We start from the raw sequence: 108,670 nt of genomic DNA, 5'->3' as shown, positions 1-108,670 counted from the left end.
GCCCTAGAGATAGCGGATGCACTAAGGATGATTTTTCAGAATTCATTAGACTCGGGAACAGTGCCGATGGATTGGAGGGTAGCTAACGTTACCCCACTATTCAAAAAGGGGGGTAGGGAAAAAGCAGGTAATTACAGACCTGTAAGCCTTACATCAGTTGTGGGCAAAATGCTGGAGTCCATCATTAAGGATGAAATAGCGGAGCACTTAGCAAATGGGGACAGGATAGGACAGAGTCAACATGGATTTACAAAGGGTAAATCGTGCTTGACTAATCTATTGGAATTTTTTGAGGGAGTAACTGGTAGAATAGATGGGGGAGAGCCAGTAGATGTGGTGTACCTGGACTTCCAAAAGGCCTTCGATAAGGTCCCACATAAAAGATTAGCATGGAAAATTGAGGCTCATGGGATAAAGGGGAAAGTTTTGGCGTGGATAGGGAACTGGCTGTCAGATAGAAAACAGAGAGTTGGAATAAACGGCTCATTTTCTGAATGGCAGGCAGTAACAAGTGGGGTACCACAGGGATCTGTCCTGGGCCCCCAGCTGTTCACAATTTACATTAATGACCTGGATCAGGGAGTCGGATGCAGCATTTCCAAATTTGCAGACGACACTAAACTAGGAGGGGGGGTGGGCTCAGAGGAAGAGACCAGGAAGCTCCAGAGCGATTTGGACAGACTGGGCGATTGGGCGGATAAATGGCAGATGCACTATAATGTGGACAAGTGCGAAGTTATCCACCTTGGGTGCAGGAACGGGAGGGCAAATTATTATTTAAATGGCAATAGATTGGGAGAGGGGGAAGTACAGAGAGACCTGGGTGTTCTTGTACACCAGTCACTGAAGGCGAGCATGCAGGTGCAACAGGCGGTCAAGAAGGCAAACGGTATGCTGGCCTTCATAGCAAAAGGGTTAGAATACAGGAACAGGGATACCTTGCTGCAGCTGTACAGGGCACTGGTGAGACCACACCTCGAGTACTGTGTACAGTTTTGGTCGCCTCATCTGAGGAAGGATGTTCTTGCCATGGAGGGGGTGCAGCGGCGATTCACCAGGCTGATACCAGGAATGGCGGGAATGACCTATGAGGAGAGACTATGTAGTTTAGGGATGTACACACTGGAGTTTAGAAGATTGAGAGGGGACCTCATAGAAGTGTATAAAATTCTGACAGGTCTAGACAGACTGGATGCAGAAGGAATGTTTCCCTTGGCGGGTGAGAACAGAACTAGAGGACATAATTTAAGGATAAGGGCTAAACCATTTAGGACAGAGATGAGGGGGAATTTCTTCACTCAGAGAGTGGTGAACCTGTGGAACTCATTGCCACAGAGGGCAGTGTACGCCAGCTCATTAAATATATTTAAGAGGGAATTAGATATATTTCTACGGGCAAAAGGGGTTAAGGGTTACGGAGAGAAGGCGGGGACGGGATACTGAATTAAAGGATCAGCCATGATCTCATCGAATGGCGGAGCAGGCACGAAGGGCCGAATGGCCTACTCCTGCTCCTATCTTCTATGTATCTATGTATCTATGTAACCTGAATACTACAAGGAAGGAATTTCCAGCATCAGTTAAAATACCCACAATAAAAACGTACAAAGGACATAATGGTCTATATTTGCCTCTTGGTGCATGGAACGAGGTTGCTGCTGACAAATGTGTCTTGTTCTCTTGTTGGTTATTTTTAATCTTCTGGTAATTAGCAGATTAGAATAAAGAAATGTCCATCTATTATGTGCGGGTGCTATTTAGATCACTGCTGAATAACCAAGAGTCAAAAGTCCATCTGAGCTGGAATTGGGAGCTGGGCTTTATCAGATGAAACATCTATTGTAGCACCTCTCCCAAAATAAACCCTGCTCTTTGAATATATGGCTGGAGACCTGCCCTGGTTTTTACATTGCTTTCTTTACAGGGCATGAAGGGAGCATCATGAAGTATTTTTAAAAATGTGTTCCCGTTGCTTATTCAAACATTATGTTGTGTTTACGAGATTTGCCAACAGGTGCTGGCATTGCAGCAATGCAGATTGGATGTAGAGCTCAGGTACTCAGTCATAGTCATTCCCTTAGCCCAGTGCATTCTACCATAATATAATTAGACACATTTCATGTAAGAGTAGCTATGCCCAGTACCTGATCTGAGAGTCTAAAGTGGTATGATGTTCCATTGCAAATGTTGTCTTCCCATATGTCTCAATGCCTCCCTTCTCACTTGCCTTCCTTCAATTTATGTAATGCCATCCTCTCTAAAATCACTGACAGCAATCAAACACACTTTCATTTTTAATTAATTTTTGTAAGATACAATTTTCTGCATTTTTTCTTAGAAAACACAAAGCATGTTTGTAAATTTTAAATTAGAAGCTATACAAAATGGAATGCTTTCCATTAAAATTCAACTTGCTAGAGTAAGGCAGTTTCAATATCTATATATATATATAGATCAATCAAATTTTACAGTCATATAAAACCAGAAAAAATAGCAATATCTGGAGATCATTTAACAGAACATAGTTTTCCCTGAGGCAGTAATTATTTTTTCTTCCCATCTCTTCTGAAGGCACTGACTTTTGCTGACATATGAGGGCTGATTTTAACGATTGACAAGCAGCCTGAGCCATTGAGAGGCCGACCTGGAGCCTGTACAGGCAGTGGTCCTCGGTCATTGCCATGTACACATATGGTCGGTGACACGATAGTGGGTTTAGACAGTTGAGCTCTGATGCCAGCTGATCTCCTTGGCATGCCTTCTTTCATCTTTTATTACTTTAGCCACAAAATACTGTATTTGGAGTGCTTTAAAAGCAATTCCCCATCATTAATTTTACATTGATATGGTAATTGGCAGGGAATTCTGTATCCTTGCTGCTCCTGGCTCAGTTGGTAGCACTCTCGCCTCTGAGTCAGAAGGCTGTGGGTTCAAAGTCCCACTTCAGAGACTTGAGCACATAAACCTAGGCTGACACTCCAATGCAGTACTGAGGGACTGCTGCATTGTCGAAGGTGCCGTCTTTCAGATGAGATGTTAAACCGAGGCCCCGTCTGCTCTCTCAGGTGGATGTAAAAGATCCCATGGCACTATTTTGAAGAAGAGCAGGGGAGTTATCCCCAGTGTCCTGGACAATGTTTATCCCTCAATCAACATTATCTGGTCATTATCACATTGCGGTTTATGGGAGCTTGCTGTGCGCAAATTGGCTGCTGCATTTCCTACATTACAACAGTGACTACACTTCAAAAGTATTTAATTGGCTGTAAAGCACTTTGGGACGTCTGGTAGTCGTGAAAGGCGCTATATAAATGCAAGTCTTTCTTTTTACTTTCTTTTCCTGAGCTGCAGCGTAAGTTTGTTTCTAAGAGCACTTTTCCTATCTCCCTTCTTTTGCAATCTTCTTGTTCCACTGAACTCTTGTAAGTGGTTCAACTATAGTCAAGTGTCTGGTGAGTCTGCACACAATATTTGACTGTTTGTGTATCAACATAAATATTCCCTATGTGTTCTAATGCCAAAAAAACCAGGTAAAAACACTAAAAAGTTACCAAAACAATGAAAATAAAAAACTTCTTCAAAAAAAACCTCCATGACTTTCCTTGCACATGGAATGGATGGAAATTACACAAGATACCATTTGCTTTCATTAAAATCTGGCAAAATACCTCCCTTCCCTATTTCTCGCTCTTTGCATGTTGAAAAGGAGTGGGCTGGAAAATCAGCCTTATATATCTCTAAAATAAAAGTTACTATCTCTTTAGAAAATAAAATCCATCCATTAAAAAGCAATGAATCAATATAATCAAATATATAACCAGTCAAAACCTTGAAAAAAAATGTCAAAGTCCTTTGAATGGCCCTGCTGGTTTCACTCCACTATATATGCCTAAAATAAAATGTATAAAAAAAAATACCTGCTTCCTCATGCATGACTAGATAAATGCCATCAGAGTGCATAAACATCCTGACCCCAGCTGCACACAGATACTCCCTGACAGTCACACGTAATAATGTCTTACCAAAGCTTATCTCAGGTACCAGAAATTTTGCCACACAACTGGACTACGATTCCCAGGAGTCACTGAGCAGCCTGCCCTTCACCACAACGCATGTAAAGGCCTTCAGCGCAATGCACACTGAAAAAAGTCCTGTCTCTGCTGTCATGTCCTGATGTGATCTTTCAGAAACAAATTTTAAAAATTACCTCTCTTTTATCTGCCAACATAATCATCTATCTGTCTAAGGTCACAAGATAAATACAAATGGTGAAGGCTATTTTGCCCATCTCCAATCATCCACCTAGACCTCCCTGCCCCAGCATTTAACTAACATCACTCTATGTAAGATTTCATTTCAAATGCTGACCACTCTTTGCATGAAGAACTTCCTGTGTTCAGTCCTAAATTTGTCATTCACCAGTTTGAATTTATTTTTCTTCTCCCCAGTGCCTGGGCTTGATGAGGTGCTTTGATTGTACCTTTTCCATACTTTTTACTATCTTACATGCTTCAGTGAGGTCCCCTTTCAGCCATCTCCTTTCAAGGCTGAACAACAAAGTTAATACAGTCTGACACTAGGGATCAGCTTTGTGGTTCTTCTCTGCACCACCTCCAGGGTTTGAATGATTGCCTTGTATCCTGGTAGCAAAACTGGCCACAGTACATATGGTGTGGTCTGACCATGTACTACGTAGATACAGAATAACATCCACCAACTTGTTCTCTACTGAGTTAGCAACTTAGTTCAGCTTTTTTGACAAGTCTAACCCTGAGCACAAATTCTATTATAACACTATATTGCTATCCAAATGCTCAGCCTGTTAGAGTTTTACAACCCAATACTCTTAGATTATTTTGTTATTTTTGGCTCCCTTGTGCGATGGATTTGGGGCAATGGCTGAACGATTTCAATACACAGAAAGGATTGAAAGATTGAAAAGTGAAATAATTTGTGAAAAGTTAGTTGTATATTTTAGGTTTGAATTTAGGAACTGAAAGGTACAAGAGGAAGAAGATTCACAAATATTAAATGTTGGCAATAAAGAAAGCTAAAAAACAATTGAGCTGTTTGAACTGGGAGAGAAGCTGTGTAACCAGTGAAGGCATATTTACAAATGTCTTGTTAGGCCAGGGTTTCCATTTCTAATTTTCCAAAAAAAAGATAACCAATATGCATGATGATTGAAGGATCTCAGATTGCATTTTTCACTTCAATATCTCTTTTGGTTAGGCACCTGTGTGAACTTTCCCTTAACCACAGGTGCTATTTTGCTGCTATTTATGACACAGTTCCTATAGTAACAATAGAGAGTTGCAAAAATAATGAAATACAAAATGTTATATTACATTTGCTTCTTATTCATCCTTAGGCTCACCAATGATTGTTTCTATTGGTGTCCAAAGACTCTTTTCATTAGCAGATTTCTGTGGTTTTTTTGGCCTCTTGTGAAAATACAGTGCAACAATGATAAGAGCTAGGAAGATTATAAACGGGTAGATAAATATGAAGTAGAAGAGAGACGGTGATGCACAGGCCTTCGAGTGTAGAGTAGCAACTAGGAAAAAAAGACAAAAAAAAAGTTAGAAATGATAAAAGTTCTTTGAAACAATGTAAACGTAATCACATACCATACAATCTGGAGTAGACGTTGGACCTTCAAGCAACGTTTTCTAACTGGTTAACTTTGAGGTGCAATTCCAAGATTTTCGATTGTACAGCAAAAACAATCAGAATATAATGAGTTATAGCAGGACTACAGGCTACTCAAGGGGAAAGTGTAGAATACAGAATTTATTATAAAAGTGAAAGAAACTTGCCAATTTTTAAATGTTGAAGTTACAAGCCACACATTAAGATCTTCCTTGTCCTAAATGGGAAACATTCGGTTTCCAATTCCCAAATAAGTATTTTGATTATACAACACATTTTGTATTCTAGTTCACCATTAAACATTCAATTTATACAATAAGTTCTGTACTTTGGTTCAGTATTCAAGTTATATAATACATTCTAATTTCTAGTTCACTATTAAACATTCATGTTAGGCAACATGCTCTGCACTTTAATCTATCGTTAAATATTAAGGTTGCTCACATATTCCACATTGTAGTCCTTCATACTGTAAGGATGAAAGAACTTCCATTTATATAGGAGGTCAGGCAGCATCGAGGAGAGAGAAACAGAGTTAATGTTTCAGGTCAAGGACCCTTCGTCAGAATGTCCTCGACCCGAAATGTTGACTCAATTTCTCTCTTCTCGATGCTGCCTGACCTGCTGGGTGTTTCCAGCATTTTCTGTTGTTATTTCAGATTTCCAGCATCCACAGTATGTGTTCCGTTTATATAATATTTTTCACATCCAAATCATTATTTTGTTGAAGTTGCACGCTGGGAACGGAGAGGTTAACCGGTGGAACTTCCTGCACAGAGGAGGAAAAGTGCTGGGGCAGCCACTTAAAGCTGTTCCTGCACTTCCCATTTTCCAATTTAATGTGGTCTTGCTGACAGTTGTGGTAAAATGAGTTAGGAATCAGCAAGGGGAAAGGGAAAACAGTTCCTTTTTCTTAGAGAACCCGAAGGTGATGTGGAGGGAGGTGTCACATTTCTGGATTTGAGGGGCACTCTCCTCAGCAAGCTCCAGTAAGAAGTTGCTGAGCAGGTCAATGCAGTTTCTGCAATAAACAGATGAAGTTGAAAAATACCAAGGAATCTTAATAGACTCAACACTTAACAGTTCCAACCAATGCAGAGCAGCAATCAATAAGTCAACAGGACTATAATCACAAACACAGTAGAATACAAGAAAGAGGAAGTTGTGGCGGAGCCACTAAAGGACTCAGACCGTTTGTATATAATTCCCTTTAACAACATGTTAGCTATAGCCTGAGCCTGTACCTTTATTTATACTGTTTACTTGTATAGAGCATGATTACTTTAACAGTGCGGGTAAACGCGATGACGTCACGCTGTACATCACGTGATCCCCCACTGGCAGGAAGAACGTGATGACGTCAACCACGGACTGGCAAGCAGTCCTCGTGGAGCCTCCGAACTGAATAGACCTACACTCGATGTTCACAGAAACCCCACAGTGCAGATAGAGGCCATTTTGGCCCATCGAGCCTGCACTGAAACATATCCCACCCGATCCCCGTAACACCTACACCAACACATATCCCACCCTATCCCCGTAACCCCACATATTTAACCCCCCTAACACTAAGGGTCAATTTATCATAGCCAATCAACCTAACCTGCACATCTTTGGACTGTGGGAGGAAACCGGAGCACCCGGAGGAAACCCACGCAAACACGGGGAGAATGTGCAAACTCCACACAGACAGCTGCCTGAGGCCGGATTCGAACCCGGGTCCCTGGTGCTGTGAGGCAACAGTGCTAACCACTATGCCACCGTGTCTGCCCTCCTGCAGTTACTTGTTTAAACCTGTTAGTTTCCATTAAACTTCGTTTTGTTTAAGCGCCTGAGTGGACCTCAGTCTTTGGATAGGAACTAGACTTTCCTACATTGGTGACCCCGACTTTTGCGAACGGTTTTCGCAGAAGATAATCGACATGGAAACGAACGCCGTTACCTTGAAGCTACCGCAGTTCTGGGAGCAACAACCAGCCGCGTGGTTCATCCAGGCTGAAGCCCAGTTCGCCATCAGGGACATCGTTGCGGATCAGGCCCGTTATTATTACGTGGTCTCTGCCCTCGACAGCGCCACAGCCTCGTGGATCGTCAGCCTACTCGGTAGTCCGCCTACTGATCGCAAGTATGACACCTTAAAGGCGCGGTTGCTGCAGGTCTTCGGGCTCACGAAGTCGGAGCGCGCCCACCGGCTGCTCGCTATGCCCGGCCTCGGGGACTCCAAGCCGTCCGAGCTCATGAGCCAGATGCTCACGCTCCTCGGGTCCGAGCCGGAATGCTTCCTCTTCAGGGAGCTATTCCTCAGCCTACTCCCGGAGCAAGTTCAGGCTGCCCTAGCCAGGTCCGAAGTCACAGACTGCGCGGAGCTTGCTGCCGAAGCGGACAAGATCTTCGCGGTGACACAACAGCACTGCGCGGCCACGAGGCGCCCATCCCCCACAGACGCTGCTCCAGCTCCTCAATCAGCGGGGTTGTGCTTTTACCACGCCCGTTTTGGCGTGAAAGCAAGATGCTGCCGACCTCCCTGCAGTTTTTCGCACCAAAAAAAATACATCTACAGACACCCTGGTGAAAGAGGACCGGGTCTAACGAGTGCCCCGCAGCTGCGATAGCCATCGGAGATTCAGGGAAGCTTCTCTTCATCACAGACTCCCTATCTGGTCGCCGTTTCCTTTGCGACACCGGGGCGCAGTGTAGCATCCTACCTGTGTCAAATCTCGATATACTAGCTGGGGGCCACGGCCCCGCCCTCGCGGCAGTTAATGGTGCGGCCGTTCGGACCTTCGGAAGGCGGCGGGTCCAGGTGTGTTTCGGTGGCCAGCGTTTCCACTGGGAATTCATCACGGCCAAAGTCACGCAGGCCATCCTTGGGGCGGATTTTTTGTGCGCTAACGGCCTCCTGGTCGATGTCAGGCACCGTCGGTTGATCAATGCGGCCACGTTCCACTCCATCCCATGCCACCGCGGTAATGCTGTGCCGCGCACTGTCCTCTGTGCGTTCCCACCTCCAGACAACTTCACTCGGCTCCTCGGAGAGTTCCCAGATCTGACCAGGCCCACTTTCTCCTCCTCGGCTACTAAACACATCACCACCACTGGCCCCCCGGTTTACGCATGGGCCCGACGACTCGAACCCGGCAAGCTCGCGGCTGCGAAAGCGGAGTTCGACACGATGGAGCGGCTGGGGATTATTCGCCGGTCGAATAGTCCCTGGTCTTCGCCTCTCCACATTGTTCCGAAACCCAGCGGCGGATGGCGGCCATGCGGCGACCACCGACGCCTGAATGACGCCACTACTCCTGATCGGTACTCGATCCCGCATATCCAAGATTTCTCGGCCCATTTGGCGGGAAATTCCTTTTTTTCGAAAGTCGACCTCGTCCGTGGTTACCACCAGGTCCCCGTGCACCCGCAAGACGTCCTGAAAACCGCAGTCATTACCCCATTCGGCCTGTTCGAATTTCTGCGGATGCCATTTGGCTTAAAGAACGCTGCACAGGCTTTCCAGCGCTTAATGGACTCCGTGCTTCGGGACCTAAAATTCCTCTTCGTCTACCTCGACGACATCCTCATCGCCAGCCCTAGCAAAGAGGAGCACTTCTGCCATTTGCGCACCCTCTTCACATGCCTCAGTCAACACGATTTGATTATCAACCCGGCCAAGTGCCAGTTCGGCCTGCAGCGGATTGATTACTTGGGCCACCGCGTCACATCAGACGGCGCAATTCCCTTATAGACGAAGGTCGAGGCGGTTACATCTTTCCCGCGCCCGCAGACCGTCAAGGCCCTACAGGAGTTCCTCGGGATGGTAAATTTTTATCACTGGTTCGTCCCTAATGCGGCTCTGCTTATGCAGCCCTTGTACGAGGCCCTCAAGGCCAAGTCCAGTAAGGATCTGATCAGCTGGACGGCCGAGATGGACCGGGCGTTCGTCGACACCAAAGGCGCCTTGGCCAACACAACCATGCTGGCGCACCCGCTTCCAGGTGCCACCATTGCCCTTACCACCGACGCGTCGGACTACGCAATCGGCGCAGTGCAGGAACAGTGGGTGAATGGGACGTGGCAACTGCTTGCATTTTTCAGCCGTCAACTACGGCGAAACGAAAGAAAGTACAGCACTTTCGACCGGGAGTTGCTGGCCCTTTTTCTAGCCATCCGGCATTTCCGGTTCTTACTAGAGGGACGTCCATTCACGGCTTATGTGGACCACAAGCCACTAACTTACGCTATGGCCAAGACCGCCGAACCGTGGTCAGCTCGGCAACAACGTCACCTGACGTTCATTTCAGAATTCACCACGGACATTCAGCATTTGTCCAGCAAAGACAACCTGGTGGCGGATTGCCTCTCCTGTGCGACTGTGCACGCAGTCCAACGTGGAGTCGACTATGCCCTCATGGCTGCGGATCAAGCCTCGGACCCGGAGGTCCAGGCATACAGAACTAGCCCCTCTAGCTTCCAAGCGGCCGACATCAAATTCCATGCCGCAGGCACAACGCTACTTTGCGACGTCTCCATGGGAGTTCCCCGCCCTATAGTTCCAGTCGCCTGGCGCCGAAAAGTGTTCGATGCCATACACAGGTTGTCACACCCTGGCATGAAGGCCTCGCAAGGGCTGATGTCGTCAAAATTTGTCTGGAAGGGTATGCACCTGGATGTCTGCGACTGGGCCAACAACTGCATGGTCTGCCAAAAGGCCAAGGTACAGCGTCATGTAAAAGCTCCATTGGCCACCTTCGTTGTTCCGGAGTGTCGATTCGACCACGTGAATGTGGATCTCGTGGGGCCGCTTCCACCTTCGCAAGGTTTTACACACATCCTCACAATGGTAGACCGCACCACTAGATGGCCAGAGGCAGTTCCTTTGGTTTCCACCACTTCGGCAGACGTGACCAGAGCTTTCATCTCCTCTTGGGTTGCTTGTTTCGGCGTCCCGGCGGACATCTCTTCCGATCGCAGTTTTCCTCTGAGCTCTGGAACGCAGTGGCTCAGGGGCTCGGCACCAAACTACATCGCACCACCGCCTATCATCCACAGGTGAACGGCCTGTGCGAGCGATTCCACAGGTCACTCAAAGCCGCACTGCGGGCCAGTCTTCAAGGCGCGGGATGGGTGGACAGACTTCCCTGGGTCCTTTTGGGTCTTCGTACGGCGCCAAAAGAAGATTTACAATCGTCCTCGGCGGAACTCGTATATGGCCAACCACTACGAGTACCAGGGGATTTCCTCCCGTCTCCAACAGAGCCATGGTCTGCATCCCAGCAACTCATCAGCCACCAGGCAGCGGCCAGATGTTTCGCTCCAGTGCCTACGTCGCATCACGGCTTACAGAGCTCCCACGTCCCAACTGAGCTGAAAAGCGCAGAGTACGTGTTTATCCGCCACGACGCTCACCGGGACCCGCTCAAGCCTCCTTACACTGGTCCCTTCCACGTCATAGAGCCGAGACAAATCCTTTTCGGTCAATATCGGTTGACCGGCTGAAGCCGGCACACTTAGACCTGGACCGCCCATAGAAATCGCTCAACCGCCAAAACGGGGCCGACTGCCCACAGTCGCCGTGCCAGACCCACCACAACTGACCGACAGCTCGACCACCGGCCATCAGCTTCCACTTCAGGGTTACAGAAGTCGCTCGGACAGGCTTGTCAGGCCTCCTCGCCATCTCACTTTTACTGTTAAAGACAATTCTGGGGGGGCGCATGTGGCGGAGCCACTAAAGGACTCAGACCGTTTGTATATAATTCCCTTTAACAACATGTTAGCTACAGCCTGAGCCTGTACCTTTATTTATACTGTTTACTTCTTTAGAGCGTGATTACTTTAACAGCGCGGGTAAACGCGATGACATCATGCCGTACATCACGTGATCCCCCACTGGCAGGAAGAAAGTGATGACGTCATGAAGTCAACCACGGGACCAGCGAGCAGTCCTCGTGGAGTCTCCGAACTGAATAGACCTACACTCGATGTTAAGAACATAAGAACATAAGAAATAGGAGCAGCAGTAGGCCAATCGGCCCCTCGAGCCTGCTCCGCCATTCAGTAAGATCATGGCTGATCTGATCCTAACCGCCAATCTACTATCACTGAACCATCTCCTGAATCTAACAGAATTAGACACACGAAATAGGAGCAGGATCAGGCTACATGGCCCCTGGGCCCGCTCCGCTACCCACAGGGCCATGACCGATCCGAACCTAGACTCATGTCCAAATGCCTGCCCGTTCCCCATAACCCTTTATTCCCTTTACTTCTAGGAAACTGTCTATTTCTGTTTTAAATTTATGTAATGATGTAGCTTCTACAGCTTTTTGGGGCAGCATATTCCATGGACCTACCACCCTCTGAGTGAAGTAGTTCCTCCTCATCTCAGTTTTGAAAGAGGAGCCCCTTATTCTAAGACTATGCTCCCTAGTTCTAGTTTCACCCATCATCGGGAACATCCTCCCCGCATCCACCCGATCCAAGCCCTTCACAATCTTATATGTTTCAATAAGATCGCCTCTCATTCTTCTGAACTCTAATGAGTAGAGTCCCAATCTACTCAACCTGTCCTCATATGTCCATCCCCTCATCCCCGGGATTAACCGAGTGAACCTTCTTTGTAGTGACTCAAGAGCAAGTATGTCTTTTCTTAAGTATGGACACCAAAACTGTATGCAGTATTCCAGGTGCGGTCGCACCAATACCTTGTACAACTGAAGCAATACCTCCCTATTGTTATATTCTATCCCCCTAGCAATGAAAGCCAACATTCCATTGGCCTTCTTAATCACTTGCTGCACTTGCATACTAAACTTTTGAGTTTCGTGCACCAGGACCCCCAGATCCCTTTGTACTTCAGTACTTTCCAGTTTCTTGCCATTAAGATAATAACTTGCTCTACGATTTTTCCTGCCAAAGTGCATAACCTCACACTTTCCAGTATTGTATTCCATCTGCCAAATCTCTGCCCACTTACTTAGCCTGTCTATGTCCCCTTGCAGGTTTTTTATGTCCTCCTCACTCACTACTTTCCCTCCCATCTTAGTATCATCTGCAAACTTCGATATGTTACACTCGGTCCCCTCCTCCAAATCGTTAATATAGATTGTAAAGAGTTGGGGACCCAGCACTGACCCCTGTGGAACACCACTAGTTACTGATTGCCAGTCCGAGAATGAACCATTTATCCCAACTCTCTGCTTTCTGTTAGATAGCCAATCCTCTATCCATGCCAGAATATTACCCCCAATCCCGTGATTTTTTATCTTAAGCAATAATCTTTTGTGTGGCACCTTGTCAAATGCCTTTTGGAAGTCTAAATACACTACGTCCACTGGTTCCCCTTTATCCACCCTATATGTTACTTCCTCAAAGAACTCCAGCAAATTTGTCAAACATGACTTCCCCTTCATAAAACCATGCTGACTTTGTCCTATTAAATTATGATTATCCAAATGTCCTGTTACTGTCTCCTTAATAATGGACTCCAAAATTTTACCTACCACAGATGTTAGGCTAACCGGTCTATAGTTTCCAGCCTTCTGTCTACTGCCCTTTTTAAATAAGGGCGTTACATTAGCAGTTTTCCAGTCTGCCGGGACCTTTGCTGATTCCAGGGAGTTTTGGAAAATTATTACCAATGCATCCACAATCCCTACCGCCAGTTCCCTCAAGACCCTAGGATGTAAGCCATCAGGTCCAGTGATTTATCCGCCTTGAGTCCCATTATTTTACCGAGTACCACTTCCTTAGTAATTTTGATCGTGTTTAGCTCCTCCCCCCCATAGCCCCCTGTTTGTCCAGTGTTGGGATATTCTTAGTGTCTTCTACTGTAAAGACTGATACAAAATATTCATTCAGTGTTTTTGCCATCTCCATATTTCCCACCATTAATTTCCCAGTCTCATCCTCTAAGGGACCAACATTTACTTTAGCCACCCTTTTTCTTTTTATATAACTATAAAAACTCTTACTATCTGTTTTTATATTTTTTGCTAATTTACTTTCATAATCTATCTTCCCTTTCTTAATCAATCTTTTTGTTACTTTTTGCTGTCTTTTAAAGTTTTCCCAATCCTCTATCCTCCCACTAGATTTGGCTACCTTATATGCCCTTGTTTTTAGTCGAGTACTATCCTTAATTTCTTTACTTAGCCACGGATGGCTGTCTTTTCTTTTACACCCTTTTCTCCTCAGTGGAATATATTTTTTTTGGAAGTTGTAAAATAACTCCTTAAATGTACACCACTGATCATGTATCGTCTTACCCTTTAATCTATTTTCCCAATCCACTCTACTCAATTCCGCTCTCATACCTTCATAGTCTCCTTTATTCAAGCTTAGCATGCTTGTTTGAGATCCAACCGTCTCACCCTCTAATTCTCCTGCAGTTACTTGTTTAAACCTGTTAGTTTCCATTAAACTTCGTTTTGTTGAAGCGCCTGAGTGGACCTCAGTCTTTGGATAGGAACTAGACTTTCCTACAAAGTCATGATAAAGCTGTATAATGCTCTGGTAAAACCCCACTTTCAGTACTACATCCAATTTTAATGACTGAGGAATAAGGGAGGCAATGGAGGTAGTTCAAACTGCCACAAGGCTGATCCCTGTTCTTGGAGGTCTGATTAGACTGGAGAAACATGAGCTTTTCTGTCTCAATGGAAGTCAGCCTGAGAGGTACAAACATACAAAATCAAAGGGCAGGAAAAGACCAGCTGGCCCATCAAGCCTGTCCCTTACTGTCATGGTAGCCATGACCTCCATCTACTGCCCTTCAGAGATTTATGTTCAATAACACCTAGATCTTCCTCCTGCCTGATGTACACATGTTTGGCGTTGGCCCTAACCATGTAAATAACACTACAAATCGTATAAGATTAGAAATGGTATAGAAAAGGTCAATCTGGAAAATTACATTAAATTAAATTGCGTAAATAAGACAAGGACCACAGGAACTAGTTAAAGTTAAATTTAGGACTGATATCAGGAAGTTCTTACTACAGGAGCAAGGATGTCTTACTACAGTTATACAGGGCCTTGGTGAGACCACACCTGGAGCACGGTGTGGGTTTTGGCCTCCTTACCTAAGAAAGGATATACTTGCCATAGAGGGAGTGCAGCAAAGGTTCACAAGACTGATTCCTGGGATGGCAGGACTGTTGTATGAGGAGAGATTGGGTCGACTAGGCCTGTATTCACTAGAGTTTAGAAGAATGAGAGGGGATCTCATTGAAACATATAAAATTCTGACAGGGCTAGACAGACTGGATGCAGGGAGGATGTTTCCCCTGGCTGGAGGGTCTAGAACGAGGGGTCACAATCTCATGATACTGGGTGGGACATTTAGGACTGAGATGAGGAAAAATGTCTTCACTCAGAGGATCGTGAACCTGTGGAATTCTCTACCACAGAAGGCTGTGGAGGCCAAGTCACTGAATATATTTAAGAAGGAGCTAGATAGATTTCTAGACACAAAAGGCATCAAGGGGTATGGGGAGAAAGCGGGAATATGGTATTGATAGAGGATCAGCCATGATCATATTGAATGGTGGAGCAGGCTCAAAGGGCTGAATGGCCTACTCCCGCTCCTATTTTTCTATGTTTCTTCTTCGCACAGAAAGTGATCAACACATGGAATGGACTCCTGAATAGAGTAGTGGAGGCAAAAACCCGGGAATCATTTAAGAACTACTGTAGTTGGATGCTGCAATGGATGCACTTTAGGATAATTCTGGATAAAGGACCAAGCTGGGCTGAATGGTCTTCCTCATCCATAATTATCTTGTGATGGGGAAGAAATTGGGGCAAAGTATGCCAAGTTAAATGAGTCCTGCACGCCAATAAGATACCAACAACACACACACAGACTTTCCCCTCAAACAGCTGCATGCTCACATGGGATGCCTTCTTATCTTTACAGAGCACTTTGCACAAGGCACATCTTGCACCTTCCCAGGAAATTTCTAATGGCAGATGGGGCCATTAAAAATTCCCCAATACCCACCTACATGCTGCATGTCCTTGTACTTTTGTTTAGTGGCCAATTGCCTAGCTCTGGCAGGCTCAGCTGACATTGCATTAGTGTCTTATAATTGTAGATATAGTAAGTTATTAATAGAAGGGAGAGGCTGGAATGCAGATCGGAACAGAGTGTTAAGCTGCGAGTTTGGTGAGTGAGGGAGTGCGAGGAGGGAGGTGTTTCTTTCTTTTTCCATCTTTGTCAGCTTCCAGGAGAGCAGGAGCTAAAAAGCTGCACAAGAGGGGACAGAGAACCAGCGGGGAGTATTTCTACAGTATTTCTACATTCCAGTCATTAAAGTAAAAGTAAGGTCTCTAGTTTAGAGTAAGTAGTGTTTAAAGGGAAGTAAGGTCCCTAGTATATTTAATATTCTTTAATTTAAAGGGAGTAAATTAAGGGGGGGACATGGGTGAACACATGTGCAGGAAGTGTCTCCAGCTGCAGCTACTCGAAATCCACGTTTTGGAGCTGGAGCTGCGGCTGGAGTCACTGTGGAGCATCCGCGAAGCTGAGATCTTCGTGGATAGCATGTTTAACAAGGTGGTCACACCACAGGTAAAGAGTGCACAGGCAGACAAGGAATGGGTGACCACCAAGGTAAAAGAACTAGGAAGGTAATGCAGAAGTCCCCTGGGTCCATCTCCCTCTCTGACAGATTTTCCATTTTGGATACTGATGGGGGAGATGGTCTCTCAGGGGAGTGCAGCAAGAGCCAAGTCCATGACACTACTAGTAGCTCAGCTGCACAGGAGGGGAGGAAAAAGAGTGGGAGAGCAATAGTGATAGGGGATTCTATCGTAAGTGGAACAGATAGACGTTTCTGTGGCCGCAGACGTGACTCCAGGATGGTATGTTGCCTCCCTGGTGCCAGGGTCAAGGAAGTCACTGAATGGCTGCAGGGCATTCTGAAGGGGGAGGGTGAACAGTCAGAGGTCGTGGTTCACATTGGTACCAACGACATGGGTAGAGGGAGGGATGAGGTCCTGCAACAAGAATTTAGGGAGCTAGGTAGCAGATTAAAAAGCAGGACCTCAAAGGTTGTAATCTTTGGATTACTCCTGGTACCACGTGCTAGTGAGTATAGGAATAGGAGGATAGAGCAGATGAATGTATGGCTAAAGAGTTGGTGCAGGAGGGAGGGCTTTAGTTTCCTGGATTACTGGGTCTGCTTCTGGGGAAGGTGGGACCTGTACAAGTCGGACGGGTTGCATCTGAACCGGAACGGGACCAACATCCTTGGGGGGAGGTTTGCGAGTACTGTTGGGGGGAGGTTTAAACTAACTTGGCAGGGGGATGGGATACAGAGTGGAGCTATAGTAGGGGGTGATGCACAGCCAAATATAGAGGAAAAAACAAGTCAGCCTGGAAGGCAGAGCAAATATGTAACGGCACAAGGGAGTATGGCAAGGCTCGATGGCATTTATTTTAATGCAAGGAGTCTTGCGAGTAAGGTGGTTGAATTGAAGGTGTTGATGAACACATGGGAGTATGATATTGTTGCTATCACAGAGACATGGTTGAGGGAGGGGCAGGACTGGCAGCTCAATGTTCCGGGGTATAGAATCTTCAGGCAAGACAGAGGGGGGGGGGGTGTAAAAGAGGAGGGGGTGTCGCAATATTAATCAAGGAGTCAATTACTGCTGTAAGGAGGGATGATATCTTAGCAGGTTCCTCTAATGAGGTCATAATGGGTAGAACTTAAAAACAAAAAGGGGGCAAGCACTTTGCTGGGAGTGTACTATAGGCCCCCAAACAGTCAGGGGAAGATAGAGGAACAGATATGTAGGCAAATCTCAGAGAAGTGTAGAAATAATAGGGTAATAATAGTAGGGGATTTCAACTTCCCCAATATTAACTGGGATAGTCAGAGTGTGAAAGGCTTAGAGGGTGCGGAATTCTTAAAGTGCATCCAGGAGAGCTTTTTGAGCCAGCATGTAGAAAGTCCTACAAGAGCGGGGGCGGTACTGGACCTAATTCTAGGGAATGTAGCCGGGCAAGTGGTAGAAGTGTTAGTAGGAGAGCATTTTGGTGACAGTGACCATAATTCGGTGAGATTTAAGGTAGTCATGGAAAAGGACAAAGATGGACCGGAAATAAAGGTTCTAAATTGGGGGAAGGCCAATTTTAATATGATAAGGCAGGATCTGGCCAAAGTGGACTGGGATCAGCTACTTGTAGGAAAATCCACATCAGAGCAGTGGGAGTCTTCCAGAAAGGAAATAGAGAGAGTACAACAGCAACATGTTCCCGTAAAGGTCAAGGGTGGGACCAACAAGCCCAGGGAACCCTGGGTGTCAAGGGATATATGAGAATAGATTAGGAAAAAAAGGGAGGCTTTTGGCAGATACAAAGGACTAAAAACAGTGGAAGCCCTAGAGGAGTATAGAACGTGCAGGGGGTACTTAAAAAAGAAATTAGGAGAGCGAAGAGGGGGCATGAAAAAACACTGGCAGGCAAAATAAAGGAAAATCCTAAGGTGTTTTATAAGCATATTAAGGGCAAGAGGATAACCAGGGAAAGAGTAGGGCCCATTAGGGACCAAAGTGGCAATCTGTGTGTAGAGCCAGAAGATGTAGGTGAGGTTTTAAAAGAATATTTTGCATCTGTGTTCACTATGGAGAAGGACGATGTAGGCATAGAAATCAGGCAGGGGGATTGTGATAACTTGAACAAATTAGTATTGAGAGGGAGGAGGTACTAGCGGTTTTAACGGGCTTAAAAGTGGATAAATCCCCAGGCCCAGATGAGATTTATCCCAGGCTGTTCTGTGAGGCAAGGGAGGAGATTGCAGGGGCTCTGACACAAATTTTCAGAACCTCACTGGCCACAGGGGAGGTGTCAGAGGACTGGAGAACAGCTAACGTAGTACCATTATTCAAGAAGGGTAGCAGGAATAGACCAGGGAATTACAGGCCAGTGAGCCTAACATCAGTGGTAGGGAAATTATTGGGAAAAATTCTGAGGGACAGAATTAGCCTCCACTTGGAGAGGCAAGGATTAATCAAGGATAGGCAGCATGGCTTTGTCAGGGGGAGATCATGTCTGACCAATTTGATTGAATTTTTTGAGGGGGTGACTAGGTGTGTGGTTGACAGTAGTGCAGTTGATGTGGTCTACATGGACTTCAGTAAGGCTTTTGACAAATTCCCGCATGGGAGACATGTCAAGAAGGTAAGAGCCCATGGGATCCAGGGCAACTTGGCACATCGGATCCAAAATTGGCTTAGTGGCAGGAGGCAGAGGGTGATGGTCGAAGGTTGTTTTTGTGACAGAAGCCTGTGTCCAGTGGTGTAGCGCAGGGATCAGTGCTGGATCCTTTGCTGTTTGTAGTGTACATTAATGATTTAGATATGAATGTAGGAGGTATGATCAGTAAGTTCGCAGATGACATGAAAATTGGTGGGGTGGTAAATAGCGAGGAGGGAAGCCTCAGGCTATAGGACGATATAGATGGGTTGGTTAGATGGGCAGAACAGTGGCAACTTGAATTTAACCCTGAAAAGTGTGAGGTGATGCATTTTGGGAGGACTAACAAGGCAAATAATACAGAATGAATGGTAGGACCCTAGGAAGGACAGAGGATCAGAGGGACCTTGATGTGCATGTACATAGATCCCTGAAGGCAGCAGGACAGGTAGATAAGGTGGTTAAAAAGGCATATGGGATACTTGCCTTCATTAGCTGAGGCATAGAATATAAGAGCAGGGAGGTTATGATGGAGCTGTACAAAACGCTAGTTCGGCCACAACTGGAATACCCTGTGCAGTTCTGGTCACCACACTATAGGAAGGATGTGATTGCATTGGAGAGGGTGCAGAGGAGATTCACCAGGATGTTACCTGGGCTGGAGCGCTTCAGCTATGAAGAGAGATTGGACAGGCTGGGGTTGACCTTAGAGCAGAGAAGGCTGAGGGGGGACCTGATTGACATGTACAAAATTATGAAGGGCATAGATAGGGTAGATAGAAAGGAACGTTTCCCCTTAGTAGAGGGGTCAATAACCAGGGGGCATAGTTTCAAGGTAAGGGGCAGGAGGTTTCGAGGGGATTTGAGGAAAAACTTGAGGGTGGTTGGAATCTGGAACTCATTGCCTGAAAGTGTGGTAGAGGCAGGAACCCTCACAACATTCAAGAAGCATTTAGATGAGCACTTGAAACACCATAGCATACAAGGCTACGGACCAAGTGCTGGAAAATGGGATTAGAATAGACAGGGCTTGATGGCCGGCACGGACATGATGGGCCAAAGGGCCCCTTTCTGTGCTGTATAACTCTATGGGGTCGATTTTCCTGAAGCTGTCGGGAAGAAGGCGGGACTACAACTTTCGGGTTTTAGACCTGCCTACTTCGACGTCCGGCCAATCCGCGCGATTTTCCCTTGATTGACCTTGTTGAGCCCGCCCAGTGGGCTCAGCAGGCCAATTAAGGGCCACCTGGCAACAGGTGACGTCACAGACTGCAATTTCATCTGTCAAGAGTTCTTAACAGATGAAATATCAGTGTATCACAGCTGTTTGAAGCTGTCAAACACTGACAGTCTGAGTTCTAACATGAGTCCTTCTGCACAGACTCAGTTAGAACTCTCAGCAGCACTCAAAGCTGAAGGCTGTCACTTTTCACAGATCGCAGCCATTCAGCTTTAAGTGCCGGCTGAGTGATGGGCTCCAGATGCCTACAGGAAGAAACACTGTTAAGGTAAGTACAGGTAAGTAAAAGTTCTTTACACACTTTAGACACACCAAACACACTTACCTTTGCACTCATGCACCCATCACTCACCTGAGCACTGACATCGCGACCCCTCCAACTCCTTCAACCCGATGGCCCGCCTGCTCTAACCTGGCGTGGTTTGGAGCCGTCGGGAATCCCACACGAAACCCCTCAAAATAGAGATTAGGCTAAAAACTGGCAGTTAATTGGCACTAATCCCTTCCCACTTGGTTTCGGCGGGTCCCAGTGCAGAGTGGGTACCCGCCGCCCCTGAAACTTGCGTGGGGCGGGGTTTTGGGCGGGATGGTGTCGGGACCCCCTAATTCGGGATTCCCCCCCCCCACACGCCTGAAACCCCACCTGACGGCACCAGGAAAATCGACCCCTATGACTTTATGAAACCTGTATTAATTTGGCTGTCTGTCGGGCGGGAGTCTGCAGAAGATTATTTAAATGAGGCCCTGCCGCTTTGATCGGCAGAGCCTCCACGTCCCCGGCCTTGCCGGGTTTACCCATGCAACTGCGCTCCCCTGCGCCCTCCCCGTCTCCCCGTTAATATCGGGTCCAGTGTCCTTTGAGATTGTGCAAAGAATAATGCACACTATGATAGTTGGTTTGCATCTATGCAGTAATTTTTGACCGCAGTGCACTCTGGAGTATATGCTACCTCCAGGGACCTCTGTAGCAGAGCTCCCCTTATCAGGAGGTCCTAAGCTTTGCTGTGGGCTCCTTCAAGGGTGCCATAAGTGTGTTCTTAAGGGATTCTCCTTGCTGGCGGATCATCTAAGCAAAACTTTGATGCAGAGTTGGCACAACCTCACAGCAGCCATGTGGTCTACGCCCAAGTAAATGGTCCAACTTGCTGAGAAAGTGCCTGGCAGCAGGGCCATGGCAGGAGGAAGCAGAAGAAGGAAGTGTCTTTCAGGATGAGTCATTATCTGTGTCACTCAGCTGCTTCACTCAAGGGACTTAACCTGAGTCATATTGCAAATAATCCCAGGCAGCTACCACAGCAGCACGCCGCATCTGCAGTTGCATATGCCATTACCTTTAAGTGTGCATATTCCTTTAATTTGGAACTGCTGCCAGAATTTGCCTTTGCCCCATTGGCCTTGCTCTTTGCACCGGGACAAAGTTGCCGGGGCAGCTGTGTATAATTAATTAAACGAGTTGAAGTGGCAACGCACCACTAAAACCTCAACTGCACCAGGAGGGGAATTTCTAACCACAATGCATGAAATGATAAAATTCTATCTTCATGAGCTAATCTAAAGACAATCAGCAAAGCCCCACATCCATTCATTTTAGCTGGAAATGCACAACAGAAGTACTCTTCAAATATTGCTGCACAAAAAAAATCAAAAAATCTTTTTAAAAATAATTTTAATGATCCCCATTGTGTCTTATTGAATAGAGTTTCTACTGGAATAGGGTCAGAGAGATGATTAAAGCAGAATGTAACTGCTGAGTAATGATACATAGCATGTAATAAACAGCTCTCCAAATAATCATGTGCACCCCAGACTGACATTATGACAACACTGTTTAAATCATGAGGAAATAGCCAATTAGAACAACAGACCAGGCCTCGGTTCATGTTTTTGTAGCCTTGAGGTGATCTCAATGTTGACTGTATATATTTCAATATTAGTGCATAATGAATTATATGTCACTAATATGGCTATGCCACTAATAGAATCAAAACCAGCACTTGATGTAAATGAAGTAGAAATTCACTTCATTATTTTTTATGCATTTTAAAAGTTTCTGAATTTGGAAAAATAAATTATTTTAAGAAGGCTTTAGCTCATTCAGGGTATACCTAATGTATCATTAACGCTCATTAAAGATGGGGCAGAATAAGACAGTTGTAGAGAAATGCCATGGTATTCATGGATCTTGAAGTAAAGCTGAGGACAATGACAAGAAAGAAAGAACTTGCATTTATATAGCCCTTTGCATTATTTCAGAACGCCCAAAGTGCTTCAGAACCAATTAAATACTTTTGAAGTGTAGACATTGTTGTGAATTAGGGAAAGGACTTTTTTTCCCACAAGGATGTTGGGCACATGTGAAGATTATATGTGCACTGGATGGTGCAAGCACATCATGGCAACCTTTTTAAGATTGCTTCTAATTGGATATTCACTTCTGCAGACATCTCTTCTGGCTCCTGATCAGCATCCTCTTCTGTCACTGGGTGAGGCTGGTTCTCCTCTTCTCCATGATTCATAGCCATGGCCCATTGTAGGAGCGGTAGATTACATTCATTTGGATCACCTCTGCCCAATACATGTTAGCACTACAGGCACCAAGCATCACATTATTGGCCCCAATAAGTCAAATTGCTCCTTTATTACATGGGATTCTGGGATCTTAAGTTGTGCTTTGAAGTTGACTTGCCATGATTTCAGCTATTCATCTTTGGGATCGATGGCTTATAGTGACTGAAAAATCAAATTCCATTTCTATTTTATGGGATTTTCCAGGATTCATACCCATTTTAGGAGTCATATTCCTGATGGACTTTCCCATTGCATGTCTTCATTGATTAGTGTGGCATGTGTGCTGATGTGTGTGTGACTGATGAAGGCATAGGGAATGTGTTGCAATTTTAACTGGTGTACTGAGGGAGGTAGCTGCTGTAGCTTTCCCGCCAGGTGAAGACAGTGAGAAGAGGGGCCAGAAAAGTCCCAAACAGGGAAGGTTTTTTACTTTCCTTGTGTGGCCAGGAGCAGCAGCAGTGCTCCTCTGAAGCCCACAGGGAAAGCTTAGGCCTCCCCTGCTGCAGACTCCTCCCCCCTTCCTGAATGTGAGATCCCCGCTAGACAGTCCCTGAAGCCGAACCGGGCAGCTACCTGGTGTCAGCGAGCGGCCTCTGAGTCATACGATTTTCTGCTGCTTCCCAACTATAGGCGGGAGGTTGGCCAGCGAGATTTAAATGAGGCTTGGGAGTTAAAACAGTCTCATTTCTGGAACAGTAGGTGAGTTTCCAAATCATGTTCCCACCCACCCGGCCAAAATCCACCCAGATTTAAAATCGGGGCCCCAGTTTCACCATCAAGTCAAGTGCAGAATAAAGCTCACTCTATTCTGACCAACAAAGTGACTTTAGTGTGATCTCAGAAAAGTACCTCCTAGTACATTAGTGTGATACTTCCATTTTGTCACAACGAGATTACTGACTTAAAGCCAATTAGTGACAAATTATGGGAATTGTTGCACTTTGAGCCCACAAGCACTAGGAACTGAATTGAGACTGCCTGAATGGATTTCATGTAGGGCCCTTGCAGCCAGACAGAGGAGCCTTTATTCCTACTCATTTGTGCTAACTTCAAACCCAAATCCCTGAGGTGAAAGGACAGTATGCTAACTCAGTGCTCCACTCAGCCCCTTAATATTTAATAATATATTCCTGATAATTATTAGGGCAGCGGACCTGAGCGGGATCTGAGCTGAGAGTGAGAGCAAGATATAGAGTGCGGCAGGGGAGACCCGAGAGGAGCGGAGGCAGTGGACCTGAACGGGACCTGAGCTGGGAGCGAGAGCGGAGGCAGAATTTTGAAAGAGTGACGTCAGAATTAAAAAGTGACGTCGGCACAACGGAAGGAGCTGATTGGTGAGTAGTAGGTAAATGTTTCTAGTTTCTATTCTATAAAGTAAGGGCAGCTCAGTCCCGTGGAATGCACATCTTGTGCCATGTGGGAAGTCCTGGACGCTTCTCGTGGCCTGGACGACCACATGTGTGAGAAGTGTTGTCAGCTACAGCAGCTCGAGCTCCGGGTTTCAAAGCATGAGCGGCAGCTGGAGTCACTGCAGTGCATCCACGAGGCTGAAAACTTCGTGGAAAGCACGTTTCAGGAGGTGGTCACCCCACAGCTTAAGAGTGTGCAGGCAGAGAAGAGGAGAACCAGGCAGGTAGGGCAGAAATCCCCTGATTGCATCCCGCTCGCTAAACAGTTTTAAGCTCTGAATACTGGTGGGGGCGATGGTTCCTCTGGGGAGTGCAGTAGGGTTTCGTAGGGCTCAGTACTGGGTTCTTTGCTTTTGTGGTATATATCAATGATTTGGACTTCAATGTAGGAAGTATGATTAAGAAGTTTGCAGATGATACAAAAATTGACCGTGTGGTTGATAATGAAGAAGAAAGCTGTAGACTGCAGGAGGATATCAATTGACTGGTCAGGTGGGCAAAACAGTGGCAAATGGAATTCAATCCAGAGAAGAATGAGGTAATGCATTTGGGGAGGGCTAACAAGGCAAGGGAATACACAATAAATGGTAGGACACAGAAGTGCAGAGAATCAGAGGGACCTTGAAGTGCATGTCCACAGATCCCTGAAGGTAGCAGGACAAGTGGATAAGGTGGTTAAGAAGGTATACGGGATACTTGCCTTTATTAGCTGAGGCATAGAATATAAGAGCAGGGAGGTTATGCTTGAACTGTATAAAACAATAGTTAGGCCGCAGCTGGAATACTGCGTGCAGTTCTGGTCACCACATTACAGGAAGGATGTGATTGCGCTAGAGATGGTACAAAGGAGATTTACGAGGATGTTGCCTGGGCTGGGGAATTTTAGCTATGAGGAAAGATTGGATAGGCTGGGGTTGTTTTCTTTGGAACAGAGGAAGCTGAGGGGAGACCTAATTGAGGTGTATAAAATTATGGAGGGCCTAGATAGAGTGGATAAGAAGGACTTATTTCCCTTAGCAGAAGGGTCAATAACCAGGGGGCATAGATTTAAAGTAACTGGTAGAAGGTTTAGAGGGGATTTGAGGTGAAACGTTTTCACCCAGAGGGTGGTGGGGGTCTGGAACTCACTGCCTGAAAGGGTGGTAGAGGCAGAGACCCTCAATACATTTAAAAAACACTTGGCTATGCACTTGAAGTGCCATAATCTACAAGGCTACGGACCAAGTGCTGGAAAGTGGGATTAGGGTGGATAGCTCTTTATCGGCCGGCATGGACAAGATGGGCCGAATGGCCTTCTTCTGTGCTGTAAATTTCTATGATTCTATGAAGTTTCTACCACCAACTTACATTCGCTCTGAATCACATTGGCATTTACTGCAGTGTTCTTGTCAAGTATCAGAGCGGAAGCCTTAACTTCCTTTCTAGATAAAGGAAACTTTGTGCTATCCGGAAGTTGAATGTCCGGCAACTTTGATCTAACGGCAGAAATCAGCAGCCGTTTTGGTTAGGTTTTTTTTCTGCTTTTCACAGGCAGGCTTTGGAAAGCGTCTTTGTCGCTTAGCAACAGCTTCAGAGACGCTTCCAAGCTACTGGGCCGAGTGTTTACAAGCTGTTGCTGAGCAACAGTGTTTGTGGTCAGACACGGAAGGCTCCAGAAAGCGTCTCTGTATCTTAGCAACAGCTTCAGAGAGGCTTCCAAGGGGCTGAGTGTTTACAAGCTGTTGCTGAGCAACAGTGTTTGTGGTCAGGTACTGCGATGAAAAGCTCCTATCTGATAACATTGACGCTGGTCTATCCGGAACTTATAAAAAAAACGGCAATAGCTCGGTCCCATGGGTGCCGGATAGCACAAAGTTTCCTGTACTAGATTTGAACTTAGATCAAAGAGATGATATAATGTTCTAACACAATGGCCCAGAAATTCAGGTCGGGGGCTTCCCGCGGGTGCAAGCCCCCGACCTGCACTTACCTTGCGCGCCGGCCATTGAGCTGTAGGGCCCCGTGGAATTCTGATCCGGGACCTGGTCCAGCTGCCGGCGCGCAGTGCTTGCGTACCCCAGGGGCGCAGTTAGTTCGATGCGTCCCCTGGGATCACGTGGGCCATGGGGAGCCAATTGGAGCAGGGAATGCTCCATTCATAAGTCTTGACAGGAAGTGCTGTCAAGACTTATAAATACTACGGCCTCAAAACATCCCTAAACCTTCAAATAAATTTGAAAAAAAAAATCACATTTTTTAAGTAAACTATAAATTACATGAAATAACTATTTTAAACAATAATTTAAATTTTTGAAAAAAATAATTTTATACTCTAACGGGGCTAAAAATAAACTTACCTTGCTTTAAAGTATTTAAAAATAATAAACCTGTGGAAAAAATGTTTTAATTTTAATTAATTCACCACTTACCTTGTAAAAAGCAGGCCTTACGCCTGCTTTTTAAATTTCTAACTTCTGCAGACTTACCCTCATGGAAAAACCTGTAAAGAAAATGTAAGTTCGATGCGCACGCGCAGCTTCCCCCGCGCACGCGTTCGACCTCTGAACCCCTGCTTTCAGAGGAACGGAAGTGCCGGTTTCCCGCACATGCGCAGTGCATGCAGGAAACCGGCACTTCCATCGGGCTTACGGGTGAGTACCTGAATTTCTGGGCCATTGTTTCATAATCAACTCATCTTTTGTGTAGGTTGTGTAATACCCACTGGAAATGTTATGTACGCTAAGTATGGTTATCAATCTTTAACTTAGACACTGTATTATCATTGTTATAAATCCCTGGGTTAAAGTTGCCCATGTGAAGGTACGGCAAGAACTTTTAAGGACACAATGTGACTAAGAGCCTACTTTCCATAATTCTGCACCAGTATCAACTGTTGCAGACAGTGAGGCTGCGCAGTCTCCAGGCAGAAACCCCAGGGGGAAGGGGTGGAGTCGGGTTTTTCGAGCGGGAAAGAGAAGCGACTGGAAGAAAAGAGGGCTCAGGAGGCAAATGGCTGCCGCATCCCGTCCCGGGCTGCCAAACTCGGCCGCCGCCCTTCGTATTAGTAGCTCTGCATCCAGAACTCAAAGTGGGATTCAGTGATCGTGAAGAGAATTCAATGAAGGGGTTCGGAGTCGTAAGTCTTGCAGATATTATACATACCATGAGCTCCAACTTAAGCGTGCCAACGAAAGAGTGCACTCGAATTTGGACACAGGGACAGATTCTCCTTTGAATCCATATAAATGGAGAATGTATGTTTATTATGTCTAGATTCATTCTAATATATGCAAATGTCTAATTTAGGTCATTGACCCGTAATCTTCTTATACTGTCTGACGTTAAAACTATAAAGTAAGATAATTAGAATTAAGCCATTGTAGTAGTGATCTCCTTACTGGACTATAGAATACTGTCTACAACAGAGACCACATCTCACATATATCTAGAGAACCGTGAAGGGGTTACAGTTGAGTTTGGGCTTAGTGCCCATGAAGAGAAAGAAAAGGTCAATATTCTAATCTACACATAACCAAGAATCCTATTCTGGACGCTGACTTAAGAACATAAGAAATAAGAGAAGGAGTAGGCCATACGGCCCCTCGAGCCTGCTCCGCCATTCAATGAGATCATGGCTGATCATCCACCTCAACTCCACTTTCCCGCCCGATCTCCATATCCCTTGATTCCCCATGAGTCCAAAAATCTATCTATCTCAGCCTTGAATGTACTCAAAGACTCAGCATCCACAGCCCTCTGGGGTAGAGAATTCCAAAGATTCACAACCCTCTGAATGAAAAAATTCCTCCTCATCTCAGTCTTAAATGGCCTACCCCTTATCCTGAGACTATGACCCCTAGTTCTAGACACTCCAACCAGGGGAAACAACCTCTCAGCATCTACTCTGTCAATCCCCATCAGAATCTTGTATGTTTCAATTAGATCTCCTCTCATTCTTCTAAACTCCAGAGAGTATAGGCCCATTCTACACAATCTGTCATTATAGGACAGCTCTCTCATCCCAGGAATCAATCTAGTGAACCTTCGTTGCACCGCCTCCAAGGCAAGCATATCCTTCCTTAGATAAGGAGACCAAAACTGTGCACAGTACTCCAGGTGTGGTCTCACCAAGGCCCTGTACAATTGCAGCAAGACTTCTTTACTCTTATACTCCAACCCCCTTGCAATAAAGGTTAACATGCCATTTGCCTTCCTTATTGCTTGCTGTACCTGCATGCTAGCTTTCTGTGTTTCTTGCACGAGGATACCCAAATCTCTCTGAGCACCAACATGACCTTCATCACTTCTATACAGACTGGTTTGGAATCACGTCCCAGAAGAGAGAGAATAATGTGCTAATAAAACATGCTGGATTCTGGTGATGTTACCTGGTGCTTGGACTTGAAGGGTTGTTGATCCAGACCGAGCACTTCCTTGACTAACCCATTCATTTTGGGGGCTCGAGACCCATTCATCCACTTTGCAAAAGTAAACACCACTGTCACTGAGTGCAGCCTTCTGTATGATCAACTTGTAGGTTTTGTTAGAGGCCTTCACACTTTGGAATTTCATCTTCTTCTGAGGATCTGTATGCAAGTCTCCATTATACTGTAGGATATTATTGCGATCGGTTTTGAGAAGCGTTGTCTCCTTGGTCTTTGGATCCCCTTGGAAGTACCATGTAACTGAAAATTGCGATTGCATCTGTGTCTGGTTGATAATACTGCATTCAATTACAACAACAGCATCGTCACTGCTTGATAGAGTTATGTTATTGTTACTGAGCTGTAGGTTTGCATCTGCAGAAGCAACACAAGACAAAAGAAACATAGTGAGGCCTGCTTTGAAGTGGTAGAAATTACAACTATAAATTCTGCTTTGAAGATTGTTGATCCAATGATCAGTGCACTTTACCATTGCTTCCTAAGAAAAGAGACTGTCATTTGTAGACTACAGCCAGTGGAGAGTAGATCTCCCTCCAGCAGACCAATGATTTATCCAAAATTCCAGGAAAATGGATATTTTCTCATCTATAGTAAACAAGTAACTAGGGACAGACTCCCGCCCCCCCGACTAACCAGCTCGCTAACATTTAGAGATAACAGACACAATGTTGACTTCTGGAACTCTGGAGTTTCAATCTTACTAGAGCAGCTAGTTATTTTTTCTGTCAATATGGGTGATGTAAGCAAAAGCAGACCAAGTGATATACAAGGTCGACGCTTAGTTGGGTACAGATGACAGACTTCGTGTGATGGTTCAAAACAATCCTTTAATTTTCACAGGCCTGGGGAAGGCCTGGGGAGAACCTTCTGAGACCCTTCTCAGATTCGACTCCACTGATACCCTCACAATGTTCACAATTATACACAAAAATCATACCCTGCTCTAGGGGCGGGTGCAAAGCTATCAATGTCTGAATGGCAAATATAAAGCATGACATTAATCACATTTCTGTTATCAGTTGGTTCCGGGACCTTCTGTGACTACGGCCTTGGCTTAGTCTTATTGCTGCAACAACCGCCCTTTGTCTCTGGCCAGATGATTTGTTCAGTAACATGTTTTCTTAAGATAACATTTCCTGTTTTTGTAACAAGCTCAAGTTACTTTGAATGCATCCTTAATAAGCTCAAGTCACCTTGAATACATATTCTTCCTTAACAAGCTCAAGTCACTTTGAATACATATTCTTCCTTAACAAGCTCAAGTTACTTTGAATACATATTCTTCCTTAACAAGCTCAAGTTACTTCTGCAAAGCAAGCAGATTGTGATTAGTGACTGAGAGACTTTCCCAATGGTTTTTAGCTGTCAGCCGTTTTACGATTCACACATTACATACTTTACTTACTGAATACATATTTTTCCTCTACCTAGGTCCTATGTCTAACACTTAATGATATTAATTATAAATTTTAATTACTTCAATGGGCATATGGGATTTAGCACTGCTGCATATGTGGAAGATAAACACCAACACGAACTGGGCATGAATTGCTACTGAAGAATTGAATAACCTGCAGCAAGAGGTGCTTCAAAGGATGGTAGACCTATTTGGGGCTGAAAGCTACCTTCCTGTACAAGCACAGGTGCTTGCTGCATTGAAGGAGGTCCGTCGTACCTGGCTGCAAATGAGAGAGAAATTTTTTGGTATCAGTTCGACAGCCCTGCAATCACTACCTCCAAGAAAAACAAGAGCAGCAACGTCATGGGAGCACCATCATCTGCAAGTTTCCCTCCAAGTCACACATATCCGGACTTGGACACATGCCACCATCTCTTCATTGTCGCTGTGTCAAAATCCTAAAATTCCCTAAATAACACCATCGTAGAAGCACCATCATCGCATGGACTGTAGTGGTTCAAGAAGACCCACTACCAGCTTCTCAAGGTAACCAGGGATGGACAATACATGCAGATTTCATGGGACAGAACTGTACAGTATATCTCCGCCTATCTACTCTGGTATCATTTCCATTAATTTACCCAGTATAAACACAAGTCTAATGGGCCTGTAGTTACCTGGGTCAGGTTTGACTCCCTTTTTAAAATATAGGCGTTACATCTGCTTACTTCTAATCCTGTGGAACTTCTCTAGTACCCAGTAAACCTTTAAACACTGTAATCTGCAAGTTTCTTCCCTAGTCTCCTTCTCAATCTAAATTATTTACCATATTACTGATGGGTTTCGTTAGTCTTCGTTCCTTTTAACTTATCAAACACCTTCTCTTCACTCATTTCAAATTATTCTGTAATATTTGTTGTACCACAGTTATTGAAATAGCAAACAGTATTTTCTTTCTGGTGAACACTTTTAGAAGTAACCATTAAGTAATTAATCTATTTTCCCTTCACCTTCAATTATTCCACTGCTTTCATCTTTTAAAGATCTAGGCTGGGATTTTCCTCAAGGGACCATGGGATGATCAGGGAGAGACTGCTGCCTGCCATCCCAACGTTACAATTACCCTGACCCATTTTCTTAAGTCAGAGGTCATTATTTATACAGGGCAGATTCACAAGAGCCATGCCAGCAAAAGGGAGCCCGTCACTGCCACGGTGGAAGATACAGCAATACTGAAGCCTGAATTTAATGAGACAGAACAGTCCCGAAGATAAGCTTACAATTTTTCATTTAAGCCTCACACTGGGCTGAGTGGGAGCCTGAGAGAGGAGAGGTGCCCATTATGGGGCCCTTTCATTCAAGAGGGGCCTCAGCAGGCTCTTCACTACGATCTAGAGTATACCACCATCCCACATCTGGAGGTCCAAGGTCAGCCGTAGCAGCGCTGAAAGGGAGTGAAATCAGGTGAGTTCCCAGGCCCTGCTTCCCCACCATCATTTATGTGTGGTGAGGCAATCTGGGATCAGGCAGCATACTTCCTTGTAGCTGGGGAAACCAAGGATGGCACTGTGAGAGTCAAGGATGTGGCAGTCGGCGACCTCACTTGATTTTTCTTTATTTTCCATTGCTATACAGCCTGATTTTGGACAGTACAGCAAAGGAAAATCCAACCCATCACTTCCTTCTTAACCATTCTTTTCCTACTATGATAATGAAAAAGTTTTATTATTGTGCTTAGCCTCCTTTGTTACATTCTGCTCTAATGCCCTTTTTGAACTCATAAAACCATTTATAACACATTTTTGGCATTTTCTTATATTCTTTCTAATGTTCTTCCCTCCCTTTCCCCCATTGTTTTCATATCATTTTTCTTTCTTATCTCCATTTTAATTTCTTGGCTCATCCATTTTGGAGAGGTACGGGGTAATTTTCTGACCACTGGGAGCCCATATTGGAAATTCCAATGGGCACTGCTTATGATCTTCCAGCCACTTAAATGAATGGCCTAAAAATCATGCACTGCATGGGCCACTGCCAGGCAGCTGCAGTCAGGAGTGCAAAGTCAAAAAATGGCTCCTTTAGAAGCTATGCCAATCTCTTTCTCCACAGAGGCCATTGTGCCTGTGCTACTGCTAGTTCCACACATTATTTGCACTCCAGTGAAAATCACTCTTAGTTGCAGGAAAAGAAACAGCTCATAGTATTAAATAAACAAATTGTCATTTGTTCCAGTCCTGCAATTTTTGAGATATTTAGGAAACTTGTTTACCTGCTGTATGCACTTGAACAGTTGTTATTGCCGACGTATTCTCCCCCACTTTATACCAGATGTTGTTGGGATCCAAAAGCCACTCCATTACATGACAATAGTAACTTCCGCTGTCATTTTCATCAGTTTTCTGTATAATCAGCTTGTACATATCATTAGAGGTCTTTTCATCCTGGAATTTCATCTTCTTCTTCGTATCAGTAAGCAATTCTCCATAGTACTGGACAATATTATTGCGATCAGTGCTCAGAAGATTTTCCCCTTTCACATTTGGTCCCTGTGTCTTAGTAAAGAGCCACGTGACTGTGAATTGAGAATCATTCTGAGTTCGTGCTGAAATTCTACATTCAAGTTCAGTGATGTCATTGATCCTTTTCTGTACGGTTTTAACTTGCTTCGTGAGCTTCAAGAGACTTGCTACATAAGTAGAAAAGACAGTATATCAAAATAATTTCATTGTATTTCTTTGTACTATTTAGGTTAAAGGTGAAACATCACACAGATCAGTCAATATCTAACTATTACTCTAGTTGTATATACTCATCTATGATTTAGGAGAGTGACCTATCAGAACTAATGAGCGTGTTGCACAGTTGAGCCCATGGCACTAGTGATCTTGCAGCATACTTTCACCTCCTTTGCAAGCGTGATGTTTTTATTGTAAATTTACACCTTAATTTTTATCCAATTCTTCCCTATAACTGTCTGTCTTCTATACATCTATCAGTTGAGAAAACAGGTTACCTTACTCTTGATTAATTCTTCCATTACTCTATTGATGCCAATTTTATTTTCTGAAGGTACAGATGAAGGTAGAGCAGCTCCAGAACACAAATTGCAGATATTTCAACATTAACATGACCTGGTCAACTTTAACTACTTTTTGTTGTAATGTCAGGATCAGGGCTGTGTAAAGTGGCAGAACATGTACAGAGCACCAATACATTTTAAAATACACAAATTCTCCCCAAAAGCATCAAAACTGCATTTTAGCAATATGTTGACATTGTGGTGAGAGGTAAAAAATACTATTTGTGCAGCTCTGAACAGTGTGGACTTAATTACATAATACAGCCCCTTAAATAACTTTTTGGATTAAAGTATCTCAGACAGATACAAATAACCTAATTTTCACAAGCACCTATCCATAGTTAGTTACATGTGAACGACCACAACTAACTGCAACAGATTGATTCGTCCAAATGATGGAAATAGTCTTTTTATTGTCTCTTGTTTGTTCTGTTATCTATTTATAGCTCACCTTCCTATTTCATTGTATTTCCTTATAGTTAGTTAATTTATTTTGTTTTTCACAGATTCATATTTTGCTTTCTTCTGCTTCAATCTTCTCCCCTTCTCTCACGAAGGTGCGGACTCCTGGTGGGATATGGCTCCACAGATGCCTGTGGCTTTCCAGTACCACCACTCTTCAGGTGTGAGCCTAGACAGTGAGTGGTAGCAGGCTATTTCTCAGTTGAGGACGCCACAGCTGAGCTTGATCCTATCTTCATCTGATGTCCACACACGTTTCCAGTGGATTCACTGGATAACAATCACAAGCAGATATCCTGGCAGGTTTTCCCCCTCCCTATCCCAGGGCCATTGAGACCCTTCTCTCGTACTGCACAGACACATTAGAATTGGGACCTTATGGTCTGCATGGCTTGCTTCCATACTGCACAGTGCACTTACCAACTGGGGCCATTATTTCATTTTCAATTTCTATCTTTTTTTTTTAGAAGGCAGGTTAATATCTCATATACTGCACACGACAGCCTGGGTGCCACTTTAATGCACCTTTGATCCTGTAAATACTAAAAGCACCCCTTCCATTAACTTACCTGGGGGTCTAACCTTCATTTCCAGGATGTTTGATGTTGCACTGGCTTTCATGACCCATTGGTTTGGATGATGTCTTCTCCATAATTCTGCAATACATAGAAACTTCCCAGCTTCCAGTTTGCTGGCTCTGGAGACACTCAACCGGACAGTATTGGATGCCGTTTTCACTACTATCATTTTTCCTTTGAAGTTCTCCGCCTTGTCCCCCCACTCAATCGCAGTGTCATGGGTGAAAGTAACAAGGTGGTAGCTGTCATTAGAATGGGCTGGTTGGAATTTCCAGGATACAGATGCCGACACATGGGTAAGGTATGAAGGTTTAATGAAACACACGAGTTCAAATCTACCATAGTATCTCACGGTTGGTGTCCGGGTTATTGCGATAACTTCAAAGCTGCTTTCTGTAAGCATTAAAAAGAGAAATTAATGGATATCGCCAACTCCACTGAGACTATACAGTGCAGATCAGTGTAAGACATAGTACAGGAGTTCCCATAGGGGACAAAAATTGTTCAAGGTATTGTGAGGTCAGTTCCCTTGGCACATATTCTAGAAACGGTATGGTCTGGGTTCACTGGACCAGAACAGTGCCCTTTTGACCAATTCAAAGGCTATTTGAACACCGGCACCATGGTTTTCCCTCTAGGCAGAAGCAGATATGCAGCTGGTCTGAAGATAGAAGAGGCTGTTTAGGTAATTCTAAAACTTTCCTTTGATGGGCCAGGAAAAGCAGGAGTGTTTCTCCGGGTTCCACAAGGAAAGTTGCGGCCTCCACTACCCCAGGCTCCCACACCCCTTCCCTCTCACGAGACCATCCCGAAACCCCCTCCCCACCAGTTACCTGGAAGTTGGCAGGTGACTCTTCACATGCCAGTATTCGTTCTGCACCCTCTTCACGCCCATTGCATGGCAAAAGTGGACAGGCGGTATTTAAATGAGGCACGCTGGTTAAAATCAGTTGGGAAATCAATTCATTGGAGCAATTTCCTACCAGAAATCCACTCCAAGTTCAAATCCATCCCAAGTTTGCCACCAATGTTCCTGCTAAACTGCATGGCCGCACAGCGGTCTGGAGGTCCCGCGCAGGCCACTCACCAGCTTTTACATGGAAGAAACCGTGCAGCACGAAAATTTGAATGGGCCGTGCAGCCAGGTAAAGGGACATCGCACGAAAAAAATTAGAAGGAGCATTGCTTGCCACGAGTTGGGTCTTGGAAAACTGTGGGTGTATTGTCCGTGATTTTCAATTAAAGCTCTCACTGTGTGTGAGGCTCCATCAGTGGCACCGGAAAATTTAGCCCATAATCTATTCAATTCAAATATAAAATGGGAGATGCACGAAATACCTAGCATCTGTAAAAAGAAAAGACAGATTAATATTTTGGGATTTTAACCCCAAACATTTTCTCTTTATAGATGCTGTAATTGGCCTGTTGTGTATTTCTATCATTTTCTATTTTTATTTACGATTTTCTGCATTTGAGGTTTTTTTTTTCTTTTAATTTGTTCAATTTGAATGTATTTTCTATACGGAGCAACATGGTGGCTCAATAATTTGGGGCTCCAGCACTCTGAGTCACAGGATGGTAAGATACTCCACATGATAGATTTCCCATCTTAGCCATACAGAGCTGAAGAGACCACAGGTGGATGCTTGGCATTTTTTTCAATGACGTGTGGGAAAGTCAGAGGGGCATTGACCCCCCCACAAACTCTCACACACCTCCTTAGCAGTTGGCCACGAGTCATCTGCCCAATTACTCAGTTGGGAATGGTGTATGGAACAAAGAGATGCAGAGAGGTTTTTTTTAAACTAAATAAAAAAGCGAAGAAAAAACTTGCTAATTTTCTGCCTACAATCCACTTCATTAATTAAGCCGACAGCAAAAATGCAGTAAAATAAGTGAAAGTAATGAAAGTCCCATTTTTCAATGAAGTATGCTATGCCTTGGCTATCTATAATAGAATAAGGACCACCACATTAAAAACACGATCCAACTGAGAGCCCTGCAATTGTTTACATCGAAGTAAAGTACCATAGATATTCAATATGGAATTGCTTACCAAGGGATTTGATAGTCACTGCCTTATTATCACTGACGTACTCTCCGATTAGCTGCCAGTTTCTGTTAGACTCTGCTGCCCATTCCCTCACTGTGCAAGCATACTGTCCTTCATCTGTCGTCAGCGCATTATAAATACCCAATGTGAAGGAATCCGATCTCACTCTTGTCATTCTGATATTGCTGTTAATGACACGCTCATGGTAGGCCTGATAAGTAGCCTGAATCCCATCCTGGTTCATTCCAATGATATCACTGTTTTGGTGCTGTTTGTTTATGAACTGCCAGGTAATAGAGAGCTGACCATAGCCTGCAGTTACTGAATGAACATCACACACAAACTGAAGAAACTCGCCTTCCAAAACCTCAGTAGTATTGCTGCTGATTACCACATTAAGGTTGGCTTCTGTGAAACGACAAAAGCTAGTGTTAAGGTGAGAAATACATGGAGGCCATGAATGTTTGGCAGAGAGATATAAACTCTGGGTTTAATCAAACATGTTAGTTAACATAATAAAGATCAAGAGGTTTGTGAACATCAGCAGAACCTCAGAATTGATACACTATCAAACATCTGTCCAACTTTTTTCAAAAAATATATTTCTGAAAAGTTGCTTGTTTTTGACTTAGTTATCATTGGTGTATGGTAGAGATTGCATAACATAGGTAGAAGGGTAATGAGAAAGACTGCAGAGAAGGTGCCTGGTATATAATATCATATAACCTCAGCTCCTATTTCGCAATATGGAATGATAAGCATTTCCCCCCGATTACCAGAAAATTAAGTATTTGCTATATATTATAGCACTATGTACAATTCTAAAATTACCCACATGGCATTTTTATCTCTGCAGCCTGGATTTATAGCTAGACAACAGGAAGAGGATGAAGGTCTCTTCTCTCTGGTGGATGATCCCAGTGCATTTACATATCACTGACAGATGTCGCAATTCCTAGCATCCATGTGTTTGTGGTTTGTTAAAGGGAAGTATCGGCAATTTGTTCTTAGTGAACTTTGTGCTATTTAAGGTGAGAGAAACTAAAAATTGCTTTACATTTTTTCACCAAGTGTCAGCATCAAGGGCTCCCAACTCAGCAATAATATGAATTAGATAGATGGTAAAGCTTTCTGTACTGTCCCAACTCTAACCTCAAAAGGGCACCAATTACTATACCACTATGATATTTCCATGTTCAGCAACTGTCATTCTCATTGACTCCTTCAGTAGGTCAGCCTGAATGCAAAGGAGTTTTGTGCTGCAGAAGCATTTCCATTAGGAAATGGATTCAGAATGCTAAAACCCATTTTCCATATAAACTAACATTGCACTTTCTTTCTGTCCCAAGTGCTAACATAACTTTATTGCAGGTTGTCCCTGCAATATCTCCCTTTGAATCACAGAGCACCACCAGTATTACACACACATTCATTGCATGGGGCAGGGGGTTGGGGGGGGGGGATGGTGGTGGGGGGTGGTGGTGAACAGAAATACTAAGGAGGTGGAATGCATAGACCACAAGGGGAAATGCTTACAAGAAATGGAATTTAAAAAAAAGACAGACTTGCATTTATATAGCGCCTTTCATGACCACCGGACGTCTCAAAGCGCTTTACAGCTAATGAAGTACTTTTGAAATGGAGTCACTGTTGTAATGTGGGAAACACGGCAGCCAATTTGCACACAGCAAGCTCCCACAAACAGCAATGTGATAATGACCAGATAATCTGTTTTTGTTATGTTGGTTGGGGGAGAAATATTGGCGAGGACACCGGGGTTAACTCCCTTACTCTTCTTAGAAATAGGGCCATGGGATCTTTTACATCCACCTGAGAGAGCAGATAGGACCTCGGTTTAACGTCTCATCTGAAAGATGGCACCTCCGACAGTGCAGCTCTCCCTCAGCAGTGCACTGGGAGTGTCAGCCTAGCTTTATGTGTGCAAGTAAAGGACGAAATAGAGAACCTAATGCATAGTATTACTAGAAATATGCAAAACAAGTTTGCAAAATATGAAAGAATTATTATTGATAACGTGCAATGTGATAAGAATAATAGATATCTAGTTAAACCAGGACATTAACTGGGAAATTAAAAAAGGGTATGGAGTCTATAGAAAGGATAGGCATCACAAAACAGGGTGAAAATTGAAAATCTAGGTAAGGAATAGAAAGAAATGACCCGCAGCTGAGACACTGTGAATTGAGATCACAGATAAGAAAGGAAGAAAGTTCATTGTTGTTATCGACCTGATGGATAGGAGCAGAGGGTAGACAAGGAGATGCTTTGCAAACAAGGAGATGTGTAAAAAGGACAGCATTTTAATAATGGGAGATTTCAATTACGCACATATTGACTAGGTAAAATAGCAGAGAAAAAACAGGAGGAGTGTGTTTCCCAAAGTGGTGTAGCATTGCTTCCTTTACTTAATTTGCTGAACAGCGACATATTTAGCTGTTACTCTGGTCCTAATCTTTAGTAATTAACCATATATTGTACATAAGGAAGAAATGGGAGAATATATCTTCGATCTAATAATCATATGAACTAAAATGCTCACAGGCAATGTAAAAAGGACAACGACACAAAAATATTGCACTTTAAAAAAACAGATTTGCAAAATGGGTTAAACAAAGGTTACTACTGGAACACAATAATAGTTAAGGATCTACAGTAGAAAAATGGGAAGTATTTGTTAAGCAAAAGCTACAATTGAAAGATATTACCATTAAATCAAATCTAAACAGATTAAAAGGCAACAGAGGCCAATGTGATTAAAGGGTAGTCATGGGGATAGGCAGAAGGCTTTCAAAATATACAAGTAAACCACTAGGCAGGAGGATTGAGAACATTGTAAAATTATAAAGACAAGGAAAAGCAAGTTGGAAAACTAATACAAGAAGCCAACAGAAACTCTGAATTTTAGATGGCTGAGAACAATACAGATATGTTTCATATTTTGCAAGCTTATTTTGCATATTTCTAGCACTTATTGCATGAGGTCAGGTAGATTGTGGTAGATGCAGAGGCCCAGGAGTGACTGGGACCACAGGGCCAAGGCAGGGTTGGGAGCAAGTAGCAAGCAATGGCTGAGGCTTGCCAGAGAATGGAAAGTTCATGGAGCAAGCAGTTCAGAAGATGGTGGCTTGCAGTGGAAGGCCAAGGGAGTGAGTGGTAAGGGATCTGCTGGCAGGCATTATCGAAACAAATTAGCATTGGTTTTGTATTTCTGCTGAGATGGTGGCAGAGGTTGACGTAGAAAACTATCACATTGACTTCATCTTGCAGAAAACTTTGTCCTAACTAGTCAGAAACTGTAGAAATACTGAATCGATGAGGAAGCTAAAGCGGGAGCCTACATCAAACCAATCAGAAAACTCAGACTTGAGTCTACAGACACAAGTATGTTATTATACAGATTAAGCAGTATGCACATAGTGAAGAAAGTATTGGTTCACTTAAAACTGATAGCCAGAAACCAGAAAATGGTAGCAACGAAATAGAGTTATTAAATAGCTACTTCAGATATGTCTTTACTCAGGAAGAAGAAGAACTGTAGTTAACATTTATTGTTAGGAAGTCGTCATAACAATATTGAAAGATCTAGTAAACTTGGAAAAGCACAACTTGCAAAAAGACTGTCAGCATGGATTCAGGTAAGGAAGGCTTTCCGCTGTATACTGTGTAGCTAAAACATGAACCATTTATCAAAAACATGCCTTCGATTTCACTACACATTGAGCATAGCAGAGATCTTCTTAGTTGGAGTTTTTAGAAGACATTACTGGCATGGTGGATGAGAAAAATACATTGGATATAAATTTGGATTTTCGTTCCAGTAAGGGCTTCTTTCTTGAGAACTGAGATGTGATACATTGCCTCTATGTAGATGGCACATTGGGGTAGAAATTTGTCTTGGGCGATAGCGAAGCAGCAGTCTGTTTTATGTTCGGCCTGCTATTCTTTTCTATTGATTTCAATGGATAAGAAAATCATGCGGATTGTAAAACTGCTTGCCAATTCGCTATCACCCGTTTTGCTCTATTGCCCAAGATGAATGTCTACCCCACTGTGTCTGAGATTTCTACAATTCATCCAGGAGGTGACCAGATATTTTGTCATGGTCAAAATATAATACTGCTCCTAATATCAATCATTACAAAAAAAAAATACAGTTAATTTGAATTTTTCTTACGTGGCTGTTGAACAGTGATTGCAACCTCCTTGGATATGTTGGTAGAGAATGCTCCAGATGAAATTTTCTCACTCTCCTCCACCTGACAATGATATGTACCACCATCCTCCACTTGAATCTGATTAATTTTCATAGCGTAGTCCCTGTCATTTTTCTTACCAACCGTCACCTTTCCCAGGGCCTCTCTCATTTTATATTCACCATGAAAGAATGGTACTGCATTTGGCCCAATACGGATTATCTCATTATTGTTTAAGAACCAGGCAACAGAGAAGAAACGTTCTGGGAAATTCTGAGCTTCAACCGAGCAGATTATCTCCAGTGAGCCTCCTACAATAGTATTGACTGCAGTAGCTTCAATCAGAGCAAGAAACTGATTACCTGCAGTGAAATAAAATGAGTATCATTACTGTGCCAGTCAGTGTATTGCGTTTAGCCAAAAACCAAGTGAGCAAATTTGGCATAATTTCAATGCCAACTTTGATGTGATGTGGAGAAAATGGTCAAGTGCAAACTATATGTAAATATGGCTTGCACCACACTGAATCTACTTTAGTGGAGGGAATGCTGGAGACAGTTCCTGGTATGTGCAAGTTACCTGGTGGTCCAAAGAGGTGCTCCCGACATACTTGCTTGCCTTTTTAAAATCTCAGTTAAATTTCAGATAGTTCCAGTCTACTATGAAATTTAAATGAACCCAAATGCTCATCCCTATTTGACTAGAGGTACTGAGGGCACAAAGCAGCATGCCCTTATGATTAGGGAGGGAGAAAGGAACTTGGAGGCAGATTAAGGGATCAAAAAGGGATGGAAGCAAATGGATGTAAAATTAAAGCATTGTGAATTTCTGTAATCTCTCCTTATCAAAATTCAGAGGCTGTCACCAGCTCAGTATTGGCAGTTATCCAACGCAAGTCAACAAGTGTACTTATTACACTTGCCTGTAAATGGTGTAGCATGGAGCAAGAGGGTTCGAGTACAAGAACAAGGATGTCTTGCTGCAGTTGTACAGGGCCTTGGTGAGACCACACCTTGAGTATTGTGTGCAGTTTTGGTCGCCTTACCTGAGGAAGGACGTTCTTGCCATGGAAGGAGTGCAGCGAAGATTCACCAGGCTGATACCTGGGATGGCAGGAATGACGTATGAGGAGAGATTGTGTCGATTGGGCTTATACTCACTGGAGTTTAGAAGATTGAGAGGGGATCTCATTGAAACCTATAAAATTCTGTCAGGCCTGGACAGACTAGATGCAGGAAGGATGTTTCTGATGGCCTGGGAGTCCAGAACCAGGGGTCATAGTCTAAGGATAAGGGGTAAGCCATTTAGGACTGAAATGAGGAGGAATTTCTTCACCCAGAGAGTGGTGAACCTGTGGAATTCTCTGCCACAGAGGGCGGTGGAGGCCAGTTCATTAAGTATATTCAAGAAAGAGTTGGATATATTTCTTAAGGCTAAAGTGATCAAGGGATATGGGGAGAAGGTAGGGATCGGGTACTGAATTTGGATGATCAGCCATGATCTCATTGAATGGCGGAGCAGGCTCGAAGGGCCGAATGGCCTACTCCTGCTCCTATCTTCTATGTATCTATATAAATGTTAGTTTTAAATTTTAATACACTCACTTTAGTGTAAACCAGAGAGTACCACTGAGGATGAAACTGATCACATCAGCAGTGGAAGTCTGCTGAGGGTTAATAGCAGTGATTCACTCGGTGCATTAACATAATACTGACGTTCATCAAAGGTCAGTGTTTCAAACTTCAACAAAAGAGCTGCAGTTTATACATCTGAGACCGTTTTCACTGTAATTAACCTGTCTAGTACATGATTGTTTCTTATGATCTCCTGTCAGTACCACTATTAGTCAGAGTCACAGCAAACCATTCAATACTTGTCATTCAAAGGAGCAGTTCAGCTGAGAGCAGGGAAGAATAGGAAAGTTTAGAATACATTTAAACATATATAAATAATACAAATATATAAGTCAAGGCACCAATGAGGGGGTCTTCAAAATAACTGTTTATGGTGGCTGTAATTGGTCCCCACAAGATCACACAATATAACTGCACACATGTAAATCCTTATTTATGGACATTTTTTGTTGTATTTGAATAATCAAAGGCTAGAATTTGACTTGGTTCAATTAAACCATGGATTCCATTAATTATACCTCTTTGAAAGACATTAAATAACAAACACTTAAATCTGCCGCTCTAAAGTGCAATGTTAACTGAGGTTCCCAACTATTAACCTTTACAATGTGGTTGCTTTAAACTGTCCATGGAGCCTCTCTGACCAATCAACCACTTTCTGATGCCTTCAGACATATTACCCAATTTGAACAAAACCGGCTGAGAAATACTTTTCAAAATTTGCCTGACCTGCTGAGTATTTTCAGCATTTTCTGTTTTTATTTCAGATTTCTAGCATCCACAGTATTTTGCTTTTGTAAATTTAAATATGTATCTCTTAAACTCAAAAAGGCTGCTATTCAAACAAAATATCTACAAACAAACCCCAGAAGATGCTTGTATTTGAACTGAATATCTTTTCCCCTCTCTTGGACACCTGATGCAGTCTTAATAGGCAGAATTTTCTGTCTGGGTGCCATCCCACCACAATGTCAATGGGGAGTGATTACCACCAGTCCCCTTAGACCATGCATATCCCTGATTTTCTGGGGTCAGCCTCATTTAAATAATTTGGGCAAATTCCCAGTGGATTTCCATCTGCATCAGGGATCCAGCCTCTGAGGGATGGTGGAAAACAGTGAATTGAGGCCAGCTTCCTCTGGGGTGACTGAACACAAAATATATATTTTTTCATGTTTAAATTTGCTGGGCAGAGGATATAATTAATGGCCCCGCTCTCTTGGGAGAGTTTACATTTTAAGTCAGCCTCCCTTTTCCATAGCAATACTATACACCCTATCGTCTCACCTTAATTATGGTGTTAATGACAAGAAATATGTCATATGGGCCCATAATTTGCGGCCCCTATGGGTGCGTATGAGATGCGTATGCGCCCATAAGGGTTGCACAAGTTCCGGGTTTTCGCACGTGAAGCGCATGCGTGAAAACTCGGAACTTGTGATTTGTCAAGAATCTTCCAACACATCCCCAGGAAAAGGACCTCTGTGGGCGGAGAGTTGGGCTCAACTTCTGCCCCGTGAATGCCCATGAAATTCTTGCGCTTGCTTTTACCAGCATAAGATTTAAAAAAATATAAAAATACATTTTTTTTCAATCATTTATACATTAAAAAACCTGTGCAATAAGGTAAGTTTATTTTTAGCCCCTTTAAAACATGTACATTTATTTTTCAAAAATAAAGCTTTTGTTTTAAATATTTAATTAAATGGCATTTTAATTCATTTAAAATATATAATAAAAAAAAAATTATTTGATGTGTAGATGTATTTTTTGGGGTATTTCCATTCATGCTTGTGGGGTTTCCGTACATACGGAATCCCCAAAAGCATGAATAGGGATTCCCTTCTTTTATTGGTTGGGCCAGCCCACGTGATCCCAGGGGCGCTTGCGAACCATCTGCGCCCCTAGGATACGTGGATCTCTGCCCGCGGGTACCCGGAGAGGCCCAGGACCATGAGTCTCCGTACCTCCCGGACCACCAGGTAAGCGGGCATTTTATTTGTGGATCGGAGGCATTTCCCCGTGGGAAGCCTCCAACCGCAAATTCAGGGCCAAGATGTTTTCCCATCATTAAGATGCCATTTGAATATGTATGCCCATATTTGGATGGACATATTCAACATCTGCCAATGGATAATACTGAAAATAGCCGCAGACCACCAGGAGCCGGTAGAACAGTTCGTTCCACCTGAATTTACTCCTTGCCCACCCCAGATCCATCCAAAATCAGCAGCTACAGCAATTGAAAGATCAGCTTATTTTCTGAATATCTGTCCAGATTGTGGGTACCGATGTGGACATTTATATGATACATTGGTAACAAAAATGCTCCATTTTTGTCATACCCATCTCATTCGTATCATGCTGCTCACCTGGGGTGCTGTGTCATTCCCTCCCAGACAGAGCCAGCAACTTCATATTGCTCCATCTAAAATGGTGGGCATCTTCTGTGCTATTGAATTTCTTCCAGGCATTTGGAACCTCCAAAGAAACTTGCTATCTTGAAAAGCTACCAAACACATTTATTTTCTAAATGGTGAAAAGCTAAAAACAGTGGAGGTCCAAAGAGACTTGGGGGGTCCAGGTACATAGATCATTAAAATGCCATGAACAGGTACAGAAAATAATCAAAAAGGCTAATGGAATGCTGGCCTTTATATCTAGAGGACTAGAATACAAGGTGGTAGAAGTTATGCTGCAGCTGTACAAAACCCTGGTTAGACCACACCTGGAGTATTGTGAACAGTTCTGGGCACCGCACCTTTAAAGGATATATTGGCCTTAGAGGGAGTGCAGCGTAGGTTTACCAGAATGATACCCGGACTCCAGGGGATAAATTACAAGGAGAGATTACACAAACTAGGGTTATATTCCCTGGAATTTAGAAAGTTAAGAGGTGATTTGTTCGAAGTTTTCAAAATATTAAGAGGAACGGATAGTGTAGATAGAGAGAAACTATTTCTGCTGGTTGGGGAGACTAGGACTAGGGGGCAGAGTCTGAAAATTAGAGCCAGACCTTTCAGGAGTGAAATTAAGAAACACTTCTACACACAAAGGGTGGTAGAAGTTTGGAATTCTCTTCCACAAATGGCAATTGATGCTAGGTCAATTGTTAATTTTAAATCTGAGATTGATAGATTTTTGTTAACCAAAGTTATTAAGGGATATGGGCCAAAGGCGGGTATATGGAGTTAGGTTGCAGATCAGCCATGATCTCATTGAATGGTGGAACGGGCTTGAGGGGTTAAATGGCCTACTCCTGTTCCTATGTTCCTACAAGGGCTGCTCCTGCAAGCTGCTGCGGGCCTTAAATCCAGCAGCAGCACTTGATTTCTTGCCCTGCAATAGGTTGAGCTTACACCTGATCGCAGAATCTTTGCCCTTGTGTCTACATTGCCTGTTTAGTGATAAATCTTGCGTTAGTATATGTGCAGCAAGTACAGATAGGGAACATTCATTTGCCAATCAAATAGCCTTTCTCAACATCACCCCACCCTGCCGGAGTGTATATTGGAAATTCAGGCATGTGCTGGACATGATTTTCTGACCACAATGTAATACCTCACATTTGTCTGCAAGTTTATTAATGTCCTCCTGTAATTTGTTGCAGTCCTCCTCAGTATTGACTATCTCCCCCAATTTGGTATCATCTGCAAATTTACAATCACATTATGAAACTGTAGCTGTACAATGGAGAAACATTTCTATGCCTATGAGCCTTACCTATGCTTTTAACATTCACTGTGGTATTTTCAGTACGTTTATTAGTCAGCTCATGCCAGGATTTGTCTAAGTCTTGGATCCACTCTGTGCTTTCGCAGTAAAACACCCCCTGGTCAAACGCCTGCAGTTTGTAGATGGTTAGTTTGAATGAAATGGCTCCAATCTTGTCCAGCCGCACATCTCCTGATGCCTGCCTCTGCTTATATGACTCTCCAGGACGTAGGATGAAATCTCGTGTTAGCGAGATGACCTTGAGATTCTGATCTCCCTTCTGGAGGTACCATGAGACAGCCACGTGCGTGTGCTGGGAGGTTTGTTTGGATACTTCACAGACCAGTTCCAGGGAGTCACCTTCGACTTTATTCAGGGTCTGAGGTACTGATGTTGCACTGAGCGTGTCTGGAATAACTAAGAATATATGTTTTCAACATGGTTTGCAGAATCCACACTGGATAATCATAGGTTGTATACAAGAATGCAATACTTCCACAATTTTATTTGTCTTAATAGGTACCTTAACTCAATACATATCATCAGATATTCAGCTCTTCCACAGTATGGCATTTTGAATAACAACATGGAAAAACAAATCAAAAATCTAATACTCCATGGGGCCTAGTTGTCATGGTTAATTACAGGTCCCTAGCCTTTCATCATTTGATTTTGTGCTCAAATCCATCTCAGATAGAGGTGATTAGAGATTTCCAAGAAGTACAGTTGTACATAGCATAATATATTAAAATACTTTTCTTCCTGAGCGTCCCGATGGCTCAATGGATAAGTGTACTGTATTGTATGGTACTGCACTGTATACACCAGGATGGTCATAGCCACCCTTGTCCTCAGCACCCTTTGGCTAGAATGGGAGTAATCAGACCGGGATCCTGCTCCTGACAACTATCTAGTGATCCCTGCTGGAAAGTGCAAGTGTATGGACATTGGGTAAGAATTAGATTGTGCTGAATGCATCTGAAGTTTGAATAGTCTGCCAACATTGCTGACACAACTGGCTCACTAATGGCCTTTAGGGAAGGAAACCTGCCTTTCTTAACCAAAATAACAACAGAAAATGCTGGAAAAACTCAGCAGGCCAGGCAACATCCGTGGAGAGAGAAATAGAGTCAACGTTTCAGGTCAAAACCCTTTGTCAAGACTGAAAAAGCACAGGAAATTAAACAAATTAAAAGGCCAGTTTGAAGGCTGGGAGAGAACAAAAGAGAAGTGAAGAGACATTAAGAGGTATTCAAAACGAGACGAGATGGTGATAGGACTAGTGGAGACAAAAGACGGCTCTAGATTAGGTGTGAAATGCGCTGGCAGAATGGGAGACAGCTGCCATGTGGGAGAGAGAAAAAGGGGGGGGCCAAAACAAAGGTGTGGATAAAAAATATAAGTAAAACGTAATGGGGGCCGAGGTTATGATCTGAAATTGTTGAACTCGATATTAAGTCCGGAAGGCTGTAAAGTGCCTAATCGGAAGATGAGGTGCTGTTCCTCGAGCTTACGCTGAGCTTCCGTGGAACAATGCAAAAGCCCGAGTACTGTGAGGTCTGAGTGGGAATGGGGCGGTGAATTAAAATGACAAGCAACGGAAGCTTGGGGTCATCCTTACAGACTGAACGGAGGTGTTCCGCAAAGCGGTCACCCAATCTGCGTTTGGTCTCCCCAATGTAGAGGAGACCACATCGTGAGCAGCGAATACAGTATACTAGATTGCAAGAAGTACAAGTAAATCACTGTTTCAGCTGGAAGGGGTGTTTGGCACCCCGGACAGTGGGAAGAGGGGAGGTATAAGGGCAGGTGTTGCATCTCCTGCGCTTGCAATGGAAGGTGCCGGGCGAAGGGGAAGGGGTTATGTGACTCCAGTCCCACACCAATGTGGTTGACTTTTAACTGCCCTCTGAAGAAGCCTAGCAAGCCACTCAGTTGTTTCAAAACTGCTGACCAGCGATTCAAGAAGGTCCACTACCACCTTTTCAGGGCAACTGGGGTTTGATAAAGGTCCTAATTGCAGTCATTTTGAAGAATGTCAGTGCAGTTCCCAGCAATTTCAAACTCACAGAATATAACTGGAACTTATCTAAGTCATTTGGCATTAATTGGACAATCTCATGGAAGTTCCACCCCTCATAAGGCATCAAGGAAACCAAGTGTCTCCTTCATTGCCGTGGTGGGGGGGGTTCTGTAAAGTATCCTGCCAGACAAGAGACGGGAGGGAAGTAAAGATGGAAATTGCAGAGGCTTTGACCACAGTCTTCCAATCCTCCTTAGCTATGTGAGTGGTTTCAGAGGACTGGTGGGTTGCAAATGTTACACTGTGGTGGAGACCACATAGGGACAATAACACAATGTATAGCCAATGCTGTTATATGTACCTAAACACAATTCACTATGTATAGCAATGTTGTGATATGTACGTTCTGGGTTGGGTTATCGGTGCAGGGTCCCTTTAAGAGCGTCAGTAGCGTGATGACATCATGACGTTGGTTGCGTGATGACGTCATAGCCCCTGCACGGGGCTGAGCCCTCCAGACCTCGTGGAGAGTGATTAAAGAAAGATACGTTTTGCCTTTGTTTAAACAAAAGTCTCTGCCTGTTGTTTTCTATCGACCCCAACAACACCCCTGTTCAAAAAAAGGGAGAGATAAACCCGGCAATTACAAGACAGTCAGCCTAATGTCGGTGGTGGCTAAACTTTTAGAGACATTAATCTGGGACAAAATTAATTGGCACTTGGAAAAATATGGGTTAATAAATGAGAGCCAGTACTGATTTATTAAAGACAAATCGTGTTTGACTAACTTGATTGAGTAACGGAGAGGGTGGATGAGGGTAGTGCGGTTGCTGTTATGTATATGGACTTTCAAAAGGTGTCTGATAAAGAACCACATATTAGACTTGTTAGCAAAATTGAAGCTCACAGGATTAAAGGGGCAGTGGCTGTGTGGATATAAAATTGGCTAAGGGACAGAAAGCAGTGAGTAGTGGTGAACGGTTGTTTTTCAGACTGAAGTGGAGTGTAGGTTGTATCACCCAGGGGTTGGTGCTGGTACCACTGCTCTTTTTTATATATATCTTAATGACCAGGACTTGGGTATACAGGGCATCATTTCAAAGTTTGCAGATGACATGTAACTCAGAAATATAGTAAACAGTGAGGAGGATAATAACAGACTTCAGGAGGACATAGACAGACTGGTGAAATAGGCAGACACATGGCAGATGAAATTTAACTCAGAGAAGTGTGAAGTGATGCATTTTGGTAGGAAGAATGATGAGAGGCAATATAAACCAAATGGTACAATTTTAAATGGGGTGCAGGAACAAAGAACCCGGGGGTGTATGTACACAAATCTTTGAAGCTGGCAGGACAAGTTAAGAAGGCTATTAAAATGTCATACGGGATCTTTGGCTTTATCAGTAGAGGCACTATTGCATGCTTAATTGGATGCAGTGGTCTTTTTGCTTACTTTCAATAAGAATTGTGAAGTTGATAATGGTTACATATAGTACAGCCCTGAATAGTGACATGTAAAAGATGAATAACCCACCTGTCAGTGTCATCAGCGCATTGTAGGACCCCCAGTATGCACCGTCTGTGTTGGGGGTGGAACACTCATATTCCCCTTCATCTTGTTTCTGCAGGTTTGTAATGTGTAACAGTACAGAGTCTCCTTTAATTCTCTCTATGTAGATCTCCTTATTCCGCACCCTTTTTCCATAGATAGCATAATGGAAATTGGGATCAATTGTGCTGATAATCTGGATTCCCATTGCAGGCTTGTCCGGACGAGAGATGGACCACTCGAAGTTCTGCTTTGGAGACCCCTGGTACCCACTCACATCACATTGAATTGTTATATGGCGTCCCTCAGCCCGGACGAGGGGCCCTTCTTGTAATTTCACTTGTCTTTGAGCAGTACACAGATCTGTATCAAGGTATAAATACATGAGGTATTTCAGTTCATTTTTTCTCTAAGTGATGACAAAACATTCTGAAAGAACTAATCTGAATTTTATTCTGAAGAGCGAGAAAACTTAATATCTAGTATTGAATTTGAGATGAAATACATAAACACTAATGTACTCCTTAAATGGCTAATGGAGCTGAGTTACAAAGAATGATGAATGACCTATAAGGCAAATTTTGACAGCTGGCCACTGAACATTTGCCTCGTGTGCAGTGATGTTGGTGAACAAATCCAACAAAGAATACATTAAACTAGAGTGAATAAATAATGGTTTCTCACAACTGGGGGCCGAAGTTCTTCTGCGCTAAGTTTAGCACACTTATTAACACATATGCGTCAAATTCTATTCCTATTTGGATAGACTGGAGAAGCTGACGTTGTTCTCTTTATAGCAGGGAAGGTTAAAAGATTTGATAGAAGTGTTTAAAATCATGAAGAGTTTAGATAGAGTAAATAAAGAGAAACTGTACCCAATGGCTGAAGGGTCGATAACCAAAGGACACAGATTTAAGGTGATTGGCAAAAGAACCAGAGGCGTCATGAGGAAAAACATTTTTGCACAACGACTGATTAGGATTTGGAATGCACTGCTTGACAGGGAGGTAGATATAGATTCAATAGTAGCCTTCACAAGGGAATTGGATTAATACTTGATGGAGAAAAAATTGCAGGGATGTGGAGAAAGAGTGGGGGACGAACTGGATTGCTCTTCGAAAGAGCCGGCGCAGACTCGATGGGCTGAATGGCCTCCTTCTGTGCTGTAAGATTCTATGATTATATTTATATACAGTATTAACAAAGGTTTTAGTTTGCTTATTTGAAAACATGCCAATGACTGTAAAAATAGTGTATACAGAAATTTGACGTGAATGCATTAACTGATGTGCAAAAAATAGCACAAAGGAATTTCAACCACCATCAGGTGTGGAAATTGCAGACTGACATGGAGGACACCTTGGTCATGAAATCTGGCACCTTAGTGCCGGCTGTTAAGGCCAGTTTCGTAAAAAAAATGGCAGCCACCTCGCTTCCGTCCATTTCCAGCACCGCCCGCCATTTTGGGCAGGTCGGCAGCGTGGCTGTTGCCCGCGCTCACTAGAAAAATGGTAATGAGGCAGATCGTGACATCAATTAGCGTGCAATGCTGATTTGATGCACGACCTGCTATTTTGGATGTCGTCGCTCGACTTTATGCCCTCTCCAAAGCACGCACAGCTGAACGTGCGTTCAGCTGCATGACAGACACCCCATAAGCGCTACTTAAAGGGACACATGCAACTTTCAGGCAAGTTTTGATATTTGCTTTTGTGCTGGTTCCTGTACAGTTTATTTGAGTAGTGGGTTAGTGTTAGGCATTTCAAAAGTTGTTAAAGTGTGCAGGGAGTTCCCGCTGGGCATTTGCAAGGTTTAGTTCTTAAAGGAAGGTTTTAGAGAACACCACTTGCTCCCAGTCCTGGGGGCTCTAGTTGCAGTCTGCTCTCAATCATCAGCAAAGTGATGGAAGGTGTCGTTGACAGTGCTATCAAGCGACACTTACTCACCAATAACCTGCTCACCGATGCTCAGTTTGGGTTCTGCCAGGACCACTCGGCTCCAGACCTCATTACAGTTTTGGTCCAAACATGGACATAAGAGCTGAATTCCAGAGGTGAGGTGAGAGTGACTGCCCTTGTCATCAAGGCAGCATTTAACTGAGTGTGGCACCAAGGAGCCCCAGTAAAATTGAAGTCAATGGGAATCGGGGGAAAACTCTCCACTGGCTGGAGTCATACCTAGCACAAAGGAAGATGGTTGTGGTGATTGAAGGTCAATCATCTCAGCCCCAGGACATCGCTGCAGGAGTTTCTCAGGGCAGTGTCCTAGGCCTAACCATTTTCAGCTGCTTCATCAATGACCTTCCCTCCATCATAAGGTCAGATGTGAGAATGTTTACTGATGATTGCACAGTGTTCAGTTCCATTCTCAACTCCTCAGATAATGAAAGGGAAATTGGGGTTCATGCCCGCATGCAGCAAGACTTGGACAACATTCAGGCTTGGGCTGATAAGTGGCAGGTAACATTCACGCCACATAAGTGTCAGGCAATGGCTATCTCCAACAAGCGAGAGTCTAACCACCGCCCCTTGACATTCAACAACATTACCATCGCCAAATCCCCCACCATCAACATCTTGGGGGTTACCATTGAACAAAACCTTAACTGGACTAGCCACATAAATAATGTGGCTACAAGAGCAGGTCAGAGGCTGGGTATTCTGCGGCGAGTGTCTCACCTCCTGACTCCCCAAAGCCTTTCCACCAACTACAAGGCACAAGTCTGGAGTGTGATGGAATACTCTCCACTTGCCTGGATGAGTGCAGCTCCAACAACACTCAAGAAGCTTGACACCATCCAGGACAAAGCAGCCTGCTTGATTGGCACCCCATCCACCACCATAAACATTCACTCTCGCTGCAGTGTGTACCATCTACAAGATGCACTGCAGCAACTCGCCAAGGCTTCTTCGGCAGCACCTCCCAAATCTGCGACCTCTACCACCTAGAAGGACAAGGGCAGTAGGCGCATGGGAACACCATCACCTGTAAATTCCCCTCCAAGTTACACACCACCCTGACTTGGAAATATATTTATATTGCTGTTCCTTCATCGTCACTGGGTCAAAATCCTGGAATGACATGGAAATGGACCAGAGGCAGCAAAAGGGACAAGCTGCTCACAGAGGGAGGAGCAGGAGGAAGATGAGGAAGCAGAAGAGGAGGAAGGAGAAGAGGAGGAGGAGGAGGAAGCAGAAGGAAGGAGGCAACCCAGACAGCTTCTTTCTGGCTGGAGTTTCCAGGATCAAATCATCCATCTGGGTACCTGTGAACACAACCCCAATTCCCCTTTCAACATTAGTCCCACACCTTACCTTCCCTCTGTTACTAATCACAGCGTCCTCTTGGCTACAATGCTGAAATAAACCACTACAAAGCAAACTTCCCAATCCAACTTTATCCATATATTCATCCAATATTACATCAATAAATCAACTAATCACCCTTGTTGTGGTGTATGTAACCTGTTCCACCTTAAGAGAACTTAAGCCTGTTCCACCTTAAGAGATGTACTACTTTCTCTGGCTGCTGTATACGTAGTACCGGTGGTGACCACCGGTATATAAGCACTGTGTAGTAAGATTGTATTTCATATAGTCCTGACCTCCAACCAGTAAAGACCTGTTGAACTTTAATCTTGTAGTCTGTGTGTTATTAATTACAACTAGAACACACAGACTTTACAGTGGCGACGAGTCAGATTCTTACCCTGCGGCAGTTATATCCACGGCGGCTTCGTCCACAGAACGGACATCGAAGAGAGGCTTCCACCCTCATCACCCTGCTGGAAGACACGTCGCGCGGCAGACATCGAGAAACCAGAGTGCAGAAGACATCCTGAACTCGAAGCCTCCATCAGCGGCTGTCAGCTATCTTCTTTCTACCTCGGTAGTGGGTAAGCCGGGCAGCGACGCGACCAGAAAATCGGCCGCGTTGGCTGTACAGACGGGGAGGGAAGACGGAGGAATAAGGGCGGTGAGATCGATCGCGACCGGAGATAAGGGCCGGGCCGCATTCGGGCCGAAAGGCGCAGCGCGGGGACATCGATCACGGCTGGTGATAAGGGCCGGGCCGCATTCGGGCTAAAAAGGCGCAGCGTCTGGGGGCAACTGAAGGCGCGAGAGCCGCGGTGAAGCGGAGACAGCGTCGAGGGAAGGGTGAAGACCGCCAAGCGCGGGAAAACCGCCATTTTGTAGGCGGAGGACGAAGACAAGAGCGCGGAAGCCGCCATCTTGGATAAAAATAAAAAGAAATTAAATTGCAACGATGCCTAAACATGGGAACATTAATACCTTTGATAGCGACATCGAAGATTGGGCTATGTATGTAGAACGCATACAAAATTATTGTAAAGCAAATAAAATCCCAGATGCAGAGAAAGCACTAACATTATTAAACTTAATGGGTGCGAAGACATACGGGCAATTGAAACACCTTTTATCACCAGATGAACCGGCGGATAAGACGTTCGAGGAGATTGTTACTGTCCTGAAAAATCACCTAAACCCCACGCCGCTGATGCTAGCGGAACGATTTAAATTTTACAGCAGAAGGCAGCTGAAGGGTGAAAGCAATGCTGAATATTTAATGGAATTGCGTAAGCTAGCAAAGTACTGTCAATTCGGAACGAGATTGACAGAGGCGCTACGAGATAAATTTGTGTGTGGTTTATTAAAAGAAGATACACAAAAGCAATTGCTCGAGGAGAATGAGCTGACGCTTGAGAAAGCGGTCACTATGGCAGCAGCACACGAAGCCGCAGCGAGAGGCACGGCAGTAATGCAGCTACGGTCACCGGAACTCAGTACAAATAAATTGGGTTTGAGTACTGTAAAATGTTATCGTTGCGGAAAGACAACACACAATCAGAACCAGTGTTGGTTTAAAAACCAAGAATGCAGAACGTGTGGCAGGCTTGGCCACATAGCTAAAGTATGCCGGTCAGGAAAGAAGACCAGCAACAAAAAGTCACCGCAAGGAAAATACATAAAGGTACACAAGGTGACAAAGAACAGTTCGACCGAACAGAAGTCAGATTCAGACGCTAGCAGTAATGAACTGGGTAGCTTAAGAGTACACAACGTTGGTAAGGATGCAGATCTCCAGACAATTTGGGTCACCCTTCAGATAGCAGGAGTCCAAGTAAAGATGGAATTGGACACTGGATCGGCATTGACGGTCATGAATAAGAAAGATTACAAAAGGTTATTCCAACATATTCCCCTACGGGATACGGAGATTATATTGAAAACATACACGGGGCAAAGAGTGTACCCCGTCGGAAAGATAGAGGTAAAAGTGGTCCACAAGGGCGAAGAAAGCCAAGTAATGGACTTATATGTGCTACCTGAAGGAGGTCCACCACTACTGGGATGGGAGTGGATTAGGAAAATGAATATGGACTGGCACTCCTTGAAGGCACTAACGGTAGATTCCGGGGAAACAGATGTCAAACCTAAACGATTGTCCAGAATATTGGATGATGCTAAAGAGGTGTTCCAGCAGGGACTGGGAACACCGAGAGGAATTACGGCAAACATCAAGATTGATGAACATGCACAACCAAAATTTTTTAAAGCCAGACCGGTACCCTATGCAATACGACCTACTGTAGAAGCGGAACTGGAAGCGCTAGAACGTTCAGGTGTCCTGTCTCAGGTAGATTGGAGTGAGTGGGCTACGCCCATTGTTCCCGTTATGAAACGTCCTTCGAGCAACAAGCCAGGAGAACCAGGGAAGGTTCGCATCTGTGGAGATTTCAAAATCACCGTTAATCCGGTGCTTCACACGGTGCAGTATCCGCTTCCGCGGATTGAGGATATTTTTGCTTCGTTGTCTGGCGGGAAACACTTCACCAAGATAGACCTGGCGCAGGCGTACTTGCAGATGGAGGTTGAAGAAGAGTCACGCCAATACCTCACGATCAACACGCATCGAGGTTTGTGTACAATAGACTGGTTTTTGGAGTGGCATCGGCTCCAGCAATTTGGCAGAGGGCCATGGAGCAGGTATTACAGGGAATTCCAGGCACATAATGTTACCTGGACGATATTCTGATTACAGGTGATGGTGATGAAGAACACCTCGCAAACTTGGAACTGGTGCTCAACAGACTGAAAGAGTATGGACTTGGAGTTAATCGGCAGAAATGTGAGTTCGTCCAGAAGCGGATCTCGTACTGTGGTCATGTCATTGACCGGGAGGGGCTTCATAAGTCTCCTGACAAGATAGAGGCAGTTGTAAAGGCTCCCGCTCCGGATAATGTCTCTCAGTTGAGGTCGTTTCTAGGATTGATTAACTATTACCATAAATTTCTACCAAATCTATCCACGGTATTGCACCCGCTAAACGCTCTTTTACAGAAGGGGGTACCATGGGAATGGAGCGAAAACTGTAAGAAGGCATTTCGCAAAAGCAAAGAATTGATCACCTCAGAGGAAGTGTTGGCTCACTTCAACCCGACACTGCCTATTCGGTTGGCTTGTGATGCTTCTCCATATGGTATTGGGGCAGTACTCTCACACAAGTTGCCAAATGGCACGGAAAGGCCAATCGCATTTGCATCCAGATCATTGACCTCCGCTGAGCGCAACTATGCGCAGATCGATAGGGAGGCTCTCAGCCTTGTATGGGGAGTGAAGAAGTTTAATCATTACCTGCAGGGCCAAAAATTCACACTTCTGACAGACCATCAGCCGTTGGTATCCATTTTTAACCCTAAGAAGGGTGTTTCAGTGATGACAGCACAGCGTCTCCAGAGATGGTCCCTTTTCCTAGGGGCACATCAATACCAAATAGAATTCAAAGGTACGAAGCAGCATGGCAATGCTGATGGGCTGTCGTGCCTGCCACTACCTGAAGAAGAAGAAACGACGATAGTTGACCCTGTTGAGTTATTTCATTCGACCATCATCGAGTGTTTACCAGTCACCAATGCAAGTATTGAAAGAGAAACCAGGAATGACCCGACACTGTCCAGAGTCTACGAGGTGACAGTGAAAGGATGGCCAACACGTGGTGATCCTCTGTTACCGGCATTCTCGGCAAGGCGAGACCAGCTGTCCGTCTGCCATGGTACTTTGATGTACGGGACAAGAGTGATTATTCCTCCCAAGTTAAGGGAAAGAGTTCTAAAAGAACTGCATGAAGGTCATCTGGGGGGAGTTAAGATGAAAAGTCTTGCTAGGGCTTATGTATGGTGGCCGGGTATTGACCAACAGATAGAGGAGTTGACGAAAAGCTGCGCTGGGTGCCAAAAAGTGCAAAATGCACCTCCGATCGCACCACTACACCCATGGGAATGGCCTTCAGCCCCATGGCAACGCATACATATTGACTTTGCTGGTCCATTCATGGACTCCATGTTCCTAATTGCGGTGGAAGCACATTCCAAATGGCCAGAAGTGATCAAGATGAATACCACTACTTCAGAAAAGACAATTGTGGTGTTAAAAACAATATTCGCAAGGAACGGATTGCCAGAACAGATCTGTTCGGACAACGGACCACAGTTCGTGTCGGAAGAATTCCAAAAATTCTTAAAGAAGAACGGGGTGAAACATTATACCTCTGCCCCATATCATCCGGCGACAAACTGGTTGGCCGAGAGATTTGTCCAAACATTCAAAAAGGCAATAAAGGCCATGAACGATGACCAGATTCCGCTACAGCACAAGGTGGACAATTTCCTAATGGCGTATCGAAACGCCGCTCATGCAGTGACTAACCAAAGTCCTGCCATGATGTTTTATAACAGGAGGTTGCGTTCCAGGTTGGACTTGTTAAAACCAAATGTGCGGAGGGAAGTGGAAAACAAACAGTTCCGGCATATTAATAACAAGTCCACTCGAAGTTTCGAAGTAGGACAACCAGTGTTGGTAAGGGGCTATGGAAACGAAAAATGGCAGTCCGGAACAATTCGGGCCAGACAAGGACCTCTGATGTACACAGTAGATATTGGTAACAATGTGACAAGACGTCATGCGGATCAACTGGTAGAATCAAGAGCAAGGGTCGAACCCATGGTTGCGACAGAGACAACTGTGGAAGACGTTAATGAACCTGAAGCATCTACCTCGGCAGGGACTGTACCTGATGATGACGTCCAATACATAGGAAACCAACAAGAAGAGTCACCTCAGCAACAAGAATCAGAGACCACTGAAAGGCGTTATCCAGACCGAATCAGAAGGCCTCCTGAGAGACTGAACCTTTGAACTGTTTATACCTGAAGTTATATATGTATATATGTTATGATGTTATGTTAAATGGGGATATGACTATTAAGCTAAAAAGGGAGGATTGTGGTGTATGTAACCTGTTCCACCTTAAGAGAACTTAAGCCTGTTCCACCTTAAGAGATGTACTACTTTCTCTGGCTGCTGTATACGTAGTACCGGTGGTGACCACCGGTATATAAGCACTGTGTAGTAAGATTGTATTTCATATAGTCCTGACCTCCAACCAGTAAAGACCTGTTGAACTTTAATCTTGTAGTCTGTGTGTTATTAATTACAACTAGAACACACAGACTTTACACTTGTGCATTCCCTTAGTGACTGTCTTGCATGTGCCTTTGCCTGTCCTCGTGCTCCTGCCCAGTGCTACCCCAGTGACTGCAGCATGGCTGGTGGAAGGCCGCTGACTTTCCATGGGGGACACTGCAGATGACCTTACAGGATGACCTTGAGCAGCTGGTGGTTGGGAGTGTGAAATCAAGTGACAGTGTTTGTCCTTCTTCTTCACACTCCTCTCCCTCTTCTTGTTCAAGCATTGGCTGGGCAATCTGCATTTCTTGGGTGTCTGAAATGAGGAAAGCATAAGGGTAGGGTTGTGGTGAGGGGAGAGAGGAGAGCAAGAGGTGCATGCTTACACCATGTGCAGCTTGTAAATCAGAAGAGATTGTGGGATGAGGGGGAAGTGGGGTGTGAGAAGGAAGATAACATATGAGGATACCGGCATCTTGTATTCTTTCAGGCCCCCCCGCTGGCCACGGGCTCAGCCATGCCCCTGCTAAGAATGGACAGCACCGTCTCTTCCAAGGGGGTGAGGTGAAGCTAGGAATGTGAGGTGTGGCTCGTGTTTGGTAGAGATTGTTGGTAGGTGAGTGATGGGAGAGGTGGGGTCGTGCAGTGTGTGAGGATGGTGCAGATGGTGGGATATGGCTTTTGAAGTTGCATTCACTGACCTTGACCACTCGTCTGAAGTCATGAAACCACTTTGGGCACTGGAGCCACGTCCTGGGGGCGACACTGCTGGCAGTGACTGCCTTGGCGGTCTGGTCCCACATTATTCTTTCTGGAGGGCCTCCTGGTCACCTATGGGTAGAGGACCTCTCTTCGAGTGCTCACCCCATGCACAAAGCTCGAGTGCTGCCTCCAAGAACCTGGGTGCCCTTTCCCTGGCCTGTTGAGCCATTTCTGTTTGTGCTGAAGCACTTTTAACACATTTCATCACCAGAAGGCAGCTCACCTTTAAGAGGTGCAGACTGCTTTTAAGAGGCGCAGGCTCGTGTGAACTTCGGCCCCCTGCTGAGTGCACAGCCTGTGAGCAATGAGTTCAGCGCTGAGCTGTGAGCTGCAATCATGCAAAGTAGCAGACAGCATGAATTTTACGTGCTGCATGAACTCCTTTAAACAGACGCAGGCAGATCACGCATCACGATCCCCGCGCCCGATTTTGAACTTAATCGAATTACACTTGATTTTACAATATAGCATTTCTCTCAATTGTTCTGCTGATTCAAAGCGGGAGTGAGATCATCATACAAGAGTCTTAATGTATTTGTGGCTAGACAACCCTGCTCGTAGATGCAGAGCTTACAAAACCTGAAGGGACTGTTTGTGACTAGATCAGAACGAAACAATGCATTACCCAATGTACGGAGGAGGCTGCTGAAACAGGAATTGCTTACTGAAAGCGCAGATAGGCCGAGTTGACAGTTAAGGTTAGGAAAGGAAGTGGCAGTAGCATTTGTCACTATCTCTCTTATTGGTTGAAGTCACAGAAAAGTTTGAAATGCTCAAAGTAACCAGGCACAGATGGAAATATACAAAGGGAAAAATGGTGGCAAAGTATATCCCTACTTTAGGAGTAGATTGTAAACAAAACTGGCATTAACAACACCATTCAGACAGTCATAAACGATATTGTACTGTATTGCCAGATGTCTTCATAGTTACACTTAGACCTTATCTTTCCCTACTTGAAACAAGCTTTCAAGATAAATATTATACACACAGAGGCATCCTATATATGGAGGCAATAAATAGTGAATACAAAGACTTTATGGAGTTAAATTCAATTTTTAATTGATTAAACCTAAATTGCCTTCCCTGGGTGGACACGCATAGACTTGATTTAACAGTATAGCATTTCTCTCAATTGTTCTGCTGATCCAAGGCGGGGATGAAATCATCATCATGAGAGTCTTAATACAGCTGAGGCTCAGCATTTGATCTGATTTTAAAGTGATTCTACTCCTCATACTGTCAATCATTAGCTTGACGAGTACATTTAACAACTAAAGTTAAAACGAAGTGGCAAAGTCGTGTCAGTTGTAGCTGCACTCCTGTTGCTTGTGAACGCCTGGAGATTTTGTTACAAAGGTACAAATAGAAGTTGATATTGAGGGGAAAGTTCTCCAAGATGCTGCACACCCAGTAGATAGTTTGTCAAAAAATTAGAAGGGCACTGCCTACAATTTTCCATCCATTGTTTTCTATGGACAAAAAGTCATGGGGAGTGCACCAGCAATTCTCCAGTAAGGAAGCTGCGGCATGCAAGGGTCCACTGGTAGCACAGGGCCTTGGAAAATTTTGCCCTAAAGCTTACATTGTGGCTATTAATCTGAAAAATATTTGACTTTATGAACAGAAGAGGAGACTATTGAAATGGAACCTCCATTAGCTGCATTTCTGTCATAAATTATCCATCAGGATATTTACAGCACAAAGACTTGAAGAGAACATGAACAACCAGCCCAAGCCCTTGACTTTCTTTAAATGCCGTGAGATCTTCCATGTCCATCTGAACCAGTAGAACAGGTAGACAGATCCTCAGTTTAATGTCTCAGCCAATAGACAGCACCTCCAATAATGCAGCACGCTCTTCTTTCTTTACTGAAGTATCAGCTTAGATTGAAGATTTGGAGCTTGAAACCACAACCATCATTCAGAGGAGAGAATGCTACAAACTGAGCTATAATGAAATGCATCCATATGTGTAAAAGAAAGGAAGAAATAAAGAACTTGAATTTATATAGCACCTTTCATAACTTCAGGACATCCCAAAGAGCTTCACAGCCAATTAAGTACCTAGCAATTTGAATAACAGAGGTTATCAAGGCAGTTCAGGGATGTCACAGTAAATCAGCATTAACTGAATTGCTGATTATCAATGAGTGTCTGAGACTGATAGATTGGGGCTTGCCATAGAGGTGCAACAAAGGTTCACCAGACTGGTTCCTGGGATGGGGGATTGTCCTATGAGGAGAGATTGAGTAGACTAGGCCTATATTCTCTAGAGTTTAGAAGAATGAGAGGTAATCTCATTGAAACATACAACATTTTTACAGGGCTTGACAGGGTAGATGCAGGGAGGATGTTTCCTCTGGCTGAGAGTCTAGCACCAGGGGTCACAGTCTCAGAATAAAGAGTTGGCCATTTAGGACTGAGATGAGGAGAAATTTCTTCACTCAGAGTGTGGTGAATCTTTGGAATGCTCTACCCCAGAGGGTGGAGGCTCAGTCGTTGAGTATATTCAAGACAGAGATCGATAGATTTTTGGATACTAAGGAAATCAAGGAGTATGGGAATAGTGCAGGAAAGTGGAGTTGAGGTAGAAGATCAGCCATGATCTTATTGAATGGCGGAGCAGGCTCGAAGGGCCAAATGGCCTACTCCTGCTCCTATTTCTTATGTTCTTATGAAACATGACTCCAACCCGACACGTACACACCCGCTGCCAAAGTGGTCCTCACCACCCCAGCCCCACCCCCCAAGCCCCAATCTGCAGCCTGCTCCCCTCCTGTGATCACGCCAACACCACACCCCCCAGGTCAGCCTGTCAATTTGGCCGGCTGCCGGGCGGGAAACGGAAGAAAAAAACTCTGAGTTCCTGCCGTTAAATTTGGTTGGGCCTCTGCAGGGTTCTTCAGCCACCTTTGGCCTCTGCCGCTCCCTCCCCACCTCCCCGTAAAGATGGGGATACTATCTCTGCCTCTAATCAGATTACAATATATCCAGTACTTTGAACGTGTCTGTAGATAACTACCATAAAATTACTTTCAACCATTGCTTTGATCAATCAGTAACTTACTTCAATAAATAACATATTTTTGCCAATAACATGGTAAATTTTATAACTTAGCTCTCCTGGCACAGAGCATTGATGGTTCAAATGATTTCAAACTGCAAACCGGATACTTTAGTACCCCCAAGATCTTATCACAGCCTTGAAATCACTCTCCATATATTCATTATATTCATGTTATGGAAGAACTTTTTCCAGTTTTGGTTCAGACAGACAGCTGCTGTCCACTTTGTGACCCAATGTGCCGTAATATTCAAACAAGACAGGTAATGATTGCAATGGTAGGTTCACTGCCGGTTCAACGAGGCCTAATTCGTAAGTAATCAGTAAGTAAGAGCTATGCTGGATATGTGTGATATGACGGTAAGCAACAAGCATGTCTAAAGGTGCTTTTACTTCAGAAGGTTTTGCTCCAGTTTTCAGGGAAGGTTTTCCTGGGCCTGGGACCAAGGTGCACTGGATCAGCTGGGCATCGTGAATATGGGAACAAATAGGCAGGTTGGAGTACTTAATATAAGGGAACCTGCCTGATTTTCTAGTGTGCCAGGGTACAGACTCAGGTAAATCTCAGGGTAAAGATGATAATTGCATTATTGACAAAAGGTCATCGACCTACTTCTAATGAAAGGTCATCGACCTGAAATGTTAACTTTGTTTCTCTCTCCACAGATGCAGCCTGACCTGCTGAGTATTTTCCAGCATTTTCTGTTTTTATTTACAATTGCACATGTTTGATTGTGTAGCCATTGTGCCGCACGGTCACTGTTATCTATTACACATCTTGCTCTGGAATGTGAACGGTGCCTCCACTGGAACAAGATAGTCCAAATAGTCTCTCCCAATGGATCAGTTGGTAGCACTCTCCCCTCTGAGTCAGAAGGTTGTGGGTTCAAAACCCTCTCCAGAGATTTGAGCACATAATCCGGGCTGACACTCAGAGAGCGCTGCACTGTTGGAGGTGGATGAGATGTCTGCGCTCTCTCAGGTGGACGTAAAAGGCCCTGCGGCACTATTTCGCAGCAGAGCAAGGGAGTTCTCCCTGGTGTCCTGGCCCATATTTATGCCTCAATCAACATCTCTGAAACTGATTACCTGGTCATTATCACATTGCTGTTTATGGGATCTTGCTATGTGCATTTCCGACAGTACAACAGGTACTACACTTCAAAAGTACTTCATTCAATGTAAAGTGCTTTGGGACGTCCTGAGGTCAGGAAAAGTGCTATATAAATGCAAGTCTTTCCTTCTGAAGCATAAAACAATAACTATGACAGGAGGCTTTCGCTTTTCTGCTGCTATTACGTGCTGATTTACAATTGCTGCAGGTTAATCAGTTCTGGTTGAGCAATTCTGAATAAGGTGTGGCTTTTAGAGCCAGTAATTCTGGAATAGATTTAGCTAGAGCTAGGTGTGCCGCTTTGTAACAGAGAAGCTAGCAGCACCCAGTCCACACAGCAAATAAAGAATAATAAGTCAGCTGATTACTCACCGAATGAGAGAAGCAAAGAAAATGTAAGAAATGTTCTGATCTTCGAAGATGTCTCTTTAAAACAGGGCAGCGCCATCTCACTTTGAGCTCATGTGGAAGTCTGACCAGAATTCAGCTGCAAAGGAAGTTTAACGACTCGGGCAACTGCAGTTTTCAGCAGAAGTACTAGTAAAAAGGCTAAAACCACGAGCGCAGCAGCAGTTTAAGTCCAGTATTACATTTTCAATGTTCTGACATTTGGAGAAATCAACGAAGACACAGATACTTCCTTCAATGTGCTGGGTATAGTTCATGTAAATTCACAAACTGATTAATTTAAAGAAAAACTATAATGCAAGCAGTAGACGGAGTGCAAAACACCTTTGAGTGTGAATTGTGTTGTCACGCTTGCCCTCGTTATAATTTGAGCTCTTCCGTAAATGGGTCACAATATTGCTGCAGCTGTGAATCTAAACTGCACAGTGTCAATGAAGAATCTAAGTGATGGATGTATATATTAATATAGGGAGTGGCTATCTGGAAAGAAAGGGGGTGTGTGTGAGAAACAATGTCATCAGTCAGTGTGGGAAGAGAGTGAACACTCTGTGTGTGTGTGGGGGGGGGGGAAATGAACAGTCTGTGTGGGGGGGGGGAAATGAACAGTCTGTGTGGGGGGGGAATGAACAGTCTGTGGGGGGGGGGATGAACAGTCTGTGGGGGGGGGAAATGAACAGTCTGTGTGGGGGGGAATGAACAGTCTGTGTGGGGGGGGAATGAACAGTCTGTGTGGGGGGGAATGAACAGTCTGTGTGGGGGGGGAATGAACAGTCTGTGTGGGGGGGGGATGAACAGTCTGTGTGGGGGGGGGATGAACAGTCTGTGTGGGGGGGGGATGAACAGTCTGTGTGGGGGGGGAATGAACAGTCTGTGGGGGGGGGAATGAACAGTCTGTGTGGGGGGGAATGAACAGTCTGTGTGGGGGGGGAATGAACAGTCTGTGTGGGGGGGATGAACAGTCTGTGTGGGGGGGAATGAACAGTCTGTGTGGGGGGGGAATGAACAGTCTGTGTGGGGGGGGAATGAACAGTCTGTGGGGGGGGATGAACAGTCTGTGGGGGGGGGAAATGAACAGTCTGTGTGGGGGGGAATGAACAGTCTGTGTGTGGGGGGAATGAACAGTCTGTGTGGGGGGGGAATGAACAGTCTGTGTGGGGGGGGAATGAACAGTCTGTGTGGGGGGGGGATGAACAGTCTGTGTGGGGGGGGGGATGAACAGTCTGTGTGGGGGGGGAATGAACAGTCTGTGGGGGGGGGAATGAACAGTCTGTGTGGGGGGGAATGAACAGTCTGTGTGGGGGGGGAATGAACAGTCTGTGTGGGGGGGATGAACAGTCTGTGTGGGGGGGAATGAACAGTCTGTGTGGGGGGGGAATGAACAGTCTGTGTGGGGGGGGGATGAACAGTCTGTGTGGGGGGGGGAATGAACAGTCTGTGTGGGGGGGAATGAACAGTCTGTGTGGGGGGGGGAATGAACAGTCTGTGTGGGGGGGGAATGAACAGTCTGTGGGGGGGGGAATGAACAGTCTGTGTGGGGGGGGGAATGAACAGTCTGTGTGGGGGGGGAATGAACAGTCTGTGTGGGGGGGGGATGAACAGTCTGTGTGGGGGGGGAATGAACAGTCTGTGTGGGGGGGAATGAACAGTCTGTGGGGGGGAATGAATAGTCTGGGGGGGGAATGAACAGTCTGTGTGGGGGGGAATGAACAGTCTGTGTGGGGGGGGAATGAACAGTTTGTCTGGGGGGGGAATGAACTGTCTGTGGGGGGGGAATGAACAGTCTGTGTGGGGGGGGGAATGAACAGTTTGTCTGGGGGGGGAATGAACTGTCTGTGGGGGGGGAATGAACAGTCTGTGTGGGGGGGGGGGAATGAACAGTTTGTCTGGGGGGGGAATGAACAGTCTGGGGGGGGAATGAACAGTCTGTGTGGGGGGTGAATGAACAGACTGTGTGGGGGGGGAATGAACAGTCTGTGTGGGGGGGAATGAACAGTCTGTGTGGGGGGAATGAACAGACTGTGTGGGGGGGGAATGAACAGTCTGTGTGGGGGGGAATGAACAGTCTGTGTGGGGGGGGAATGAACTGTCTGTCGGGGGGGAATGAACAGTCTGTGTGGGGGGGGGAATGAACAGTCTGTGTGGGGGGGGATGAACAGTCTGTGGGGGGGAATGAACAGTCTGTGTGGGGGGGGAATGAACTGTCTGTGGGGGGGGAATGAACAGTCTATGGGGGGGGAATAAACAGTCTTTGTGGGGGGGGAATGAACAGTCTGGGTGGGGGGATGAACAGTCTGGGGGGGAATGAACAGTCTGTGTGGGGGGGGAATGAACAGTCTGTGTGGGGGGATGAACAGTCTGGGGGGGGAATGAACAGTCTGGGGGGGGAATGAACAGTCTGTCTGGGGGGGGATGAACAGTCTGTGGGGGGGGAATGAACAGTCTGTGTGGGGGGGGGATGAACAGTCTGTGGGGGGGGAATGAACAGTCTGTGTGGGGGGGGAATGAACTGTCTGTGGGGGGGGGAATGAACAGTCTATGGGGGGGAATAAACAGTCTTTGTGGGGGGGGAATGAACAGTCTGGGTGGGGGGAATGAACAGTCTGGGGGGGAATGAACAGTCTGTGTGGGGGGGGAATGAACAGTCTGTGTGGGGGGATGAACAGTCTGGGGGGGGAATGAACAGTCTGGGGGGGTAATGAACAGTCTGTCTGGGGGGGGAATGAACAATCTAGGGGGGGAATGAACAGTCTGTCTGGGGGGGGGATGAACAGTCTGTGTGGGGGGGGAATGAACAGTCTGTGTGGGGGGGAATGAACAGTCTGTGTGTGGGGGGAATGAACAGTCTGTGTGGGGGGGGGAATGAACAGTCTGTGGGGGGGGGAATGAACAGTCTGTGTGGGGGGGATGAACAGTCTGTGGGGGGGGAATGAACAGTCTGTGTGGGGGGGAATGAACAGTCTGTGTGGGGGGATGAACAGCCTGTGTGGGGGGATGAACAGTCTGTGTGTGGGGGGAATGAACAGTCTGTGTGGGGGGGGAATGAACAGTCTGTGTTGGGGGGGATGAACAGTCTGTGTGGGGGGGAATGAACAGTCTGTGTGGGGGGGAATGAACAGTCTGTGTGGGGGGGGAATGAACAGTCTGTCTGGGGGGGGAATGAACAGTCTGTGTCGGGGGGGGGAATGAACAGTCTGTGTGGGGGGGGGATGAACAGTCTGTGGGGGGGGAATGAACAGTCTGTGTGGGGGGTGAATGAACAGTCTGTGGGGGGGGAATGAACAGTCTGTGTCGGGGGGGAATGAACAGGCCGTGTGGGTGGGGTATTGAACAGCCTGTGTGGGGGGGGGGAATGAACTGTCTGTGTGGGGGGGGGATGAACAGTCTGTGTGGGGGGAATGAACAGTCTTTGTGTGGTGTAATGATATCAGCAAATAGAGATGGTATTTGCCTGTTCGATTGTGATGCCTTAATAGCATGATTGCATGTATTGATTGCTTGTGCCTGACCAGCAGAGGGCATGTGACCGAGAGAAGCAAGGCAGTTAGTTTAGTTTCGGTTTCGTTCTAGATGCATCACTAGCATAATGGTGTCTCCTGAATGCTGTATAAAGAGTTGAACAGACTTTAGATTAAAACTCATTCTCTTTCATAAATGTCTCATCATTGAACCCACAAAGAAATCAATACATGTTGTCAGAAGTGACTGAAAGAGATGAAGAGGAAAAATCTAAAGTGAAATCAGCTCTCCACATATTAGCAAACCAAAAGTGAACATCATTGCTTACCATTGAAGAATAGCTAACGAAGTGAAAAAATGGAAGGTTTACACCCACCGGCGACGCTTCAGTTGACAGGTAATGTGGCTGAAAATTGGAGAAGGTTCAAAGAACGTATGGGGTTGTTTTTATCAGCAATCGGAGCTGACGAGAAAAGTGATAATAGGAAATCGTCAGTGTTCTTACATGTCGTGGGTGATGAAGTGCTGGAGGTGTATAATAACTTCACATTCGCTGTTGATGGAGACAAAATGAAGCTAGATAAAATAATGGAACAGTTTGAGGCCTACTGCATACCTAAACGTAACATGATGTTTGAGAGGCACAGATTTTTCACATGTGTACAGAAAACGGGTGAGACTATTGATCAGTATGTGACTGAACTGAGAAACCGAAGCAAATCGTGTGAATTTGGGGGACTGACAGGCTCGCTGATAAAAGACAGACTGGTGTGTGGTATTCCAGATAATGGTCTAAGGGAAAGACTGCTAAGAGAGCAAGATCTAGACCTGGGAAAAGCCATAGCACTGTGTAGGGCTACAGAGACTGTGAAGTTGCAGGCAAAGGAGCTGTTCAGTGACAAAAGCTGCAACGTGGATGCAGTGAGAAAGAACGGATACAAACCGTTTAACAAAAAGAGCGCCAATGTGAAAAAAGAGGCGTGGCCAGCGAACGAAAATGAAAGGGACAATCGAAAGTCATGTAGTCGATGCGGTACACAGCATCCACCAAGAAAGTGTCCAGCATATGGTAAAAAATGCAATAGTTGCAACAAAAACAATCATTATGCCCGTTGCTACAAGAACCAAGCGCAACAAAGCAAGGTCCATGCAATAGATGAAAGCGAGATAGAGGAGTTCTATGTAGATGTTGTGTCTGAAAACAAAAAAGAAGAAAGAGACTGGATGTTGACACTAAAAGTGAATGACATACACATTCCATTTAAATTGGATACTGGAGCACAAGTTAATGTGATATCAGAGACTGATTTTAAGAAAATTAGACCCAGACCAAAGATACATGGAATAAAAGTGAAAGTGACAGGATACTCAGGTACTGATATACCAGTGAAAGGAAGATGCATTGTCAAAGTAACACACAAGGACAGAGAGCACACGCTAGCATTAATCATGGTGCCAAAGGATGTGCAAGCCATACTAGGTTTAAAAGCCTGTGAGAGACTGAACCTGGTAAAGAGAGTCCTCGTTGTGGAAAGCGAAGGAGAGACAGTCTATGATGAACTCATGAAAGAGTACAACGACCTATTTAAGGGTCTAGGCTGCATTCCAGGAGAACACATGATCAGAGTAGATAAATGTATGACACCGGTCATACATCCATGCAGAAAAGTTCCGTTTGCTCTTCAAAAGCAACTGAAGGCAGAGTTGGACAGGATGGAAAGCCTGAACGTGATTCAGAAGATAGATGAGCCAACTGAGTGGGTGAGTTCCCTCGTCGTAGTGGACAAAAAGAATGGAAAGCTCAGAATTTGCCTGGATCCAAGAGATCTAAACAGAGCAATAAAGAGAGAGCACTTCAAGCTTCCTACACGTGAGGAAATCATGGCACAGTTTGCAAATGCAAAATATTTCAGCAAGTTAGATGCATCATCAGGATTTTGGCAGATGAAGCTGGATGAAGCAAGTTCAAGACTGTGCACGTTCAACAGTCCATTTGGCAGATACAGATTCCTAAGGTTACCATTTGGCATTGCCTCAGCTCCTGAAGTGTATCACAAGACTATCCATATGATCTATGAGCACCTGGAGGGAGTTGATACATCAATGGATGACATCATAGTATGGGGAACCACGAGAACTGAGCATGACGAGAGACTGAAAAAAGTGCTGGAAGCAACAAGGAAAACAAACCTGAAGCTGAATAGAGAGAAATGCCAGCTCGGGGTGACAGAACTGACATTCGTGGGAGATATCCTTAGCAGTGAGGGCATCAGACCAGATCCCAGAAAGGTGTCCGCCATTGAGAATATGCCAAAGCCACAATGCAAAAAGGACGTGCAGAGGTTTAATGGAATGATCAACTACATGGGGAAATTCATATCCAACCTCTCAGAAAAGATGGCGCCACTGAGAAGACTAACTGAAAAGAACATAGAATGGGAATGGAATCATGAGCATGAGAAGTCATGGAGCGATCTAAAGAAACTGCTCACAGAGGAACCAGTTCTGAGGTTTTATGACCCAGCGAGACCCATCAAGATATCATCAGATGCATCACAGAGTGGGCTCGGTGCCATTCTTCTGCAACAATATGACTACTGGCAACCTATTGCATATGCATCGCGCTCAATGACAGACGCGGAGATGCGATATGCTCAAATAGAAAAGGAGCTGCTCAGCATCACATACGCCTGTGAAAGATTTCACCAGTTTGTGGCAGGACAAGCAATCAGTGTAGAGACTGACCATAAGCCCTTGATTGCATTGTTCCAAAAGCCACTAAATAGCTGTCCGCTTAGAATACAAAGAATGATGATCAGGCTGCAACGCTATACACTGAATGTTGCGTACACACCGGGTAAGCTGGTGTATACACCAGACACGTTGTCCAGAGCTGTAGACCCAAGTGAGCCCGCAAACACCACAATGGATGACAAAGTGAACGCCTATGTGGACATGATCACAAGTGCACTGCCCATAGCAGATGCAAAAATGGAGCTCATAAAGACTGAGACAAACAAAGATGAAACAATGAGGTGACTGAGAAAAAGCATCTTGGATGGATGGCCCAACATGAAGCAAGACTGCTCACCTGATATAGCAGAGTACTGGAACTGCAGGGCGGAACTATCAGTGGTTGAAGACATCATCTACAAAGGAAGTAAAATAGTTATCCCAAAGAGTCTGAGAAGAGAGATGCTAAAAAAGATCCACGGAGGACATCTGGGAATTGAAAAGTGTAAGAAAAGAGCACGAGAGGTGATGTATTGGCCACGAATCAACCAAGATGTGACAAATGAGGTGTCAAACTGCACAATATGCCTGAAATATCGAGCAAGCAATCCGGTAGAACCACTAAAGCCATACGCAGCACCAGACAGACCTTACCAGAAGGTAGGCGCTGACCTATTCGTATGTCAAGGGAAGGACTATCTTGTAGTCACAGACTATTACTCCCTGTATCCAAAGGTTTGTAGACTGCACACCACCACTGCAGATGCTGTGATAACATGTATGAAAGCCATATTCTCCAGACATGGCGTGGCAAGCGAGGTCTTCACAGACAACGGACCTCAGTTTTACAATGCAAGTTTCCGACACTTTGCCAAAGAGTGGGACTTTGTCCACACAACGTCAAGTCCTCACTTTCCACAGTCCAATGGACTAGTGGAAAAATCGGTCCAGACAATGAAAAGACTGATGTACAAGGCAAAAGACAGTGGAACTGACTTCTACCAGAGCATGCTTGTATACCGCACAACACCGCTCGAGTGTGGTATGTCACCAGCCCAACTCCTGATGGGACGTCGGCTAAGGTCAAACCTACCCATCCCAGAGAACCTCCTGAAAACAAAAGAGGGGGAGAAAGTGAGGAAGTTCAAAGAGCAACAGAAAGAAAAGCAAAAGTATTACTATGACAGAGGAACACAAAACCTACCTGAACTCCACACTGGTGACCAAGTAAGGTTCAAAGACAAAACAAACACATGGACTCAGAAGGGAACTGTCCTGAGTGAAGTTCAACCAAGATCATACACCATTCAGACAGATGAGGGTGCTGTTCTGAGAAGAAATCATCGAGATCTTCTCATGGGACCAGCCACAGCAGGTCAAGAGACTGATACTGTTGAACAACCTGATCACACAGCTGAGAACCAATCATCCGAGGCAACAACTCAGATTCAAGGACAATCAATCAGAAAATCCTCAAGAGACGTGAAGCCTCCTGAGAGACTCATTGAGCAAATTTAAGGACTATTGTTATAGAAGGAAGTAATGTTATCTTATTCTTTCTTCAAGTTCTAGTGTATTGACATATTTCATGTGAACACACAAAGCAAGGTTAAAAAACCTTGATCATGATAATGATAATGTAAGTTCATTAAGTGTTACAGTTAAAATGCAGATTAATACAAAGAAAACATGTTGTTAGTTAAAAGTAAAATACTTTTGTTTTAAGAAAAGGAGATGTAATGATATCAGCAAATAGAGATGGTATTTGCCTGTTCGATTACGATGCCTTAATAGCATGATTGCATGTATTGATTGCTTGTGCCTGACCAGCAGAGGGCATGTGACCAAGAGAAGCAAGGCAGTTAGTTTAGTTTTGGTTTCGTTCTAGATGCATCACTAGCATAATGGTGTCTCCTGAATGCTGTATAAAGAGTTGAACAGACTTTAGATTAAAACTCATTCTCTTTCATAAATGTCTCATCATTGAACCCACAAAGAAATCAATACATGGGGGGGCGGGAATGAACAGTCTGTGTGGGGGGGAATGAACCGTCTGTGTGGCGGGGGGAATGAACAGTCTGTGTGAGGAGTGGTGGGAAATGTTTGCAGATATAGGTGTAAGTGCCCTGATGGAAGTGGCTTCTTATGTGGCCTGATCTGCCTGTCTTCCTTCTGTAGGTCCTTTGCTTCTGCTTACAACAGCTTAGTCAGGGGGATACCTATTGATAAACCTACTGGTGCCAGTACGGTGCTGGACATGAGCTAAAAATGGAAAAAGCCTTAAAAAAATGACTAAGACATTATGGATACATGTAATTACCTGCAGCCTTTAAATCCACTACCACCACAGCTGATTGTTTAGTACCAGTGGGTGTCTATTTCATATGCAGAAACCGAACTACATGCCTAATGTTGAAGAATGGCTTGCAGCACGTCCTTGCCCCCTGATGCACACTTAAATAAAGCCATGCCTGTTTGAGGCAGGAGCTTACTATTCCGCCTGCCCCACCCCAAGCAAAGTGTTTTTATCAAAGCAGACGAAATGATAAAATTAAAGTAGCATTGCAGCTTTTTTGGGTTCAAGTTAGAATTAGATCCTGAGTTGTGTTTATTAGGCTTAATAACCAATAGGGATACTGTTGTGTATGTACCTTTAAGAGAAGAACTGATTCTATACTGCAGTACCGGCAGTGACCACCCCTGTATATAAAGCCATAGCAGGCTTCTGTATTTCAGTCTTAAGTTACCCTCTGTTCAGTAAATACCTGTTATTATTGTTCTCCTGCAGTCCGTGTATTATTTATACTCGGACACTACAGATACGCTGTGCAGATGTGTAAAATGGTTTTCTCAACAATGGCTGCTAAACAATTCTGTTTGAAATCAAGGCACATACACTAGATTAGAGCCTGTTATCTTGGAGGACATTGACCTGGACCTGGTTCTGTAGAAGGGTTTCGACCTGAAACGTTGACTCTATTTTTTTCTCCACGGATGTTGCCTGGCCTGCTGAGTTTTTCCAGCATTTTCTGTTGTTATTTCGGATTTCCAGCATCCGCAGTATTTTGCTATCGTATTGACCTGGATCATTTTATCTCAAAACTCAAGAAGTGACCTTTTTAAACTCATTGTAGTTCAATTCCTATTAGCACACAAACAATGTGTTAAATGGGAATTAAATTGTTTGTCTTTTTTTTAATTAACTCATAGGGTGCAGAGCTTTACTGAATGTGCTTTCTGGAAACTGTGCAAATAATGCAAAACTACAGGGGTGATTTTCGCCGAATACTTTAGGCGCTAAAGAGCCTCTGAGGTGGCCAAGGTGGGGTTTTAAGCTGCAATGCTGGTTTAGTCTGCGTTTAGCGCAAGACGCCATCTTAGTAAAGGAGTTGAAGCCTGCGCTAGGAACGGCCGCCTGGAGGCTCTTTCAAAAGCTGATTGTCACTTAAAATGCCTGCTAGCTCTCATTATAGAGGTTAGCACTTCAACAAGTGCCCTCTCCTAACAGTGACCAGCTGTTTGGGAGTAAACATGCCATTGATGTCGATTTCAAGCACTACTTAAAGGGATACTCACCATTTCATGTTCATTGCTGCTGGAGCTGTGAAGAGGAGCTCTGAAACACATCGAGAGACTTTCTGGAACACTTTGTCAAGACTTCACCAACACTCGAGCAACATTTATTCCGGAAATTCTCTGAGGACTTCACCTATAAAGAGTGCGTGCTGTGCAACTCCACCTTATTGGACACCTCATAGGAATCACCAGGAGAAAGGGAGTGCTTGGTCATTGGTATCTTGCTAGGGGTCCCCCTTGGTCTGGACGAGGAATGGGAGGAGGACATGAGGCCAGGCAGAGCAGCACCAGCTGCTGCAGGAGGGCGAAGTGGGGGTCCTTCCACCACCCCCCCCAAGGTACATGACATCCCTCCAATACCAGGACCTCCAGTGCCGCACCCGAGATCCTGTGCGCCCTCTCCCTCGGTCACTGAGCCATCCTGCAACGTGCCACTGTGTGCCAGCCAGAGCACTCCACACTTTCGGTGGAAGTGGGTGCGAGCAGTCTACGTATACTGCTCCACAAAAACTACATCTGATTAGTACATTTGCAGGTTTCTGGTTTAGCACCTCCAGGCAAGTTCAAATTGTGGTAATCAGCAATTAGGACCAAAATCCAGATTTTCAAACAGGCTAGTCTTATTAGCACTGCAGCTATTTAGCACCTATTTTTAGCCTTTGTACAAAATAACCCCCTACATATTCAATTGGAAAGCACCTGCATGGATGTTGCAAAATAACAACAACTTGCATTTATATAGCGTCTTTAACACAGATGAACCTCCCACAGCACTTCACAGAGACGTAATCAGTCAAAAATGGATGCCAAAACAAAGAAGGAGATATTGGAAGGGGTGAAAGAGGTGGGTATTAAGGAGGGCTTTAAAGGAGGAGAGGGAGATGGAGAGGTGGGTGATCTAGGGAGGGAATTGCAGAGCATGGGGCCAACAATGGTGGGGTGAAGGGAGAGAGGAATGCACAAAAGGCCAGAGTCAAAGGAATGGAGAGTTCCAGAGGGATGTTTTAGGGCTGGAGGAGATTACAGAGCTAAGGAAAGGCAACGTAGGTCAGCAAGAGCAGAGGTGATGGGTAAGCGGGATAGGATATGGGCAAAGAGTTTTGGATGAGATGACATTTACAGAGTTTGGAGCATGGAAGGCCAGCCAGGGGAGCATTGGAATAGATGGGGGAAAAATTCAGTTGGTAGCGCCACCCGTTAGCGCCTTAAGAGGGCGCTAAGTGGGGCGCAAAGCAACTAGCGCTCGGGCGCGGCGATATCTGCGCCTCTCGCGAAATTGACCGGACATTTTGCGGCGGCGCTAAACAATACCTCCACGATCTCCTGCGCCAGCAGATCGTGACGTCAGTCGAGTGCGCAACGCCCCATTAGCGCCCCCGGACCGGAAATTGAGTGGCGCCCCCTGCCTTACCGCCTGCCACTAGCATCGACAGATTGAGGGGAGCGTTCTGCTGACAGAAAGGGACTAGGGGAGCGCTATTTAAAGGCGACCACTTCCTGCCTTTTTTTGTCGGTGACATTTTTGCACCACACATTCTGGGAGAGAGAGAGAGACTTCCGGAGAGATTCAATGCTGTGTGAAGGAGTTTTGGGTACTGAGCAGCACTTTGCAGGTTGGTTTTGATTTGCCCTTCCTTGTATCGATTTAGAAGAGACTATGGGGTCTGCACTCTGAGCTCTTCCCCTGGTTCTTGTAACATTTGCATATTGAATTATCATTGGTCCGCAGGCATCTGTAAGGAATACCTATTATATTCACATGTGATCACATGCTGAGTTGTCATTGGCCTGCAGGCATCTGTAAGGACTACTATTGTTTTGAAGACCCAGGCTAGGGGTCCTAATGCCATGCTTTTCCCCACTGGTACTGCTACGAGTAAGATCACAGACCTAATCTCTCTCTGTTCCCCGCTCGGCTCGGGCGGGGGGGGGCGGGGCTCTCGGGAGTGCGGATCTCGGGCGGGGCTTGGAGAGCGGGAAGGGTTACCCCGGCAACCGGGCCCGCCGGCCGTCTCTCACAGCTGCTTGAAGCCAGCTCGGGGGGGGCGGGGGGGCCGGTGCTCGGGAGATCGGGCCTCCGGAGTTCGGTGCTTGGTTGGGGGGGGGGCGGGAGATCGGGGGGGGGGGGGCGGGAGATCGGGGGGGGGGGGGCGAGCCTCGGGAGATCGGGGGGGGTGGGTGGGGGGGCGAGCCTCGGGAGATCGGGGGGGGCGGGGCTCCGGGGGGGTGGGGCTCGGGAGATGGGGGGGCGGAGATCAGGGGGCTCAGGGACTCTCCCCCTTCCTCCCCTCCCCCTTCCCCCCCTCCCCCCCTCCCACTCCCCTCCCCTCCCCCCTCCTCTTCCCCCCTCCTCCCCTCCTCTCCTCCTTCCCTCCCCTCCCCCCTTCCCCTTCCCCCCCTCCCCTCCCCCCTTCCCTCCCCTCCCCCCTTCCCCCCCCTTCCCCCCCTCCCCTTCCCCCCTTCTCCCCCTCCCCTTCCCCCTCCCCTTCCCCCCCTTGCCCCCCTCTCCCCTCCCTCCCCCTCCCCTTCCCCCCTCCTCCCCTCCCTCCCCCTCCACTTCCCCCCTTCCCCCCCTCCTCCCCTCCTCTTCCCCCCTCCCCTTCCCCCCCTCCCCTTCCCCCCCTCTTCCCCCCTCCTCTTCCCCCCCTTCCCCCCCAGTCGCTCTCTCTCTTCCCCCCAGTCGCTCTCTCTCTTCCCCCCAGTCACTCTCTCTCTCTCTTCCAACAACAACACGCCCTCGAAAAAGCCTCGGCACCGCCGGGCACTTCAGCTAGTGCTTAATAAAAGAGTTAAACTGTAATACTCCGTTGTCTTGCAATTTATTATTTTTATACAAAGTGTGTAAAACAAGACATGGTGTCAGAATAGGGATTGTAAATGGACATCGTTGGAGCTCCCTTGCCTCGAATGGATTGGGAATCTTTGAACTTACCTGGAGAATGGCACAAGTTCAAGCAACACGTGAAGCTGAAGTTCTCGGGTCCGCTGAAAAGCAAAGGGGAGGAAGAAAGATGCAGCTACCTACTCCTGTGGATTGGAGAAAAAGGGAGAGACATTTTTAACACATGGTCTCTCACCGCAGAAGAAGCAAAGGTACTGAAAAGCTATTTTGACCGTTTTGAATCATATGTGATGCCCAAGACAAATACGATATTCGCTAAGTACAAGTTTCAGGAGAAAGTACAAGGAGCTATTGAGTCATTTGAACAGTTCGTGACTGAATTAAAACTGCTGGTAAAAGACTGTGAATATGCAGATAAAGATGAGATGGTCAGAGACCGCATCGTGTTTGGAATACATTCAGCTAAAGTGAGAGAGAAACTTTTGAATGTTGGGTTCGGGCTAACGCTGGACAAAGCTATGGACATAGCTAGATCGCATGAGATAGCCCAAGCACAGTTGAAAACCATAACCGGCGCCACGAGCAGCTTGCGTGAACAGACAGTGCACTCAGTTAATAGACACACACCAAAGAACACTGCCCAGAGAGCATGTTTCAGAACAGAAAGAACAGAGAGAGTTCTAAAAATGAGCGACACAGACATAAAATGCTTCAAAAACTGTGGATATTGTGGAAACAAGCTGCATGGGGAAAAGGAGCACTGCCCTGCCAAAGGAAGGCAATGTGCTAAATGTGGTAAATGGAACCACTTTGCTAAAGTTTACAGGACTGTTTTTGGAACAACAGTACACACAGTGAGTGACAGCCAAATGCCAGATAGAGAGCCAAATGCAGAGGAACTGTTTATTGATTCTGTGTCACAGAAAAAACAAATTTCAGAGACTGAGCAAGCCTTTGCAGATATTGAGATAGGAAAACAGGGCACAGAGCTTAAGTTTAAACTAGACACTGGAGCTCAGGTTAATGTAATTCCTCTGAGTGAATATCACAGCTTGAAGGATGAGTGTGAGCTACAGCCCACCTCATGCAGACTGACCAGCTATGGGGGTGAGCAGCTCATTGTAAAAGGCACATGAGTGATGAAATGCAAGTAAAAAGAAAGCAACATGATGTTGGACTTTTACATTGTTGACACTCGAGCACCTCCAGTGCTAGGTCTAAAGGCATGTTTAGACATGGACCTCGTCAAGCTAGTGCTATCATTGACAGCACCAGTTGAGAAGCAGACAGTCATGGAGGAGTTTGCTGACGTTTTCAAAGGAATCGGACTATTCCCAGGTGAATGCACTTTTCACCTTGACCCAGCAGCAACCCCTGTGGTTTGCCCACCAAGAAGGATACCCCTTGCTCTACGTAGTCGCCTGAAGGAGGAGCTGCAGAGCATGGATGTGGTAAACCACTGTTCTACCTGTCTGGGTCTGTATGTGTATTCCAATAGGTACAGGTCTGGACATGCCTCGGCTGTCTCCCCCCACTATTCCAGGTATATAAGTGACTACCTCCCAGTCCCTTAGTATTCTGGATGGGTCGACCACTTGAGACAAGACCTTCATTCTTTAGTTAATAAAAGCCTGATTGTTACTCGCTCAACCTCAGTCTTTTGAGTAATTGATGGCGCATCAATGGAGAATACAGAAATCATCGTCCAGGAAACAGAACCGACAGAGTGGGTCAACGCGTTAGTAGTGGTTGAGAAACCACGTACAGGCAAGCTCAGAGTCTGTCTCGACCGCAGAGATTTGAACAAGGCTATCAAATGCCCTCACTACCCTTTACCAACGCTAGATGACATCACACCCAAGCTAGTGGGAGCACGTTACTTCAATGTAATGGACGCACGATCAGGATACTGGACTATCAAGCTCACGGAAGAGTCATCTAAGCTAACAACGTTCAACATACCATTTGGACGCTAGCGATTTCTGCGTTTACCATTTGGTCTTATCTCAGCTCAGGATGAATTCCAGTGGAAGATCGATGAAACCTATGAAGGCCTCGATGGAGTAGTCGCAATCGTAGACGACATCCTCATCTATGGCAGGAATAGAGAGGAACATGACAGGGACCTCTGTGCGATGCTACAAAGATCATGGGAGAAAGGTATCTGGCTCAACCCCGAGAAAAGCATAATCGGATCCACCAAGATCAGCTTGTTCGGGCATCGCCTCTCAACTGATGGCATTAAGCCGGATCCAGAGAAAATCTCCGCCAACAAGAAGATGGAGCTGCTGAAGAACTGCGCAAAGCTAGAGACAGTACTAGGCATGGTTAACTACTTAGCCAAGTTTGCCCCGAGCCTCTCCGAAATCAATGCACCCGTGTGTCAGTTGCTCAAACAATCCAATGAGTTCCTGTGGGACAAACAACATGACACAGCATTTCAGAAAATGAAAGACCTAATCACTAGAGAACCAGGACCAGTTCTTGCCTACTTCGACCCCAACAAAGAGCTCAGACTACAAGTGGATGCATCAAAGTATGGACTAGGAGCAGTATTACTGCAAGAAGGATAGCCTATCGGCTACGCTTCCAGATCTCTCACTGACAGTGAAATCAACTATGCTCAAATCGAGAAAGAGCTATATGCAATTCTGTTTGGATGTAAGCGTTTCTACCAGTATGTCTATGGCCGACAAGTCATTGTGGAATCCGACCACAAGCCCCTCGAGCCAATCATGAGGAAACCACTAGCCGGAGCCCCACCAAGGCTACAGAGAATGATCCTTCAGCTACAGAAGTACGACTTCACAATCATTCACCGTCCAGGCAAAGACATTCCTGTCGCAGGCACGCTCTCCAGAAAGTCTCTTAGCTACCAGGACAGCAGCCTCAGTGAAGGCATGGATGTGCAGGTGCACATGGTGTACAACAGTTTACGTGTGAGTGACTCAAAACTGAAGGAGATCCGAGCAGGAACAGAGAAAGATACACAACTCACACTGCTGAGCAAAGTCATACACGAAGGATAGCCTGAGGAAAGGAGAAAATGCCCTCAGAGCATATCTGAATTCTGGAACCACAGAGACGAACTGTCACAAATCAACAGAATCATCTTCAAAGGGGAGAAAGTCATCATTCCTACCAGTCTCAGAGAAGAGATGTTGACAAAAATTCATGCTGGGCATATGGGCATGGAAAAATGCAAACAAAGAGCACGTGACATTATGTTTTGGCCCGGAATGTGCAAACACATTGAGGACATTGTCAGAAAATGTTCCATTTGTCTAGAACGCCGCCCATCAAATGTCAAAGAGCCCATGATACCTCACCGTATCCCAGACAGGCCCTGGCAGGTCACAGCAACAGATCTGTTCACATGGAACAACGAGGACTACATAGTGACTGTTGACTACTACAGCAGATTTTTTGAACTGGACAAGCTTCACAGCACCACATCTGCAGCTGTGATCCACAAGATAAAGGCAGCCTTTGCCAGGCATGGCATGGTAGAGACTTTAGTCTCAGACAATGGCCCCCAATACAAATCAAAAGAGTTCGAGTTGTTTGCCAAGGCATGGGATTTCACACATGTCACATCAAGCCCACATTACCCTCAAAGTAATGGCCTTGCTGAAAAAACTGTCCAGATTGCAAAAACACTCATGGACAAAGCCAAAGCGGACAAAAGAGATCCCTACATCAGTCTCCTTGGGTACCGCAACACTCCGGTTGACAACTTCAAGTCACCAGCACAGCTGTTGATGAGCCGCAGACTTTGCTCAATCCTTCCAAGCACCAACCAGCAGCTGCAGCCAGAGGTCGTCAGCTACAAGCAAGTGCATGCAAAACGTGTACAGAGACAGCAACACCAAAAGAGATACTATGACAGGTCAGCTAGACTACTGCTGCCGCTGCACAATGGAGAATCCGTCAGAATCCAGGAGCATGACTACTGGAAGCCAGCAGTTGTCATCCAGCCAGCTGACACTGAGTGATCGTATCACGTCTGCACCCAAGAAGGACAGGTGTACCGCCGCAATCGCAGGCACCTCCTGAACACCAAGGAACAACACCGTCATTCCGACGAGAAGATCAGTTCAACAGAGTGTGATGAACGGAGCAATACACAAAACACATCATACTTACCTGAACCTGAATTGTTGATAGATTCAGGAGCATGCTCAGTTTCATACCGCACAAGGTCGGGACGAGAGGTCAAGCCTAGAGTTATCCTTGACTTGTGAACTGTCCAAGGGTGTAGGCGGATCGCTGCCCTAAAAAAAAAACTGTACATCGTTATCAAAACATTGAGATGTTTTCAGTGCTAGTTAAATGCTGAGTTTACTTATATGTTTATGCTACTGAGAACATTATGCAGAAGAAAGGTTTAAAAGTAATGCATAACATTTTTCTTTTAAAAGAAAGGGGATGTAACATTTGCATATTGAATTATCATTGGCCTGCAGGCATCTGTAAGGAATACCTATTATATTCACATGTGATCACATGCTGAGTTGTCATTGGCCTGCAGGCATCTGTAAGGACTACTATTGTTTTGAAGACCCAGGCTAAGAACATAAGAACATAAGAAATAGGAGCAGGAGTAGGCCAATCGGCCCCTCGAGCCTGCTCCACCATTCAATAAGATCATGGCTGATCTGATCCTAACCTCAAATCTACTATCACTCTACATCCCACCCGAACCCATGTGATCTCCTTGGAGAGGCGAAAAACCAGATAAAAACCCAATGGCCAATTTGGGAGAAAAAATCTGGGAAATTCCTCTCCGACCCATCTAGGCGATCGAAACTCGTCCAGGAGATCACTCTGTCCCTATATTTTCACAGTACTTACCTTCTGTAAAAGGTGATCTCCACCCCAGCCAGGAATAGGAATAGAACCATCTCCTGAAATCTAACACAGAATTAGAACACAAGAAGCAGGAGCAGAACCAGGCTACATGGCCCCTGGGCCCGCTCCGCTACCCACAGGGCCATGACCGTTCCGAACCTAGACTCATGTCCAATTTCCTGCCCGCTCCCCGTAACCCCTAATTCCCTTTACTTCTAGGAAACTGTCTATTTCTGTTTTAAATTTATTTAATGATGTAGCTTCCACAGCTTTCTGGGGCAGCAAGTTCCACAGACCTACTACCCTCTGAGTGAAGAAGTTTTTCCTCATCTCAGTTTTGAAAGAGCAGCCCCTTATTCTAAGATTATGCCCCCTAGTTCTAGTTTCACCCATCATTGGGAACATCCTCACCGCATCCACCCGATCAAGCCCCTTCACAATCTTATATGTTTCAATAAGATCGCCTCTCATGCTTCTGAACTCCAATGAGTAGAGTCCCAATCTACTCAACCTCTCCTCATATATCCACCCCCTCATCCCCGGGATTAACCGAGTGAACCTTCTTTGTACTGACTCGAGAGCAAGTATGTCTTTTCTTAAGTATGGACACCAAAACTGTATGCAGTATTCCAGGTGCGGTCTCACCAATACCTTGTACAACTGCAACAATACCCCCCTGTTTTTATATTCTACCCCCCTAGCAATAAAAGCCTTGCTGCACCTGCATACTAACTTTTTGAGTTTCGTGCACCAGGACCCCCAGATCCCTTTGTACTACAGTACTTTCCAGTTTCTTGCCATTAAGATAATAACTTGCTCTATGATTTTTCCTGCCAAAGTGCATAACCTCACACTTTCCAGTATTGTATTCCATCTGCCAAATCTCTGCCCACTTACTTAGCCTGTCTATGTCCCTTTGCAGGTTTTTTATGTCCTCCTCACTCACTAATTTCCCTCCCATCTATGTATCATCTGCAAACTTTCATATGTTACACTCGGTCCCCTCCTCCAAATCGTTAATATAGATTGTAAAGAGTTGGGGACCCAGCACCGACCCCTGCGGAACACCACTAGTTACTGATTGCCAGTCTGAGAATGAACCATTTATCCCAACTCTCTGCTTTCTGTTAGCTAGCCAATCCTCCACCCATGCCAGAATATTACCCCCAATCCCGTGATTTTTTATCTTGAGCAATAATCTTTTGTGTGGCACCTTGTCAAATGCCTTTTGGAAGTCTAAATACACTACGTCCACTGGTTCCCCTTTATCCACCCTGTATGTTACTTCCTCAAAGAACTCAAGCCAATTTGTCAAACATGACTTCCCCTTCATAAAACCATGCTGACTTTGTCCTATTTAATTATGTTTATCCAAATGTCCCGTTACTGTCTCCTTAATAATGGACTCTAACATTTTACCAACCACAGATGTTAAGCTAACAGGTCTATAGTTTCCAGCCTTCTACCTACTGCCCTTTTTAAATAAGGGTGCTACATTAGCAGTTTTCCAATCTGCCGGGACCTTTGCTGAGTCCAGGGAGTTTTGGAAAATTATTACCAATGCATCCACAATCCCTACCGCCACTTCTCTCAAGACCCTAGGATGTAAGCCATCAGGTGCAGGGGATTTATCTGCCTTGAGTCCCATTATTTTACCAAGTACCACTTCCTTAGTGATTTTAATCGTATTTCGTTCCTCCCCCCCTAGAGCCCCCTGTTTGTCCAGTGTTGGGATATTCTTAGTGTCCTCTACCATAAAGACTGATACAAAATATTTGTTCAACATTTTTGCCATCTCCATGTTTCCCACCATTAACTTCCCGGTCTCATCCTCCAAGGGACCAACATTTACTTTAGCCACCCTTTTTCTTTTTATATAACTATAGAAACTTTTGCTATCTGTTTTTATATTTTTTGCTAATTTACTTTCATAATCCACCTTCCCTTTCTTAATCAATCCTTTAGTTATTTTTTGCTGTCTTTTAAAGACTTCCCAATCTTCTATTCTGCCACTAGATTTGGCTACCTTATATGCCCTTGTTTTTAGTCGGATACTATCCTTAATTACTTTACTTAGCCACGGATGGCTGTCTTTTCTTTTACACCCTTTTTTCCTCAGTGGAATATATATTTTTTGGAAGTTGTAAAATAACTCCTTAAATATACACCACTGATCATGTACCGTCTTACCCTTTAATCTATTTTCCCAGTCCACTCTAATCAATTCCGCTCTCATACCTTCATAGTCTCCTTTATTCAAGCTCAGCACGCTTGTTTGAGATCCAACCTTCTCACCCTCTAATTGAATATAGAATTCAACCATGTTATGGTCACTCATTCCAAGGGGATCCTTTACTGGGACATTTTTAATTAATCCTGTCTCATTACACAGGACCAAATCTAAGGTTGCTTGCCCCCTGGTCAGTTCAGTTACATACTGCTCAAGAAACCCATCCCTAATACACTCAATGAACTCATCCTCAAGGCTGCCCTGCCCAATTTGATTTGTCCAGTTAATATGATAGTTAAAATCCCCCATAATTATAGCTGTTCCCTTATTACAAGCCTCAACTATTTCCTGATTAATGCTCCGTCCAACAGAGTTGCAACTGTTCAAAGACCTATAGTCTACGCCCACTAGTGTTTTTTTCCCCTTATTATTCCTTATCTCCACCCAAACAGTTTCACTATCCTGATCCTTTGACCCAATATCATTTCTCTGTATTACACTGATTCCTTCCTTTATTAACATAGCCACCCCACCTCCCCTTCCTTCCTGCCTGTCCTTCCTGATTGTTAAATAACCTGGTATGTTTAATTCCCAGTCATGGTCAGCCTGCAGCCATGTTTCTGTAATGGCCACAAGATCATACCCATATGTAGTTATTTGTGCCATTAACTCGTCCATTTTGTTACGAATGCTACGTGCATTCAGATAAAGAACTTTCAAATATGTTTTGTGACACTTAGTTCCTGCTTTTTCCCCTTTTACTACTTTACTTTTTACTCCATACCTTCTGTCCCTTCCTGACACATTCTGTTTTTTAATTCCCCCACTGCTACCTAAGTCTATGACCTTTTCCGTTGTCATTTTTATTATTTGCTCTCCAGAAACCTCCCCCCCCACTAATTAGTTTAAAGCCCTCTCCACAGCCCTAATTATATGATTTGCCAGGATTCTAGTCCCAGCACTGGCCAAGTGAAGTCCGTCCCAACGGAACAGCTCCCTCCTGTCCCAGTACTGGTGCCAGTGTCCCAAGAAGCAAAACCCATTTTTCCCACATCAGTCTTGGAGCCAAGCATTTAACTCTCTAATTTTATTTATCCTAGCCAAATTCATAGAAACATAGAAACATAGAAGATAGGAGCATGAGTAGGCCATTCGGCCCTTCGAGCCTGCGCCGCCATTCAATGAGATCATGGCTGATCATCCAAACCCTAGCACCTGGTCCCTACACCGACAGCCATCCCACCCAAGCCCTATCCCCATAACCCCGTAACCCCACGCATTTAATCCCCCCTAACACTAAGGGTCAAATTTTATCATGGCCAATCAACCTAACCCGCACATCTTTGGACTGTGGGAGGAAACCGGAGCACCCGGAGGAAACCCATGCAAACACGGGGAGAATGTGCAAACTCCACACAGACAGTCACCCGGGTCCCTGGCGCTGTGAGGCAACAGTGCTAACCACTATGCCACCGTGCTGCCCGTGGCTCAGGTAATAATCCAGCTAGGGGTCCTAATGCCATGCTTTTCCCCACTGGTACTGCTATGAGTAAGATCACAGACCTAATGCTTAATAAAAGAGTTAAACTGTAATACTCCATTGTCCTGCAATTTATTATTTTTATACAAAGTGTGTAAAACAAGACAGTTCTCTCCATTGTTCTTTCCAGCAGATTTGATGTACAGGTCTCTCCAGGCCAAGATTCAAGGCTGCAATGAGCAGGATGTGGATGCAGAGCAAGATCATCCCTCCCCTTTAAGATAAAAACAGAAAATGCAGGAGAAACTCAGCAGGTCAAACAGCATATGTGAAGAGAGAAACAGATTTAATGTTTCAGGTCGATGACCATTCGTCAGAACTCCCCCTTAAGAACTGGATGGTGCCAGTGTGTCTGCGTTACATTGCTGACTGAAATCACATGAGCTTCACCAGCGCTGTGAGGTAGCGCCTCGCTCCACTGCCTTAGCGCCTTAAGAGAGGTGTGTAGTGCCTGATTTAGCGCTCCAATCACCTCCAGGGGCGATAAAAGCCAAGTTTGCTGTCGGAGGCGATAATTAGCGCCATGCGCTAAACTTTGTGCACCGCCAATAATAGCGCCCCAAATGGGGCAATACTGAATTTCTCCCCCGATAAGTCTGGGAGATGACAAAGGCATGGATGAACTGAAGCAGGGGTTGAGGAGGACCATATTACGGAGGTGGAAGTCGGCGCCTTTGTGATAAATAGGATATGGGGTCAGAAGTTCAGCTCAGGGTCGAATAGCATGCCGATTTTGCAAACAGTCTGGTTCCACCTGAGACAGTGGGCAGGGAGGCGGATGGAATTGGTGGCAAACCAATTTCCTATTTAAGAAGGAGATAGATAGATTTCTAGACGCAAAAGGCATCAAGGTGTATGGGAAGAGAGCGGGAATATGATATTGAGATAGAGGATCAGCCATGATCATATTGAATGGCAGAGCAGGCTCGAAAGGCCGAATGGCCTACTCCTGCTCCTATGTTTCTATGTTTCTAAACGTACGGAGTTCGTGGCGGTGGCTGAAGATGGTGACATCAATTGTCTCAATGTTTAACACATTTTTGCGGGTATAAATAGATTCATTAAGCATTGTCTGCATACCAACAGCATGCCTATCAATGCAGATGTACTTAATATGTATTCTTCACTTCTTGTTAGAGATATTCCCGAACTCCAGGAGAAGCAAGCCGCACCATCTCAGCAACAAGCAATCAGTGCCGCAGCACTCTGCAGCATCATACCTTGAAGCAGGCACCAGGCCAGAGGCGCACGCTCTGAAAGATTTAAAGGAAGAAAATATGACAAGTCACAGCACGCAGATGTGGGAGGGGAAGAAATGAGGCTTGAAGAAGGGCTAGCTGCCAATATTGTCACAGGTTGCTTTGAGCTGCTTCATGACACAAACCTCATGGGGTCAGCTATGGAACGGAGGATATTTCAGGAACATGAACAGATGCTTCAGTCACTTGCCTCCTTTGAAGAGAGCAATGTAAACAGCTGCTAGCCAGTTGGGCGATATCTTGCACTGCAGATTGTCATTAAGTAACATGCAGCATTAGGGTCTTCTTCAGGGAAGACCTCAAGCATGGCTGGTGAGCACAGTTGGAGCATCTCCCAGGAATGCTCACATTGATGCTGTTCAGACATTGAGATTTACACTCCATGATGTGATAACAGGTGGCTTTAACACATTCACAGACAGACATCCGAGCACCGTTTAGTCCTGGTAGCAGTCTAAACAGCCTGTGCTCACGCAGATCAGTGACCAATGTGATGACTCAGCCTCCAGTAGGGTTAATCTGGAAAATAAGACAGGGACAGGCAAGCTGGTCTCAAGTTTCACCAGTCCCTTTGTCTGCAACTGCCTCTGAAAAAGAAATAGGACAAACTCCAGAAGCAAACATCTTAGAAGCAAGCAGGGCCCTCTTCCAAGTTGGGTTAGAAAGGATGTTAATTTTGCCTGAAAGGCCAAGTGCAAAATAGCACTCAATTCCCTGTCTATGCTAATTGAATAATTGTTTACAACTCCAGGTGCAAACTCAAATGGGGTTTGTGGAAGGCATTAGTGGTGGAAGAGGAAAATTGTATTCACTGAAATATAAAGAGTAGGGAACAATTGAAGGGGAGTGTCAGACTGAGACAACAAAAATTCAGCAAGCATTTGAAAACCTTAAAAGGCATTTCAACTGATCAGTAGCCTTTGCAAAGACTAAAGGGACAGGGGATTAAGAAGTAGCAGGCAAAAGTGAAAGTACAGGAAACCCTATGGCCCCGATTTTCCCCGAGCCATTGGGCGGGGTTTCAGGCATGTGGGGGGGGGGGAATCCCGAATTTGGGGGTCCCGACACCATCCCGCCCAAAACCCCGCCCCACGCAACTTTCAGGGGCGGCGGGTACCTGCCCCGCACTGGGACCCGCTGAAACCAGGCGGGAAGGGATTAATGCCAATTAACTGCCTGTTAACAGGTAGTTAACAGGCAGCTTTTAGCCTAATCCCTATTTTGAAGGGTTTCATGTGGGATTCCCGACGGCTCCAAACCACGCCAGGTTGAGCAGGCGGGCCGTCGGGTTGAAGGGGTTGGAGGGGTCGCGATGTCGGTGCTCAGGTGAGTGATGGGTGCATGAGTGCAAAGGTAAGTGTGTTTGGTGTGTCTAAAGTGTGTAAAGAACTTTAACTTACCTGTACTTACCTTAACAGCCTTTCTTCCTGTAGCCATCGGGAGCCCATCACTCAGCCGGTACTTAAAGCTGAACGGCTGCGATCTGTGAAAAGTGACAGCCTTCAGCTTTGAGTGCTGCTGAGAGTTCTAACTGAGTCTGTGCAGAATGACTCATGGTAGAACTCAAACTGTCAATGTTTCACAGCTTCAAACAGCTGTGAAGCACTGATATTTCATCTGTCAAGAAATCTTGACAGATGAAATTGCAGTCTGTGATGTCACCTGTTGCCGGGTGGCCCTTAATTGGCCTGCTGAGCCCGCTGGGCGGGCTTAACAAGGTCAATCAAGGGAAAATCGCGCGGATTGGCCGGACGTCAATGAAGGCGGGTCAAAAACCCGAAAGTTGAAGTCCCACCTTCTTCCCGACAGGTTCGGGAAAATCTACCCCTATGTGTGGGCATGAGTCTGCAAACAAGTGATGGAGGAGGCCAGTACTATTTAATGGCTGATGCCGGGTGCTACATGAGGTGCTAAAGAGGAGGATTGCTCTCTGCACCTCTTCATGGTACCATTCCTACAGGCTAACCTTGTATCACGGTCACAAGGAAGTGCAACCAAGTAATAGGCTGATGGTTATTGTCCCTGCGTGTGCCAGTCTTATGCTGCATTATGCATCCTTGCAGTAGATCGCACTACTTAGCTCCTGCCTCTCTGCTGACACAGACTCTGAGAAGACAGATCTCAATGGCTATTAGGTAGATGTGCCAGGGGCTGCAGAATTGGTGAGGGGCACCTTGTTGGCTGCCATCACTCAGGCACTTGATTGCCTTGCTATGCCTCCTTTCAAGTAGTAACACGTAAAGCATGTGGTTGAGTGCTTCTGAAGAACCTTCTAGCAGAACAATCAGTGGCATGTTAGTGATGCCGTCAGGATCTGACTTTGGAGCTCCGTCAGAAGATCATTTCACCCCCATTTGCAGATGTGGGGGATTGACTGCCGGCGAAAGGCATACAGCAATTCTCAGGCTGACTGATCTGCTTGGTATCCCTCTGTAGGCTGTTCTCTTCTTCCAAACACTTCAACTCAGAGGATTCCCATTGGCAAATCCATTGGTGCCAAGAAAGGATTGCTGGGGGTTGCAAAAAAAAAAAAGAACAACACTGGCACAAAGGCTCTTGAAAGCCTAAGTGCCGAAAGAAAAAAATAAGAAAAAACTTAATAAAAAGAGCCCCGAAAAGTGAAAAATCTACATTTTAATGGTCCTCCTGCCTAAAGGGCTGTCCTAAACTTCCCCTCACACCAGGTTTCCTGGGCATGTTGTGGACCTGACATGCAGCACGCCTGTAGGCTGGGAAATGCAGAAGCATTCTTCCCTGCTTCTTTTGAATGTCTTAATGAAACTCCTGCCTGTTTCTGATAGGAGCTTCCAACACTTGCCCCGGGTCTGTCCAGAAAATGGAGAGAAGCCCAAGTTAGGTAGCAATCTGGTGGGAATGATTTCTGCTGGATTTCACGGTCCTGTACATCCCACCTGCGCCCAAAATGTACCGGACACTAAAACTGACCCTGTTATTTCCGGGACAAAAGCACGACCGTTTTTGATTTGCAGAATGTAGAAGTAGACGACAAGCACATCCCCAGCAGACCTCCAAAGCTCCTCCTCCCAGTAATACATCATGTAGAAGTGGTATTGTAGAAAGACCATGGTGCACTAGTACACACAGCATGAGAGGGAAGCACAGCAGCACATCACATTAAATACACAGGACACCTTCACTTTTGGGATGTTTCACCACCGGCTGTGCATATCAGAAATTTGGCCGTGCACTACCCGTGGTTTTCCAAAGCATCCGAATTTCCAACATGTGCTGCCAGTGGGTGAGACTGGCATTCACCTTTTCCTGATTAATAGCAGCATTAATGCATAGCAAAGTCTTAAAAAAAAAACAGAAAGAACATCCAATAAAGTCTAATGACTGGCCTCCATGATACAGCTCCTGAATCAGGCCCTGGCAATCTAATGATTTTTGCAGTGGCTGCTCTACTACTGCCAGCTCCTTGTCATCACCCAGCTCCTCATCCCGAGCCACAACATTTAACTCTTCTTCAACCACAGCAAGTGTGTGCCTCTTTCCATGACTATGTTGTGCAACTCAACGTTACCGTCCTGCTAAGTCTTTCTGGGGCATTATTCTAGAGCACTCCCAGTGCAGTCCAAACTGCCATGTGTGTTACCTGTACTAATATGTCATACCAACGAATAACAAATCAAATTTATATGGGCAAAACTAGGAAGCACTGTACTCTCGTGTAAATGCTGCAAACTTACATTGATGTCTTCATGATGTCTCTCCTGCCACATTATCAGATTGTAATGACAAGCCTGTCTATTTCTGGCAGGCATTTTCTGCAACAAAATTAAGAAATATTAGGAATCCCAGAAATATAGTTAAATACCGGTGATGGACCAGCTTGACAGGAAAGGAGATGGAGTAGCTATACATATCAAGGACAGCTGAGAGTTAAAGGAAGTAGACCAGTGGTAAAGGATATGCTTTCCAATGAGCTAGTGGGTTACAAGTATGTAGCGTGAAGAGCAAAAAAAGATAATTCTAAGAGCTATAGACCACCAGGTCAAAACAAGAAGGGCAAGTTAGCTAAGAGATAAGGAAAATGTGTACAAACAGAAAGATTGGACTAATATCCACAAACAGTTTCATTGACTGGCTATAGGATCTCTGGCACAGGGGTTGGGGGTCTTTACTGCAAATATCCCTGGAGATGAGCCATACATGCCATGGTGGGATTTAGTGCTGTGAAACTGCCATGCAAGGTTATATACATGCAGCTAGTGAATTCCTAAACATGAGCTACCATCCCCACCACACAGCTTGCCAAGATAGCTACAGGACCCAGTGGAAAGAGATGGCCAAGCTGGTCAATGCCAATTCTAACACTTCACGTAAAACCACTTACTGGAAAAAGTTTAATGATCTGACAAGGTCACACAAGGTAAGATGGGGCCAGCCAGATTTTCCAAGTATCTACTGTACTGAGCATGTCTACCACTTAAATAACCTCCCCTCACACTGTATTAAAGTGATTGCATTTCTTGCTAGCAAAGCTCTTTAATTGGTACCAACCCTTTAAATTTCTATTACATGCAAATTTCCTCTCCCACTACTCGTGTGCTCCTGAGACATGTCCGAGTCTATAAATAATTATGCAAATAAGCTTAGACCAGAAAATTGAGAGCAATTAGCACTTTACTTTACAGGTGGAAATTGTCCCAGTTCTTAACCATTTAAAATTGGCAAAAAATTGGTCCCATTGTTGTTAACAAGTTCTGGAAGTTTCTTTCATCAGGTGACATCAGTTGTTTGCCAAAACGAGGTACATTCAGCTCTGTAGATGCACCAGGAAGTGTGCACAAAGTACCAGATATGCTGCCTGACCTGCTTCGTTGGTCCTTTTTCCCATAGAATTCAGATTGGGGAATTCCATTGGGAAACCCATTGGTGTCAGTAATAGTGCTGGGGTCAAAATTTGAACAATCAGTACAAAGGCTCAAGGAGTGCCAACAGGAGAAAACCCACAAACAAACAATACAAAAAACAGTTAAGAAGTGGCTGAATATACTTCCTTTAATGATAGTGTTCTTTAAATTAATTTCTGTTTAGTTACTGTCGCCTAGCTACCCCTGACACCCAATATACATAGGTATGATTTACATCTGACATCCTGTGTGCCAGAAAATCATGTGCAGGTAGGCTCCGGCCCCAAATTAATATTTACATTTAGTTCCTGCCTGTTCGAAGTAGGCATTTCTCTCGGTTGCCACAAATTACGGCAGAAAATAGGCTGGCAGACACCAGTGGAAAATCTAAGCTCAAGTGTTGGACAGATGTTTCACCAGCACTGCCCCAACTCTGTTCAGGCTTATGTCTAGTCAAAAAACTTAGGTTACCACGTCTAGTCACTGAGGAGCAGCAACCAGCAAAGCAAACAGAATGCTGAGCTGTAAAGGTAAATTTTGTGACCTTTAGGGCCCATAAATATAAGATAGTCACTAATAAATCCAACAGGGAATTCAGGAGAAACTTCTTCACCCAAAGAGTAGTTAGAATGTGCAACACGCTACTACAGGGAATAGCTGAAGCGAATAGCATAGATGCATTTGAGGAAGCTAGATAAGCAAGCAGGGAGAAAAGGATAGAAGAGGGGTGGGAGGAGGCTCATGTGGAGCATAAACTCTTGTCTGGACCTGTTGGGCCGAACGGCTTGTTTCTGTGCTGTAAATATTTTGTAATACTTTGTAATTTGTCATCACTTCTCATTACAGTCATTCAACCTGTAACGAGATTCCTCAGACAAAGCAGCAGAGTCACATTCAGCAACAAGAAAAAAAAATCATGTTTTGTTTTTCGTTCCTGGGATGTGGGCGTCACTGCCAAGGCCAGCATTTATTGCCCATCCCTAATTGCCCTGGAGAAGGTGGTGGTGAGCCGCCTTGAACCATTGCAATTCGTGTAGTGAAGGTACTCCCACAGTGCTGTTAGGGAGGGAGTTCCAGAATTTTGACTCAGCGACGATGAAGGAACAGTGATATATTTCCAAGTCAGGATGGTGTGTGACTTGGAGGGGTACTTGGAGGTAATGGTACTCCCAAGCGTCTGCTGCCCGTGTCCTTCTAGGTGGTAGAGGTTGGGGGGTTGGGAGGTACTGTTGAAGAAACCTTGGTGAGTTGCTGCAGTGCATCTTGTAGATGGTACACACTGCAGCCACGGTATGCCGATGGTGGAGGGACTGAATGTTTAAGGTGGTGGATGGGGTGTCAATCAAGTGGGCTGCTTTGTCCTGGATGGTGTCGAGCTTCTTGAATGTTGTTGGAGTTGCACTCATCCAGGCAAGTGGAGAGTATTCTATCACACTCCTGACTTGTGATTTTAGATGTTGGAAAGGCATTGGGGAGTCAGGAGGTGAGACACTTGCCGCAGAATACCCAGCCTCTGACCTGGTCTTGGAGCCACAGCATTTATATGGCTGATCCAGTAAAGTTTCTGGTCAATGGTGACCCCAGGATGTTGATGGTGGGGGATTCGGTGATGGTAATGCCGTTGAATGTCAAGGGGCGGTGGTTAGACTTTTTCTTGGAGATAGTCATTGCCTGGTACTTGTGTGATGTGAATGTTACTTGCCACTTCTCAGCCCAAGCCTAAACGTCGTCCAGGTCTTGTTGCATGTGGGCATGGGCTGCTTCATTATCTGAGGAGTTGCGAATATAACTGAACACTGCAATCATCAGTGATCAACCCCACTTCTGAACTTATGATGGAGGGAAAGTCATTGATGAAGCAGCTGAAGATGGTTGGGTCTAGCACACTGCCCTGAGGAACTCTTGCAGCAATGCCCTGGGGCTGAGATGATTGACCTCCAACAACCACAACCATCTTCCTTTGTACTAGGTATGACTCCAGTCAGTGGAGAATTTTCCCCCTGATTCCCTTTGACTTCAATTTTACCAGGGCTCCTTGATGCCACACTCGGTCAAATGCTGCCTTGATGTCAAGGGCAGTCATTCTCACCTCATCTCTGGAATTTAGCTCTTTTGTCCATGTTTGGACCAAGGATGTAATGAGGTCTGGAACTGGGTGGTCCTGGCGGAACCTAAACTGAGCATCAGTGGGCAGGTTATTGGTGAGTAAGTGCTGCTTGATAGCACTGTCGATGACACCTTCCATCACTTTGCTGATGATTGAGAGTAGACTGATGGGGTGGTAATTGGCTGGATGGATTTGTCCTGGTTTTTGTGGACAGGACATACCTGGGCAGTTTTCTACATTGTCGGGTAGGTGCCAGTGTTGCAGCTGTACTGGAACAGCTTGGCTAGAGGCGCGGCTAGTTCTGGAGCACAAGTCTTCAGCATGACAGCCGGGATGTTGTCGGGGCCCATAGCCTTTGCTGTATCCAGTGCACTCAGCCGTTTCTTGATATCATGTGGAGTGAATGGAATTGGCTGAAAACTGGCTTCTGTGATGGTGGGACCTCAGGAGGAGGCCAAGATGGATCATTCACCTGGCACTTCTGGTTGAAGGTGGTTGCAAACGCTTCAGCCTTGTCTTTGGACTCGCGTGCTGGGCTCCGCCATCTTGGGGATGGGGATATTCATGGAGCTTCCTCCTCCTCCCGTTAGTTGTTTAATTATCCACCACCATTCATGACTGGATGTGGCAGGACTGCAGAACTTTGATCTGATCTGTTGGTTGTGGGATTGCTTAGCTCTGTCTATAGCATGCTGCTTCCACTGTTTAGCATGCATGTAGTCCTGTGCTGCAGCTTCCCCAGGTTGGCACCTCATTTTTAGGTACACCTGGTGCTGCTTCTGGCATGCTCTTCTACACTCCTCATTGAACCAGGGTTGGTCTCCTGGCTTGATGGTAATGGTAGAGTGAGGGATATGCCGGGCCATGAGGTTACAGATTGTGGTGTAATACAATTCTGCCTTTGCTGATGGCCCACAGCGCCTCATGGATGCCCAGTTTTGCGCTGCCAGATCTGTTCTGAATCTATCCCATTTAGCACGGTGGTAGTGCCACACAACACAATGGAGGGTGTCCTCAGTGTGAAGACAGGACTTTGTCTCCACAATGACTGTGCGGTGGTCACTTGTGCGGTGGTCACTGCTGCGAATGCTGTCATGGACAGATGCATCTGCGACAGGTAGATTGGTGAGGACGAGGTCAAGTAGGTTTTTCCCTTGTGTTGGTTTTCTCACCACCTGCCGCAGGCCCAGTCTGACAGCAATGTCCTTCAGGACTCGGCCAGCTCGGTCAGTAGTGGTGCTACCGAGCCACTCTTGGTGATGGACATTGAAGTCCCCCACCCAGAGTACATTCTGTGCTCTTGCTACCCTGAGTGCTTCTTCCAAGTGGTGTTGAACATGGAAGAGTACCGATTCATCAGCTGAGGGAGGGCGGTAGGTGGTAATCAGCCCATGCTTGACCTGAAGCCATGAGACTTCATGGGGTCCAGGGTCAATGTTGAGGACTCCCAGGGCCACTCCTTCCCGACTGTATACCACGGTGCCACCACCCCTGGTGGGTCTGTCCTGCCGGTGGGACAGGACATACCCGGGGATGGTGATGGAGGAGTCTGTGTCATTGGCTGAAAGGTATGATTCTGTGAGTATGACTATGTCAGGCTGTTGCTTGACTAGTCTGTGGGACAGCTTTCCAAATTGTGGCACAAGTCCCCAGATGTTAGTGAGGAGGACTTTGCAGGTTCGACTGGACTGGTTGTGCCTTTGTTGTGTCCAAAGCCGGGTAGTCCGTCTGGGTTTATTCTTGTTTCGTAGCAATTTAGTACAACTGAGTGACTTGCTAGGCCATTTCAGAGGGCAGGTTAAGAGTCAACCACATTGCTGTGGATCTGGAGTCACATCTAGGCCAGACCAGGTAATGATGGCAGATTTCCTTCCCTAAAAGACATCAGTTTGTAAATCCAAACCTGGCTAAAGGTTCTACTCCACATACTTATAGTGCAAACATCAGCTCACACATATATTCATAAATATGCAGCCAATAATAATGGTCTAGAAATTCACTTGCACCAACTTGCTGGGTGGAGGGAACAATCCCTGCATCTGACCAGGGGGGCCCGAGGCCCCTCCTTTAAATGAGACTAGCGACGTACACTTGCTGGCCAACCCCAGGCAGCTCGCTGGCAAAGAGGCTTCGAATTTCAGGCCGCTGCTTCACCTGCATCGGCTTCAGCTAAGTTCTCAATGGGGAAGTGAAGGTGATTGGGAGGGAAGGAAGGCAACCAGGTGGAAGGGGACCAGGAAGGAAGCTGACTGGGGGGTGGTGGGGTGGGGGAGTGGGGTGTAGGAACGAGTGTTCACAGTACCAGAGTACCTCGATGTTCTTTCTGGGCAGTCTGTGGGATCAGCACACGCTGAGTTAAAACAGCTTTCTGCTGAGCATGAGTTGTAAATTGTGTAAGAGGGTTTAAGGCAAATGTATCTCCACAGATCAGTGGGCTGACCTGTGTGCCTGTCAGGTCAGGAATCAGGTCACTTGTGTTTGTGGTAGTAACATACAGGAAACTTTCATTTATCCGGAGGTTAACTGTCTGGAATGCTCGATCCACCGGCAAAATTCAGGAGTCAGTTCAGTCAGTTTTTTTTCTTTTCGTTGCTTTTTTTTCACCAGTCAGGCTCTGCAAGGTCTAGCTGAAGCTGTTGCTTAGCTACAGAGACGCTTGCAAGCTACGGCCGACTGTTTAGTAGCTGTTGCTAAGCAACAGGGTTTGTTGCTAGATACGGAGCTCAAAAGCTCCGTATGTTTTAACATTAGCGCTGGTTTGTCCGGCGGTTTTGATGGGACGGCAACAGCTCGGTCCCATCAGTGCCGGATATCACAAAGTTTCCTGTAATTAGAAGAGTTAAGTGCCTGTTTGCTTTGTTCATGCTGTTATTCTGTTGTCATTTGTATGTATCTTTTGATGTACTATGATTTATTGGTAGTATGCATGGAAAGTAGTGATCAAAGGTAAAGAATGGTATAAGATTGCGAGTGAGTCTGTGTTTTAGCAGCTCATACTGGAATCGTGGAGTATGATGTCTCAGCAGCTCATGCTGGTTTTGTGAAGTATGAGGTTTCAAAAAAGACTGATCCTGCATTGCTACAACTGAATGTGTGTGTAATCACACACACACACACACAGAAACCCCACAGTGCAGATAGAGGCCATTTCGGCCCATCGAGCCTGCACCAACACATATCCCACCCTATCCCCGTAACCCCACGTATTTAATCCCCCTAACACTAAGGGTCAATTTATCATAGCCAATCATCCTAACCTGCACATCTTTGGACTGTGGGAGGAAACCGGAGCACCCGGAGAAAACCCACGCAAACACGGGGAGGATGTGCAAACTCCACACAGACAGTCACCCGAGGCCGGATTCGAACCCGGGTCCCTGGCGCTGTGAGGCAACAGTGCTAACCACTATGGTTAGTAACAAGACAAAAAGGAACAAGAAAGCAGTCCAACGGGGAAATTGCGAAAGAAGGTGATCAGGAGGGGGGGTGCGACTAGGGTCTGGCAATGGTCTGCGGGGCTGCAGTGGAGCCGGGAAAAGCAATCTTGCACCTTACCTGCTCCACATTCAGGTAAGTATATTTTTTACTTACTTTTATGGTGGCAGCCAGCAGCGGTCCCTTTCAGGACCCTGGTTAGGCTGCATGTAGACCTTATTTTCCTCAAAGCAACCAGTGTGGAGCCAGCTGCGTTCAGGGCAGCCCAATTTTTGGGGCCTCAAACAGGCATATGCTAAGGACCTAATGCTTGTTTTGGGTGCAGGCCCTGGACGCCTATTTTTTTGCCTATGCCAATATGGTGGACAGTGCACTTCCATCTCGTAATGAGCATGCACTTCCTGCCTGCAATATTGGAGGTTTAGTGCCTGAAACAGAGACACTAAACCTCCAATATTGCAGGCAGGAAATGCCATCAAATTTCTAGGCCATAATCACTGCTGATGCAAACCGCAGCATTTGTACTGGTACCTGAAAATGTGTATGTTGTTAAATGTATATCAGATAACAGCAACAGTTGTTTTAATAAATTATTTTCTTTTATTAACAAAGCACAAATTATGCCATATGTCGATTATCTGCCGTGTTCTGCTCTAGGGCAGTGCCTGACTCAAGTCTCACACATTCGATTCTTGAGCCACTTGAGCTGAGGTAGTTTCCTGCAGCTTTCCTCATGCTTTTTATCTTCAGAGTGCCTAGACCAATGCTAAAGAGCCCCATCTACCCTCACACTGGGGAGGCCACCTGCTCCCATCAGTCGCTGGACATAAGAATGTAAGAGTTAGGAGCAGGAGTAGGCCATTCAGCCCTTTGAGCCTGCTCCGCCATTCAATAAGATCATGGCTGATCTTCGACCTCAGCTCCACATTCCCACCCTATCCCCATATCCCTTGATTCCCCTAGAGTCCAAAAATCTATCGCTCTCAGCCTTGATTATACTCAATGGCTCAGCATGCACAGCCCTCTGGGGCAGTGAATGCCAAAGATTCACAACCCTCTGAGTGAAGAAATTCCTCCTCATTTCAGTCTTAAATGGCCGACTCCTTATCCTGAGACTATGCCCCCTAGTTCTAGACTCTCCAGCCAGGGGATATCGCTCAGCATCTACCCTGTCAATCCCCTTCAGAATCTTATATGTGTCATCAATTCAGTGCGGGCACTCTGCTCACTGGGGCCCGCAGATCATGACGTCATGCAAGTGTGCAACGTCCCGGTAGCGCCCCAGACCGGAAATTGATTTGCGCCCCCGCCTTAGCGCCTGCCGCTAGGAACGACAGGTAGAGGGGAACGTTTTCAAGTCGGGAAGGGGCTGGGGGAGCGCTATTTAAAGACGTGCGCTTCCTGCTTTTTCTTGTCGGCAACATTTATGGTACACGTAGGTTGAGAGGGAGAGAGACGTCTGGAGAGATTTAACGCTGGGAGTTTTGGTCCTCAGCACCACTTTTGAGGTTCATATTTATTTGACCTTCAGATTTAGCATATTTATAAGCTTTTGTGGGGGCTGCACTAACTCGGGCGTCGTCCTCCAGTTTCACCTTCGGAGGCAGCAGAGGCGCAGAGAGAGAGTGGCAAACATGGCCAGAGGGAGGAGGGCCAACAGGGTTCAGCACAGGAGACCTTACCCTCCCAGGGTATTCCGGGAGCAATTCTCCTACATTCATTTGTCTGAGGAGCAGTGTTTGCGAAGGCTGCACTTCAGCAAGGAGGTGCTCACTGAGCTCTGCCACCTCCTGCAACCAGATCTGCAGCCTCAGCTCAGGACCAGGACATCTCTGCCGGTGGCAGTGAAGGTGACGGTGGCTCTGAATTTCTATGTCAGCGGCTCCTTCCAGGCTTCAACTGGGGACATAGCGAATATCTCCCAGTTCACTGTCCATTGCTGCATCTGGGAGGTGACAAATGCTCCGTACAAAAGAAGACGACAGTACATCTCTTTCCTCATGATCTGGGACAAACAGCATGAATGTGCATGTGGCTTTGCTAGGATAGAGGGCTTCCCCATGGTTCAGGGCGCCATTGACTGCACGCATGTGGCATTGCAGGCACCTCATGAGAATGCAGAGGTGTTCCAAAACCACAAGGGCTTCCACTCTCTGAATGTCCAGTTGGTGTGTGACCACAGACAGCGCATCCTTGCCGTCAATGCCCGCAATCCTGGCAGCAGCCACGATGCTTTTATCCTGTGCCAGACTGGTGTTACAGACCTCTTCCAACCACTTCGTTAACCTCGTGGATGGCTCCTCAGGAACAAGGGTTATCCACTCTGCACCTGGCTGATGACACCGCTCCATAACCCCAACACTCCTGTCGAGCTCCAATACAATGATAGCCATAGCGCCACCAGGAACCTCATTGAGCAGATGATCGGCATGCTGAAGCAACAGTTCCGGTGTCTTGACCACTCAGGAGGAGCCAAACGAGTCTCGCTTTTCATTATTGTGTGCTGCATGCTTCACAACCTCGCAATAATGAGGACCCAGCCATTGCCACCAGGGATTGGTGCACCACCTCAGGAGGAGGAAGAGGGAGAGGAGGAGGAGGAGGCAGAGGAGGAGGATGAAGAGGATTATCAGCAGCACCAACGTGGGAGGGAGGCGCACAATGTTGCTTCTGCAAGGGCTGTCCATGATCAGCTGATAAGACACTGCTTCTAACCAATGACAGAGAAGATGGCTTCTGGGATGAAGAAGCACATCATCGCAAGTATCCTGCACCCCCTATTGGCAGGCAAAGCTGCAATGAGTCAAATCAGCAAAGATGTAAAGTAACAATAAAATGTTTTATTTATATTACAAACTCTGTGTCATTTATTGAGGACAAACAATTAGAAACAAACCCAACAATTCATGAACTAACAAAACTCGTTCTCACATCATGGAGATAAACAGCAAAACAGTAAACAAATATAATAACAACAACCTCAAACCTTCCCACAAACATTCCCCCCATTTACTAAAAAATTCTACTTTGGGGCCTTCGAGGGTGATCTCCATCCCCTGCGCACTTTACCCCTTCCCACCCTATTGCTCCTCCGTAATGTGGCCCCAGTGGCTGCAGCAAGGCTGGCGGAAGGCTGCTGGATCCTGTAATGTATGTACCTTTAAGGGGACAACTACTTTTTACAGCTCCTGTATACTGTAGTACCGGCAGTGACCACACCTGTATATAAACCCTGAGTAGGGATCTGTATAGTTAGTTCTAGAGTAACCCTCATTCAGTAAACACCTGTTGATCGTTCCCTGCAGTCTCTTGTCTAATTATTGAGGGACACAACATTAAGATACGCGGATCTAACATTGGCGACGAGCAGATTCAAACCTACCTGCAACTCTGCATCACCTCCCAGGGATTCGCTCCTGGAGAACAGTGGAAGAAGGCCGAGTCCAGAAGCACAGGCGTCGACCACGGGAAACCCCCCAGTCATCCAGCGGAGAGTTGAGCATCGCAGGGGAGGCTGTCGAGAGCCAGGCTTGGTTCTCCAGTCACGGTGGTCCAGCGAAATGGGCTGGCAACAGGTACTGCGCAGACCCTTCCCGGACAGCGGCGGCTAGAGCCGACCGACGGCACAGGAAAAGGCCGAGCAGCGTCGACGGGGGAGAGAGAGAGGGTAGAGCGCACAGGGCGCAGCTGGTGTTCAGGACCGAGCGGCGTCAACGAGAGAGAGCAGAACGCAGCCGGTGTTCAAGGGCTGAGCAGCGTCAACGGGGGAGAGAGGCGCGCAGGAAAACGCGCAGAGCGCAGCCGGTGTTCAAGGGCCGAGCAGCGTCAACGGGGGAGAGAGGCGCGCAGGAAAACGCACAGAGAGCAGCCGGTGTTCAAGGGCCGAGCAGCGTCAGTGGGGAAGAAAGGAAAGCGTGGGAGACGCCATTTTAAGCCGCAGCGGGGAAGAAGGGCGATCGTGGGAGACGCCATTTTGAGCCAGTCTAACCACACCCAGGGATGCCGAAGAGTGGCAGTGTCACAGCGTTCGACAATGAAGTCGAAGATTGGACGACATATGTCGAACGCATAGAAGTGTACTGCAAGGTGAATGAAGTGCCAGATGACAGGAAAGCGCTGGTATTGTTGAATTCAATGGGTGCAAAAACGTATGGCTTACTGCGAAACCTAGTAACCCCAGAGAAGCCGGTGGAAAAGGATTTTGAAAACATAGTGTCAATCCTACAGGACCACTTAGACCCCACACCGCTGCTGATAGCGGAAAGATTTAAGTTTCACAAAAGGAACCAGCATAAAGATGAAAGTAATGCTGAGTATTTAACGGAACTGCGCAAGCTATCGAAACACTGCCAGTTTGGAACGGGACTAGCAGATACTTTAAGGGACAAGTTTGTGTGTGGGCTTCAAAGTGAAGGAACACAGAAACGGCTTCTATCAGAAAAGGATCTTACGCTGGACAAGGCTTTCAGCATTGCAGCATCACACAAAGCAGCAGCACGGGGCGCGACAGAGAAATGGCAACCAGGAACGATATGCACACGGCAGGGGCCACTAATGTACACAGTGGATGTTGGGGAGAACATTGTGAGACGCCATGTTGACCAGATCCTAGAGTCACAGGAACGAGTCAACCCCATGTCTCGCCCATACATACCTGGTGATGAACCCGACGTACAGGTAGCATCTACCCCAGAAACAGTAGCATCGGAAGCGGATGAACCAACCGACGACAGGGGGCCAGAATCGCCTCCGCACCAAGAGCAAGACACTCAGGAAAGGCGCTATCCAGAAAGGATCAGGAAGCCTCCCCAAAGACTGAATTTATAAATAGACTATTTTCAGTTAATGTTGCATGTTAAAAGTGTTAATTGTAATTAGTTTGATATTTAATTGTTAAATGAGTGTTATGGTACTGTTAATCTAAAAGGGGAGGAATTGTAATGTATGTACCTTTAAGGGGAGAACTACTTTTTACAGCTCCTGTATACTGTAGTACCGGCAGTGACCACACCTGTATATAAACCCTGAGTAGGGATCTGTATAGTTAGTTCTAGAGTAACCCTCATTCAGTAAACACCTGTTGATCATTCCCTGCAGTCTCTTGTCTAATTATTGAAGGACACAACATCAAGATACACAGATCTAACAGATCCAGAGACTGGAGATGGCCTTGAAGGACACCCTCGACCAGCTCTGGGCCTGGAGGGCCCGGCTGCAGACTGCACCAACTCTGCATGGGTGGCAGCAGTCTGGGCTGGCTGTGTTGCAGGCGGTGGCAAGTGCAATGGCGAAGTGGCAGTGGTGGGAGCAGGAATGCTGTCATCCTGAGAGAGGACAGCACTTTCTTGCTCGACCGACACACTGCCACTCCCACGGGGCAGAACCTCAGCATCCAGAGCAATCTGCTCGAGCACAGATTGCTGGTCTGCTGCGGTACCGTAAGATCCCCGGGGGAATGTGGGCGACCCAGCGAGGATGGCAGCAGTCAGCGCTTGCATGGCATCAATCTGAGACTGCATGAGAGCAGTCTGAGACTGGATTTCACCAACCAATGACTCGATTGCAGCACTAAGCCGTTGCGTTGTGTCAGTCTGTGCTGCAATGGATCCTGCCACCTCACCCATTACACGCAGCATGGGCGCTGGTTCACCACGGTCTCCTTGTAATTCAACCATCCTCTGCAACAAGGCAAGGATGGGTTTAAGGGTTTGCGCACAGATGACAGCTGTGCTGGCGGCGGACTCCTCCACGCTCCGAGCCAGTGCATCCATGCTGTCGGGCACCCTTGCCATTACACCCATGAGCTCAGTGTGCATGCTCAAGCCTGCGTATTCATGGCTGCGATGTCGAGGTCCTCATCCGAGTCCTGTGCAGCAGAACTCAGGCGCCTACTCTCCCTCCGGGGAAATGGCCCCCCGAGCTTCCCTACCCCCATGGCATTGCTGCAGCCTGCTGAGTCCCAGAGCTACACCCTCATCAAACACTAACCCGCTGCTTCCCTCCAGGGAAGGTCTGGCCCCAGTGTCGGACGTGTCACCCTCGGAACAGGCAGGCGGTGAGGCTCTGGCTTCCTCTTCCTCCTCTTCTGGCGCGTCGCTGCTACTGGCAGGCTGAGGGACAGGCTGGTCAGCTGGTGGTTCACTATCTGAAAGCAGGAAGGTACAAGAGTGGCTTTAGCTTGAGGGCAGGGGGGCAGGAAGGGAACAAGGACTGGAGACAGTTAGTTGGATTGAAAGTGTAAAAGGCTGGTGTTGTGAGGGGGAAGTGGTATGAGAGAGGAGAGAAAGCTGATACCATTGCTGTCCCCAAATGGGTCGACATCTCCACTGGCCACGGCACCTATGACCTGGCTGGCAATGAGCCTGTGGACTCTGTCCTCCAACTCAGTGAGGGGGTGTAGGTCCACCTGTCCTCCTCCTGTACATTGTTGCTCCCTTCTGTTATGAGACAGCTTGGCCTGCAAGAAAAAGGACAGCGTGTGAGTGAGTGTGCAGCCATGTGCTTGGCAGATGTGCCTACCATAGTTGATAGCCATTAATGTGTGCAAAGTGTGGGATGTGCATGTGAGTTTTATGAGATGGCCATAGTTCTTGGATGAGTGTTGGGCATTTGGGTATTTACACCATCTGGACACAGAGTGAAGTTGAGATGGAGGAATGTAGAGGTATTGGAAAGCAGGTACTCACCCTGACCACCCGAGTGAGGTCGTTGAACTTCTTGCAACATTGAGTGTGGGTCCTTGGCACCAGGCTCCTTGAGGACACGTGCTGAGCCACCTCCCTCCACACCCTTCGGAACTCCCGGGGCAATGGCCCCCTGCCACTCTCAGGGAACAGCACTGCCTGTCTCCGTTCAACAGCGCCAACCAGAGCCACCAATGCCTGGTCGCTGAAGCACCAAGCTCTTTCCCTGGGCCAATCCATTAGTGCTTCCCACACAATTGCTTTAGAGGTCTCTCGAGGCTGAGATTCAAGGCTGCAATGAGCAGGGAGTGGCTTGGCAGCAAGATGGCCCCTCCCCTTTAAGGACTGGATGGCGCCAGTCTGTCTGGTTTCCATGGTAACTGACATCACCTGAGCTTCGGTAGCGTTCTGAGGTAACGTCTCGCTCCCTGATGTTTGCGCCTTAAAAGAGGTGTGTAGCACCTGATTTACCATTCAAATCATCTCCAGGGGCGATAGAGGCGAATTTTGCGCCCAGCCAATATTAGCGCCCCAAAATGGGCGATACCAAATTTTCCCCCCCATGTTCTTATGCTGTGTGTATATCATTTAACCTCAGTGCTTGTATTGTCTTAAGCAGCAAACTGTTTTTCTTCATCAGGAGAATACTATTAATATGTTTAATATTTAATGGTATAAAGCCTTTAGGCCATAGGTGAACAAAATAGTGTGTTTACAGGTTTTGCGCATTAGGGATGCCAATCAGAGTACAATAAATGGAACCAGCAATGGCTTTGTTGGATGAGTCCAATTGGCCATCCTCACCAGAGGGACAACAGCAACCAGGACAGGCCAATGAGGTAGGGACAAGTACTGAACACAAAAAAAGAAATAAAAATAGCATCAAGTGTGCTACAGTATTAGTGCTGATTATTTTGTTTGACTGGCATCAGATGGCTCTTGAGCTGTCCTGCTGGGTCACTAGCAACGAAGACTAACAGTTTATAATATAGTGCGTGTGGCAGCAGCTGATGTAGTAATACACTGAGGTATGCTAAAATGTAGCCCAAGGGGAGCCCTGACACCCATTGCTCCAATCTGAATACAAAGTCAGCATTGAGTGCTTCCAATATTTTATAGCCTAAGAAAGCTGGCATTAGGTGCAATCAAATAAAATGGGTGGGAACCGCATTAAAAAAGGTCTGTCATCTGTATATGGTGACATGGGTCCTGGGCAGTAGTGACACTTTATCAAAAGTTCATGGATTTTGAAGAAAGTTTAGATGGAGGCAAGAAGGTAAGAGTCTAGAATTGTTCCTCTGGAAGAAGTCATTAAATTTGAGTGTACAGTAAAGGGAAGGAATTAGAATGACCATTCTCGGATGATGTCTGGAACTAAGGATGAAAACAGGATCCTCTCGACCACTGTGCCTCAACTCTGATCCTAATAACCTTCTGAGGACCAGAAAGGGTAAACCTGAGCTGAGTTGAGCCCAAATAAAAGGAACAAATCCCTGTCAGTAGAAACAGGATTTAGAAGGGAAATATAGCAGGAGTATACCTGTAGTAGGGTTTGTTTAATACTATAAACTTGCACATATTTTGAAGGATAGATAAACAAAATAGAGCCGATAGTTAGTATCCTAACCATAGTGATAAGAGCGCCCATAATATTGTACAACCAAATCATACCCTAATGCCTAGGTACTAAATCATTTCTAAACTTCCACAAGATGCTATGGCCCCTAGAGCAGTCTGGTGTGTAGTAGATTTATCAATGAGTGCTCTGTTTCACTCTGGATGTTCTGATGATGCACAAGGCATAAATAATAATCCACAAGGAAAAGGTAGACTTAGATATCTATTGTGGTATTTGTAGACCTGCTGATGTTAGCCCTACCTTACAGCTGCTGCCATGATATTTGACAAGGCTCCTCTCCCCCCAGAACCAAGGTAAAGAACTGAAAGCCAAATACAAAGAATATCAGTTAGTAACGTGTTAAAAAAAGCTCCTCTATTTAAAAGAAAACATAGACATGTCTTGAAATGAGCCAGTGATTAAACCAGTGAAACTGTTCTGCACTTATTAATTTGATAATTAGACTGTCATTGCTTGTGATATTTTATTTCAACATTTGCCGAGGACTGTACAATATTATTAGGAATGAACTTCACTTTTACTCCTTGCAGGTTATTGTTCTGTCTGCTTGCACCCTTACCGCCAGCATTGACTAATATCAGGCTTATTATTGTCATTGAAAGCACAAGTTACCATCAAGGCCACATCAATCTTAAGAACAGGTAACCTTGACTTACAGAAATTCATTTAGACATCAAAGCCTGACAATCCGATAACACTTTGTATGTTAATACATTATTTGCAATTGTAAGAAAGACCTTAGCTGGCAAGGAGCCTTACAAGTTTACAATATATTTATTCAACATTGTAAGCTACAGGGCCATGCACTATTTTCTATATACGCTAAAGAACTATACACTCATAGGACTAATTATGGCAAGCAAGATATTTTAGCTACAGAAAGAGCGCACTCACTAGTTAATCTATCACACACCACACTGCTCCAGGGGCCACAGCATCCTGTGGAAATTTAGAAAGAATTCAATACTTTAAATTAAGTTTTATTTATTTTTTAATTCAAAGAAAAGAATATATATATATAATATGTATGTGTATATATAATATGTATGTGTTTATATAATATATGTGTGTATATATATGTACTAGCTGAAGTGCCCGGCGGTGCCGAGGGATTTTTGAGGGCATGTTGTTGTTGGAAGAGAGAGAGAGAGCGACTGGGGAGAAGAGAGAGAGCGACTGGGGGGAAGAGAGAGAGCGACTGGGGGGAAGAGAGAGAGCGACTGGGGGGAAGAGAGAGAGCGACTGGGGGGAAGAGAGAGAGCGACTGGGGGGAAGAGAAAGAGCGACTGGGGGAAGAGAGAGAGTGACGGGGGAAGAGAGAGAGCGACTGGGGGGAAGAGAGAGAGCGACTGGGGGGGGAAGAGAGAGAGCGACGGGGGGGAAGAGAGAGAGCGACTGGGGGGGAAGAGAGAGAGCGACTGAGGGGGGGAAGAGAGAAAGCGACTGGGGGGAAGAGAAAGAGCGACTGGGGGGAAGAGAGAGAGCGACTGGGGGGAAGAGAGAGAGCGACTGGGGGAAGAGAGAGAGCGACTGGGGGGAAGAGAGAGAGCGACTGGGGGGAAGAGAGAGAGCGACTGGGGGGAAGAGAGAGAGCGACTGGGGGGGAAGAGAGAGCGACTGGGGGGGGAAGCGAGAGAGCGACTGGGGGGGAAGAGAGAGAGCGACTGAGGGGGGGAAGAGAGCGAGCGACTGGGTGGAAGAGAGAGCGACTGGGGGGGGGGAAGCGAGAGAGCGACTGGGGGGGAAGAGAGAGAGCGACTGAGGGGGGGAAGAGAGCGAGCGACTGGGTGGAAGAGAGAGCGACTGGGGGAAGAGAGAGAGCGACTGGGGGGAAGAGAGAGAGCGACTGGGGGGAAGAGAGAGAGAGCGACTGGGGGGAAGTGAGAGAGCGACGGGGGGAAGAGAGAGAGCGACTGGGGGGAAGAGAGAGAGCAACTGGGGGGAAGAGAGAGCGACTGGGAGGAAGAGAGAGAGCGACTGGGGGAAGAGAGAGAGCCACTGGGGGGAAGAGAGAGAGCCACTGGGGGGAAGAGAGAGAGCCACTGGGGGGAAGAGAGAGAGCCACTGGGGGGAAGAGAGAGAGCGACTGGGGGGAAGAGAGAGAGCCACTGGGGGAAGAGAGAGAACGACTGGGGGGAAGAGAGAGAGCGACTGGGGGGAAGAGAGAGCGACTGGGGGGAAGAGAGAGAGCGACTGGGGGGAAGAGAGAGAGCGACTGGGGGGAAGAGAGAGAGCGACTGGGGGGAAGAGAGAGAGCGACTGGGGGGAAGAGAGAGAGCGACTGGGGGGGGAAGAGAGAGAGCGACGGGGGGGAAGAGAGAGAGCGACTGGGGGGGAAGAGAGAGAGCGACTGAGGGGGGGAAGAGAGAGAGCGACTGGGGGGAAGAGAGAGAGCGACTGGGGGGAAGAGAGAGAGCGACTGGGGGGAAGAGAGAGAGCGACGGTGGGGAAGAGAGAAAGCGACTGGGGGGAAGAGAAAGAGCGACTGGGGGGAAGAGAGAGAGCGACTGGGGGGAAGAGAGAGAGCGACTGGGGGAAGAGAGAGAGCGACTGGGGGGAAGAGAGAGAGCGACTGGGGGGAAGAGAGAGAGCGACTGGGGGGAAGAGAGAGAGCGACTGGGGGGGAAGAGAGAGCGACTGGGGGGGGGAAGCGAGAGAGCGACTGGGGGGGAAGAGAGAGAGCGACTGAGGGGGGGAAGAGAGCGAGCGACTGGGTGGAAGAGAGAGCGACTGGGGGAAGAGAGAGAGCGACTGGGGGGAAGAGAGAGAGCGACTGGGGGGAAGAGAGAGAGAGCGACTGGGGGGAAGTGAGAGAGCGACGGGGGGAAGAGAGAGAGCGACTGGGGGGAAGAGAGAGAGCAACTGGGGGGAAGAGAGAGCGACTGGGAGGAAGAGAGAGAGCGACTGGGGGAAGAGAGAGAGCCACTGGGGGGAAGAGAGAGAGCCACTGGGGGGAAGAGAGAGAGCCACTGGGGGGAAGAGAGAGAGCCACTGGGGGGAAGAGAGAGAGCGACTGGGGGGAAGAGAGAGAGCCACTGGGGGAAGAGAGAGAACGACTGGGGGGAAGAGAGAGAGCGACTGGGGGGAAGAGAGAGCGACTGGGGGGAAGAGAGAGAGCGACTGGGGGGAAGAGAGAGAGCGACTGGGGGGAAGAGAGAGAGCGACTGGGGGGAAGAGAGAGAGCGACTGGGGGGAAGAGAGAGAGCGACTGGGGGGAAGAGAGAGAGCGACTGGGGGGAAGAGAGAGAGCCACTGGGGGAAGAGAGAGAACGACTGGGGGGAAGAGAGAGAGCGACTGGGGGGAAGAGAGAGAGCGACTGGGGGGAAGAGAGAGAGCGACTGGGGGGAAGAGAGAGAGCGACTGGGGGGGGAAGAGACAGAGCGACTGGGGGGGGAAGAGAGAGAGCGACTGAGGGGGGGAAAGAGAGAGAGCGACTGGGGGGGAGAGAGCGACTGGGGGGAAGAGAGAGAGTCCCGCCCGCTCGTGTTAGCCGGCTTCAAGACCGCCGAGCGGGGAAGAGAGAGAGAGAGACGCCGCATCTCACCTGCTGGCTTCCCGTGCTTTATGCCTCGGGCTTCTGTGTGTCGCCTGCTGCGCGCGCACCCTGTGCCTGTCCCGTGTCCCTCGCGGCTGACGCCGTTGCCCCGGGTAACGTGACGGGGGAGACTGGGTGAGGGGGGGAGGAGCTTGCCACAAGCCGTGGGACAATTACCTAGCTTGGGCGTGGCTGGGCAGGAGAGGCCCAGTCTTTGAGGCCTTACAAAAACGGGGAAAGGTAGGAAAAAGAATCAGGTTATAGAAAATATTTACAAATGAATTAACTTTTTTTTAAAACAATTTAATAAAAGCAATTTTTTTTTGCTGGAAATGTAGATTTGAAAAGAAACACGCAGAAAGTGGGAAAAAGAAATGAACAGTTTGGAATCAAGATGGCGGCCACTCACCTCGGTTCAGAACGATAAGGCCCGCCCACACACACACCGATTGGTCAACCGTCAGGTCACTGAACTGTAGGATTGGTCAATCATCACGTCACTCAACTGTAGGATGGCCCGCCCGCACACACAATGAACCCGCCCCCACTCGATGCAAATGAGCGGATAATGAGCGGAATTTTGAACGTTTTTTGGATACCGTCGGCACAATTTTTGTCGGACCAAAAAGTAAATACGCCTACAAGAGTCCCCTAATGATGAGCTTTCTTTTGATATAACATATGTGTAGGTACGCTCTATAACTTTTGATTGTATAGCCAGACAGACAGACAGACAGAGAGACAGAGACAGACAGACAGAGAGACATACTGTTTTATATTATACCAGCTGAAGTGCCCGGCAGTGCCGAGGCTTTTTCGAGGGCATGTTGTTGTTGGAAAAGAGAGAGAGAGCGACTGGGGGGAAGAGAGCTC

General features: G+C 46.0%; 1 protein-coding gene across 1 annotated transcript; it reads right to left on the bottom strand.

Moving 5' to 3' along the window:
* Positions 1-2,281: 2,281 nt before the first annotated feature.
* Positions 2,282-63,435, bottom strand: LOC147107600 (immunoglobulin superfamily member 3-like). The gene is made up of 9 exons (XM_086006760.1): positions 62,998-63,435; positions 49,182-49,559; positions 45,631-46,038; positions 40,255-40,635; positions 36,063-36,467; positions 33,998-34,399; positions 32,157-32,573; positions 28,432-28,842; positions 2,282-5,557 (listed from the first exon to the last, which is right to left on the bottom strand). Exons 1-9 carry the CDS (start codon positions 63,071-63,073, stop codon positions 5,358-5,360), a joined length of 3,078 nt encoding a protein of 1,025 aa, XP_085862886.1. The 5' UTR covers positions 63,074-63,435; the 3' UTR covers positions 2,282-5,357.
* Between the last annotated feature and the right edge of the window lie 45,235 nt (positions 63,436-108,670).

The sequence above is a fragment of the Somniosus microcephalus genome, chromosome 14 (assembly GCF_052327205.1).
Source record: "Somniosus microcephalus isolate GS21.2 chromosome 14, FLI_Smic_1.0, whole genome shotgun sequence".
Lineage (NCBI taxonomy): Eukaryota > Metazoa > Chordata > Chondrichthyes > Squaliformes > Somniosidae > Somniosus > Somniosus microcephalus.
Note: the sequence above shows the minus strand (reverse complement) of the source record. Positions and strands in the feature narration are given on the sequence as shown.

Bases quoted from the DNA above. Each gene is read 5' to 3' on its own strand.
- LOC147107600 (XM_086006760.1), bottom strand. From the start codon at position 63,073: ATGGCGCTGCCCTGTTTTAAAGAGACATCTTCGAAGATCAGAACATTT. The intron at 49,560-62,997 runs GTGAGTAATCAG...ACCTTGATACAG, and splicing joins TTCTTTGCTTCTCTCATTCG to ATCTGTGTACTGCTCAAAGA. The intron at 5,558-28,431 runs GTAACATCACCA...TTTTTTTCCTAG, and splicing joins CCTTCAAGTCCAAGCACCAG to TTGCTACTCTACACTCGAAG.